The 143,315-nt window shown below is 32.3% G+C and overlaps 10 protein-coding genes and 4 pseudogenes across 14 annotated transcripts; 8 read left to right on the forward strand and 6 right to left on the reverse strand.

The window, feature by feature from the left end:
- The first annotated feature begins 16,710 nt into the window (after positions 1 to 16,710).
- LOC130943295 (U11/U12 small nuclear ribonucleoprotein 25 kDa protein-like) lies at positions 16,711 to 19,115 on the forward strand. Of its 3 annotated transcripts, none has more exons than XM_057871104.1 (6): positions 16,711 to 16,857; positions 17,091 to 17,190; positions 17,589 to 17,688; positions 17,925 to 18,010; positions 18,327 to 18,529; positions 18,819 to 19,115. In XM_057871104.1, the coding sequence occupies exons 1-6, from the start codon at positions 16,725 to 16,727 to the stop codon at positions 18,935 to 18,937; spliced, it is 741 nt and encodes a 246-aa protein (XP_057727087.1). In that variant the 5' UTR covers positions 16,711 to 16,724; the 3' UTR covers positions 18,938 to 19,115. The 3 variants fall into 3 exon arrangements, with proteins under 3 accessions (XP_057727087.1, XP_057727089.1, XP_057727088.1); XM_057871106.1 differs by having other exon boundaries at positions 18,702 to 19,016; XM_057871105.1 differs by lacking the exon at positions 18,819 to 19,115 and having other exon boundaries at positions 18,327 to 18,750.
- A 720-nt stretch (positions 19,116 to 19,835) lies between these two features.
- On the reverse strand, positions 19,836 to 20,859 carry LOC130943422 (ATP synthase subunit b', chloroplastic-like). The gene has a single exon (XM_057871294.1). The coding sequence runs from the start codon at positions 20,696 to 20,698 to the stop codon at positions 20,018 to 20,020; it is 681 nt and encodes a 226-aa protein (XP_057727277.1). The 5' UTR covers positions 20,699 to 20,859; the 3' UTR covers positions 19,836 to 20,017.
- Positions 20,860 to 23,578: 2,719 nt separating this feature from the next.
- On the forward strand, positions 23,579 to 28,401 carry LOC130944287 (G-type lectin S-receptor-like serine/threonine-protein kinase At4g27290; annotated as a pseudogene).
- A 19,997-nt stretch (positions 28,402 to 48,398) lies between these two features.
- Positions 48,399 to 52,218, forward strand: LOC130944285 (G-type lectin S-receptor-like serine/threonine-protein kinase At4g27290). Of its 2 annotated transcripts, XM_057872550.1 has the most exons (7): positions 48,399 to 49,808; positions 50,092 to 50,217; positions 50,445 to 50,590; positions 50,670 to 50,880; positions 51,004 to 51,241; positions 51,323 to 51,473; positions 51,549 to 52,216. In XM_057872550.1, the coding sequence occupies exons 1-7, from the start codon at positions 48,473 to 48,475 to the stop codon at positions 51,852 to 51,854; spliced, it is 2,514 nt and encodes an 837-aa protein (XP_057728533.1). In that variant the 5' UTR covers positions 48,399 to 48,472; the 3' UTR covers positions 51,855 to 52,216. The 2 variants fall into 2 exon arrangements, with proteins under 2 accessions (XP_057728533.1, XP_057728534.1); XM_057872551.1 differs by lacking the exon at positions 50,092 to 50,217 and having other exon boundaries at positions 51,549 to 52,218.
- Positions 52,219 to 52,498: 280 nt separating this feature from the next.
- On the forward strand, positions 52,499 to 56,375 carry LOC130944288 (G-type lectin S-receptor-like serine/threonine-protein kinase At4g27290; annotated as a pseudogene).
- Positions 56,376 to 56,726: 351 nt separating this feature from the next.
- On the reverse strand, positions 56,727 to 59,224 carry LOC130943742 (isoflavone-7-O-methyltransferase 6-like; annotated as a pseudogene).
- Positions 59,225 to 61,970: 2,746 nt separating this feature from the next.
- Positions 61,971 to 65,465, forward strand: LOC130946469 (isoleucine N-monooxygenase 1-like). The gene is made up of 3 exons (XM_057875226.1): positions 61,971 to 62,655; positions 63,344 to 63,698; positions 64,483 to 65,465. The coding sequence occupies exons 1-3, from the start codon at positions 62,054 to 62,056 to the stop codon at positions 65,137 to 65,139; spliced, it is 1,614 nt and encodes a 537-aa protein (XP_057731209.1). The 5' UTR covers positions 61,971 to 62,053; the 3' UTR covers positions 65,140 to 65,465.
- A 2,239-nt stretch (positions 65,466 to 67,704) lies between these two features.
- Positions 67,705 to 71,340, forward strand: LOC130944485 (G-type lectin S-receptor-like serine/threonine-protein kinase At4g27290). Its single transcript, XM_057872822.1, has 7 exons — positions 67,705 to 69,020; positions 69,138 to 69,248; positions 69,587 to 69,729; positions 69,823 to 70,033; positions 70,197 to 70,434; positions 70,540 to 70,690; positions 70,745 to 71,340. Exons 1-7 carry the CDS (start codon positions 67,745 to 67,747, stop codon positions 71,048 to 71,050), a joined length of 2,436 nt encoding a protein of 811 aa, XP_057728805.1. The 5' UTR covers positions 67,705 to 67,744; the 3' UTR covers positions 71,051 to 71,340.
- Positions 71,341 to 72,026: 686 nt separating this feature from the next.
- Positions 72,027 to 76,040, reverse strand: LOC130944486 (G-type lectin S-receptor-like serine/threonine-protein kinase SD1-1). Of its 2 annotated transcripts, XM_057872824.1 has the most exons (8): positions 75,526 to 76,040; positions 75,311 to 75,424; positions 74,976 to 75,121; positions 74,663 to 74,873; positions 74,309 to 74,546; positions 74,077 to 74,227; positions 73,658 to 74,001; positions 72,027 to 72,279 (listed from the first exon to the last, which is right to left on the reverse strand). In XM_057872824.1, the coding sequence occupies exons 1-7, from the start codon at positions 75,839 to 75,841 to the stop codon at positions 73,696 to 73,698; spliced, it is 1,482 nt and encodes a 493-aa protein (XP_057728807.1). In that variant the 5' UTR covers positions 75,842 to 76,040; the 3' UTR covers positions 72,027 to 72,279; positions 73,658 to 73,695. The 2 variants fall into 2 exon arrangements, with proteins under 2 accessions (XP_057728807.1, XP_057728806.1); XM_057872823.1 differs by lacking the exon at positions 72,027 to 72,279 and having other exon boundaries at positions 73,011 to 74,001.
- A 9,945-nt stretch (positions 76,041 to 85,985) lies between these two features.
- On the reverse strand, positions 85,986 to 92,156 carry LOC130946125 (uncharacterized). Its single transcript, XM_057874806.1, has 7 exons — positions 91,896 to 92,156; positions 91,264 to 91,368; positions 88,212 to 91,198; positions 88,015 to 88,096; positions 87,553 to 87,877; positions 87,314 to 87,460; positions 85,986 to 86,821 (listed from the first exon to the last, which is right to left on the reverse strand). Exons 3-7 carry the CDS (start codon positions 90,002 to 90,004, stop codon positions 85,986 to 85,988), a joined length of 3,183 nt encoding a protein of 1,060 aa, XP_057730789.1. The 5' UTR covers positions 90,005 to 91,198; positions 91,264 to 91,368; positions 91,896 to 92,156.
- Positions 92,157 to 92,359: 203 nt separating this feature from the next.
- Positions 92,360 to 95,902, forward strand: LOC130944484 (G-type lectin S-receptor-like serine/threonine-protein kinase At4g27290; annotated as a pseudogene).
- Positions 95,903 to 106,391: 10,489 nt separating this feature from the next.
- On the forward strand, positions 106,392 to 106,751 carry LOC130946127 (pathogenesis-related protein PRMS-like). The gene has a single exon (XM_057874807.1). The coding sequence runs from the start codon at positions 106,392 to 106,394 to the stop codon at positions 106,749 to 106,751; it is 360 nt and encodes a 119-aa protein (XP_057730790.1).
- A 25,329-nt stretch (positions 106,752 to 132,080) lies between these two features.
- Positions 132,081 to 133,298, reverse strand: LOC130946128 (protein FAR1-RELATED SEQUENCE 5-like). The gene has a single exon (XM_057874808.1). The coding sequence runs from the start codon at positions 133,296 to 133,298 to the stop codon at positions 132,081 to 132,083; it is 1,218 nt and encodes a 405-aa protein (XP_057730791.1).
- Positions 133,299 to 133,312: 14 nt separating this feature from the next.
- On the reverse strand, positions 133,313 to 133,939 carry LOC130946129 (protein FAR1-RELATED SEQUENCE 5-like). The gene has a single exon (XM_057874809.1). The coding sequence runs from the start codon at positions 133,937 to 133,939 to the stop codon at positions 133,313 to 133,315; it is 627 nt and encodes a 208-aa protein (XP_057730792.1).
- Positions 133,940 to 143,315: the final 9,376 nt, after the last annotated feature.

The raw sequence follows: 143,315 nt of genomic DNA on the forward strand, positions 1-143,315 counted from the left end.
TTCCATGTCCATATCAACGATAAACTTTCAAAACAGGAGCGGAATTAGACTAAATTTTAGAGAGAATTTTGTAATATAGAAAAAATTAAATTAAATATTTTAAAGGAGCTAAATTAAAAATTTTATGTAAATAAAAAAGATTTATTCCATCTTATGAGTAAATAAATACAAGAATAAGGAGGTCGAAATTAACTTATCTAAAAGAGCCATACAATAAAATAAAAAAATAAGGTCTCATAGTAGAAGAATAAAATTGATGAAGTCGAGAAAGGTGATTAGATTTGATGTAGAAAAAGAAGAAGATCTACTAAAAAAAGTAGGAAAACAAAATTAAAAGTCTACAAGAATACACTTAGTCAAACTATATGAGAGAGCGAATTGAGAAGATGAATTTGGATCAGAGGAAAACGTGCTTAAATCTAAAACTTGAGTATATAGAAAGTAAAAAATAGTGAAACGGATAACTATTTTTTCAAAACGTGGGTTGAAGAGAGGCATCCAAGAAAACGGAAATGTTTGGTAAAAAAAAAAAATCAGACAAAAATAACTATAATTTGTTTTATTTAGTATTTATTAATTGTTGTGATAATTAATTAATGTTAAATAAGATAAGTTTTGATTGTTTTTTTTGTCTTTCTAACATTATCGTAAAAAAAATTATTTTTCACAAAACCGTGGGTAGAAATAGGGGTGTTCAAATCCAAATCGATCCAAATTAAATCGCTCATTCAATTCAATCTAAACCGAAAACCGATTAAAACCGTACTAATTTGGATTTGATTGTGGTGCACGAAATTGCAATAACACTTTTGCAATCCCGCACAACTAACCAGCAAGTGCACTGGGTCGTCCAAGTAATACCTTGCAAGGGTCGATCCCACGGAGATTGTCGGCTTGAATCAAGCTATGGTTATCTTGTAAATCTTAGTCAGGATATCAGAAATTATCAGGATTGATTGTGAAAAGCAAAAGAACATGAAATGGTTACTTGTTTTGCAGTAATGGAGAATAGGTTGAGGTTTGGAGATGCTCATTCTTCTGAATCTCTGCTTTCCTACTGTCTTCTTCATCAAACACGCAAGTCTCCTTCCATGGCAAGCTGTGTGTAGGGTTTCACCGTTGTCAGTGGCTACCTCCCATCCTCTCATTGGAACGATTCCTAATGCCCTGTCACGGCACGGCATTCCATATGTCGGTTCTCAATCAGACCGGAGTAGAATCCAGTGATTCTTTTGGCGTCTGTCACTAACGCCCCGCCTTCAGGAGATTGAAGCACGTCACAGTCATTCAGTCATTGAATCCTACTCAGAATACCACAGACAAGGTTTAGACCTTCCGGATTCTCTTGAATGCCGCCATCAGTCTAGCTTATGCCACGAAGATTCCGATAAAAGAATCCAAGAGATAACTACTTAATCTAAGGTAGAACAGAGGTGGTTGTCAGGCACATGTTCATAGTTGAGAATGATGATGATTGTCACGGATCATCACATTCATCCGGATTAAGAACAAGTGTTATCTTAGAATAGAAGCAAGCATGATTGAATAAGAAACAGTAGTAATTGCATTAATCCATCAAGACACAGCAGAGCTCCTCACCCCCAACCATGGGGTTTAGAGACTCATGCTGTGGAAGAAAACGTGTAAAATGTCATAAGGTTGCCTTCCGTCCTGATTACAAAGTCAAAAGGTCCTATAAGTAGTAAACTAGTATCCTAAGGTTTACAGAAATGAGTAAATGACAGAAAATCCACTTCCGGCCCACTTGGTGTGTGCTTGGGCTGAGCATTGAAGCTTTTATGTGTAGAGACGTTTTCTGGAGTTAAACGCCAGTTCTCATGCTAGTTGGGCGTTTAACTCCAAGTTTTATGCCAGTTCCGGCGTTTAACGCTGGAATTTCTGAGGCCGGTTTTCTACGCAGGTTTGGGCCATCAAATCTTGGGCAAAGTATGGACTATTATATATTGCTGGAAAGCCCTGGATGTCTACTTTCCAACGCCGTTGAGAGCGCGCCAATTGGGCTTCTGTAGCTCCAGAAAATCCGCTTCGAGTGCAGGGAGTCAGAATCCAATAGCATCTGCAGTCCTTTTCAGTCTCTGGATCAGATTTTTGCTCAGAACCTTCAATTTCAGTCAGAAAGTACCTGAAATCACAGAAAAACACACAACTCATAGTAAAGTCCAGAAAAGTGAATTTTAATTAAAAACTAATAAAATATACTAAAAACTAACTAAAAGATACTAAAAACATACTAAAAACAATGCCAAAAAGTGTACAAATTATCCGCTCATCACAACACCAAACTTAAATTGTTGCTTGTCCCCAAGCAACTGAAAATCAAAATAGGAAAAAAGAGAATATACTATAGATTCCAAAATATCAAAGAAACATAGTTCCAATAGATGAGCGGGACTAGTAGCTTTTTGCCTCCGAACAGTTTTGGCATCTCACTCTATCCTTTGAAGTTCAGAATGATTGCATCTATAAGAACTCAGAACTCAGATAGTGTTATTGATTCTCCTAGTTAAGTATATTGATTCTTGAACATAGCCAGTGTATGAGTCTTGGCTGTGGCCCAAAGCACTCTGTCTTCCAGTATTACCACCGGATACATACATGCCACAGACACATAATTGGGTGAACCTCTTTAGATTGTGACTCAGCTTTGCTAAAGTCCCCAATTAGAGGTGTCCAGGGTTCTTAAGCACACTCTTTTGCCTTGGATCACACTTTATTCCTTTCTCTTTTTTTTTTTTTTTCTTTCTTTTCTTTTTTTTTTTCGAAATTTTTTTTTCCACTGCTTTCTTGCTTCAAGAATCATTTGATGATTTTTCAGATCCTCAATAACAGTTCTCTTTCTCCTCATTCTTTCAAGAGCCAACAATTTTAACATTCTCAAAGCAACAAATTCAAAAGACATATGCACTGTTCAAGCATTCATTCAGAAAACAAAAAGTATTATCACCACATCAAACTAATTCAACTAGTTTCAGAGATAAATTTCGAAACCCTGTACTTCTTGTTCTTTTGTGATTAAAACATTTTTCTCTTAAGAGAGGTGATGGATTCATAGGACATTCATAACTTTAAGGCATAACTTTAATTTTATTAATTATGAATTAAAAACAAGACTCAAAATAGATATAGAATGACTAGAAAAACGAAAATAAAACAAAATAAAGGAAAATAAAAAAACGAAAAACAGAGGCTCCTAATGATAGAGGTTTTCACAGAGTTAGGACTCAACAACCTTGATTTTGAGAAGTGGATGCTCCCTCAGCTTGAGAGGAGAGCTTTTGGCGTTTCAACTCTTGGAGTTCACGCCCCTGCTTCTCTTGTCCCTTCAGCAATTTGCAGAGCATGCAATTCTGATTCTGCTGTTCTTCCTTCAGTTGCTCCATAGTCTCTTGCAGCTTGTTAATAGATGCTTCTAGGCTGGACCAGTAGTCAATTCTTGGGAATTCAGGGAGGAATTCCTGCGCCCTCCTCTTGATGGAGTTGTCTTGCACTTGTCCTTCCATTGACTTCTTGGTGATTGGGTGTTCAATGGGTATGAACTCATCTACTCCCATCTTCACCCCAGCCTCTTTACAGAGCAAGGAAATCAAGCTTGGGTAAGCCAGTTTGGCCTCAGTGGAATTCTTATTTGCAATGGTGTAGATCTCACAAGCAATCACATGATGAACCTCCACTTCTTTTCCAAGCATAATGCAGTGAATCATCACTGCTCTCTGATGGTGACCTCAGAACGGTTGCTAGTGGGCAATATGGAACGCCCAATAAAGTCTAGCCAACCTCTTGCAATTGGCTTGAGGTCTCCCCTCTTGAGTTGGTTTGGGACACCCTTTGAATTGGTTATCCACTTAGTCCCAGGGAGGCAGATGTCCTCTAGAACTTGATCCAAACCTTTATCTACTCTCACCATCCTCCTATTGAAGGAATCAGGATCATCTTGTAGTTGAGGTAGTTTGAAGATTTCTCTTATTTTGTCCAGATGGAAGTACATAACTTTCCCTCTGACCATGGTTCTGTGGGTATGGTAAGCGGTTCCAGTCATTCTTTGCTTATCTGTTAGCCACAGATTTGAGTAGAATTCCTGAACCATGTTCCTTCCAACCTTTGTCTCAGGATTGGTCAGAACTTCCCAACCTCTGTTTCGAATTTGCTCTTGGATCTCCGGATATTCATCTTCTTTCAGATCAAATTTAACTTCCGGGATCACTGACCTCAGACCCATTATTTTGTGATAATGGTCTTCATGTTCTTTGGTTAAGAACTTCTCTTCATTCCAAAGATTCTTTGGATTAGTCTCTTTCTTTCCTCTTGAGTTGGTTTGTTTTCCCTTGGGAGCCATGATCTTGATAGATCTTAGCTTAGTGATCACGGAAAAGCACACCAAACTTAGAGGTTTTGCTTGTCCTCAAGCAAAAAGAAAAGAAAAAAGAAGAGAGAGAGAGAGAGAGGGAAATTCGAATGGTGTGAGGAGGAGGGTGAGGAACGTTCATTTATAGAGTGGGGGAGGAGAATTTCAAAAACAAAAGAGAGATTTGAAAGGAAATTTGAAAAGATTTGAAAAAAATTTGAGAAAGGGTGAGTTTTTGAAGAAGATTTGAGATTATTTGAAATAGATTTGAAGAATGGTTTTGATTTGTGAAGATTTGAAAGTGAATGATGAAAGGTTGAAGTGCATTTATGTAGAAGATTATGGGTAAAAGATGAAAGTTTGAAAAATTTGAGTTGAAAACAAAAATGTGGTCCCCCCACCTTTCTGGCGTTAAACGCCAGAATGGCACCCATTCTGGCGTTTAACGCCCACTTGCACCCTTTTGGCGTTTAACGCCCAGCACCTGGCTGCGTTCGCCAGAAAACCTTCTCTGCTTTTTTGAGCTGATGCCTGCAACTCGTAAACGCCCAGAATGCCTCTGTACGCCCAAATGGTACCTTACTGGGTTAAACGCCCAGTACCCATTCTGCTTTACGCCCCAAAATCACTTACTGAGCACTCCTGCTCAAAGTTTCCTTCAAGATAATGTTTGATTCTCTGTCCATTAACAATAAACTTCTTATCAGAATCAATATCCTGAAGCTCAACATATCCATATGGTGATACTCCTGTAATCACATACGGACCCCCCCAACGGGATTTGAGTTTTCCTGGAAACAGTTTGAGCCTAGAGTTGAAGAGCAGAACTTTTTGTCCTGGCTCAAAGACTCTGGTTGACAATTTCCTGTCATGCCATTTCTTTGCCTTTTCCTTATAAATTTTTGCATTTTCAAAGGCATTGAGTCTGAACTCCTGTAGCAGTCTTTTTTCACCAGCTAACTGTGCATCCATGTTTAGGAATCTGGTTGCCCAGTAGGCTTTATGTTCCAGTTCCACAGGCAAATGGCAGGCCTTCCCATACACCAATTGGTATGGAGAGGTGCCTATAGGAGTCTTGAATGCTATTCTGTATGCCCACAGAGCATCATCCAAGCTCTTTGCCCAATCCTTTCTTCGGGCCATTACAGTCCGTTCTAGGATTCTTTTTAGTTCTCTGTTAGAGACCTCTGCTTGCCCATTTGTCTGTGGATGATACGGAGTTGCCACTTTGTGGCTAATTCCATATCTGACCATAGCAGAGTATAGTTGTTTATTGCAGAAATGAGTGCCCCCATCACTGATTAGCACTCTGGGAACGCCAAATCTGCTGAAAATGTTCTTCTGGAGGAATTTCAGTACGGTCTTAGTATCATTAGTGGGTGTAGCAATTGCTTCTACCCACTTAGATACATAGTCCACTGCCACCAGAATGTAAGTGTTTGAGTATGATGGTGGGAATGGCCCCATGAAGTCAATTCCCCATACATCAAACAGCTCTATCTCTATATCCCTTGTTGAGGCATGGCATATCCATGAGGCAGTTACCAGCTCTTTGGCAACTGTCACAGTTACGCACAAACTCTCGGAATCTTTATAGAGAGTAGGCCAGTAGAAGCCACATTGGAGGACTTTAGTGGCTGTTCGCTCACTTCCAAATGTCCTCCATACTGTGATCCATGGCATGCCATAGGATCCTCTGTTCTTCTCTGGGTACACACCTGCGGATCACTCCGTCAGCACATCTCTTAAAGAGATATGGTTCATCCCAAAGGTAGTACTTGGCATCTGAAATTAATTTCTTTCTCTGCATGTAACTGTACTCTTTGGGTATGAACCTCACAGTTTTATAGTTTGCAATGTCTGCAAACCATGGAGCTTCCTGAATGGCAAATAATTGCTCATCTGGGAAAGTCTCAGAAATCTCAGTAGAAGGGAGGGACGCCCCAACTACTGGCTCTATTCTGGACAGATGATCAGCTACTGATTCTCTGTCCCTTTTCTGTCTCTTATTTCTATATCAAACTCTTGCAGAAGCAACACCCATCTGATAAGCCTGGGTTTTGAATCCTGCTTTGTGAGTAAGTATTTAAGAGCAGCATGGTCAGTGTACACAATCACTTTGGATCCTACTAGGTAGGATCTAAACTTGTCAATGGCATAAACCACTGCAAGTAATTCTTTTTCTGTGGTTGTGTAATTCTTCTGTGCATCATTTAGAACACGGCTGGCATAATAAATGACATGCAGAAGTTTATTATGCCTCTGTCCCAACACTGCACCAATGGCATGATCACTGGCATCACACATTAATTCAAATGGTAATGCCCAATCTGGTGCAGAGATAACTGGTGCTGTGACCAGCTTAGCTTTCAGGGTTTCAAATGCCTGCAGACACTCATTATCAAGATAAGGGTGCAATTTCAAAAAATCCTTGATAAACCTTCTGTAAAATCCTGCATGTCCCAGAAAGCTTCTGATTGCCTTAACATTGGCAGGTGGTGGTAATTTTTCAATTACCTCTACCTTTGCCTTATCCACCTCTATTCCCCTGCTTGAAATTTTGTGCCCAGGACAATTCCTTCAGTCACCATAAAGTGACATTTCTCCCAGTTTAAAACCAGGTTAGTCTCTTGGCATCTTTTCAGGACAAGTGATAGGTGGTTAAGACAGAGCTAAATGAGTCTCCATATACTGAGAAGTCATCCATGAAGACTTCCAGAAATTTCTCTACCATATCTGAAGAAGAGAGCATGCACCTTTGGAAGGTTGCAGGTGCATTGCACAGACCAAAAGGCATTCTCCTATAGGCAAACACGCCTGAAGGGCAGGTGAATGCTGTTTTCTCTTGGTCCTGAGGGTCTACTGCAATTTGGTTGTAGCCTGAATAGCCATCCAAAAAGCAGTAATATCATGGCCAGCTAGTCTTTCTAGCATTTGGTCTATGAATGGTAAGGAAAATGATCCTTTCTGGTGGCTGTATTGAGTCTTCTGTAGTCAATACACATGCGCCACCCTGTGACTGTCCTTGTGGGAACCAGTTCATTTTTTTCATTATGAACCACTGTCATGCCTCCCTTTTTGGGAACAACTTGGACAGGGCTCACCCAGGGGCTATCAGAAATAGGATAAATAAATCCCAGCCTCTAGTAATTTAGTGACCTCTTTCTGCACCACCTCCTTCATGGCTGGATTTAGCCTCCTCTGTGGTTGAACCACTGGTTTGGCATTATCCTCCAACAGGATCTTGTGCATGCATCTAGCTGGGCTAATGCCCTTAAGATCACTTATGGACCACCCAAGAGCTGTCTTGTGTGTCCTTAGCACTTGAATCAGTGCTTCCTCTTCCTGTGAATTTAAAGCAGAGCTTATAATCACTGGAAAAGTGTCACCCTCTCCCAGAAATGCATATTTCAAGGATGATGGTAATGGTTTGAGTTCAGGCTTGGGAGGCTTATCCTCCTCCTGAGGAATTTTCGAAATTCCTTTACTTCCTCTAGTTCTTCTTGATCAGGTTGAGCATCTTTGAAGATGTCCTCAAGCTCTGATTCTAGGCTTTCAGCCATATTGATCTCTTCTACCAGAATCAATAATGTCAACGTCCATGCAGTCTTCTGGTGTGTCTGGATGCTGCATAGCTTTCACAGCATTCAACTTGAACTCATCCTCATTGACTCTCAGGGTTACTTCCCCTTTATGTACATCAATGAGAGTTCGTCCAGTTGCTAGGAAAGGTCTTCCTAGAATGAGAGTTGCACTTTTGTGCTCCTCCATTTCCAGCACCACAAAGTCAGTTGGAAAGGCAATGGCCCACCTTGACAATCATGTCCTCTATTATGCCTGATGGGTGTTTAATGGAACCATCAGCAAGTTGGAGCATATCCTGGTTGGTTTGACTTCTCCAGTCAACCCAAGCTTTCTGATAGTGGATGCAGGTATTAGATTGATGCTTGCTCCAAGATCACATAGGGCTATCTTGGTGCAGGCGCCTTCTAATGTGCAGGTATCATAAAGCTTCCAGGATCTTGAAGCTTTTCTGGTAAGCTTTTCAAAATGACTGCACTGCATTCTTCAGTGAGAAACACTTTTTTAGTTTCTCTCCAATTCTTCTTATGGCTTAAGATCTCTTTCATGAACTTAGCATAAGAGGGTTTGCTCAAGTGCCTCTGCAAACGGAATCTTTATTTCAAGAGTCCTTAGATAGTCTGCAAAGCGGGCAAATTGCTTATCCTGTTCCGCTTTGCGGAGTTTCTGAGGATAAGGCATCTTGGCTTGATATTCTTCAACCTTAGATGCTGCAGGTTTATTCCTTACAGAAATGGTTGAAGAGGCCTTGTTAGGGGATAATCATCAGAACCCTCAGGTGCCTGATTCTCCTTGGGCGTTTGAACGCCAGGAGTGGATGAAGTTTGGGCGTTAAACGCCAACTTCTCCCCCTTTTCTGGCGTTTGAACGCCAGAACTGGGCAGGGAATGGACGTTTAACGCCAGCTTTCCTCCCTGTTCTGGCGTTTGAACGCCAGTATTGGGCAAGGAATGGCGTTTAACGCCAACTTTCCTTCCCTTTCTGGCGTTTGAACGCCAATAATATTCCTCTCTGGGCTCTTACTGTCCTCAGAGGGATTTTGAACAGTGGCTTGGTCATCCTCTGTCAACTGTTCCTTAATTGACTTCTTGCTCTTTTGAGCAGTGGCATTCAGTGTTTTCCCACTCCTCAGTTGAACTGCTTGACATTCTTCTGTTATTTGTTTAGATATTTGCTGTTTTGCTTGATTCAACTGCAGTTCTATGCTCTTGTTAGCAACCTTAGTATCATGGAGCATTTCTTTAAATTCTGCTAACTGTTCTGTCATCAGGAGCAATTGTTGATTAAGCTCATTCATCTGTTCTTGAGGATCAGGATCATTGACTACTGCCATGACCTCTTCTTGTGGAACGAATTCCTTGCTAGAATATAAGTATTGGTTTCTAGCAACAATGTCTATAAGCTCTTGAGCTTCTTCAATTGTCTTTCTCATGTGTATAGATCCACCAGCTGAGTGGTCTAAAGACATCTGAGCTTTTTCTGTAAGCCCATAGTAGAAGATGTCTAACTGTACCCACTCTGAAAACATTTCAGAGGGGCATTTTCTGAGCATACCTCTATACCTCTCCCAGGCATCATAAAGGGATTCATTATCCTCTTGTTTAAAGCCTTGGATGTCCAGCCTTAGCTGTGTCATCCTTTTTGGAGGGTAAAAATGATTCAGAAATTTTTCTGATAACTGTTTCCATGTCTTTATGCTTGCTGTAGGTTGGTTATTCACCACCTTTTTGCTTGATCTTTTACAGCAAATGAAACAGTAACAGTCTGTAGACATCCTGATCTACCTCTTTATCATGTATTGTGTCAGCAATTTGTAAGAACTGTGCCAGAAACTCAGTAGGTTCTTCCTCTGGAAGACCGGAATACTGGCAATTTTGCTGCACTATGATAATGAGTTGAGGTTTAGCTCAAAGCTGCTTGCTTTGATGGGGGTACACAGATGCTACTCCCATATGCATCTGTATTGGGGTTGGCATAGGACCCCAGAGTCCTTCTGGACTGGTTAATTCCACTTAAGTCCATAGGACAAGAGGGAAATGATAACAATTGCAAAGAGATAAATTTGTTTGTTTTTTTTTTTTTTTGAAATAACCGAAAAATAAAAATAAAACAAAAGGAAATTTAAAATAAAATTCGAAAGTCAAAAGGAAAATAAAATAAGATCTCGAAAATTAGAAGAAAATAAGATCAAAGCAAATTGAGAACTGAATCAATTAGTTAATTAAAAGATTTTGAAAACAGCAATTAAGAAGATATGATTGAAAGTTTTTATGAAAAAGATTTGATTTTTTTAAAAAGAGGAAAGAGAAAAACACAAAATGACACCAAACTTAAAATTTTAGAAAATCAAACACTATTTTTTTTTTCGAAAATTTTAAAGGAAAAACACAAAGAGGACACCAAACTTAGAACTTTTATGAATCAAAAAGGGACTAAGAGCATGCAAAATCGAAAATCAAAAAGAAAAACAAAAGCATGCAAATGACACCAAACTTAAATATGAAACTAGACTCAACTAAAAGACTCTAAACCAACAAAAATAAAACAGTCCTAATCTAAGCAACAAGACAAGCCGTCAGTTGTCCAAACTCGAACAATTCCCGGCAACGGCACCAAAAACTTGGTGCACGAAATTGCAATAACACTTTTGCAATCCCGCACAACTAACCAGCAAGTGCACTGGGTCGTCCAAGTAATACCTTGCGTGAGCAAGGGTCGATCCCACGGAGATTGTCGGCTTGAATCAAGCTATGGTTATCTTGTAAATCTTAGTCAGGATATCAGAAATTATCAGGATTGATTGTGAAAAGCAAAAGAACATGAAATGGTTACTTGTTTTGCAGTAATGGAGAATAGGTTGAGGTTTGGAGATGCTCATTCTTCTGAATCTCTGCTTTCCTACTGTCTTCTTCATCAAACACGCAAGTCTCCTTCCATGGCAAGCTGTGTGTAGGGTTTCACCGTTGTCAGTGGCTACCTCCCATCCTCTCATTGGAACGATTCCTAATGCCCTGTCACAGCACGGCATTCCATATGTCGGTTCTCAATCAGACTGGAGTAGAATCCAGTGATTCTTTTGGCGTCTGTCACTAACGCCCCGCCTTCAGGAGATTGAAGCACGTCATAGTCATTCAGTCATTGAATCCTACTCAGAATACCACAGACAAGGTTTAGACCTTCCGGATTCTCTTGAATGCCGCCATCAGTCTAGCTTATGCCACGAAGATTCCGATAAAAGAATCCAAGAGATAACTACTTAATCTAAGGTAGAACAGAGGTGGTTGTCAGGCACATGTTCATAGTTGAGAATGATGATGATTGTCACGGATCATCACATTCATCCGGATTAAGAACAAGTGTTATCTTAGAATAGAAGCAAGCATGATTGAATAAGAAACAGTAGTAATTGCATTAATCCATCAAGACACAGCAGAGCTCCTCACCCCCAACCATGGGGTTTAGAGACTCATGCTGTGGAAGAAAACGTGTAAAATGTCATAAGGTTGCCTTCCGTCCTGATTACAAAGTCAAAAGGTCCTATAAGTAGTAAACTAGTATCCTAAGGTTTACAGAAATGAGTAAATGACAGAAAAATCCACTTCCGGGCCCACTTGGTGTGTGCTTGGGCTGAGCATTGAAGCTTTTATGTGTAGAGACGTTTTCTGGAGTTAAACGCCAGTTCTCATGCTAGTTTGGGCGTTTAACTCCAAGTTTTATGCCAGTTCCGGCGTTTAACGCTGGAATTTCTGAGGCCGGTTTGCTACGCAGGTTTGGGCCATCAAATCTTGGGCAAAGTATGGACTATTATATATTGCTGGAAAGCCCTGGATGTCTACTTTCCAACGCCATTGAGAGCGCGCCAATTGGGCTTCTGTAGCTCCAGAAAATCCGCTTCGAGTGCAGGGAGGTCAGAATCCAACAGCATCTGCAGTCCTTTTCAGTCTCTGGATCAGATTTTTGCTCAGAACCTTCAATTTCAGTCAGAAAATACCTGAAATCACAGAAAAACACACAAACTCATAGTAAAGTCCAGAAAAGTGAATTTTAATTAAAAACTAATAAAAATATACTAAAAACTAACTAAAAGATACTAAAAACATACTAAAAACAATGCCAAAAAGTGTACAAATTATCCGCTCATCAGATTGAATTCTATTTTTTACAAACCGCGGGATCGGATTGAATTTCGGATCTACTTTGTATAACCGATCCAATCCAATCTAAACCGCACAATGTACTATAATATTATTATTTTATTATTATATTTACAATTATACTTATAATATGTTTAATTTGTTATGCATTTTTATATTATTCAGTATTATTATTATTTAATAAATATTTTATGTTCAAAATATTATTTATTTATTTATTTTAACTAACCTATAATTTTATTTCTATTTTTATGTTATCGTTGGCTTTTAAAGATATTGTTGAGACTTGACATGTTATTGTTGATTATTTAAAATTTATGTTAAGACTTGTTATATGTATTCAATTTTTTTAATTTACAAAATCGCAAATCTAATCCAATCCAAACTGCTTAAAATTGGATCGGATCGGATGGTTTTTTTTAAGTCATCCAATCCAAATCGCACTGTAAGCAAAATTAGTGTTTGGATCGGATGAGTTTTTAACTCAAAATCGGTCTAAACCGCACCACGAACACCTTAGGTAGAAATACTTAACCTCCAAATAAAAAAACGTTTTAAGCAAAGATGATCATTTATAAATAGAAGATTTGAAAATAAAAAAAGGGAATTCCATTCTGCAACTCACACATGCATATGAAGAATTCGTAAGTCACATTGACAAGATTGAGAATGATTTGAATGCAGATACATGAAAACATTGGCAAGCCATTTTTTTTCTTTTTTTTTTTTAATTTCTTTTAGATGATGTTCTTCGCTTTATTTCTTGCTTTTTTTTTGTTATTTTTTTCTAATTTTCAAGCATTCAAATTCTGTGTCATCTTGAATTGCTTTAGAATTTTTTTTTTTTTTTTGCAAAGTTGTTGTAGTAATGCATCCATTGTAAAATTTTCACATTAATAAAGAATTAATGAGATCATTTTTTTTACATCAATACAAAATTTCTAGCTTATTTTTTGAAAAAAATCATATCTAATCCTTAATTGAAATTATGATACAAGTTTGGTTGACAATTCATATAAAGTTAAAAACTAAAATCTAAGTAAAATAACAATAATAATAATAATACCTACTATTTTTAAGCTGAAATTATTATATTATTTTATAATGAGTTGTATTCTGACGCTAAAATTGTTGAGATGATGTATTCTAGTGTCACTATACATATTTTTCTTTTTAAGTTATTTTAGAAAAATATCTCTTATATACTTATATAAAAATCAGCATTTAATGAATATTATACTAATTATCAATCATTCTAATTAAATAATTATATTAACAAAGGGAAAAAGTTTTACATCCATGTAATGGTATCCATGTAACTTTCACTCCACGCCCTACATCCCCGCTTGTTTTACACGTGTCTCTTATAACCTAGATAACGAATCTTTATTTTGCGTTATCAACATTTTTCAACGTAAACTTGTTCATACAACGTAAACCTCTTTTGCGTTCTTCTTCTTCTCCTTCTTCTTCTTCAACCTAATTAAATTCGTTGTTCTCCTCTTTCACGTTTTTCTTCTCTGCATTATGGATCTGGATTGATTCAACGCAATTATCTTTGTCATTCATCTTCTTCTTCGATCTGCACTTTTGGATTGAAACAATGAATGAATCAACTTCAAATAAGTTGAATGAGTGCGATTTTGATGATTCTTCTCAAACGCATCAATTTGATGAGGTTTGGATTATTGAATTCTGAATCAAATTTAATGAAATAAAATTTCTAATTTTATTTGAAGTGAAGTGAATGGACTGAGGTGATCTACATCGGAATTGAATTCAATTAAATTGATAATATGTAATTGTGAGTAATTGTGAGTGTCAGTAATTGTGAGTAACTCAGAGTAAATGTGAGTAACTTTTCGGTTCGGTAAGTACTAAAGAGGTGGTTCATCACTTTTATGTTTTCAGTTCGGTCCGCAGAAAGGAGTCTAACAAAAATTAGACCAATATATTCTATTTTCTTCCGTAAGCACTATATAATTGTTTCATCGTAATTAAGATTTTGGTTTACCATAACTAAGATTTCGGTTCACCATGAGTATTGTGTTCGGTTCACCATGAGTACTGTGCTTGGTTCATTTTGACTATTCAAAACTCTTCTTCCTCACCTTCTACTGCTTCTTAACCAGAGAGAGAAGGAGAAAAAGACAAAAAAATATAGCAGCAACAACAACAAAAGAATGACGATAGGGTTTTAGGGTTTAGGGTTTATGGGTTCAGGGTTCAATGTACAGGAGTTCAGTGTGTTTCAAACTTTCGGTTTGTCCCGTGTATTAATTTCGGTTCACTGTGTTCATGGTTGTGGGTTTAGGGTTTAGGGGTCTAGGGTTTAGGATTCAGGGTTCAGGATTTTAGGGGTTTAGGATTTACGGTAGGGTTTAGGGTTTACGGTAGGGTTCAGGGTCTAGAGTTTAGTGTTCAGGGTTCGGGTTCAGGGTTTAGGGTTTTGTGTTCAAGGTTCAGAGTTCAGGGTTTAGGGTTTAGGTTTTAGGGTGTAGGATTTAGGGTTTATGTTTTAGGGTTTTAGGGATTTAGGGTTTATGGGTTCAGGGTTCAGTGTTCAGGATTCTGATTTTAGTGTTTAGGGTTTATGATTTAGAGTTCAGTGTTTAGGAGTTCATAATTTTTTGGTAAACAGGAGAGCGATTTTTATTACACTTTTGAAACAAATCAAACTGACAAAGTTTATTTGGATTATTCAATTTTGAATCGAATTGAATGGAATGCAATTGCTAATTTGAATTGAATTAAATGGATGGAGGTGTACTGAATTGAATTGATAATATGTAAATTGTAGGCAGAGTTATTTGAATTTGATTTTATATAATGAATTATGCTTCGTTTACTTAATACTATACAATTGTATTGTTTTCGGTTCACCATGAGTACTATGTTCGGTTCACCATGAGTACTGTGTTCGGTTCACCATGAGTACTGTGTTCGGTTCACCATGAGTACTGTGTTCGATTCATTCTGCAGAAAGTTGTTTGAATTTGATTTTATATAATAGATTATGTTTCGTTCACTCAGTACTATACAATTGTATTGTTTTTGGTTCACTATGAGTACTATGTTCGGTTCACCATGAGTACTGCGTTCGGTTCACCATGAGTACTGTGTTCGGTTCATTCTGCACTATTCAAAACTCTTCTTCTTCACCTTTTACTGCTTCTTCACCAGAGAGAAGGAGGAAAAGACAAAAAATACAGCAGCAACAACAACAAAAGAATGACGATAAGGAGAAAACACGTGAAGAAGAAGGAACGCGAAAAAAGCGGAGAAGGAGGAGAAGGAGGAACGCGAAGAAGAAGATAAAGAAGAAGAAGACGCTTCGTGCGTAAACGAGCGTGAAAAGAAGAAGAAGAAGAAGAAGAAGAAGAAGAAGAAGAAGCGTTGTGCGATTTCGTGTGTATTGGGCGCGTGTATTTCACGTTTCATTTAATGGTATTGGATTTTTTTTGTGTTAGGCCAACTTGGTTACATGGTTACATGGATGTGTAGCATCTCTGTTAACAAAAATGTTATTTGTACACCAAAATTAGCTACTAAAATCAGCCATCAATGTATTTGTATATAAATATATGTGTGATTTAATTTATTTTTGATGTGTATTTATATTCTAATCTGTATTTTATTCTGATAGTTAACTTTAGTGGCTGATTTTAGTATATACGTAACATAAACCTTATATTAATGGTCAATCATCAATCATTATAATATAATTGTGAATAATACATAATTAGCATTTATATGATATTTATATTAGCGCCAAACACACTTATGTGTGGCACATTCTTATGTTATACATATTTTTCTTTTCTCAAATTATTTTAAGAAAGTATATTCTTTATAATTATATAAAAATCAATATTTAATGAATAATTATATTAATTATTAATTACTTTAATTATTAATCCATATAATATAATTATTAATTATATATAATTAATATTTATATGATATTTAGGTATAAGAAGGTATTTTTTGTGACAATTTGCCCAAAATATTTGACCCATGTACAAAAACACTTAGAAAAAGGCAATGCCAAAAGGGCAAAGTAAAATAAATGATAGAATTAATTAAGTTAGATTAATTTAATAGTTAATTTATTAGTTTGTTTAAGTAAGTATAGAATTTTGAATTTCACATTATACATACAATAATTTATTAACTAATGACACAATTAACTGGTTTTTGTTCTGCTAGTTTGAGAGTACAGCAAAAAAATAAATAAATGACAGAACTTATACCAAAATAAATAAATAAAAGAATTAATGAAGGCCGTATAGACAGTTAGCGACGCGCGTAAACGGTTACTACAGTCTCAAGGAGAGAAAGTAGACACGTCAGCGTAACTGTCATCGCCGTCTTCATAACCTTCTCAGCTCTTTCTCCCCGGGTCATGAAAAAGTACTCTGCGAATGAAACTAACAACCTCTCTGCCCCACTCTCACTTGAATTGAACTGAACTCCATGACGTAACAAACTCTCTCCTCGCTCTCTCTCTCTCTCTCGCTCTCTCTCTCTCAACAATGGGAGATGATAGCAGGTTGATCATGGAGGAAGACAAAGATTTCCACTCTCTTAATAATCCTTCGTCATCACTAATACCGTCTCTGACGATGCACTTCTCTTCGCTGATGATCGACGTTGAAGACCGCAGCAGTATCGTTGCCACAAAAACCTTTTCCTATAACAAGCTTCCTTCTGAACCATTCACCCTCTCCATTCTCAAATTGGACGGATCTTGCTTCCGTAATTCCTTTCCCTTCAACTTCTTGCTTACATTTTTCTTAATTGTGTGTGTTTGTGTGTGTGTGTGTGAGAGAGAGAAAGAGAGAGAGAGAGAGAGAGGGAGAGAGGGAGAGGAGAGATGCATCTTTCTTATTTTCCTTTCTGTGATGAAGTATAAATAATGAAATGTTACTTTATCTTAGATAGTGTACTGGATCAAATGTTGAATTGACGTGAGATTTTGGTTGAATCAGATGTTGAAGTTGCGAAAACGGCAACTGTTGCGGAACTCAATCGTGCGGTGGAGGCGGTTTTTAGTCACACACCTCAGAAATGGCCAGAGGAAATACCGTGGTGAGTGTGTTATGTTGTTGTTGTCATTGATGTAGATGAATTTTAATAAAATAACTTACAATTTGCACGATGATATGTAATTTCACTAATTTGATTGGTTTTGAGGATATCTTTAGTCTCGTGTTACAATTTTTAAATCTGTTGATACTTGAGAGTTGATATATTATTCTGATGTGAAGTATTGCCTGATTTATGATGAATTCTGATATGACGATGATCATGATACTGGAATATTGTTGGAACAACTCACTCTCTGATCTTCAATTATTCAATTAAACTAGATGTCAAGTGTAATTTCCAATATAATATCTTCTTTGAGCAGAAGGTGTAGTTAATTTACCAGATTGTCAGAATCTGTTAGCTGATTTATTATATTTCCATTGATTTTTGAATTGTAGGGCTCATGTTTGGGGGCAATTTTGCTTATGTTATGAAGGACGTAAGCTTGTCATTGAAACAACTTATCTTAGAGATTATGGCATCAAGGATGGTGACCAGGTTAGTGAATGTTAAGGCTTACAATTTGAGTGAGGGGAGCTGGAATGCTGGATTGATAGAAACATGAACGGTTAATTTATAATCTATGTTATTGAAAAGAAGTTTGATTAATATCTCCATGATTTTATTTAATTCTGATACATTATAACCCTGCTATTAATCCATTCATCTCAATGTCTGTTGTACTTACTCCATTCCTCTTGACTCCTGATATCTATATATTTTGGTCTGTACAGCTTCGTTTCATACGTCATGTACCTAATACTTGTTTACAAAGAAAGAGGCTAAAGAAAAGAGTTGTCAATTTGAAAATAAAAAGGAGGTACGAAAGTTTTCAATCTATGCAAAGCATGATTCAGGTCCAACAGAACTCTGTTTGCCACATTACACTAGTTTATATAGTCTTGCTCTTCACATTTGCCTATGTAAAAGTCTTTGATGGACACAGGGCTAACAATTAATAGTGAGTCGCACTCACAAAGAAGTTGGTCTTGGTTGGACTCAAATAGATAAATCTATCTAAAATAAAGTTAATGAATCTGCTTTTGAGTAGGCGTAGAGATGAGAATTGTTTAACTTGTCATTGTCTATAGAATATTAATTTATCTACTATCTTAATAAACTTTATAAATTGGAAGGTATAGGTCATCCACCAAAGCGAATAGATATCAACAGAAACTAGGATGTGGAGGTGACGACGACATTGGTTTCGATGAAGAATATCTTGTTGGCAAGGAGAGATTAACGGGCTTTTTGGGAGGTTTGTTCTCATACAACCGGATGGCAGTTGCGGAAAGAGCAAGAACTGAAAGCAGGGTTTGCCCCTCATCCATTGCTGAAGGTATACTTGGCAGTTTTAGGAAGATTAGAAGGATGTTTAGCTTTTGTAGGAGGCAGCACTACTATCGTAGGCATACCTGATTAGTATAGTGTGTAGAGAGAATGATTTTTACTCGCTTGTCTATGAACTACTACTAGTGTAAACATTTTCTTTGATTTTGTTTATGTGACAGTCAGTGGTTGAGAGATGAGACTTCGACGGAGAAATTACCTTGGCTTATTCTTGGCTCTGAATATCATATATGCTCATGTCATTATGCAACGTCTTAGCATGATGAATTGTATTGCAGTGAATTTCAAGCTTCTGTGCATAGTGATGTATATGAATGGAGTTAGGGCTCTCAGCCTCTCAAAGAAAGAAACTGCATATATGGTACGCACATTTCTACTCTCCTTGGGTACGATATAGAGGAGTCTTACAATTAAGGAAGAAAATGGATTCATGATGAGATTTCTCGCATATTGCATGAGAAGAAGAAATTCATGCGATGTTTGGAGTTTGATTATTTTTTAGTAAATATTATTTTGCTTAATGATGGTTATTACAACATGTCCATGAGCGAGTAAATAAAGTTTCCAAAATCAACTACCAGTATAAAATACATGTTGAAATATAAATTTATATTGAAAACAAATTAAACCATATATGTAGTTATACACATATATTAATAGCTTATTTTAGTGACTGATTTTGGTGTAAAAATAACATTTCTGTATTAGTTGTTAATTATAGATAATAAGTCCTTACTAGTTAGTTGCTTCTGTTAGTCAGAGAACACGTTTGTTAACCGCTAACAACTTTTAGCGCCTTTTCTAATTGTATACTGTCTATAATATTTCATTGATTGATTGTTTATGTCATCTTTTTTCCCTGTATTACATTATTATACTGATACCAATGTTAAATGGATTGATCCATCATAAATCTTTTTCTTTCTTTGTAGCAGTAGTGCAACAGCAATCTATTTAATTTAACTATTTAAGCAGTCCACAGCCTACACACCTACATTCAAATTTTATTTTTCATCTCTTAAATGGGTTAACCCGAGCTAACGCTCAAATTAGTTCCACAAAGTCGTAAAATTGGTAATTAGTTGATTTTTATCGATGCGAAAGAACTCGATCATCATCTGTGGTGAAAGATATCTAAGACCCTAATACCCCAAAAAGGAAAGAGGAAAAAAAAAAGAGGAGCTAAAACTGGTTGGATTTAAACCTCCCCAAGTCCCACTAACTTTTCATGTGTGCTGTGTGCAATTAGAATTGTAAGCAATAATAATTTTCTATCCACAAAATCAAAAATGTAATTCAAGACCCTCAATCTATGATGAGATAATCCACAAGGGACTTCAGTTCTTACTCTCAAACTGAACAGATAAACCAATCTTTTTTTGACATATTATTACATATATAAATCTCTCTCAGAAAAAAGTTACAATATTTTCAACTCTTTTCTCGTGAGTACATTGAATCAAAAGAGAAGGCTTAATCAAACAGTGGGAAGAACCTTCTTAACAATTTCTTGGCTAAGAGCAGTTATCTGAGAATCAAGAGATTTGATGGTTTCTTCCTTCTGCTGCTCCAAACTGGCCAGAGCCTCTTGAAGCTCAACCTCCACCTTCTTCCTCCCTTCTGCAATCTTCTGCTCCACCTCGGCTTGCGTCTCCTTCTTCATCTGATTCAACGCCGCCGATATCTCCGCCCTCGCTGCCTTCATCACGGCCACGGCCTGCTCCTCCAGTTGTTTCACCTCCTCTGACGTGTCCTTCACGCCGCTCAGCTTCTCCCTAATGGCGGCATCCCTCTCGTCCATGAATTTCCCCAGAGGAGTGAAGTACACCTTGTCTAGCGCCACCATGAGGAGCAAGAACTCAACCATGATGATTGGAAGCGTCAGGTTGAAGTCAAAGAGCGCCGCCTTCTCGATCTCCGCCGCGAGCGACGGAGGCGCGAGCGCTAGAGATGTGGCTGCCAGTACGGAGAGGGATTTTAGGGTTTGATTAGTGTTTGGGATTGGGATTTGGAGGGAGAGGTTCTTGAGGAGGGGTAATTGGACTCTTGGGAGAGTAATGTGATTGCTAATGGGGAGCTTTTGTGATGGTGTCGGGGAAGGGGAAGTGGTGGAGGTTCTGATCAAGGATCTTGAGGAAGCCATAATCATGTTTGCCATGGCGGAATTGAATTGAGTTTACAGTTGAAATGAATTGAATTGAAATTTTAGGAGTGGGAAGTGGTTGTGTGTGAGTGTGGACTGAGTGATGGAGAGGAGAGAAAAGGAGGATAGGGCAGAAGAGTGTACGTGGAATATTTGCCACACAAATTGATGAGGTTTGTGTGATTGTGGCTCTCCAATGGCTGATGATGGAAATCTGGATATTGGACACTCAGTCAGTGACGTACTGGTTTGAATTTTGAAAGGTTTGTATGTTTTTGGTCTGTGCTTGGTAGATAGTAACTCGGCCTAGTCCAACTTCAGCATCCACTGTTCACTCTGTCTATCTAGGCCCAAATATTCTTAATCCCATTGTATGTTCAAAACAAACATGTACAAAACAACAAAAAATGACTACCAGAAACCGATAGTCTATTTTTTTTTTGTAATATACCTATAGTCTATTTAAGCAAGAACAACCTAAAAGGAAAAATAAAAATCCTTCTCAGGTGATTAGCCCATCAACCATTTATATGTGCCTTTTACGTTTTACACAATTGTGAACCGCGCTTTGCCACCTTTCAGGTATTTTCGTTCATTTGGTTTTGTTTTATCTCATACCATGAAATTTGGTAAAATATAAGTTTAGACCAAGTCAAGACCAAAAACAAAAAATTCAGACCAAGTCCAAAAAAAAAAAATTGAAATCCCCCCCCCCCCAACCAAAATACAAAAGAATAAAAGTACATTTTTTTTTAAATAACCTGATACAATTAAAATAAAAAAAAAGTGAATGGAGACTAATTAACATTTTACAATATCAATTTTTTAAAAAAATTATTAATAGAATAACTAGAAGATAAATATAATCAATTCATAATTTTTTAAAAATTAATTTTATTAAAAAAATCTTTTAAGAATAAAGTTAAAAAATATGTTATCTATGAGAGATTAATTTGATTAATTTGCTGCGGTGTTTTGAGTTGATATCTGGACTAAGCATCAATTTTGATAAGTCGAATTTGATATCGGTGAATTGCGATCAAGGATGGGTTGATCAGGAAATTGATCCTCTCCATTTTTTCTAATACTTGACAGAATAAAGTGTGATCTCTCACCTTTAATTCTATAAGTGGGACCAAAATTAAATAGGAGAGAGAGAACAATGAAGGGTGAGATCCTCCACTGAACACCATCCAGTTTTTTTTCCACTGGAGAGGATCCACTCCTGGTTGATCATGCGTGTGGGCTATTGGGATGCCAGCAAGCCGCTCTACCGGGTAGATACCTGGGAATCTCTCTAAGAGCGAATCCGCGCCTGGTGAAGACTTGAAAACCAATCATCGATAAAGTGGAACAGAAGCTTAGCTTATGAAAAGCGAAGGTGTTGAATAAAGCAGGTAAGCTTGTACTTATTAAATCGGTCCTGAATAGCCTCCCCATATATTATCTAAGTCTGTACAAGATGTCGAAAGCGGTGGCGGACAAAATGATTGCTCTACAAAGGAACTTTATGTGGTGCAAGGAAAACGGTAATTCTGGTATACCTTTGGTCAAATGGGAGTTAGTCCAGGCTCCAAAAAAGGCAAGGGGCTTGGGGGTAGGTGACGCAGTTCTGAGAAACACAGCGCTCCTGTTTAAGTGGTGGTAGCGGTTTTCAAAGGAGGATTGCCCACTGTGAAAGAAGATAGTCTGTTCATGCAACAAGTTGAACCCGAATGTAATGCTAGTAACTCAGCATCTACCAGTAAAAGGAGGACTTTGGAAAGACATTTGTCAGCTGAATATAAAAGAACCACGGATTCGAGATAAAGTGGTTAATGGCCTGGTAATGGATGCAGGCAATGGTATGCAAACCCGGTTTTGGGAAGATAACTGGGTTCAAAGTGGTGCACTCAAATTGAGTTTTCCAAGACTCTACTCTACTTCAAGTCAGCAAGGGGTTGTCATTGGGGACTGTAATTTTTGGGATGGATTAGAATGGATATGAAATTTTCAGTGGAAAGGGGAGTTGTTCCAATGGGAGCTGGAACTTGTCCGTCAGCTCCATGAGAGATTAAGGTCAGTGAAGCTGTCAGCTGGTCGAGAGGACAATATGGTGTGGAAGTTTAAAAATAAAGGTGTCTTTTCAACTAGATCTGTGATCCAGGCCATACAATCGGAGACACTGCCGGCTGAGATTACGAGCTATAGCTTCACGAGCTCCCTTTAGAAAGGGTTTGTACCTCCGAGAATTGAGTTTTTTGGGTGGTTTGTGCTAGTTGGCAGAGTGAACACCAAGGAAAGGTTGACTAAGTTAGGAGTTAACATTCTGAGTGATAGTATGTGTGTACTATGTACCAAGGTAATAGAATCTGCTGAGTATTTATTTCTTCGGGTGTGAGGTTACCTGGCAGGTGTGGTGCAAGTGGTTGAAAGCACTTCGTCGAGAGTGGGTAATTCCTGGAACCATTAAAGAACTCTTTGAGAGTTGGCGTAGCATGCACGATAGCCAACAAGGGCAGAGGGTGTGGATGACAGCATTCTTTGCAATGATTTGGAACATCTAGTTGGAACGCAATGCATGGATCTTCAAGAATGAAAAAGTGAGTATTGAGATAATTCACGCACGGACGGAGTTGAGCTATACAGCATGGCGTGGTTGTGATCCTGTGGGGGGCTGATGGCAGTGATGGAGAGGCCAGGGGTTGTTTCTTTATGATAATAGCTCTTTATGTTTTTATGTTTTTTTGTATGCTCCAATGTAATGTGTTGAGCTTCCTTCTTTTAAAAAAAAAAAAACTTATATTTTTTTCTAATTTTTATGAAGACTGATGGTTGCCTTGGTTGGCTCCTAGGTCAATAAGGGCTGCTGAATTGTGTAGTTCTTTTTCTTGATTATTGAATTGACAAAAAATATGGAAAAAGAAGCGTAAACGTGTTCTGAGTGACTTCTACTTATGCTGTCTAAGTGAGCAAGAAGCACAAAAGAGTTAGAGCTTGGAATTCAATGGATATTCTTAACTCCATGATTATCGTTGCTTACTTATTACTTGTTTCCTCTGTCACAGTTTCCTCTGCCAAAGTTTCCTCTGTCACAGTTTCCATGGCAGTCAATGATTCAATAGGTGTGTCCAAGTCTATCAGTGATGATGGCAATGACAAAACCATAGTATCCAAAGATGGAGTATTTGAGCTTGGCTTCTTCAGCCCCGGCAGTTCAATGAAGCGTTACCTGGGGATTCGGTATAAGAAAAGTTCCATGTATACTGTTGTTTGGGTTGCCAACAGGGACAAACCCATCGATTTTGTCTCAGCTGGAATATTAACATTGGACATCACTGGGAATCTTATCCTTACCCAAAATGATTCTGTTGTTTGGAGCACAAACTCTCAAAGACAAGCACAGAATCCAGTGGCACAGCTCATGGACAGCGGCAATCTTGTGGTATGGAATCATGGGGGTCCAAACTCAGAAGACATTTTGTGGCAAAGCTTTGACTATCCGTCGGATACGATATTGCCGGGAATGAAGGTGGGATGGGACCTCAAACGAGGTCTCGAGTGGCGAATAACATCTTGGAAGAGTCCAAATGATCCAGCTCCTGGAGATTTCTCATGGGGTTTAGTGCTCAATGAATATCCTGACTTTTATATGAAAGGACGAACAAGGCTCAACCAGTTTGGACCATGGAATGGCCTTTATTTCAGTGGCTTCCGAGATCAAAATCCAAGCTCTGTTTATGAATTCACATATGTCACTAGCTATGATGCCAAGTTTCCCTCCAATAAGGATGAGATTTACTACACGTATACTTTAAAGAATACTTCTATCTTGTCGAGAGTCCACCTAGACCAAACTGGTGGCTTTGGTTTCTATATTTGGGCAGGAGGAGATCGGCAATATTGGGAGATCTATGAGACATACTCATCCAGAGACCAGTGTGATAATTATGGCGTTTGCGGGTCAAACTCAAAATGCTTAATTGATGAATCACCAATGTGCCAATGTTTAGAAGGTTTCAGTCCCAAGTCACCACAAGAATGGGATATGAGGAATTGGACAAAAGGATGTGTCCGGACTAAACCCTTAACCTGCAATGACATTTCCATCAATGACATTTTTGTCAAATTTGTAGGCTTGAAAGTTCCAGATACTACACATACATGGTTGGATGAGAATATGGGTCTAGATGAATGCAGAGCAAGGTGCTTGAATAACTGCTCTTGTATGGCCTTTAGTAACTCTGATATAAGAGGATCAGGTAGTGGTTGTGTTTTATGGTTTGGTGATCTTATTGACATGAAACAGTTCGATACTAAACAAACTCGTGAGCAAGATCTATATATTCGTATGGCTAATGTTGAGACTCAAAGTGGGAGCAAGATGAACATAAGAACTATAGTTGCTATAACTATTCCAACATTATGTGGGGTGCTTTTACTCTCTGTTTATGTTGTCTACAGAATCCGACGGAACCTTGTTGGTAAATCATTCTCTCTCTTTCCCACCTACACCATGACATTAATTTCTATATTTTTCTAAAAAAGGCTACTTTTTTTTTCCCTTATAATATTGCTTTTACACTTTCAGAGAAGTCAATGGTCAGAGATAACATTGAAAAACATGTAGAGGATCTCCCGTTGTTTGCTCTGCCGACAATTAGTATGGCCACTAGCAACTTCTGGACAGAGAATAAGATTGGACAAGGGGGTTTTGGACCTGTATATAAGGTATGTCAACATTTTAGTGTTATAACCATAGTATAATCCAGTAATGAGTACTAATATTATGAGCATCATCTAATGTTTCTACTGAAATGAATGCGAGTGTTTAGGGAAAATTATCAGATGAGCGACAAATTGCTGTAAAGAGACTTTCAAGGAGCTCTGGACAAGGAGTGACCGAGTTCATAAATGAAGTAAAACTGATTGCTAAACTTCAGCATAGAAATCTTGTAAGGCTTCTTGGTTGTTGCATTCAAGGACAAGAGAAGCTACTAATTTATGAATACATGGCTAATGGTAGCTTAGACTCCTTTATTTTTGGTATGATATATCAAGACTATGGTTAGAATAACAATGCTTTATGAGTTCGACCATATAGTCAGTAGCTTACTAAACTTAATATTCAATTATCAATAGATCACACCAAAGGGAAATTGCTGAGTTGGCCTCATCGCTTCCACATTATACTTGGAATTGCTAGGGGACTTCTATATCTTCATCAAGATTCCCGATTAAGGATAATTCATAGAGATCTCAAAGCAAGTAATGTTTTACTTGATGATAAGCTGAATCCAAAAATATCTGATTTTGGAATGGCTAAAGCTTTTGGAGGAGATCAAACTGAAGGAAACACAAATAGAGTAGTTGGAACTTAGTAAGTGTCTCAATTCGTAACATTATTTATTTTCTAATATACTCTGTGCGGTGATTATTAATAATTTCTTATAGTGGATATATGGCACCAGAATATGCGGTTGATGGATTATTTTCTATAAAATCCGACGTCTTTAGCTTTGGCATTTTATTGTTAGAGATTATATGTGGAAGCAAGAACAGAGCTCTTTCTTTATGCAAACAACACATACAACCTCGTTGGTTATGTAAGGACTTAATATTATCTTGTTTATCTAAAATCAAGTTGAATGTTTGTTCACTTTCTGTTCTTCTTTCATGATTCAGGCATGGACACTTTGGAAGGAGGGCAAGGCGTTGCAATTAATTGACTCCAACATAAAGGATTCATGCATTGACTCAGAAGTATTGCGTTCCATCCAAGTTAGTCTAGTTTGTGTGCAACATTACCCAGAGGATAGGCCTACCATGACATCAGTGATTCGAATGTTGGACAGTGAGATGGAATTGGTTGATCCTAAAGAGCCTGGTTTCTTTCCAAGGAAGGTTTCCAATGAAGCCACAAATCAAAATGAAATAAGCTTAAACAATGAGATAAGTGTGACCTCTTTAGATGGACGTTGAAAACTATATACCATTCATTGAGTCAATGCATTTATCATTCACTGCTACAACAGGATTGTGTTCTGAGACTAAAAATTGATGAGTTTGGAAAACTCTAAATTAATATTTATGATGACTAAACATTATTAAAAATAATTAATTACAAAATTATTAATCTGATTCTCATTTAACATATTTTGATTAATAATTTTGTTGCAGGTTTTATGTTGGGCCGGGAAATAAGTTTCTGACTTAAGCCCAATAAGCAGCCTTGTTGCATGCTTTATACTATGAGGCTGAAATTTTATATTAATGGGCCAGAATAAATATTAATGTTGCAAGCCCAACCAAATGCTTTCTTGTTTGCTTCCTATGCTTGATCCGCTACACAATTTTATCAGGAAAGCAAATGCTTACCAAATGGGCCAGCTTTGATCATATTGTCACAAGCCCAAATTATACTAAAGAGAATATGTTCCATGCTTGGTCCGAAACAAAGGAAAAATGAAAGCATAGTGCCTCCAACGGAACCAAGTTCTAACAAAGTGATGGATTTCAAAATCTATTACATTGTTAATTAATGCATGGGGAACATGAGAGAGAAAAATTCAGCTAAATTGATTTGATGGCTATTATGTCAAACACGCCACTCTATGTTAGGGAAGTAAAAGCAAGCTATTCCAAATTAATGTGTTTAACCACTCTACATTGCTTTTCTTCAGATTCCTTATTTCTCTCTCATCTCTTTCTTCTTCTCTCTTTGGTCTTTGTCCAGTAAACCATGGACGCCGTGCTCTTCAACAAAGAAAAAGAAAGAGTTACATGCATCAAGACCATCAAGCTAATGATGGCAAGAAAACATACCAAAAGAAAGATGAGCTGGGGCTGAGATTACTACCAAATGTGGTTAGATTCGGTGAGGTAACCTTGAGCCTTTCATGCTCAAAAATGGAAGAAGAAGATTCAGCCAGCTAGAGGAGATTCTTGAAGCATGGCTTGTCTTCGATTCTGATCAACCACCACAGGGAGTAGCTAGAGTGGCGAAGTGATGGTTGAAGGCAGAGATTGAAGCAGATGAAGTCATCATCATCATGAGGCATCAAGGGCCAGAAATCCATCTTGGAGAGGAAGCCAAGGATGGAGAGCCCGGATTGATGAAGGGTGATGATCAAGAAAGGACTAGAGGTAATTGCATGTTGGTTAATGCATGGTTATCTCTTCTCTCTCTAAGTGGCCGAACCGGTTCTGTGATTGTTGAAGGAGGAAGAAGTTGGTTCGGTTTTGGCTTCAAGTGTGGAGGCTTTCCTCTTCTTTAAAAAGGGGGAACAACCACTGTTGGAAGCAAGGAGAAAATTTGAGAGTGCAAGGCACAGAGTTCTCAGAGCTACCTGAGCTAACAGATTTCTCTTCTCCTTCAATGTATTCTGTTTAGTATTTTTCTGTTTAATTTTGTCATGTCTTGAGTCTCATGGTAAAAGGCAAACAGTGAGGTTTGTAATGAAAAAGCCATAGAGCGGAAAAAGGCAGAGAGTGCAAAATTAAAAGAAAAGCCATTGATGTCTTAGAGTTCCTTTGTACATCTTTGTTGTGTATCATGATTCTGTGGGAATCCCCTTGTAGGTTGGGTTAGCACTTTACAAGTTGTAATTAGATTGATTATAGTGAAATTCCATCATGTTTGTGATGGAGACTGGATGTAGGCTGCACTGCACTTAGCAGCCGAACTAGGATACATCTTGGTGTAATCTTCTTCTCCTTCTACTCCAATTCTGTTTTCAATTACACAGGAGCAAAAGCCAGAATTATCTCGTGCCAAGTGACGAGACAAAACAAAAAGTCTCGTGGCAAGGGACGAGACAAAACTGAGTTGCTCGTGTCAAGTGACGAGCAAAAACAGAAAAGTCTCTTCTGAAAGTCAGCAAGTAGTAGCTTCGAAAAAGGGGGTTAAGATTCAACCCCCCCTTCTCTTAGCCACTGAAACCATCAATTGGTATCAGAGCTTGGTCTCAAAGAGATCAAGCTTTGCAGCTTGGAGTAAAGATCCTCATGGCAGAAAACAGTGGCACAAATGTGTTATCATACAATCTGGCTGAAGGTCAATCAAGCAACAGACCTCCCCTCTTCAATGGGAAAGATTATACCTATTGGAAGGAGAGGATGAAGATATTTGTTCAAGCCGTGGATTACAGATTTTGGAAGATCATCTTGGAAGGTCCTAAATTTCCAACTACCACAAATGCTCAAGGAGTTGTCTCTCTTAAACCAGAAGCAAGCTGGACCGAGGAAGATAGGAAGACGGTGGAGTTAAATGCCAAGGCAACCAATCTGCTCAACTGTGCTATCAGCTTTGAGGAGTACCGACGAGTATCACGATGCACAACGGCAAAGGAAATCTGGGACAAGTTGCAAATCACTCATGAAGGAACTACCATAGTAAAGAAGACTCGGACAGACATGTTGAACAGGGAATATGAAATGTTTACAATGAAGGAAGGAGAGTCCATCGATGAACTGTTCGAACGGTTCAATGCCATCACTGTTGGCTTAGATGCTCTTGGAATCACACATTCAGAATCTGTGCTAGTGAGAAGAGTGTTGAGATGTCTCACAAAAGAGTGGGAAACAAAAGCCTTAATCATTTCTGATAGTAGTAACTTAGATTCCATGACACTTGATGATTTGAGAGGAAACTTACTTGCCTTTGAAAACTCCTATTTGAAAAAGGATTCAAAAAAGAAAGGAATTGCATTTTCTTCTGTGACTAACCCTCTGGATGATGAATCCAGTGATAACTCTTCTGAAAATGAGTTTGTGTTGTTTGCAAAAAAATTCAGGAAAATGGCAAAACTCAAAAGCAAAGGTAGCAGCTCCAGGAGGACAAAGAAAGATCTTAGCAAGGTATCCTGTTTCAATTGCAAGGAAATGGGGCATTTCAAATCTGACTGTCCTAAGTTGAAGAAGGAAGAAAAGCCGAAAAAAGTGAAGAAGAAGGGACTGATGGCCACATGGGAAGATTTGGAAAATGACTCAGATGATGATGATGAAGAGTCTGAGACCAAATCACAGCACTGTCTCATGGCAAATGAGATAAATCAGGTATCATTTCAAAACTCTAACACTGAAGACCTTCATCTCATGATAGATCACCTTTCAGAAAAAATTATATGTTTTCTAGCTGAGAATCAAGATCTTGAACAGCAAAATTTCATTCTTAAAGCAGAAAATGATTTCCTCAAAGAAAAACTAAGAGAGGCCGAAACTGCTTGTGATCTCGTGGAAGAAAACAAGCAGTTAAAAGCCCAAGTCAGAAGCTGTGAAAGTGATCATTCTGTTCTTGCATATGTAAACTGTTTTAAGCAAAATGAAGAGTTGCTCAAAGAGGTTAAAAGACTTAAAGATGACTTAGCCAAGTTCACTCAAAGTTCTGAAAATTTGAACCAAATCTTGGCTAGTCAAAAACCTCTTTATGATAAAGCTGGGTTGGGATTTTATAAATCTGAAAAATCACATTTTGAAAATATTGCCTCATCTTCAAATGATGTAACATATCAAGACCCAACTCACTTTAACAAAACTACAACTCCAAGATTTTGTAGAATGTGCAACCGAAGTGGTCATTTTCCAGTTCAATGCTTCTTTGGTGAAAGAATGATTGGTGACAAAGTTTACAAAGTTGTTTTTTATTATAATGATCTGGGACACAAGAGGTGGTTTAACGTGAAAGGATCCAAGAAAATTTGGATACCTAAGGTCACTTGAGTTTATTTTGCAGGTCTGCCTAGCATCTAAGAAAAAGGAAAATATGGTACATGGATAGCGGATGCTCTAGGCATATGACCGGAAAGACAACCTTCTTCATAAAGCTTGATGAATATGATGGAGGACTTGTTACCTTTGGTGATGATGCAAAAGGAAAAGTGGCTGTTGGGAAAGTTGGTAAAAACTTTTCTTCTTGTATAAATGATGTGCTTCTTGTAAATGGTTTGAAACATAACTTACTTAGTGTTAGTCAACTGTGTGATTTAGGTTTTGATGTCATCTTTAAGAAGTTTGTTTGCTTGGTTTTTGTGAGAAAACTGGGGATGTTTTATTTGAAGCTAAAGATGCAATAATGTGTATGGATTAACTCTTGAGGATTTAAAGGAACAAAATGTAACATGCTTTACCTCTCTTGAATCTGAAAATGGCTTTGGCATAGAAAGTTGGGACATGCTAGCATGTACCAAATTTCTAAGCTAGTCAAAAGAATTTGGTTAGAGGAATTCCGAACATCAAGTTTGATAAGGATCTTACTTGTGATGCTTGCCAATTGGGCAAACAAGTAAAATCCTCTTTTAAATCAAAAGATGGAATCTCAACCAAAAGGCCATTGGAAATGTTACATATTGATCTTTTTGGTCCTACTAGAACTCAAAGTTTGGGAGGTAAACACTATGGTCTTGTGGTGGTTGATGATTACTCTAGATTTGGTTGGGTACTTTTCCTTGCTCATAAGAAGATGCATTTTATGCCTTCTCCACCCTTTGTAAGAAATTCAAAATGAAAAAGATTTGAAAATTGCCCATTTGAGAAGTGATCATGGAAGAGAATTTGAAAATCAAGATTTTGAAAAATTCTGTGATGACTTAGGGATTTCTCACAATTTTTCATGCCCTAGAACCCCCCAACAAAATGGGGGGTTGAAAGAAGGAATCGTAGCCTTCAAGAAATGACAAGGGCCATGCTATGTGATAATGAAATTCCCAATTTTTATGGGCTGAAGCTGTGAACACAGCATGTTATATTTGAATAGAACAATCATTAGAAAAGGGTTAAAGAAAACTCCTTATGAGCTATGGAAAGGAACCCCTCCCAATCTTAAGTATTTTCATGTTTTTGGATGTAAATGCTTTGTGCTTAATAATAAAGAAATCTTGGAAAGTTTGATCCAAAATCCTATGAAGGAATGTTGTTGGATATTCCACCACAAGCAAGGCCTATAGAATTTATCTCAAAGAACATAGGACAATAGAGGAATCCATACATGTTACCTTTTGTGATTCTAACTTAATTCCCAGTATTGTGAAGGAAAATGATTCAGATTGTGAAGAGGATGGAACGAGTAAAGAAAATTCCAAAACTGTTGAAAATGAAGAATCTGTCAGTCCAATTTTGTCTCGTCAGATTGAAGGAGAAACTTCCAATTTGTCTCCTGAGCAGAGACGAGAAACTGAAACAGTGAGACCACCAGAAGTTCATCAAAACTCTACACCTGTCCGAAAGCCTAGAGAATGGAAATCCATGAGGGGTTATCCTCATGATTTCATCATTGGTGATCCCTCTCTAGGAATAACAACAAGATCATCCACCAAAAGGCCAACCGAACCTAGCAATCTTGCTCTCTTGTCACAAATAGAGCCCAACAATGTCAAACAAGCTCTTGAGGATCCATCATGGGTCAAAGCAATGCAAGAGGAGCTTGCTCAATTTGATAAGAATAAGGTTTGGACATTGGTACCTCATCCGGATGGTAAGAAGGTAACAGGTACTAAGTGGGTGTTTAAAAATAAACTTGGTGAGGATGGACAAGTTGTTCGTAACAAGGCTAGATTAGTGGCCCAAGGTTACGATCAAGAAGAGGGTATTGATTTTGATGATCTTTTGCTCCGGTAGCTAGAATGGAAGCAATTAGGTTGCTTCTTGCCTATGCTGCCCATAAGGGTTTCAAAATGTTTCAAATGGATGTTAAGTGTGCTTTCCTTAATGGTTTTATTGATAGGGAAGTGTATGTGGCTCAACCCCCCGGTTTTGAACATAAAGAATTTCCAAATCATATTTTTAAATTAACCAAGGCTCTTTATGGTCTTAGACAAGCTCCAAGAGCTTGGTATGAGAGGCTTAGTGCCTTTTTGTTGGAAAATCATTTTCAAAGGGGAACCACCAACACTACCTTATTCATTAAACATCTAATGATATATCCTTCTTGTTCAAGTTTATGTTGATGACATTGTGTTTGGTTCGGCCAATGTTTCCTTGTGTGAAGAGTTTGGAAAACTCATGACTAGTGAGTTTGAGATGAGTTTAATGGGAGAGCTTACCTTCTTTCTTGGCCTCCAAATTAAGCAAACTCCTAGTGGTATTTTTATTCATCAAGGAAAATATGCAAAAGAACTTATCAAAAAGTTTGGCCTAGAAAATTCCAAATCAATGGGCACTCCTATGCATCCCAATACTAAACTTGAAAGGATGATGATGGCCAAGATGTGATGAAACAGGTATAGAGGAATGATAGGTTCACTCATGTACCTTACCTCTCTAGACCGGATATAGTCCAAAGTGTGGGTGTATGTTCAAGGTTTCAATCACATCCAAAAGAATCCCACCTTACGGCTGTTAAACGCATCATTAGATACATTAAGGAACTTGTAATTATGGATTATGGTATCCTAAATCTGATGACTTTTGTGCAGTAGGGTTTTGTGATGCAGATTATGCGGGAGATCGGGTGGATAGGAGGAGCACCTCCGGCATGTGTTGCTTCCTTGGAAGCTCACTCAACATGTGGTCAAGCAAGAAACAAGCCACAGTGGCTCTATCCACTGCTGAAGCCGAATATGTTTCCGCATCTGCTTGTTGCTCACAATTAATTTGGTTAAAAACACAATTGGAAGATTACAAATTAAAAATCAATAGTATACCCTTATTTTGTGATAATATGAGTGCTATAAACATTTCAAAAAATCCAGTTCTGCACTCAAGAACTAAGCACATTGAGATAAAATATCATTTCATTAGGGAACATGTGCAAAAGGGTACTATTGATATTCAATTTGTAAAATCTGAAGACCAAATTGCTGATATTTTTACAAAACCTCTCTGTGAAGACAGATTCTGTACCTTGAGAAAAAGTTTGGGAATGCTTGATTTAAGTTTTATTGAAAATTTGTGAATATGTGACTCTGTTCTGTTTTGCTCATAGGTTTGGACGAGATAAAAATAAATGGCACAATGGAAGAGCTGTAGTCAAGGGGGAGGCAACGCAGAATTCAAAATTTATGGGCCCCGCCAAAATTCCATGACCCCACAATAACAGTTTTGTTACTTATCTCTCCATACAAATAAAGAACTTCTTCTTTGTGTCACTATATCTTCTTGGAAGTGGTTATTGTCAAATCAAATCCTTCTCTCCATCTAATCCCTTGATTTAAGGCAACCACTTTTCAGTTTTAGATTTCAAAAGTTAAAAGGGAAATCATCTTTTTGGGTAATAACCACCGAATTCTTTTATCTCAAAAACCATCAACACCTCAAACCCACTAATCACATTATTCATCATCTCTTCTCTTTCACCACCGTCCAAACCCACCATGGAAAAATATTCCCCATTACCAGGAAAAAGAAGCCCGAGTGAAGAAAAGAGCAAAGTCTCACACTTCTCCCACTCCTTCACCTCCACCCTCATCACCCAAGAATCTACTCCGGAAAAGGCTCACAAAAGAATCAAGGGTTTGCACTCAATGACACCACTGAACCACCAAACTTGGAATCCATGAATTCCGAGACAAGTATGTCAAGTCTCATTCTCATTTTGATCCAAGCAGATTTAACTCATGCACCTCTTTCGAGTTTCACAAAGAGGTATGGAGAAACGCCATCAGTGTACTACCTACCTTGTTAGTCGACAATCTCAAGAGCACCAACATTCCCTCTCTGTTGATCTTCTCACTGGAAGCCTCTGCTCCTTATCAAAAAGCCGGTGTACCCGGCCTTGTTCGCGAATTCTATGCTAATATGCGACTCATTGATGGCACCCTTCATTCCTATGTCAAAGGGTTCAAATAGCCCTTGATGCTGAGACAATTGGAGCGGCCCTGGGCTTCAAGGATGAAGGACCGCGAGCATACATGGTGGAGAAATGGACACACAAGTCGGCATCTCTCACAAAACTGTTCTTCAGCACATTTGCACAAACCTTTCCGGATTGCATGGAACCACTCCAACTCACAAAGCTCTTGGACCGGTCAATTCCTTGCTTCACCGCATTATCACTCATATTCTGACTCCCCAAAGCGGCTCACACAACCGAGTAACATTTTCTGACTGTCTCTACTATTTGCTTTGGTAACTTCTACCCCTATTTCCTTTGGTTACATCATGATTAGGCACATGTGGGATTCTGTTAGAAGCACCCGAAAGGCTAACTTGCCTTATGGTATGTTTTTAACTAGAATATTTGAGTACTTTAAAGTTGATTTGTTAAATGAGAAGGTAGAAAACGAGGTGTCTACAATCCGAGGAGGGGGAGCGACCAAGGAAACCAAAGGGCGAAAATCGGACAGTGAGCATGAAGGAAGGCCAGAATCTTCCAAAACAATCCGATCTTTCCAACAGATTTTGGGAGAATTCTCAACATGGCAGACATGATTTTCGATCTCACAAAGAGGCCCGCAAGCAAGCTTATGAGAATGAGAAAGCCTGGAAAAACTGCAAGGAACGGGTCAATTTGATGCTGGAACACCTGAACAAGGATTTGGGAGATGATAGTGAAGGAGGCGCTGAGGAAGAAGACTTTCACTTATCCGATGATTAGCACTTGTGTTTATTCTGTTTGATATTGGCTCCACTAGGCTCAATCTTTTTTTGTATAAGCATGACTTGATACTCACTGCTTTAGGATAATCTCTAGGATGCTTTGATACACTTTTGCTATTTTATCTTGAATATTTTGTTATGTTAATCATGGCTTGTGCAGGTGCCCCTTTGATGACAAAAGGGGGAGGAAATTTAGGTTCCAAAATTGAAATTGGAACGAAACAGGGGCTGGAAAAACAGGGCAACAAGGGTTGAAATTTTCAGTTTTGAAAATTCATGATTACCCTTATTCAATGAATGCATGTTGTTGTTAATGCATCAGTTTTATTATGATCACTACTGTTTGAAGTGCATGTTGTAGTTTATCATGATTAGTTTATTTGGCATTTGGTTTATAATGATTGATTTATTTTGATGCCTGGCTGATTGATTCATCATTGATAAACATGTTGGTTTAAAAATTTTATTTTTGGCAGTTCCTTTAATTATGTAACATATCAAAACTGCCTTGTTTTTGTTTCTTCAAATATTTTTCATCATATTGTTTCGCTCTGATATTCTAAAACAGGAAAATGTTTGAAAAATATTTGGATAGCTTTGTGTTGTATGAATTAGGTTGAGCAGTAAATCAGTTTATGATATCAAATGAGTTTTGATTATCAATTAAAACTGCTCATAAATCAAGCAATTTAGCATTATAAAATTTACTAAATAACATTGTTACTTGAAGCTTGATTTAAATGTTACAGGTTTATGCTTCCCTTGGTAAAATAGCATATATTAAGGGGGAGCCATGTGACATTTTGAAAGGGGGAGAAATTCAAAATCAAAGGGAGTATTCCTTACTTAATCTTTAAATTTCTTTCCATTTCAATTTTAATAATGTTTGTCATCAAGGGGGAGATTGATGAGTTTGGAAAACTCTAAATTAATATTTATGATGACTAAACATTATTAAAAATAATTAATTACAAAATTATTAATCTGATTCTCATTTAACATATTTTGATTAATAATTTTGTTGCAGGTTTTATGTTGGGCCGGGAAATAAGTTTCTGACTTAAGCCCAATAAGCAGCCTTGTTGCATGCTTTATACTATGAGGCTGAAATTTTATATTAATGGGCCAGAATAAATATTAATGTTGCAAGCCCAACCAAATGCTTTCTTGTTTGCTTCCTATGCTTGATCCGCTACACAATTTTATCAGGAAAGCAAATGCTTACCAAATGGGCCAGCTTTGATCATATTGTCACAAGCCCAAATTATACTAAAGAGAATATGTTCCATGCTTGGTCCGAAACAAAGGAAAAATGAAAGCATAGTGCCTCCAACGGAACCAAGTTCTAACAAAGTGATGGATTTCAAAATCTATTACATTGTTAATTAATGCATGGGGAACATGAGAGAGAAAAATTCAGCTGAATTGATTTGATGGCTATTATGCAAACACGCCACTCTATGTTGGGAAGTAAAAGCAAGCTATTCCAAATTAATGTGTTTAACCACTCTACATTGCTTTTCTTCATATTCCTTATTTCTCTCTCATCTCTTTCTTCTTCTCTCTTTGGTCTTTGTCCAGTAAACCATGGACGCCGTGCTCTTCAACAAAGAAAAAGAAAGAGTTGCATGCATCAAGACCATCAAGCTAATGATGGCAAGAAAACATACCAAAAGAAAGATGAGCTGGGGCTGAGATTACTACCAAATGTGGTTAGATTCGGTGAGGTAACCTTGAGCCTTTCATGCTCAAAAATGGAAGAAGAAGATTCGGCCAGCTAGAGGAGATTCTTGAAGCATGGCTTGTCTTCGATTCTGATCAACCACCACAGGGAGTAGCTAGAGTGGCAAAGTGATGGTTGAAGGCAGAGATTGAAGCAGATGAAGTCATCATCATCATGAGGCATCAAGGGTCAGAAATCCATCTTGGAGAGGAAGCCAAGGATGGAGAGCCCGGATTGATGAAGGGTGATGATCAAGAAAGGACTAGAGGTAATTGCATGTTGGTTAATGCATGGTTATCTCTTCTCTCTCTAAGTGGCCGAACCGGTTCTGTGATTGTTGAAGGAGGAAGAAGTTGGTTCGGTTTTGGCTTCAAGTGTGGAGGCTTTCCTCTTCTTTAAAAAGGGGGAACAACCACTGTTGGAAGCAAGGAGAAAATTTGAGAGTGCAAGGCACAGAGTTCTCAGAGCTACCTGAGCTAACAGATTTCTCTTCTCCTTCAATGTATCTGTTTAGTCTGTTTAATTTTGTCATGTCTTGAGTCTCATGGTAAAAGACAAACAGTGAGGTTTGTAATGAAAAAGCCATAGAGCGGAAAAAGGCAGAGAGTGCAAAATTAAAAGAAAAGCCATTGATGTCTTAGAGTTCCTTTGTACATCTTTGTTGTGTATCAAGATTCTGTGGGAATCCCCTTGTAGGTTGGGTTAGCACTTTACAAGTTGTAATTAGATTGATTATAGTGAAATTCCATCATGTTTGTGATGGAGACTGGATGTAGGCTGCACTGCACTTAGCAGCCGAACCAGGATACATATTGGTGCAATCTTCTTCTCCTTCTACTCCAATTCTGTTTTCAATTATACAGGAGCAAAAGCCAGAATTATCTCGTGCCAAGTGACGAGACAAAACAAAAAGTCTCGTGGCAAGGGACGAGACAAAACTGAGTTGCTCGTGTCAAGTGACGAGCAAAAACAGAAAAGTCTCTTCTGAAAGTCAGCAAGTAGTAGCTTCGAAAAAGGGGGCTAAGATTCAACCCCCCTTCTCTTAGCCACTGAAACCATCAAAAATAACTGTTACATACTTTGGCAATATATATAAATATATATATTTAGGGGAATCCCAATCGGATGATCTCTGTAATTCAGTTTCTAATGATCTTTAAATGTTCTAATGTTCTATTATTATGCAGGGTGCAGGCTATCTTGGAATAGTATTTTTGTTTTATTTTACATGATAGTGATAACCAACTTACTCTCACGATATCACAAAATTAGCTAAGTGATAATATTTTTTTTTTATAGTTAAAAGTTTAAACCTCCCCATAAGCCAGCAACTTTGGGGAGAGGTGTAAGATACATGAAAAAACTAACAATAAGGTTCAAACATAACAACTACTACATGATAGACTATCATAACAATAAAACTATCAAATCATAAAAAAACCATGGATCAAAACAAACTACTACTGACGCTACTATCCTTTTCCACCTGTATATTAATCTCAAAAGGAATGTTACATAGTTAACAAATATTATTATTTTTAGTTGGCAATAATTTACATCTTTATTTATTAGGGTTTTTCACAAAAAAAAAATTTACACCTATATTTACTAGAGAAAATATAGGACAAATCACTTAATTAAGCCAAAGGAAGCAAAAAATTATAGCTCCCACAGATTACATAATAACAAAAAAGAACATGCAGGTAAGGAAGTTCCAATTGTTGCAATTACGTAAAATTTTCTCTCCTTTTATTTATTTGAGTACATTGCCCTATTTTATATATTGCTTTATTTGTGGTGATATGGAATTCTCTAACTCGACTCGATGATGAATGTGTTTATGGTAAATAGGCTTTTAGGGCCTGTTCGAAAAGTTTTAAAAATAATTTTTTTGAACTTTTGACTTATGAAAAGTAGTAGTATTAATGTCTGGTGCAATTTTCAAAATCAAAACACAACTTTCTAAATAGCTATTTAGGAAATTATAGAGAAGTTAAAAAAATGATTTCTCGCATAATACTACTACTTTTTATCATATTTTTATAAATTGTTTTTTCCTATAAAAAAACGTAAGAAATTTCACAATATTTGATAAAAGAAAAATTGAAGTAACAAAATATTTCTAACTAAAAACCTTTAAAAAATATAAAACCATTTACAAATTTTAGAACATAGAAATTTATTTTCAGGTTTAATAAAATTTTAGGAACTTCAAGACTAAATCGATTAGTATTTTGTATCTCTAAAAATCTCTCATGAGTAATTTGTCTATTTACTCATGATGATTTGTGTAAATTAAAATTATAATTTATACCTATAAATATTTAATAAATTACAAATTACAAATCAAATAAATTATAATTTATACCTATAAATATTTAAAATACCAATAAATTTATCTATAAAAAAATAAATTTAATGTGATACTCGTACAAAATAGACTCCAATAAATAATACTATTCTAATAATAATAAAATTATTCAAAAAATTTTAATTACTTTTCTTATCCTAACTTAATCTAACATAAAAATGTACAAGTCTTAATTAAATGTCAAAAAACCATAAAAAAAAGAGTTTAGAATAGACATTATAAGTTTTGTAAGTTATCATCCACAATAAACTAAATTGTGTAAAGGAAGTTATTACGAAAATAATAATAGGAGAAAGAACTGGAAGAATGAATTGTGTGAAGGGAGAAGAGGTAGACTCTACGAATAATGTAAAGAATAATGTAAAGGTGGAATAGGTCACCGAGCTAAACAGTGAGAAGGTTGAGTTTTAATTGGATCAATAGATAATGAATCAAAGCCATAAGGAAGAGAAATATTATGGAGGTTAAGGTTAGTGATTGGGCTTCATATGATATGTGAGTTAAAATTTATCGTGAAGGGGAAGGACATTTTATTAAAGGCAATTTTTGGAAATTGAAAATTCTTTCTGCAACAAAAAATTTATTTGATAAAAAAAATCAATAATATATTGATAGATATTATCGTTGATTTTGATAATAAATTAAAATAATATATATATATATATATATATATATATATATATATATATATATATAAAATAAGAGTAATAACCAATTTTAAAATTCAATACAAAAGGATGGATATATATTAAATATAATAAAATGAAAAAAAATGATAACATATGAAGAATACATAAAGAGTACATGGAGTACAAAAGAAAAATTAAAAACTCGTATTTTACAATACTTTTTTTGTTCTTATTTCACTATTCTTACTTTTTTTACTAATCAGTGTCTCACTGTGATTATGTGTCTCTTTCCACTATTTATAAGTGAAGTTATTTAAGTGTCAAACAAACAAAATCTGTTATTTCAATTTAAATTTATGTAATTAATTAGACAATTAACTGTTGTTATTGTATAACTATACAGGAGATTTTGGTAAGATGTCAAGTGATTCAAGTAATGATGTTTTGGAATTCCATAAGAATATTGTCTTCAGCGGCGATCACTTCTGAATGATTCTTTTATAAAAGAAAAAAGAGGGACAAAGAGTTCTATTGAAAATTTTCTCCCAACGAAGAGGATGAGGAGTAAATCGAGAAAAAAGATGAAGATCAAGAAAGATGAAAAAGAGTTAAATCAAGACAAAAAAATAGGAATAATTAATGTCTAATTTCTTCTTTCTAATTTTAGCTAAGACGTATTAATGATTTTTTTATTGATTCTGATTTTATATTGTTTTATTTTTAGGTTGGTAAGTATATTATTTTATTTTTGAAGAGTATCTCCATTTTTGCTGATTATAACATTCTAATTAGGAAAACTAAAAATTTATAAATGTTTCGTATATTGGTCTTAAGATAGTGATTCTCCAGCTTTCAAAAAATTCATTGTGTATTTTTGGATTAACGTTTGTAAATAGAGATTTGTATAAAATTAATTTTATAAAATTAATTTTATTCAAGAGTAAGTTGGCACCAATGTAATTTATGTTTAGTAATTTTTATTAAAAATAGATTATAATAAATTAAATATTGTTTGGAGTACATTATTCAAAATTATTTTTAGATTAAAAATTATAGAAAAATATATAAATTTAAATAATTATTTTATGTTATCTTATACTTTTATTTTAGATATTTAAATAAATTTTAATATTTTTTTAGTACTCCCAGTACTTTTTAGTATTTTAATAATATTAATATAAACATAATATAAAACAAAAAAATATTTCATACAAAAAAATAGCAATAACAATAAAAAAATTCATATAAAAAAATTTATAAAAAATAATAATATGCATAAAAGAGTATTAGAAAAAAACAATAAATATATAAATAATGAAGAACACCATCATATGAAAAAATAATTTTAATCTAACTTAAAAAAATAAATATAAAAATTAGAATTTATAATTTTTGATAAACATACATTTTAGAAAATAAAAAAATTACCAAACATAAAAATAAAACATTCCATATATATATATATTTTTACAATCCAAAATCAAGCACACCCTACCAGGTTTACACTGTGTTGCATCTATTGACTATTATGATTCCACTGCAGCTCATATAGCCAAGTTTGCGGCAGCAAAGATTGAGGTTAGGGGTGTTGATAATCCGATTCGGTTCCAATATTCGGTCTGTCTCCGAATTTTGTAGGGACTAATTTGGTGTGATTTTATTGGATATAAGAGTCTCAAAAATAAATCTATTATTATTTCAGGTCGGATTCGAGCCATAGTTTAGGTCACCTAAATTTGATTCAGTGACTCGGTCATCATACACAATTAATATTTTGTGTTATTAGTAATATATAATATCTATTTTTATGTGGAATTTAAGTATTGTAAACTTTAATATTTTGTATTATTAGTCATTATAAGACTATAAGTTAATGTTTTATATTTAAAATGCATAAAACTTTAGACTAATGCATAATATTATGTTATTTGTACTGATTTAAATATTTTGTATTATTAGATAATATTAATATTGATTGTGGTTATGCTTTAATTTTAGGAAAGGGTTGGTTCTTGTTATATTTTTTTAAGTGAATTTTATTATGTCAAATAATGATTGAAGTTTTGGAAATTTAGATATTTTCATATGCTAGCTTATAAAAAAGTAATATTAACGGCCCAGTTTTACCCGGTATAATTGTGACTCAAAAATATGTAGATTTTATCGGATTTAAGGTCGGGTTCAGATCTAACAAATAGATCCTATATATTTCGAATCGAGTCTAAATCACATCCAACCCAATTTCATTCGGCCCATAAACGTCCCTAATTGAGGCCGCAAATACTGATTGACTTGTTTTTTTGTTCTCTATCCCATTAAAGTTTAATACCAAAGCTAGTGATTGTGTATTTGCCTAAGTAGGATACATAATCTTCTTTTATATGTATTATTTAGTATTAGTTTGTATTAATTTTTTGAGTAAAACGGTTTTTTTTTTAATAAAATAATTTTAATCTCTATTTCGTTCGACACGCGTGTATGATATATCTAACTGTGTCTTAATAAAAAATAAATTTTTTTTCTAATATGTTTAAACATACATAAATATCATTACGTGTCAGCATGTTCAGTCTTATTTTTAACATATATTCTTGAAATAAATTTAGATATAATATATTATTATTTATTAAAACAAAAAATATTTTAAATACTTAATATAATTAAAATAAGACATTAAAAATAATAAAAAAATTAATTTATATTTTAATATCAATAAAATATCAAAATATTAATTTATCTTTTAATTTATATTTTATATTTTATATGTATGCATATTCCCGTATCTTGTAAGATTTTAATATTTGCATGTCCTGTATCCGTGTCAATATCCATGCATTATAGATATTAAAAATTCTTTTTAAAAAGTCTATCTAAATATATAATAATTTTGTCTAATAAAAAGAATTTTTGTTAAAAGATAAAAAATAAGCATTTTTTCAAAAGTCAATCCAAATTGGCACTTCGTACTAGTTTGAATTTCCTTTTTCGAATAACAAAATTTTTATTTTAAAGGGTAAAGTACTAAATTGGTTCTCTTTCTGTTTGGGCATAATTCTATTTTGATCTTTAAGGTTTAAAGTGTCCTATTTAAATCTAAAAAATTTTATTTAATTTCAATGTAATCTTACCATAAAGTCAAAGTTAAATAATTAATAAAATGTCTTATATAAAAACAATACAAAAATAAGGTCGATAATATAAAAAACAAATACCATTTCTAAAAACATAAAATTAATCAAGATACATTAATATATTTATTTATCATTCAACTTAGTTTTATATAAAAAAACGAAAAAAAAACTCATTCATAATAAATGCAGAACAAAAATAATTTTAACAGAAAGAGGGGACAGAAAAGTTTGCGTAGAAAATTCAGCAGGAACCGAAAGTCAAACAGTTGTGGCCAAATGTGTTCAATTTGGGAGTTGGAAGTTGGACTTTGTATCAAGTTTATTTGGGTGTTTCATCATGTTGATACAGAGTTAAATCTCAAAATAGTCTTTGAGATTGGTGTTTTATATTAAAATTGTTTCTGAAATTTCAATTGCACTAATTATGTTCTTGAGATTGAAAAAAATGTACCATATTAATTCCTGACCTATTTTTCATTAACGACGTGATGACGTGGATTGTAAGTGACACATGTCACTTCATAATTTGGCCACGTGTAATGATATGATGATGTGGTGACCAGTGACACGTGATATGCTGACGTAGATGGTTGTGCCACGTGTCACAATGTTATTTGGCCACGTGTCCGGTTGTGCCACGTATCACAACAGTATCCGTCCACATGTCATCCATTATGTCATCGTTGTATATGCACCAAATTAGTCCCTCACTTTGCATTAAGTGACTCATTTTAGTCCCTGAAATTGAATGTCGTGCACCAAACTAGTCCCTTCACCAGTTTTTTCTCATTTTTTTTCAATAAATTCAAAATTCTCAATATTTTTGAATGCATTAATTTCAATTCTATTTTTTCACATGTTCTTAAAATAAAAGTGTTTTTATAAAATATTTTTTCTCTTGCGAATACCCTAATCACCGACTTGGAGTTGACATGAAGGCTTTTGAAACACCTTCACTACCATCTTTGACCTCTTTCAGTACTTTTATAAAATATTTTTTTCTTGCGGATATCTCTAATAGCCGCCGTCTTAGAGTTGACGTGAAGGCATTTCAAGCTTCCCTTATTACCATCTCCGACCTCTTTCGTCTAGACTGGAGAGGCCAAAGGTGGTAGTGAGGGTGCTTGAAGTTCCTTCAATCTAGCTCATTTATACATAACAAAAAACGTGTATTTCATAAGGAAAAAAAGTTTATTTTAATTATTAATTTTTTGTTAAAAACACATGTTTTTTTATGAAAAAAAATGTGTCTAATCAATCATATAATTATTTTTTTATAATAACATACTTATATATTACAAAATTTACCAATATTAAATTATTTAAAAAATTATATAATTAAAACTAAAATCTTAAAAATTTTTATAAAAGCACTTGTATTTAAACGATATATAAAAAAATAGAATTGAAATTAGTATATTCAAGATATTAAAATTTTAAATTTAAAAAAAATGAGAAAAAATTGGTGAAGGGACTAGTTTGGTACACGACATTCAATTTCAGGGACTAAAATGAGTCACTTAATGTAAAGTGAGGGACTAATTTAGTGCATATACAATGATGGCATAATGGATGACACGTGAGCGAATACTGTTGCGACACGTGGCACAACCAGACACGTGGCCAAATAACATTGTGACATGTGGCACAACCATCCACGTCAACATGCCACGTGTCACTAGTCACCACATCATCATATCATTACACGTGGCCAAATCATGAAGTGATACGTGTCATTTACAGTTCACGTCATCATGCTATGTCATCATGTCGTTAATGAAAAATAGGTCAGAGATTAATATGATACATTTTTTTCAATCTCAGGGACGTAATTGATGCAATTGGAATCTCAAAGACAATTTTAGTGCAAAATGCCAATTTCAAAAACTATTTTGGAGTTTAACTCTGTTGATACATTTAGCTACATTGTATATTATCTTTACTCGAATATCAAACTACCACAAAAGCTGTTGTTCCACGGATATTTTTTCTTTTACAGTCGTTTTTGCTTACATACCTATCTTCTTCCTCTCTTGTAGCATGTGATCTTCTAACACTAACTTAATTGGTAAATAAAAAAAAATTTATGTGTTTGAATTTTTAGTTTGTAAAAATGATGAAGTATTTTAAAAATACCTATATATTCTTTTAAAAGATAATTAAGATTTTTTAAAATTAAAAAATTTAATATAATTTTTTATATTAATAAATATTTAAAATTTATTTATTCTATTATATTTACTATTTATTTATTAATAATATATTAAAATAAAATACAATGTAGTCTCTAGATGTATTGTTAATTTCTTTATTTTCTATCATAATGTTATGTAGGATTTAGTAGCTCTAAATTCGTTTTTAAGCTTTTATTTTCCTTTCTTCAACTACAATAAAAAAACAAAAAAAAATTATAAAAATCATCATGAAACCTTTCATTAAAATTATGAAACTGTTCCCATCAAAAAAAAAAATTATGAAACTGTTACAAAGAATAAAATTCAATGTAAATCAATGTAATAATTTCATCTTAATTTTCTATTAAATTTTTGAAATGTTACATCTTAAAACAATTCACTGTATAATTACTATATCCTACATTGATCTTAAGAAAACAAAATTTTTAACATGCCACTAAAATTATCAAATATTACAAGAAATTAAAATTAAATGTACAAATTCTTTTAAGATTTTACAAAAGCTAGAATAATCAATTTACTTTAAATATAATTAAAAATAACATAATTATATATTATATAATAAGATATTACAATGACAATTATAACTGTCACAAATAACAAAGAATAATATAAATATATGTACATTTAAATACATATTTTTATTTTTGTAGTCTTATTGTGTTTTATTCTTTTTTTTTTTCTAAAAAAAATATGAAAGGCAACTTTCAAATTCATTCTTAACTTCTTAAATTTCTAACATGATGTCATGTCAGCTTAAGTGGCTCTAAATTCATTCTTAACTTCTTAGATTTTTATCTTTTATCTTCTATCTTTGTATTATATCAAAGAATTTTTATTATAGAATTCTTTTTAACCTTAACTTTTCATATTCTCTTATACTTTATTTTTATGTAGGTTACATATTGCTTTTAATATTAATGTTAATTTTTTTTAATAGATATAAATTTGATTAAAATCTAATTTCTTCTCTTCTTCTTTCATATTCATCCATCATTCTTATATTTACTATATAAATCAATATTCACTTCACACATTTTCTTTATCTCCTCACATAAACTCACACCTCTTTCTCTTCTTTCTTCTTCCTCTCTATTTATACTAATTTTTTGCACAATTGGAATTTGGTTAATGAACATAGTTTTTATTTTTATTTTTTAAACTTACTAAACATATGTATTAGGTTATTGTGCGATTGTATTCATTAGTTTTTCTACTTCTTTGTGTAATGATATTTATAATAAGTTATATAGTGTATTTGTCGCTTATATATTACTTAATTTTTTTCAACAATTTATATTTTCTTTAAATATCTTAATTGTAATAATATTGTTAAAAATACATATTGTTATGATTCCTGAAAATTAAAATTAGAAAATTAAATGTCCTTTTTAATTATTAAAATATTAATAATATTTATATTTGTATTTTATCTAATGGTTTTATCATTGTATTATAGTATTTAATAATATTATTAATAAATTAATATTAATAATAGCATTTTAATAGTATTCAATTAATAGAAATGAAGGTGCAAGAAAGATGTCTTATAAAGAATGAAAGTTTTTAGATATATCACTCATGACTTGACTTCTAACTTTTATGAATACCAACTCAAAAATAAAGTAGCCAAATATAATCTATCTATTTATTAGTAATATATTAAAACAGAGTCTAAATTAGTCTCTACATATATATTAGTCTTTTAACCTTAATTTTATTATTATGCTACGTCAGTTTTAAGTGACTAATTAATACATATTATCTAATTAAATTACCTTTTAATTCTTCTATTTTCTATTTGAAATACTTTTAAATTTTTTTACAAAATAAAAAAAATCTGTTACTATTCTTATATTTATTATGCAATAAAAGAATCTGTTATTCTATATCATCCATTGCAATAACATAGAAAATTTATATTACCATAAAGAATAATATCTATATAATCAATCTAGTATTGATCTTATAATTTCACACACTAATTGAGCTAATTCTACAAAAAAAATATAATATAAAAAATATTTATATTAATAATCTAAATTCTAATATTGCATATTTTATTTAAAAAAAATATTTTATGAATTTTTTTATTTATCTAATCTATCTATCTATCTATCAATTTATTTATAATGTATAAAAAATATATATTAAATAATAACACAATAAACATTTGAGATATTAGATAACTTCTAATATTATCACATAAATATTTGAGTCCAAACATTTAAGTGGAGAAAAACAAAACAAGCATTACCAACAAGTAGTAACACAACAAAAAGGAAAACACCAAAAGAAAAAAAATTAACTAGAAAACTATAATACTGAGCAACTTTTTTAAAGTTACTACTTAATATATTTCAACCTTTAATAATTTTAAATATATTCATACATGATTAAATAAAAAATACACTATTATATTATCTATTACAATTATTCGATTAAATTCTTCATGTACATATATACTATTTTAAAAATATAATAAAAAAAACATTAAGTAAAAATTAGAATTCAAATTCTCCGCGGGAGTCAACATTTAGTATCTATTAAAGTCTTCTAAATTTTCAGAGTAATTTCACCACATACTACCATTTTACCCTATGCATATGAAATCTACTTCTATTTTGTAAAGTTTAGGAAACGAAACTGTTACAAATTTTGTAAACTCATTTTTTAAAAAAGGTTTAATTATTTTGTTGATTTCTATAGTCTCGCGAAATTTTCAATTATACATTTATACTTTTTTTTTAATTGGGTATCTGCACCAATTTTTTTTAATTAGATCCCTTTTGACAGTAATTGATTTAATTGTGTAGAGATCCAATTAAAAAAAAATTAGTGCAGAAATCCAAATAATAAAAAAAAAGTGTAGGGACCAATTAAAAAAGTTTAATGCAAGAACTTAATTTAAAAAAAAAAATATAAAGACCTAATTAAAAATTTCGCGAAACTATGAACTAGTAATAAACCTAAAAAATTGAAGAAAGAAAGATAAAGAACTTAAAAAATACAAACTTCATCAAACCCACGTTAGCAGGCAAAATTATGAAGGTTGATGGTTGGTTCCTAAGTCAACAAAGACTTTGAATTATGGAGTTCTTGTAGATTGGCAATTTGGCATTGGTCTACTAGATCATTAATTGTCAATTGAATGCCAGAATGTGGGACAGCTTAAACGTGTTTGATTTTGGGAACTTGGAAAACTATCTTAAGGGACATACATAGATTGATGTCCAAAATAAACAGAGCTTGGAATTCAATGGGTGTTCTTCATTCCATTGTTATGGCTGCTTATATACTTGTTTCCTCTGTCACAGCTTCTATGGCAGTTAATGATTCCATTGGTCTTTCCCAGTACATGAGTGATGGTGAGACCTTAGTGTCCAAAAATGGATTATTTGAGCTTGGATTCTTCAGACCCGGCAACTCGACCAAGTGTTACTTGGGGATCTGGTACAAGAAAATGGCCATGCATGCTGTTGTTTGGGTTGCTAACAGGGTTGACCCCATCAATGGTTTCTCAGGAAAATTAACAATGGACAACACCGGAAATCTTATCCTTAAAAACAATGGCTCAGTTGTTTGGAGCACGGCCTCTCAAAGAGAACCACAGAATCCAGTGGCACAGCTCATGGACAGTGGCAATCTTGTGATATGGAATGGTGGAGGTGCAGAGTCAGATGACATTTTGTGGCAAAGCTTTGACTATCCAACTGATACATATTTGCCAGGCATGAAGATAGGAAGGGATCTTCGAAATGGTTCGGATTGGCGATTAACATCTTGGAAGAGTGTAGATGATCCTTCTCCAGGTGACTTCTCTTGGGGGTTAGCCCTCAGTGATTATCCTGAGTTTGCCATCATGAATGGAACCAAAAAGTTCTCTCGGATCGGACCTTGGAATGGCATGTATTTTAGTGGATTGCCAAATGTAAGTGTTGACTCTGTTATTGAATTCAATTATGTGGCCAACCAGAACGAGATATACTACACCTCTAGCTCCAAGAATGATTCTATCATCTCCAGAGTTGTAATAAACCAAACAAGTAAAGCGTATAGTCGGTATGTCTGGGTGGAAAAGACTCATACTTGGAGTGTTTTTGAGTCACTGCCTAGTGATGTCTGTGATAATTATGGCCATTGCGGAGCCTATGGGATTTGCATAGCCACAGCAGCTCCAGTTTGCCTGTGTTTAAATTATTTCAGGCCTAAGTCACCAGAAGCTTGGAACTCATCAAACTGGGCTCAAGGATGTGTCCGCAATGAACCATTAAGCTGCACTAGCATTGGTGAAGGCACTGGCATCGCTGAAAGCACTGATGAATTTGTCAAACACTCAGGCTTGAAACTACCAGATACTCAACATACTAGGCTAGTTGAGAATGTTGATATACATAGCTGCAGTGCTTTGTGCTTGAATAATTGTTCTTGTATGGCTTATACTAATTCTGACATAAGTGGCGGAGGTAGTGGCTGCGTCATGTGGTTCGGCAATCTAATTGACATCAAACTGTTTGATTCTGGTGGACAAGATCTAAACATCCGAATGCCTGCTTCCAAGTTAGGTATGCAGCAAAAGTACATCTTTCTTTAAAGTTTCTTCAGTCATTCTAAAATATCTTTCAAGATTTGTGTTTCAAAAATGCTAATTGCAAACAAAAATCAGCCATTATGATGTATTTGAGTATAAATACATGTTTAGTTTAACTCATTTTTAATGTGTATTTTGTATTTTATTCTATATTTTATACGGTAGCTGATTTTGGTGTACACTTAGTTAGTTTAGTTGTTTTTGTTTGAACTGGGATTTAACTTAAACTTTTGTTTTTATGTTTGGCAAATATCAAGTTTCCAACCATGAAGAACTTCACTTGAGCAAGAATAAAGTGATAATTGCTAGCACCGTTGCTGCAATTTGTGGGACGTTCTTACTTTGTGTTTATGTTATATATAGATTTCGAAGGAACAGTAATGGTAACTACTTTCTTTTCATTCAAATCTCTGAAGGCATCACATTTCTATGTAAATCTTTTTTAAATTGTAAATACTTCTAATTCTCAAGACATACTTGCTATGATCTTTGCTATTATACTTTGGATTCAAGAAATATAGATCATATTTTAAGATTTTCTATTTTCCTCTGTATCATGCATGCCGCATTTAAATGTCTTTACGCCTTTTTCCTTTCTTGAATGTCCCAGAAAAATCAAAGATCCAAGAATATATGGAAGGCTATGTAAATGATGCGGATCTACCATTATTTGATCTACTGACTATTAATATTGCCACTGACAAGTTTTCGTTCAATAATAAGATCGGACAAGGTGGTTTTGGACCTGTGTATAAGGTAATTCAATATTTGAATGCATACTAGCATGAATATGTAGAGAACATTTAACATTGCAAAGAGAATCTTCTTTATGCAGGGAAAATTAGAACATGGACAAGAAATTGCTGTTAAGAGACTCTCACATAGCTCTAGGCAAGGAATGGCTGAATTCATAACTGAAGTAAAACTAATTGCAAAACTTCAGCATCGTAATCTAGTAAAACTTCTTGGTTGCTGCATTCAAGGAGAAGAAAAATTGCTAGTTTATGAGTACGTGGTTAATGGTAGCCTAGACACCTTCATTTTTGGTACAGATTATCAAGAAAACTTAACTTAATTCTATTATGCTTTCTTATTTTCCTTATAGCATAAGAAACTTGTGGAACTTGAATCTTCAATATAAATAACAGATTCGTTTTTCTTTAAAATAGATCAAGCAAAAAGTAACTTGTTGGATTGGCCTCGTCGCTTCCTCATAATATTTGGAGTTGCTAGGGGACTCTTGTATCTTCATCAAGATTCTAGACTGAGGATTATCCATCGGGATCTTAAAGCAAGTAACATTTTACTAGATGATAAATTAAATCCAAAAATATCAGATTTTGGAATGGCCAGAACTTTTGGAGGAGATCAAACGGAAGGAAACACAAATAGAGTTGTTGGAACATAGTAAGTGTCTATCTGATTTCATGGAATCAATATTCATTTATCTTTTCTCAACTTTATCATTGTTTTAATGCTTTTATGCAGTGGGTACATGGCTCCAGAGTATGCTATCGATGGACTATATTCTATAAAATCCGACGTCTTTAGCTTTGGCATACTTATAATGGAGATTATATGTGGAACCAAAAATAGAGCTCTTTGCCATGCAAATCAGACCCTTAATCTCATTGGTTATGTAAGCACTAAGATAATTGCTATGTTTCTCAAATTTGCAATAAATGTTCTGAAGGTTTTCATGTTTATGATGTAGGCTTGGAGGGTATGGAAAGAGGAGAAGGCTTTAGAGTTGATAGATTCAAGCATAAAGGAGTCATGTGTAATCTCAGAAGCATTGCGATGCATCCATGTGAGTCTGTTGTGTGTACAACAATACCCTGAAGATAGGCCTACAATGGCTTCTGTGATTCTCATGTTAGGAAGTGAGATGGATTTAGTTGAGCCTAAAGAGCCTGGCTTCTTTCCCAAGAGGGTTTCTATCGAAGCGAATTCGCAGCCACATCAATGTGAAGTATCTACAAATGATGAATTAACCGTTACCTCATTAGATGGCCGGTGAATTCATCAACCTTGCTGTGCAAGTTACATGAAGGCATTTTTGTAAATTTGCAATTGAAGAACACTAGTCTTTCAAAAACTGTTTTGGTGTTGTAGAGTTTATTAACTGAATATGCATAAAAAGTTAATCATAGAAATTTCTTAAAATGAAGAGAAAACGCATGATGCAGATGTCCATCTTATTCTGGCATATGTTGAATTGATGATTATTACAGCTACATACAAGTTGCAATATGAAGGTTCTGCTATGATGCCGTCTCTGTTGGAATAGTACTTCCTTTTTAAATTTATTGTGGGATACTGAAAATCAACTTTTTCTTCTCTTGTAATGCCAATTTCCACAAAACATTGAAGCATTTGTTATAATACGAATTTTAATATTTTTAGAAATAATACACGTACCACTCTTGTGTATTAAAAAGTAATTAATTGTAGGCTTAGACAATTTTTCCCTATTAGCTTTCTCTCTTAATATTACTTAGCACAAATATTACGAAGACTGTTGTTTGGTTCCTAAGTAAGAGTTTAGTAATACATAAATTGAACATTGAAATATGGGACAATGCAGTTTAAACTTGTTTTGACATTTGATTAATTCAAAGTTGGAAAACTTTGCCTTTCTGCCTCTGTCCAATTTCTATGCTGACTTATTTATTTTATTTTATTGTCATTAGAACAGACTATGCATGGAGTGGTCAAGCTAGATTTATACATAAATGATCTCATCGTACATGCAGGATAGAACGAAGTTGCATCATTTGATCATGCAGTTGACTTCAGGCTTTGTAGTTGTTGTAATCTTGTTGAAAAGACAATCATATTAGACATGTTTCTGATTAAGACTTTTTTTCCCCTTCCTAATCCTACCCGCTTACCCTGTTAAATTGGCAACAGAGACTTGTGGTTTATGTGTCTATGCTTTGAGACAAATTTAGCTTCCTTGCATATCATCAGTATCCAAACAATGAAGTAACTCAAAAGCTGATATTCAATGGGCATTCCTTCTTTCACAGTGATGCTTGCTTACATACTTTCTTCTTCTCTTGCCATAGAACTTGATTCTATTCATGTTTCCCAGTCCCTCAGTGATGGCATGACCTTAGTGTCACAAGGTGGAAAATTTGAACTTGGTTTCTTCAGCCCTGGTAATTCTTCACACAAGCGTTACTTGGGAATTTGGTACAAGAAAATTCCAATTCAGACAGTTGTTTGGGTTGCCAATAGGGTCAACCCCATCAATGGTTCCTTAGGAATTTTAACAATTAGCAGCACAGGCAATCTTTTACTCTCAGAAAATGGCACTGAGACTACTGTTTGGAGCACAAGCACAATCTCTCCAAAACAAGCAAAGAATCCGGTATTGAAGCTCTTGGACAGTGGCAATCTTGTGTTAAGAAATAAAGGGAATCAAATCCAAAGGCCTATTTGTGGCAAAGCTTTGATTATCCTTCAGATACATTCTTGCCAACCATGAAGTTGGGAAGGGACCTCCGAAATGGTTTGGATTGGCGCATAACTTGTTGGAAGAGTCCAAATGATCCATCCCCTGGAGACTATTCTCTTGGTTTAGTTGTAAGGGATTATCCAGTCTATTACATGATGAATGGCACACAAAAAGTATATCGGTCTGGACCTTGGAATGGCCTTTACTTCAGTGGATTCCCAGATCTGTCCTTTACATATGTTTTTGAAGATAGTTTTGTCACAAACAAGGATGAGATATCCTATAGTTATAACACCAAGCTTGATTCTATCATTGGAAGAGGTGTAATAAGCCAAACAAGTCCATCTCTTACAAGTTATTTATGGGATGACAATCTTCAGAATTGGAAAGTTTCTGCATCAACGCCAGGTGATGTGTGTGATAAATATGACCTTTGTGGAGCCTATGCTTATTGCAGTGTAGTTGAATCAAAGCATGTCTGCCAATGCTTTAAAGGGTTCAGTCCTAAGTCACCAGAAGAATGGAACTCAAACAACTCCTCACAAGGATGCATTCGCTACGATCCATTAAGCTGCAATAATGTCACAAATACTGATGTGTTTGTCAAATATACAGGCTTGAAAGTGCCTGATACTCAGCATACTAAGCTGCATGAGAATATTAATTTAGATGAATGCAGAAATCTGTGTTTGAAGAACTGCTCTTGTATGGCTTATGCCAATTCAGACATAAGAGGAGGAGGCAGTGGCTGCGCCATGTGGTTTGGTGATCTAATTGACATGAAACTGTTTCAAAATGGTGGACAAGATCTATACATCCGAATGCCTGCTTTTGAGTCAGGTAAGGGACAAAACTTCATTTTGCTTGATAGCTTCTTCTTCCATTCTTCTTATTATTATATCTTTCATTTTTGTTTACATATTTGATGAATATCAACCATGAAGGACTTCAACATCGGCACAAACTAAAAGTGATAATTGTTAGCACCATTGCTGCATCTTGTGCAACACTTCTACTTTGTGTTTATGTTATATACAGAGTCCGAAGGAACAATATTGGTAACTACTTTCTTTTAGAACTAGAGTATTCCTAAATTTCTTTTATTTAGAAATATAATAACAGTATCTAATGAATTTTACATTTCTTTGCATTCCTAGAAAAATCAAATATAGAAGAATATGTAAATGATACAGATCTACCATTATTTGATCTACTAACAATTACTACTGCCACGCACAAGTTCTCATCGAATAACAAGATTGGACAAGGTGGTTTTGGACCTGTTTATAAGGTAATTCAATCTTTGAATACTTGCTAGCTTGAGCCTTGAACAAGTAGAGAACATTTAACATTGTAAAGATCATGATCTACTTATAAAATTGTAATTGGGCAGGGAAAATTAGAAGATGGACTTGAAGTTGCTGTGAAGAGACTCTCAAATAGCTCTAGACAAGGAATGACTGAATTCATAACTGAAGTAAAGCTGATTGCAAAACTTCAACACCGTAATCTAGTAAAACTTCTTGGTTGTTGCATTCAAGGAGAAGAAATTTTGTTAGTTTATGAATATGTGGCTAATGGTAGCCTAGACACCTTCATCTTTGGTACGTAATGTCAAGAAAACACAGCTTATGAAACTTGAATATCTGATAATTTGATAACAGATTTGTTTTCTTTGAAAATAGATAAAACAAAAAGCAAGTTGTTGGATTGGTCTCAACGCTTGGGCATAATATTTGGAATTACTCGGGGACTCTTGTATCTTCATCAAGATTCAAGATTGAGAATTATTCACAGAGATCTTAAGGCAAGTAATGTTTTACTAGATGACAAATTAAACCCAAAAATATCAGATTTTGGAATGGCCAGGACTTTTGGAGGAGATCAAACCGAAGGAAACACAAATAGAGTCGTCGGGACTTAGTGAGTATCTCTTTCTAATTTCATAGCATTGTTTATTTATTTATTTATTTATTTATGCTTTCTCATATTAATCATTGGTTTAATGCTTTCATACAGTGGATACATGGCTCCAGAATATGCTATTGACGGTTTGTATTCTATAAAATCCGATGTCTTCAGCTTTGGCATACTTATGATGGAAATCATATGTGGGACTAAAAACAGAGCTCTTTGTCATGCAAATGAAACGCTTAACCTCATTGGCTATGTAAGCTCTTTGATCATTATTTTCTTTCTCAAAGTTGCAGCAAATGTTTTTTTATGAATTTTCATGCTTATGATGTAGGCTTGGAGGCTATGGAAAGAGGACAAAGCTTTAGAGTTGATAGATTCAACTATAAAGGAGTCATGTGTAATATCAGAAGTAATGCGTTGCATCCATGTGAGTCTGTTGTGTGTACAACAATACCCTGAAGATAGGCCTACAATGGCTTCTGTGATTCTCATGTTAGCAAGTGAGATGGATCTAGTTGAGCCTAAAGAGCCTGGCTTCTTTCCCAAGTGGGTGTCTATGGAAGCGAATTCGCAGGCAGATCAATGTGAACTATCTTATGATGAATTAACCGTTACTTCATTAGATGGCCGGTGAAATCAATGAGTCTGCTACACATATCATAGCCTGGAATCTGGATCATATGGCTAAGATTCAAGACCACTCCATGATAGAGTATATCACTATGCCGTATATTATGAATTGATCTAATGGCAAATGTGACAAAAACTATATTGCATTCTTGTCTAAGACTTGGCTCATTATTTTTTATAGAATTATTAGAGAATGTATAAACAGCGGTGAAAACTCAAGTGAAGTCGATTTCACGTGAAGTTGATACCTCATAGCCGTTAGATGAAAATTTAGTCAAATCAGTCAAATCATCTAACGGCTCTCAGATATTAACTTCACGTGAAGTCGATTGCACTTGAATTTTCGCCGTAAACAGTTAGTTAGAATAAAAATTTAGGGGTGAATATTTATCATACATCTACAATCACAAATAAATAAGAAATAAGTAAGAAAACCTATGAAACACGGACACTTCGTTGAGTTGTCGTGTCCGCGTGTCGGATACATTTTGTTACATTTTGGCTACGACATTCGTCTAACACGCGTATTGATTGTGTCTAGTCTTATTCTTAACATATATTTTTAAAATAAATTTAGATATAGTATATATTATTATTTTAAATATTTGATATAATTAAAATATTAAAATATCAATAAAATATTAAAATATAATTATTTTATATTTATGTTTGTCCCCGTATCCGTGCATCATAGAAGAAAATATAAGATAAAAAAACACCACATCCAACTCAAAATCTTAAAATTTTAAATTAATGAATCTATCTATCATTTTATAAACTCCTCATTCTTCTTTATTTTTTTCGATGTAAGACTAACTTTATATACTTCTCTCACGCTTGCAATATTAACAAAAAATAGCTATAAAGCTCAAAGCATCTCAATTCAAAATTAAATGATATTGTTGAATAACATATACCTTAACTTTATTCAGTATATAGCATCTAAAATCATTTTGACTTTTTACCTAATTCTTTTTTGTTACCAAATATTTTATATATTATATCTAAAACTTATTCATCAAGACATTACAACTTTATTTATTTCATGTAACCATGATTAAATGTATGATGTATCACAACATTCAGTGTTTAAATATATATCTCAATAAGAGACATATGTCCGGTTAAAGGTGAAATTTTGTAGTCTTGATGACAGTCTGCTTCCATGAAGAGTTTCTTCCATTCTTCTTTGGTTCTTTCTTTTCCATTATAATATGCTGTCACCACTAAATCCAATTGAAGCTTTGCTTGGGTAATTTCAGGCTCATCTTTTTTCTCATCATCTATCACAATATCTATGATAATTATTTTTCCTCTTTTATTATTACTTGAAGAAACAGCATCTTTGCATTTTTTCAATATCTTTATGCAATTATCATCATCCCAATCATGTAAAATCCACTGAAAACAAAAACAAAACAATTTAAAAAAATCATATATACCTTTTTTTTAAAAAAATAATAATAATCTTTATCACCATTTATTCTTAGATTTGATGAAACATAATTGTATACCTTAAGTAAAACTGCATCAGCTTTAGGGATAGATTGGAACATGTCCCCACCAACATAAGTCAAATTGTTGGTTCCTTTAAGATTTTTCACAACCTGTGGAAGATCAAAAACTATGGATTTCAAATGTGGAAAAGTTTCAGAGATATACTTGGCTACCATTCCAGTTCCTCCAGCAACATCTACAATTGATTCCAACCCTTCAAAGACAACACCATGATCTCTCAATGCCAAGTTTATGATTTGAGAGTCACTAGCAGTTGCATCATTGAAGTATTTCATATGTGTAGGGTTTTTGTTGAGGAAGTCCCAAATACCTGTTAGGAAAATATAGAAAACAAGAAAACAAGTATTTAAATATTCTGTAATGTTTAGTAATAAAAAAATTAGTCTAAAATAGCCATAATAGACTTAATTTTTAAAAAATATTAGAAACATGTTGGTTTTATACTAATTAACTTGACTGTATAAAATTATATTTATTTAAAAGTTTAATTTTTAATATATAAACTAAAATTTTTTGTGTCAATAATTGTTTTTTTTTATTGCCGTGTATATATATATATATATATATGAAAATTGTTTTACAATAATAGTATAGTAAAACTAAATATTTTATTTAAAGTCAAAGAAAATTTTATAAATAAGCTTTTTTTTAATAAAGTTAATAAATACTTCATAGATAAATGAAGCAGAAAACACAGGCTAAAAAAATTATAAACAAGAGATCACAAATAAAAAACAAACAATAGAAAAGACATAATTAACCCCAACATACACTTTAACAAAATAAAGTTGGTCTTATATACAATTAGTGAAAATTATCAAAATTTAATATCTATAATTATATGTATATTATGTTTAATATTAGTATCAAGGGTGTAACTTAGTTAATTTACCTAGAGTGGTTAATAAGAGTTAATTAAAATTAAAAATATGTTATAACTAACTAATTAAGTGGTTAGATATTAATTAATTCTCTTACTATATATATAATTGTACTTTAGCAGAGTGTATGTATGCTGGTAGAAATTAAACTAGTTAATATCTAACCACCTAACTAGTTAATTATAAAGATTTTTAACCTAGTTAGCTCCTATTAACCACTTTATTAGTTAGATTAACTAAGTTACATTATTGACAATTCAATTATATATCAGTAGTAATTAAGAATGTAAAATAAAATAAATAATAATTAAAAATATTAAATAATATAATTTTAAACTATTTTAAACTGATTTTTTATTATTTTTCACATATTTTTGTTTAGTAAAACTCAAATACTAAAAGAAAAAGAGTATACTACTACATTAAAAATAAATACTAATTGAAATCGGAACGTACAAAATATTGTAATACATACATACCTGTACCCAATGCCATGGCAAATGGTGTTTGATTCCCCTCATCATGAACCCTTCCCAAGTTGTTGGTATGAACTTGAGATAGTTGGGTCAAGAATAAGGTCAACCATTGGAGCTAAACAATGATCACTACCTCTAACAAGCAGCTTTGATACATAAGTAAGAGCATATGCTTCCTTTTCTTCTTGGGTAATTCTTACTATGTCAAAGAATCCAATTTGTGCAAGATAACGCATTAAACGGTGCACACCACTAACCTTAGTTAATGGAACTTGTAACTTGGAAACCAACTCATTAAGAGTCATAGGTTGACCATGGTTGTGGATTATGTTTGGTATGCTTAGATCCACACACCACTTAAGGCAAAGAGAGTCTAAGAATGCAAACATGTGTTTGTACAACTGAACTTGACCTTCAAAGATCTCATTTGATGCTTTGAGACCATTCTTAATTATGTGTGATGAAGCCATGATCTTTAATTTTTTATGATTGCAAGTGAAACTAATTTTGTGTTTGTGATGATTAATTATTAGCATTTGAATCACCTTATATAGAGTTTGGCTTCTTACTAATTAATCAAATGATTAAGAGAATCACGTAAAATGAAAAACTCATTTTTAACGGTTGAAATTAAAGCGCGTGGGAGGCTAATTAAGAATAAATTAATAATTAGTGTATAATCTAAGTTTATATGATACAACCTATGATGGTAGGTTTGATATGTAATATAATACTTCCATAACATCAACTTGTAGTAGAAACGAATGAATTATTTAGTTAGTAGTCATCTAGATTAATAATTAAAAGATAAAATTAATCACTTAAAATCCAAATATGATTAATTTGTGAAATGTTAATTTAAATTTAAAACGTTATAATATAACGTTTAATCGTATTAAAACGTTCCAAATATGGGATTAACTACAGTATAAAGGTGAACACGCTTAGCTAGCTAGTAAACCACTTTAAAATTTAAATCAATCACGTAACAATTATAATATAATAACAATAATTAACTTCGAAATATTTTATTCCAGGAATGGATTAGTCATCAAACCACTTATAATCAATAGTAAATCAATAATCGAGGTGGGGCAAATTAACCTTTTTCCCAATTTCTCACATGATGAGAATCAAATTTAAATGAAAATTGGAAAATGAAAAACTATTGAGAACATGATTGCTTTATTTATTATTTATTTTTTTCTTCACTCAACTGTTTACTATATTTACATGTGATAATAAAGAGGGGGTGAATAGTCTAAAAATTAAGAGCATAGTTATCAAACTTGGTTTCATTCGGTCGGTTAAATTGAAAATCCGATTAGTAAACAAATAATTAAAGATATATAAAGGCCACATCAAATTTAGATTAATTTTTGTGTTTAAAACAATTCTTTCAAATGATATATAAAGTAAATACTAAAATTAGTTTCCAATAAATTTTAGATTGAATATTTTTATTTCTAACAAACTTTGTTCTAAAAAATTTTGATAACTACTCTAATATGCTAAATTAAATTTTCTATCGTTTTTAATAAAATTTTCAATATTTATATTAAACAAATAAATTTTTAACAAATTTTATCATAACATAATTAAATTTTAAAAAATATTATTATAAAATAAAATTGTTCCTATCCAAAATAACAGAAAGACCAATTCTACTAACAAAAATAATTCTAAAAAATTTGAAGAATAATAAAAATTTATTAAAGATAAAAAATAGTAAATTTAAAATTCTTTAAATGGACACTTGTCACTATTCCTCATTCACAAAATTGAAACCTGTCACTAATAATTAGATCCATATTATGACATAAACATGGGGAACCAATCTCATGTGTTGTATGGTTTAATTTGTATGCTAATCTGTCTCCATTCCTCCTTCACATGCATTGCAGAAACATTAATGATATTTGTTATGATACCTAAAATTTGGTGTTTAATTATTAAAAAATTAAATAATTAATATTTAATTTAAAAATATAAAAATTAATAAAATTTAAATATTTAAAACTAATTATAAAAAATAAATTAGACACCGAATAAAAGATATCTTAATATTCTCCAAACACAAACGGAGACAAATAACAGTCTTAGAGCAAAACCACAAGGGTAAAGCACTATCCTAACACATGATCCAGATTATATCAACCCCCAACAAGGCAGAACATAATCCTATTCAAACATTATCAACAACTACTAATTAAGTCACATACATCTATCTAAGAGTCAGAACCTCTATTTTCTTTTTTTAGAAATTTTAAGAGATAAGAACTAATTAAATTTGTTTATTTATTTTATTAAAGACAATTACATCTAACATTTAAAAAATTAAAGATTAACTAGTCCAAAGTTGTTAGCCCATTTCGCGTGTGTGTTTACCGTTTAGTCAATTATTTTCACGTATATACTTGATACGTGTAAATCATAATAAGGAAAAAAAAAACGTTGATACGGGTGGAAATTAAATATATATATATATATTGAAAAGTAGAAAAAGTTTAAGATTATTATTTAGATAAAGATGTCAAAAATATTTTTTTAAAGATATTTTTTAATAATTAAAATTTAACATATATAACTTATTAAATTGTGTTATTTTTATTAAAATTAGTCGGGACAAATCAATTTAGTCAAAAAATTAATAAATTAATTTTAAATCGATCTAAATTAATATTTTTTATGAAAAATAGCTACGATATTTCTATTATAAAAAATAATTAAAATACACCTATTATATATATATAAACTCTAAATCCTAATCTTAGGACGGTAGAGAATAAAAGGGACTAAAATTTAAGATTTTTAAAATTAATATATATAATAGAAATATTTTAGTTATTTTCTATAATAGGGGTATTGAAGTTATTTTTTATAAAAAATAATATTAATTTAGACCAATTCAAAATCTAGTTTACCATTTTTTCGGTCAAATTAATTTGTCTAGTCTAATTTTAACAAAAATTAACATGATTTAATCAATTATACGTGTTAAATTTTAATTATTAAAAAATATTAGTGAAGAGTCATAATGTATTCTTGTAGATAATCTCACGTGTTATTAATCACTCACGTGTTAATTGCATGCAAACTTGTTCATAATATAATTTACTCCATCTCTTTCAAGTTTCAAGCATACATGAAACATTCTAGTTATTAACTAGGTTGAAATCCATCCACATGATATCATATCTTGCATCTATAAATGAAGAAAGACATGCACTACACCAATCAACACATCAAACTAAACCCTAATAGTCACATACACATACATATCTTAGCTTAAACCTAAAATTGTACTTCATCATCACTTGATCACTTCCAAGCCATGGAATCTTCTCTTATTAGCTCTCTACCATTTTGGTATCTCCTTCTCTTACTTGTTGGATTCATCACACCATTTCTCAAATTCCTCAAACACCAAATAACTTCAAAATGCAAACAAACTACATCACTCCCTCCGGGACCAAAACCATGGCCTATAATTGGTAACCTACCTGAAATGCTAGCAAACAAACCAACATCTACATGGATACATAGGATCATGAGTGACCTAAACACCGAAATCGCATGCATTCGACTAGGTAACATTCATGTCATTCCGATTACTAGCCCTGAAATTGCTCGCGAATTATTGACAAAACAAGATTCAATTTTTGCGTCGAGGCCTACGAATTGGTCTAGTGAACATGTCTCGTTTGGGTACTTGAGTACAATAGTAGTGCCCTATGGAGAACAATGGAAGAAAATGAAGAGAGTGATGGCCAATGAATTGGTCTCTCCAAGAAGACTTCAATGGCTACAAGACAAGAGGGTGGAGGAAGCCGACAACATCGTTCGCTATGTTTACAATCAATGCAATAAGAATGGCGGCGGCCTTGTTGATGCGAGGATTGTTGCACGACATTATTCAGGGAACATCATTAGAAGGTGAGAATTAAAATAATATTTACTAATTAAAGTTAGATATTCATGCTTGGTCTTAAGACAATTCTTTATTATTATTTGATTCCGCTTAAACCACATGTGTATAATGTACATGTCGATTATCTGATATGATTATATTTGACGAAGGACATACAGAAATAATATATTAGAAGATAAAAAAATTATTTAAAAAGTGAGACAAATATAGCAACAGAAAAAATTTTATCTGTTTTAGAAAAGAAGTTTGTTCATTTTTTGTTAACCAAAATATTATAAAAATGCATATACATATAGAAATATAACTTTTTTTTGTAATATTTTATCTTTAGTGTTTCTACATTTTATCCAAAAAAAATTAGAAAATTGAAATAAACATTAAATCTTAATAATAAGAATTTAATTTAATTTTGATGCACTGTAAATATAAAATAATTTTATACGTGTATTCAATTATATAATATTATATCAATAAAAATAATTATCTGTTTCATATTGATTGCATTTTCATATAAACGGCATGAATAATCATTCAAAATAATGGATGCAATTGTATGACGGTGTAAAATATTTTATCATGCATATCAGTGCATTAAAATTAAACTCTAATAATAATAAAGAATTTATAATATTTTGAGAATTTTTTTAACTTATTCTTCACACGCATTGAATTGTATTATTAATATTCCAACAGGTTGGTTTTCAATGCAAGGCACTTTGGTAAAGGAACAGAAGATGGAGGACCCGGATTTGAGGAGGTGGAACATATTGATGCAATTTTCACTGTTTTGAGATACCTCTTTGCATTCTCTGTCTCTGATTACGTTGCATGCTTGAGAGGGCTTGACTTGGATGGTCATAAGAAGAACTTGAAGAAGGCCACTAAGTTGATAATGAAGTATCATGATCCCTTAATTGAAGATAGGGTTCAGCAATGGAAGAATGGTAAAAGGACATGTGAAGAGGACTTGCTTGATGTTCTAATCTCATTGAAAGATGCAAATGATAGTCCACTTTTAACTCTTGATGAAATTAAGTCTCAAATTATGGTAACACTTTATACTCTATCTTTATATATTGTATTATACCTTTAACTTTTCAGTGTATAAGTTATACATTTTTTAATGAACATTATTAAAGGTTGATATTCAAGTTAAGAGAATAAGTTATATATCAATTAAGGGTTTTAAAATTACATATTGAATGCAAGGATGAGTATATGAAGGTCATTTTTAATTCATAGATAAAACAAGAGTTCTGCTTTTTACTAAAAAAAAAAAATAACTTTCATATACTTGTTAAAGAATTTTACATTAATAGTTAAATTAATTTTTTAAAAATTTATTTAAATATATAAATATATTTAAATTATAGTGAGAAAAAAATCATTAATTATTTTACTTTAAGATAGAAGATCATATTTTATCAAATAGTTTTAAAAAAAATTGAGAAAATTTATTTCTTGTTTAATCATATATCTTTTATAGAGTATTTAATAAACGGTTTTGTTAGGTAGACATTGATTTTTGTAAATAATGTGATGAATAAGTTTTAGAATTGATCCAATAAAATAAAAAAATACTTCACTCGAAATTACCTCCTAAATCTTAACATTAGGATAATTATCTACACACCTATAATATATTGAATATACACCCATTGTTAACTGTATATGAGTAAATTGAATCAAAAGAAATAATCATTCAATTAAAAATAATGAACATAATCATCTGTATACATATTGAATTAAACATAAAGTATATCTATTATTCACATTGTTTAGTATTCTCATTCTCTATCTATATTTTTCTTTTAATAAATGAAAATTTGCAGGATATGATGATTGCAACCGTGGACAATCCATCAAATGCATTTGAATGGGGACTCGCCGAGATGCTAAATCAGCCGGAGATGCTTGAAAAGGCGACGGAGGAATTAGATAGCGTGGTTGGCAAGAAAAGACAAGTACAAGAATCAGACATTCCAAAACTCAAGTACGTGAAAGCATGCGCAAGAGAAGTATTTCGCCTCCACCCTATTGATGACATCAACGCCACCCATGTTTCCATGGAAGACACATTTGTTGCCAACAACACCTACTTCATTCCAAAGGGTAGCCACATCGTTCTAAGACGGCAAGGAATCGGACAAAATCCAAGAATATGGAAAGACCCATTGAGGTTTCAACCCGAACGCCATTTAGAAAAAGATAACAATAATATTGATGGGTTTAAGAATTTGAGTTTAAATGAACCGAGTTTGAAGTTGATTACGTTTAGCACCGGAAGACGTGCATGTCCTGGGATCAATCTTGGTTCTACCATGACGGTTATGTTGTTTGCTAGGATGTTGCATGGTTTCAATTGGAGTGTGCCACCCAATGAGACAGCCATTGACCTCTCCGAAATAGAAGGAGGTACCATAAAAGCAAAGCCACTCGTGGCACTTGCAACGCCGCGGTTGCCAGCCGAGGCTTATGGAATTTCTTAAGCTATTATTTAATTTAAATATTTGATTGTTAATTGGTGAAAATTCATGTGCAGTTAATTTTATGTAAAATTGATAGATAAAAATCGTTAGTTAATAATTTAGTCAAATCTAGTAAATTATGGGAAAGTATGGGGAGCCAATAGAATATTTGTACAATGCATACAATGGAGATGGTATTAGAGTTTTAGATCCGAAAGATCAAAAATTCGATCCTTAGTGAACCCCAAAATCAGCTTAAGCTTTTGGATAAGTGGTTTTATGATATGAGATGTTTATTATCCGTACTCGGATGGTTATTCTAAATATTATAGGTGATGTTCATTTTGTAACTCATATAGTTTATTGTATACATTGTATAAATAAGTCATTGGCTCCTTAGCAAAACTCTTAAATTCTTTAACGATTCTCAACTATCAACTTCACATAAAATTAACTGTAGTTGAATTTTAATTAATTAAAGACAGTAATCATGTAAAACATATGTTAAACTAGCTTTGGGGAGTGAAATGATGTGTTGCCAAGACAGCAAACAAATTGCAGTTTCTAATTTTTAATTTCCAATAAAGGGATCCAATTTTTTATGTAATAGTAAATTCTTGAAATATTTTTATTTTTTGTTGTAAAATAAATAAATAAATAAGATATAATAAATATAAAATAAAAAATATAAATAAAAAATTTTAATATTAATATTCATCAATATAATTATTTTATTATAATAATAGAAATAATTTATATATTTATTAATATTATATATATTACAATTTAAGAATTTACATAAAGAAATAAAAAAGAAAGAGAATTTCATGTATTATTGTAGTATATATTGTTCTTCAAATTGCTTCACTATTTATAAGTGTGTGAAATTTACAATTTTAACTTAATTAACTTTGGTTTGCTTTGAGAACTTGAGTCATTCAGTATTGAAAACAAAATCAACCACCCACATTAATAGACATCCATTTTGATCTTATCACAAGACTCCCCTTTGGATGTCTATTTAGGATTATGTCTCGTTAAAATCTTACTAAAGAAAAATCCAATATCCAATGAAAAAAAATTTTAGTAAAGGAAAAAGAGTACAAAATCCTTTGTGATGGGGACTACCTCATTAAAAACCTTGTAAAAAAATCCAATGAAAAAAAAAACCTGATCAAGGAAAAAAAAGAACAGCCTCCCCCTCTTGTCACCATTATTTAATATCTCGAAATCGGCGCATCCCAATTTGATGTACCAATCTTTTAAAGAAGGATTTTGGAAATGACTTTGTAAATAAATCTGTCAGATTATCACTTGAATGGATCTATTGGACATCAATTGTTTCTTGATTTTGAAGATCATGAGTGAAAAAGAATTTGGGAGAAATATGTTTTGTTCTATCACCTTTGATGTATTCACCCTTAAGTTGAGCAATGCATGCTGTATTATCTTCAAACAGGACAGTTGGAGCTATCTTATGATCAATTAGTCCACATGATGACAAAATATATTGGATCAAACTCTTGAACTAAAAACACTCGCGACTAGCTTCATGTATTGCTAGTATTTCAGCATGATTAGAAGATGTTGTTGCTCTCGTCTGTTTTGTGGACTTCCATGATATAACTGTATCACCATATGTGAATAGGTATCCTGTTTGAGATCTTCCTTTGTGTGGATCAGACAAGTATCCCGCATCTATATAGCTAACTAATTGTGATTTAATTTTATATGAATAAAACAATCCTATATCAACTGTTCCATAAAAATATTGAAAGATTTGTTTAATTCCATTTCAATGTATTCTGGTTGGAGAGGAACTATACATTACTAGTAAATTTACCGCAAATGATATGTTAGGTCATGTATTATTAGCAAGATACATTAGTGCTCTAATAGCACAAAGATATGGTACTTCAAGACCAATAATATCTTCATTTTCTTCTTTAGGACATAATTGATCATTTTCCACATTAAAAGATTTTACGATAATTGAGGTATTTAATGGATGTAACTTATCCATATAAAATCTCTTCAAGATCTTTTTGTGTATGTTGTTTGATAAATAAATATCTCATTTTTTGTATACTCGATCTACATGCTAAGACAAAATTTAGTCTTTTCAAGATCTTTCATCTTAATCTCTTGGTTTAGAGATTTTATAATTGTTGGAATCTTTTCAGGGGTTCCAATGATATTTAAATCATCAACGTACACAATAATTATAATGAATTCAGATGCAATTTTTTTTATAAAAATATATGAACACATATTATCATTTTTAAATTCATTTTAACCAAATACTCAATAACACAATTATACTATATTTATTTAAATTATTTTAGACCATATAAAGATATTTAGAATTTGACCGAAAATAACCTTACAAATATTCATGGGATAGTTCCGAGTTATCTACCCTTTAATCATTGCATTAGAAAAGTCATGAGCAACAAAAGTCAAGCTAGCAATAGGGACGTGCCACATATGTGTTTACTTTTAAGTTGAAAGTTGGACTGAGAATTTAAAATAAATAAAATTTTTATTTAAGATTGAGACATTTAGCTTTGTTTCATATCATCAATATCCAAAGTCAAACAGTAAAGTACCCGGAAGCTGTTATGCAATGGCCATTCTTTCTTTCATAGTGATTCTTTCTTACATACTTTCTTCTTCCCTTGCCATAGAACTTGATTATATTCATGTTTCCAAGTCCCTCAGCGATGGCATGACCTTAGTGTCTCAAGGTGGAACCTTTGAACTCGGTTTCTTCAGCCCTGGTAAATCACAGAACCGTTACTTGGGGATTTGGTACAAGAAAATCCCAGTTCAGACAGTTGTTTGGGTTGCCAATCGGGCTAACCCCATTCATGGTTCCTCGGGAATATTAACATTAAACAGCACAGGCAATCTTGTGCTCCAAGAAAATGAAACTATTATTTGGAACACAGCCTCTCAAAAACAAGCAAAGAATCCAGTGTTAGAGCTCTTGGACGGTGGAAATCTTGTGCTAAGAAATGATGGAGATTCAAATCCTAAGGCCTATCTGTGGCAAAGCTTCGACTATCCATGCGATACACAATTGCCGGGGATGAAGACAGGAAGGGACCTGCAAAATGGTTTTGATTGGCGAGTAACTTGTTGGAAGAGTCCAGATGATCCATCCCCTGGAGACCTTTCTTATGGTTTAGTACTAAGTGATTATCCTGAGTTTTCCATTATGAATGGAACGAAAAAGTTCTCTCGGATTGGACCTTGGAATGGCCTATACTTTGGGGGAGTCCCAAATATGAAGTATGAGTATATTTATGAACTCAGTTATGTGACCAACAAGGGTGAGATATTCTACAGCTTTAGCACCAAGATTGATTCTCTCATCACAAGAGTTGTAATAAACCAAACAAGTGAACATGTTCTTACTCAATACGTCTGGGATGACAAAGTTCAGCATTGGAAACTTTTTGGATCACTTCCAGCTGATGTGTGTGATTATTATGGCTGCTGTGGAGCCTTTGGTTATTGCAGTGCAGCAGACACACATGTGTGCCAATGTTTGAAAGGGTTCAGTCCAAAGTCACCAAAAGCATGGAACTTATCCATCTGGACTCAAGGATGTGTCCGCAATGAACCACTAAGTTGCAATGTCACAAGCAGTGATGGTTTTCTCAAATATACCGGCTTCAAAGAACCTGATACTCAACACACCAGGTTGATTGAGAATATCACTTTAGAGGACTGTGAAGTTTTGTGCTTGAAGAATTGCTCTTGTATGGCTTATGCTAATTCTGACATAAGAGAAGGGGGCAGAGGATGTGTCATGTGGTTTGGTGATTTGATCGACCTAAAATTGCTTCAAGGCGGGGAACAAAGTCTATATATCAGAATGCCTGCTTCTGAGCTAGGTATGGAATGAAGTTGCATTTCTCATTTCAGGTTGCTTCACATTCTACAAAGCTCAAAATTACACTTTCATTTGGGATTTAACTGTGTTTTATGTGCCATGAATTTCAACCATGAAGAAATTTCAAGATCACATAAGAAAAAAGTGATCATTTCTGCTACCATTGCTGCAACTTGTGGGATGCTTCTACTTTGTTATGTCATATACAAAGTCCGACGGAACATTGCTGGTAACTACTTTCTTTTCTCTCACATTATCTCCAAAAGCCAACTCTTTCTATATATGTATTCTATTGCTGAATTGAAATTTTGTTTAAATATAGCTAGTTCTCAGAAAACAATCTTGGTGTAATGATGGCAATGAATTTGAGGTCAATCTAGAGCTTTAGCAGCTTGAGATTGAAGAAAGTGAAATCACTATATAGATTTTCCAACTCCCTCTCTTGCATGTAATCCTCCATGTCCTCCCTGCAAACCCAGAAAAAAAAAAAGTTGCTGATTATCTTAAAACTTATAATTTTTAAGTTAATAATATTGCTGTATATCTTCTCTTTCTCTTGCTTCCCAGAAAAGTCAAAAGCAGAATACTTTGAAGGATATGTAAATGACACGGATCTACCAATGTTTGATCTACTAATGATTAGTAATGCCACTGATAACTTCTCGCTGAATAACAAGATTGGACAAGGTGGTTTTGGAACTGTATATAAGGTAATTCGGTCTATGAATAGTTGGTTGCAAACAAACAAGTAGAGGAATTTGACATTATTAAGAACATCTACTTACATAAATGCGATAAATCAGGGGAAATTAGCAGATGGGCAAAAAATTGCTGTCAAGAGACTTTCACACAGTTCTGGCCAAGGAATGACAGAATTTCTAACTGAAGTAAAGCTTATTGCAAAGCTTCAGCATCGAAATTTAGTAAAACTTCTTGGTTGCTGCATTGGAGGACAAGAAAAGTTGTTAGTTTATGAATACATGGTTAATGGCAGCCTAGACAACTTCATTTTTGGTAAGTGATTCAAGAAAACTTAGATTAGGCCTAAATTTGGCATTTTCTCTCCCTCCCTCTCTCCCTCTCCCTTATTTTATTTCATTTTATTTTCTTACTATCTTTATAAGATAACTGCTTAACTATTCATTATTAAATAACAAATTTGTTTTCCTAAACATAGATAGAATGAAAAGCAAGTTGCTGGAGTGGCCTCAACGCTTCCTCATAATATTCGGAGTTGCTAGAGGACTTCTATATTTACACCATGATTCAAGATTGAGAATTATCCACAGAGATCTCAAATTAAGTAACGTTTTACTTGATGATAAGTTAAATCCTAAAATATCAGACTTTGGAATTGCTAGAGCTTTTGGAGTTGATCAGACTCATGGAAACACAAATAGAGTTATTGGGACTTAGTGAGTATCTATGTAACTTTATAGATCAAACCCCCCCCCCCCCCCCCCTTTTATTTTTGTTATAATATGCGATATGAATACACTTGTTTTCATGGTTTCATGCAGCGGATACATGGCACCAGAGTATGCTATCAATGGGCTGTTTTCAGTAAAATCTGATGTCTTCAGCTTTGGCATAATATTGATGGAGATTATAAGTGGGAACAGAAATAGAGCGCTTTGTCATGCAAATGAGACTCTTAATCTTGTTGGCTATGTAAGCAAAGAGTTGCAAATATTCTGAAGTGTTTTTTCATGTTATATGATCTAGGCTTGGATGCTTTGGAAAGAGGACAGGCCTTTGGAGATGATCGATCCAAACATAAAGGAGTCATGTGTGATCCCAGAAGTATTGCGGTGCATCCATGTTAGTCTGTTATGTGTGCAACAACACCCCGAAGATCGGCCTACAATGGCCTCAGTACTTGTCATGTTAGGAAGTAAGATGGATTTAGTTGAGCCTAAAGAGCCTGGCTTCTTTTCTTGCAAGCTCCCCACTGAAGTGAGTTCACACTCAGATCAACATAACATGACTTTAAATGATGAATTGACTGTTACCTCATTAGATGGTCGGTGAAATCACTTTGTTAGCTACACTGATTGCATGAGTGTATTGTTTTCTTACAATTTGGCTTTCATAGATTACTTTATTTTTCTAGGTTCTGCTTTGGTGTTGTGTACTTTAATTGCAAATAACTTTTCAACTGAAGAGCACATTGCGCAGATGTCAATCTTGCTCTGCAATAGGATGACCATTTGGGCTACTTAGATATCAGGATTTCTATAATTCATCATGTTAGAATTTATGACACTAATTCAAGAATAAATATCAAAGAGTAAATGGTTAAAATCGTCTTTAAAAAGATCATTTGTTCTCCAAAGTAGTCCCAAATTTTTTTTTAATAGAATTCATCTTTCAAAGATTAAGTTAGTCACATCTTAATTTACTGATATGACATGTTAGGTGATATCACACTGACTATATCAGATATTTCATACTTCTTAGTCCTAATTAGCTACTAACATGATAAATTTATGTAATTAGATCTCTTAATTTAGGGTTGATTTGATCTAATTTCATAAAGTTATTATGTTAATAGACAATTAGAACGGTCAGGTATGTATGCTGTGATACTTAACCTGTCATATCAACAAATTTTGACACCATGAGCAATGAAAGAGACAAAAGAACTAACGTGACTAACTTCAAATTTTTTGTGGACGAATTTAATTAAAAATTTGAGAACCAATTTGAAGATCTTTCATGAAAATACAAAATGTATAATGAGGGGTGCTTATTTATCGACAAAAAAAAGAATTTAATCATATAATATCAAACTAAAATAAATATAAAATCAATACGAGATATACCTAGATATTATATTAATCAATTATGCTAGATGTACATTAAAATTAGTCATTAGTATAAAATACATATTAGAATATAAAATAAACATTAAAAATGAGTTAAACAACATATGTATTTATATACAAATATATAATGACTGAATTTGGATACACATAATATTTTAAATATATTTTAACATCTTCCTTCAAAATCATGTGACAACTTAAATTTGTAACTTATTAAAAAAAAACGGAATAAGAAAACCAAAATAGTGTAAAAGAAAATTATAAAAAAATTTGAATTATTGCGAGCTCATGATGCAGACAGAACTACAGGAATTTAGAGTGCGGATAAAACTACAAGGACTTGGGTGTAGAGAAAACTGCAGAAACTGGGAATGCATTTGGAGCAGCAAAACCTTAAGAAACGTGATGCAGAAGGAACTGCCAAAACTCGGACTGCAAACAAAACCGTAGGAGCTTAGAATGCATACATAAGGTTTATTGTTGTAATTGAAAACTAAGAAAGAAAAGTAAAAATATTTTTATAATAGAATTTGGAGCGGAAAAAAAAATTCAAAGAAGATACTATAATTCTAATACTATATTAGAATTTACGAAAATAACTAAAGAATAAATATCAAATGCTATTTACATGAAATGTACAATGATTTATTATAGGCCAAGAAAATTTTGTAGTTTACTTTTGATACTTCATAAAAAATTCTTAGCTCATTAACACATTTGAACATTTGTTAGTTGGTATATTATTGAAACTATTAAATTATACAAAAATATTATGTATATATTTCTAAATAATATGTGCTTAAATCAAATATTAACTATTTAACTAATATATGTATTTTGGGAACAAATTACATTTTTATATTGTATTACATAATTTGTTTATAGTGTAAAGTAAACAAAAAAAAGTATACCATATCCCATTTACACTAAAAATGAGATAAATAATAATTTTTTCACAAATGAAATATGTGAAAAACCATGTTATCATGATATCTCAAAAAGTATTTTGATGATTTACAATTATGTTATATATCACTCAACAAATTAACCATGCATATAGAATACATATTAAAATATAAAATAATATTAAAATTAAACTAAATATTACATGTATTTATATATAAACACATAATAGCTAATTTGATAATTTTTTAATAGATCACGCTAGGGAGACAATGAGGTATCTATACAATATGTACAATGGATTATTGAGTTACAAAATGAACATCTCCTATCCCTCATACTATCTAAAATAACCATCCAGCTAGAAAAAAGTAACACTAATGATTATATCTCTAATATTCTCTAAATCTCCATTAATATTCCATTGACTCTTCATACTTTTCCATTATTTATTTTTCTTTCCATACTGACGACTACTGAGTCCAACATCCAATTTCAAAGTAAACACATTTGGCGCATGTTTTACTGTTGCTATCTTGACTCTTTGTTCCTGATTACTTTTCTATGCTTTCTGTTACATCATATATAACTAGGAAAAAAAGAAATACCAAGTGCAAAACGAAAAAGAAATGCAAATATTGGTGGTGTTGTACGTTAACTAAGGGAGTTAATATCAATTATATACAAATATTATGAAAGGGAATCATTATTTCTCATTCTAAAATTCATGATAAAATTATTAGATGTTTTGTGAAACTACATCTAGAGAAGGGAAAATACTCTAAACAACTAGGGAATAAAAAACACAAGTTTGTAGCTGTGACGATTATCATATTGTGCAACAGGATAAACAGTTGCTTCAAATATTCAGTTACTAAAACTAGTCCAGCAATGGAAAATGTCTAACCATGAGTTCATGTGATATGTGCAGCAGACTCATTGATTTCACCGGCCATCTAATGAGGTAATGGTTAATTCATCATTTGTAGATACTTCACATTCATGTGGCTGCGAATTCGCTTCGATAGAGACCCTCTTTGGAAAGAAGCCAGGCTCTTTAGGCTCAACTAAATCCATCTCACTTCCTAACATGAGAATCACAGAAGCCATTGTAGGCCTATCTTCAGGGTATTGTTGTACACACAACAGACTCACATGGATGCATCGCAATGCTTCTGAGATTACACATGACTCCTTTATGCTTGAATCTATCAACTCTAAAGCCTTCTCCTCTTTCCATACCCTCCAAGCCTACATCATAAACATGAAAACCTTCAGAACATTTATTGCAAATTTGTGAAACATAGCAATTATCTTAGTGCTTACATAACCAATGAGATTGAGAGTCTGATTTGCATGGCAAAGAGCTCTATTTTTGGTCCCACATATAATCTCCATCATAAGTATGCCAAAGCTAAAGACATCCGATTTTATAGAATACAATCCATCTATAGCATACTCTGGTGCCATGTATCCACTGTTCGAAAGCATTAAAACAATGATTAAGTTGAGAAAAGATAAATAAATAAATGCTATGAAATTAGAAAGAGATACTCACTAAGTCCCAACAACTCTATTTGTGTTTCCTTCAGTTTGATCTCCTCCAAAAGTCCTGGCCATTCCAAAATCTGATATTTTTGGGTTTAATTTGTCATCAAGTAAAACGTTACTTGCTTTGAGATCTCTATGAATAATCCTCAATCTTGAATCCTGATGAAGATATAAGAGCCCCCTAGTAATTCCAAATATTATGCCCAAGCATTGAGGCCAATCCAACAACTTACCTTTTGTTTGACCTATTTTTCAAGAAAACAAATCAGATATTCAAGTTTCATAAGCTGCTAACATATATACTGTAATGAAAATATGAAAACACAATATATCTAACTTAGTTTTTCCTGATATTACATACCAAAGATGAAGGTGTCCAGGCTACCATTAACCACATATTCATAAACTAACAAAATTTCTTCTCCTTGAATGCAGCAACCAAGAAGTTTTACTAGATTACGGTGTTGAAGTTTTGCAATCAGCTTTACTTCAGTTATGAATTCAGTCATTCCTTGTCTAGAGCTATTTGAGGGTCTCTTCACAGCAATTTCAAGTCCATCTGTTAATCTTCCCTGCCCAATTACATTTTTATAAGTAGATCATGATCTTTACAATGTTAAATGTTCTCTACTTGTTCAAGGCTCAAGCTAGTAAGTATTCAAAGATTGAATTACCTTATAAACAGGTCCAAAACCACCTTGTCCAATCTTGTTATTCAACGAGAACTTTTGGGTGGCAGTAATAATTGTTAGTAGATCAAACAGTGGTAGATCCGCATCATTTACGTACCCTTCCATATATCCTTCTATCTTTGATTTTTCTAGGAATGCAAAGAAATGTAAAATTCATTCGGATATTGTTATTATATTTCTAAACAAAAGCAATTTCGGAATACTGTAGTTCTTGATAATTAGCAGTATTTCAACAAATTTCCAATTTAAAAACTTATATAGAAATTTGCTGCCATTTAGAGATAATAGGAATATAGGATTGAAAAGAAAGTAGTTACCAATATTGTTCCTTCGGACTCTGTATATAACATAAACACAAAGTAGAAGTGTTGCACAAAATGCAGCAATGGTGCTAGCAATTATCACTTTTTGCTTGTGCGGATGTTGAAGTCCTTCATGGTTGAAATTCATCAAATATGTAAACAAAAATGAAAGATATAATAATAAGAATGGAAGAAGAAGCTATCAAGCAAAATGAAGTTTTGGCCCTTACCTGACTCAAAAGCAGGCATTCGGATGTATAGATCTTGTCCACCATTTTGAAACAGTTTGATGTCAATTAGATCGCTGAACCACATGGCGCAGCCACTGCCTCCTCCTCTTATGTCTGAATTGGTATAAGCCATGCAAGAGCAGTTCTTCAAACACAGATTTCTGCATTCATCTAAATTAATATTCTCATGCAGCTTAGTATGCTGGGTATCTGGCACTTTCAACCTTATATATTTGACAAACACATCACTAGTTGTGACATTGCAGCTTAATGGTTTGTCGCGAATGCATCTTGTGCAGAGGTGTTTGAGTTCCATGCTTCTGGTGACTTAGGACTGAACCCTTTAAAGCATTGGCAGACATGCTTTGATTCTGCTACACTGCAATAAGCATAGGCTCCACAAAGGTCATATTTATCACACACATCACCAGGGGATGATCCAAAAGATTTCCAATTCTGAAGATTGTCATCCCAGAAATACAGCGTAAGAGATTGACTTGTTTGGCTTATTACACCTATTCCAATGATAGAATCAAGCTTGGTGTTATAACTATAGGATATCTCATCCTTGTTTGTGACAAAACTGAATTCAAAAACATATGTAAAGGACAGATCTGGGAATCCACTGAAGTAAAGGCCATTCCAAGGTCCAGCCCGATATACTTTTTGCGTGCCAAAACCATTTCGGAGGTCCCTTCCTAACTTCATGGTTGGCAAGAATGTATCTGAAGGATAATCAAAGCTTTGCCACAAATAGGCCTTTGGATTTGATTCCCCTTCATTTCTTAACACAAGATTGCCACTGTCCAAGAGCTTCAATACCGGATTCTTTGCTTGTTTTGGAGATTGTGCTTGTGCTCAACAGTAGCTCAGTGCCATTTTTCTGAGAGTAAAAGATTGCCTGCTGCTAATTGTTAAAATTCCTAAGGAACCATTGATGGGGTTGACCCTATTGGCAACCCAAACAACTGTCTGAATTGGAATTTTCTTGTACCAAATTCCCAAGTAACGCTTGTGTGAAGAATTACCAGGGCTGAAGAACCAAGTTCAAATTTCCACCTTGTGACACTAAGGTCAGCCATCACTGAGGGACTGTAACATGAATAGAATCAAGTTCTATGGCAAGAGAAGAAAGTATGTAAGCAAGCATCACTGTGAAAGAAGGAATGCCCATTGAATATCAGCTTTTGAGTTACTTCATTGTTTGGATACTGATGATATGCAAGGAAGCTAATTTTGTCTCAAAGCATAAACACATAGTAAGTCAAGATGATTTGAGACATGGAAATGGACACATTGGCCACATAGGAAGGAGAAAAAGTGTTAATTAGGAACATATCTATTATAACTGTCATTTCAACAAGATTAAAAAACAACAACAAAGCCTAATGTGAGGTTGGCTACGTGGATCAAACGAAACAATTGCCTCCTGTTATATATCATGTTTATCACAATTATTTGCACATAAATCTCACTTGACCACTTTATGTAGATCTTTTCAGGTCTTACTTTGTCCTTATTTACTAGTCTACCCTCTTTCCTAATCAGTTTTCTCTTTATGTGTCCAATCTGTCTAAACCGTCTAGCCGCCATGTATGACAGAAATATATAGTGAATTTACATGAAACATCAATGACCAGAGAGTTGCCACTCAATTTTGATATTGTTACTCCCTTCTCATATTTTCTCTTTAAATAATGCACAATTATTCATATTCAACTATTCTTTTACATTAGCAATGAGAATAATAAAAAAATCTTATGGCTCACAAATTCAGCTTAAAAATAGATAAATTCAGTTACAATTTTAGTCTTTATTATTTTATCTTTTCTTATCTTTATCTTATCTTTATTTATTCTTATCTTATCTTTATTTACTTTTATCTTTTATAGGTCAATGCTCTATATATATTTAATTTTACATTCATAATTTATAATTCAATTCAATCAATCAACATACAATAAAAGTTTATTTTTTTTATTCTTTCACAATTTTATCAATTCATCAATGAGATAAATATAAATATTAAAGCACATTTAAGTGAATAAACTCTACTTATAGTGTGTTATTTTAATAAAACAATTAAAAGGATTGTGGATTTTTTTAATAAAAAAATTAGATCTTGTGCAGTTGATGTCTATAGTCTATACTCTTTACAAAAAGATAATATCGAAATTAGAAGCAACAATACAGCATGAGAAACTAGATGCAGATCCATACTGTTAGAAAAATAAAATAAAATAAATCAGCATGAAATTCGACAGAAGCAGAAAAGCAGAATTTTCCAACTTGAAAAGTCAAAACACGTCCTTTTTTTTGGTGTCTTAGGTAGCGTTTGTTTTCGGAGACAGGACACGGAGACATGGACAGCACATTCTTAAAAAGCGTTTGGAAGCAAAGACATGGACACTGAACATATTGTCTCCGGGACAGTTTTTTATACTTTTGTGTCCACTCTTTTACGAAGGACAATGATGGACACGGGATTTGGAAGAGGGACACGGACTGTTTTTATGAATTTTTTTCCTTTTTGTCCATGGTGCTATTTTTTATTATTCCACTGTTACCCCTTCTTATTTTTCCTATTTTGCGTTGTTTTCAGAAAGTACTTTTTTACTCCATACTCTTTTTCTAATTTCTATCTCTACGTTCTTTTTCTTTCTCATTTTTTCTCAGGTACTCTCTCCTTTTTATAAAAATTTTTATTGGACTGGATAATTTCTTTTTTTTTATCATTCTTACTTCAACGTCATTTTAACCTTATATTATATTATTGATTTGTAATAAAAATATAACAAAAATAATTAGTCTGGAGACTTTTAAAAGATAATATTATAAAGGTAAAATTGTATTTTAAAATGCTAAAAATAATTTATAAATTGTACTTGATTTTATAATTTAAAGAAAAATTAATTTTTTGAAAAGAAAAATAAAATTTTAGATAAAAAAAATTAATTTTCTAAATAAAAATAGATTTTTATGTGCAAAAATTAATTTTTTTTCCATTTAAAAATGGATTCTTTTTTTAAAACTGATTTTGTATTTAAAATTAATTTGGCTTATTAACCTAAATGAAATTTTTTATTAATCAAACTTAGATTTTTTTTTGTTAATATTAACCATATGTATTCCTACATATTAATAATAATAAATTTAAAAAAAATAATTATATTTATAAATTTTATTTTAATATAAATATTATTATATAATTTTTTATTAAAATTTTTTACTGCTTCAAATATTTTTTTCAAGTTCTCACTGTCTGTACTCCTACGTACTCTCATTATTTATTTGGAATCACATGGCTATTTTAGTCATTTTATATAATATTTTAGTCTTGTCCATGTGTATTCAAACATAATACTGGACATTACATTAGTGTCCTATCCATCGTATCCAAACACGATACACAAAACATAATTTTTAATGTCTCTGTCCTATTGTCTTTGTCTCAGTGTCCTGTTCTGTCGTGTCTCTACAAACAAACGCTACCTTAAGGTCAAAACACATTTAAACCAATTTGTTCCATATTTAAGTCTTCAATTTATGTATTAGGGTAAGTTTAACTTTTAAAAAAAAATATTTTTTTTTTAAATTCTCTTTTTAATACTTAAGTGACAACTTGAGTTAAATTAGGATACTATATTCTCTTTTTAATACTTATGATTGAGCACCTACAATGGTGAGTTTCTCTTTCACTTTTTTCTGACACATAGGAACTCTAACCATTGGAGGAGAGAAGGAATGAGTTCCTGTACGGGTCTCAAGATGAGGGAGTTCCTCTAAATAGGGACTCAAATTAACCAATAATAACTTGCCATTTAGCAAATTATTTTAAAAAAATAATAATATAAAATCTAAAATAATTAAATAATTATATTAAATAATGAAATAATAATTAAATTAGTAATAATTATAATAAAAATTATATTAAATAATTATATTTTTATTTAATTAATAATTTATATTAATTATTTAAATAATAATTAATTATATTAAATAATTAAATTTTTATTTAATTAATAATTTATATTAATTATTTATATCATAATTAATATTGAATATTATTTATATTATTATATTAAATTATAATTAATTAAATTTACTTATATTAAAAAATAAATTTAATTTTTACACCTTACAAAATAATTCTTAGTTGAGTTAGTTATTTTTATTTTTAAAATTTAAAATGTTAACGATATTATTAAAATTAGCAGTTGTAAACACAAAACTATAAATTAGTGTAATCCACAATTATATATTGTGTATTATTGTTATATATGAATTTATTTAATATTAATATCTTTTTAATAGTTAATTATTTTTAAATTTATAAATTTAAATAATATTATTAAAAAAATCAATTACATTAATTTTAAGTATTTTAATTAATTAATTAAGTAGGACCACAATAGGGACTAAAGTTAGTTTCTCCTAATGGAGAAGAGAGATACTTTGAGTTCCTATTTACCGTTTATAACGCAAAAGCTGATGTGGAGTTACTTTTTATGACAGGTGGGCCATAAATAGGGACTGAGATGAGTTCCCTACTGGAGATGGTCTAAGACCTGTAATGGATAAGGAGTTAAATTAATTATATTATATAATATAGATTTAGAATATTATATTGTTTAGGAATAGATTAGATAATATGTAAGTCAATGTTAAACTTAAAATTTAATTTGTAGAAAATATTTAAATAATTGTAATAAAAATTAATTGATCCTAATATATTCAAACATTAGCAAGTCATTCTAACATGCATCGATGATATTGTGCAGAACTACTCCATCTGATGCTGTCAAGGAAAGCATTACTTTTTTACTTGTGATTCTGTCTGCAATATGCTTGGTATTATTGTTGTAATGGTGTGAGTTCATATATAATATATGTATATATAATTATTATTCTAGTGGAGTAAAACCAAGCTAACAATGAGTGGTGGTTCTTTCTGAATGACACTTGTTTTCTTTCTTGGTACGTACTCTAATTTGTTACACTCTGCTACTTAATTATGTGAGTGGTAACTTCCAATATTGTAGGGTGTTCATGATGAACATAATGTTCTGCTTGAGATGAAGGGATGGAATAGCATGCAATTATCCTTTCGTGTTATAATTATAAATGTGAGCATCTCATATTGTTAGTGTATTTAAATAGAATGAGTTATTTGAGCCTTGAAATAATAGTAAGATTATTGTCCTGTGACGAGTACATTATTTGAGCCTTGATATTGAATTTTTCTTTGCTCTTAAAGGTTTGTTTGAGATCATACAAGTGTTATTAATTTCGTCCCTAACGCATGTCTTGCTTAAATTCTGAATTTTGTCACTTATATTAGCAACTTATAAGAATAACACCAATTTTGCTTGTTCTTCTTTTTTTCTTTTGCACTTCCTTTTTTTATTTCTTTCCTAGTTATCTATAATGAAATGACAGAGCATCAAAGTAATCAGGAACAAAGAGTCAAGCTAGCAACAGGAACGTGCGGCCAAATGTGTTTACTTTTAAATTGGATGTTGGATTGAGTATGGAAATAAAAAAAAGGAAGTTGGATTGAGAATTAAAACAACTCAATAAATAAACAATATGTGTTTAAATTCATGGCAAATTAAACAAAAAAACATCATATTTTGGAATGGTCAGAATTCTTGGAGGAAATCAAACCAAAGAAATACAAACAGAGTCATTGATACTCGTTGATAATAAATAATTGATTTTTATTCCAACAAAAATTGCATAAAAAAATTTTGTTTGCTTCTTTCAATTTCTAAAGGGACAAAAATACAAATGTGTTTGTTATAGATGCAATTCAACACTTAGGTATTTCACACACTTACAAAAAGTTGATAAAGTACTTGTTAGTTATTATTAAATTGTTAAAAAAAATATTTTTTTAATAATTTTTTAGTATATACAAAAAATTTAAAAACTAAAGTTCATATATTCTTTTAAAATATCTTTTCACTTAAAAAAAAGACGTTTTTAACATAATAAATAAAAAAAATATTTTTATACTATTATACTCAAATGTAATTGTTAAGCAAAAAAATATTTTTATATAAAATATCCAAATATAAAATTATTTTTATTTATCTAAAAAATCTTATAAAAAAACTATTTTAAAAAAAATCCTTTCCAAAAAATTCAAACAAATCCAAAACCAAGAATTGCACTCCATAAAACTTAGGAAAATAATATTTATATTATTGTTTTATTCATCTCACATGTACATTTTTTCTTTAATGATATAAAAGATTTTTTTTTGGGCAAATCACAATAATAAGTCAGGGGAGCAAAATTTTACACGAATCAGTCAAATAGAAAACTGCTTCATGAATCAACCGAACTACGTTTCTATGTAATTCGAAACAGGTTAATTCGAACTATATTTCTACATAATTCGAATAAATTGAATTCGAATTATACACAAACACATGCACACACTAATTCGAATCTACATGATTCGAATTACTCTTTGCATAATTCGAATTACTCGTTTGCACGAATCTCCAAATAGTTCGAATCTGGTTGATTCGAATTACTCACATTTTGCCTCTAGTAGTAATTCGAATGGGGTTGATTCGAATTACATTGGATTCGGCTATATAAAGAGTTCGAACCCACCTCATTCGAATCACTTTTCCATTCTCATACCCCACACAAAATCCCAGAGAAAACAACACAGATTCGCTGCGACAAAGGCTCGAGCAGGATATCTAGCTGATGGGGGACGATCCGGAAAGACTATATCGTTTGGATGGAATTGCTCATATAGCTGGGGTCATCAACGACGAGGTTAGTAGTTTGATTTTTTAGTTTTTCTGGTTTATTTTAGTGGTTTTGGCATGTGGTTTATCTGAGTGGTTTTGCAAGTGGTTTATTTTAGTGATTTTGGTTGTGGTTTTGTTTGCGATTTTGGTGGTGGTTTATGTTAGTGGTTTATGTTATCGGTATTGGAAGTGGTTTAGTTAGTGGTTTTGCCTGTGATTTATGTTAGTGGTTTAGGGTTGCGGTTTTGTAAGTGGTTTATGCTAGTGGTTTTGCATGCGGTTTTTATTAGTGGTTTTGCATGTGGTTTATGTTAGTGGTTTTGCATGTGGTCTTTGTTAGTGGTTTTGCATGTAGTTTATGTTAGCGGTTTATGTTAGTGGTTTATGTTAGCGGTTTATGTTAGCGATTTATGCATGCGATTTTGCAAGTGGTTTATGCTAGTGGTTTTGCATGTGGTTTTTGTTAGTGGTTTATGTAACTTTTTTCTGTTACTGCTCTCTACTAGTGGTTTATGTTGTTAGTGGTTTGCGTTAGTAGTTTTGTAATTAGTTGTAATTATGCGGTCCATCTTATGCGCAGCACCAGTGATGCATATCGAGCATGCGGCGGCAGCAGGGCATGGTACTCAATGATAGGTACGTTTCGTACTTGCAGATGGCAGGATTATACCATCTTGCGAGACTGAACGATAGATGGTTCAGATTGGATGAGCCCCTCGTCAGTGCGTTCGTCGAGTGGTGACGACCAGAGATGCACACGTTCCACATGCCGTTCGGCGAGTGCACGATCACACTACAGGACGTGGCGTACCAGTTGGGGTTGTCCATCGACGGACGCTACGTCAGTGGTTGCCTGACGGATTTCCACCTATACATCCAGGGTGGCCGTCCAGCCTGGGAGTGGTTCCAGGAGTTGCTTGGTGTGTTACCTCCTGCGAACCAAATTCAGAAGTTCGCAGTGAACTGCACCTGGTTTCAGGAGACTTTTAGAGAGTGCCCCGCGGGAGCCAACGAGGAGACAATGAGGCGCTATGCTCGTGCCTATATCATGATGTTGTTGGGCATTCAACTGTTTGCCGACAAGTCCGGCAACCGTATTCACATCAAATGGCTACCTTATGTGGCTAGGCTTGAGGAGATGGGTGACTACAACTGGGGTCGGCAGCACTAGCGTGGTTGTACCGGTGTATGTGCCGAGTGGCCAACAGACATATGGTGAAGTTAGCAGGCCCGTTACAGTTACTTCAGTCTTGGATCTTTTGGCGCTTTCCTGGGTTTAGACCTGCTGGGTACGATACGTTCAGCTGGTCCTTGTCCTCGAGGTACTGTTGTCGGACTTTTCTATTTTGAGTTAAATTATTTAATTCCATGTCCGCTTAGAATGTTAAACTATTTTGTCATACTTTCCTTTCGTGATAACACCGATGTGAGTTGCAGGTGGTCAGGTCACAATCCTTCCGCTAGCGAGAAGGGACTTCGAGTGCAGATGTGGAGGCTGAGGATAGACCTGGCCAAGGATGTGAGTATACTAACCGCTTAGATTTAGTTAGTTAACCTTTTATACTTCGAATCACGGGTTGCCTAAACAGTGTTGATATGTTTTTGCAGTTTATCTGGATGCCGTATAGCTCTCCCGACATACTTTAGGTTGTGCATCCGGAGGTGTTGGAGCCTCGTCATACGGCGTTATGGCGGTGTGTGACGGCATTGATATATTTTGACGTCATAGAGTGGCATCAGATTGATAGGGTGTTTCCTCAGTTTGGCGGAGTACAGCCCCACCCCCAGCCCGCCCTGAACATCGACTTCCTGATATCGAAGGACGGTAAAGGCGGTGATCGTTGGTTCCCCTACAATTTTTGTCACCAGATGTACCTGGGTGATCCGAGAGATGTGCCTATTCCTGTTGAGGCGACGCAGAGGGGTGCCGGACGAGTTCCTGAGATGGACCGCGTTGATGATGTTCCGGATAGGTGTCGGGTTGAGAGGAGAGCCCGTGTCGGGACACGACGGAGCCAGCGTGAGTGGAGGTGGCTCGACCAGGTCATGGAGGAGGGTGACGCGGCGGGTAGGGGTGGAGGTAGACGACGAGGACATGGAAACATGACCTGCAAGTCCTCATCACTCCCGATCATGAAACAATCATACTTCACGATTTCTTGCAGGACCGAGATTGGAATGCGATAGAAAAACTTCTTAACCCGTTTCACGCCTACCAAACCAAATTTCTGTAGAACAGAATTAATAAGGTCATCATAGCTCGTCGTAAGCCTCATGAAAATACTGAGAGGATCCTTATCAGTGAACTTCACACCAGATCGTGTTTTCCTCTTAATCGATCCTCTGTAGTGAACCAATACTACAAAACTCTCTTCACTAACCTTTGAACCAATACTACAAAACTCTCTTCACTAACCTTTGGTCCTTTATAATTCGAACCAGCCTAATTCGAACCATACATTGTATAATTCGAATCAACCTGTTTCGAATTACTTGGCAATGGCATGGCGAGTTGGGGAGTAATTCGAATCACCCTGATTCGAAATGTGTCTGTGTAATTCGAATCAGGTAGATTCGAATTAGTGTGTGCGTCTGTTTGTGTATAATTCGAATCCAGTTGCTTCGAATTATGTACAAGTTGAGTTCGAATTTAGCTTATTCGAACTACATATAAACTTGCATTTGTTGATTCATGAACTACATTTCAGTTTGGCTGATTCCTGTAAAATTTTGTTCACTTGGCTTATTTTTGTGATTTGTCCATTTTTTTTACTTTTTACGAATGATTTTTATATTAAACATTTAAATTAATTTTCAAAAATTTTAGATCTAATTATTTTATAAAATATTCATATTAAAAATTTTATTAAATCTATAATCTATGTCTAATAAAAATAATTCTTATGACAGAGAAAGGTCATCAAACTGCCTCATACATAGAGAGGTGTAACTGTGTAAGGTGGCTGAAAAATATATGAAATGGAGTGTTGGATTTGGAAAATCAATTCATGAGAACCTGAAAATTTTACATAAAATAAAAAATTTGATTTGGAGAGCACTTTGTCACGGCCTTGGACACACTCCAACGCTACCGTGCCGGCACTCGGACTTACTCAACCTCTTGAGCTAAGACCAAGTCAGCCTAACTCTCAATACTTAGCAAGAAAGCTAAGAACACAAGAGAACACAAGAGAAAGAAAGCTTTGGTGGAAAGAACACTTTATTACTCAAGTGTTGGTTACAAATGATTCACACACACCCACACTAACTCTTACCTCCTATTTATAGCCATCCACCTCCTCAATGGATGGTTAGGATTAAATCTAAGTAATGGTCTAGATTAATCATCTAGAACCTTCTTTATAAATATCTATCCTACCACTACTTTCTAAATACTTCTAGATTGTTCCATACAACTCTTCATACTTTTATATCAATCCACACTCTTCTAGAATATTCTATGATCTTCTAAAGTCTTCTAGAACCTTCTAGGGTATTCCGGGACCTTCTAGAACATTCTAGAATGTTCCGGAACCATCTAGAGTATTCTCAAATACTCCAGAAAACTATACAAACACTGTTAAATCTAACCTTCTAAAAATTTACCGTGACATTCTCCCCCACCTAATGCGCAGACGTCCTCGTCGCGTTCTGTTCATGATAGCGCTCTAGGTGTTCTTGGAATTGTCACAGATCTTCACGAGCTTCCCAACTAGCTTCAGTTATCGGGAGCCCTTTCCACTTGATCAAATATTGAATACTTGGTGGTACCCCTCTTCGTCTCACAATACGATTAGCTAAGATCTCTTCGATTTCTTTATCGAAGGATCTAATCACCACAGGCGGAGCACGACTCGAATCACCTCTACTCAGTTCATCTTGGTCTTCGTGATATGATTTAAGCATACTCACATGGAAGACCGGGTGGATCTTCATAGAGGGAGGAAGTTGTACTTTGTAAGCAACTTCCCCAACACGTCCAATGATCTCAAATGGCCCTTCGTATTTACGAATTAAGCCTTTATGAACCTTGCGAAAGGCTTTGAATTGTTGTGGAAGAAGTTTGATCATTACCTTGTCTTCCACTTGATAGCTTGCATGCCTCCTCTTCTTATCTGCCCATTTCTTCATCCTCTTTGCAGCTTTGTCGAGGTAAGAACGAGTGACATCTGCTTGTTCTTTCCAAGACTTAATCATATGATAAGCTCCAGGGCTCTTCCCTGAGTAGGAAGAAGAAAGAGAGTGAGGTGTAAGCGGCTGTTGTCCAGTCACAATCTCGAACGGGCTCTTCCCTGTGGACTCGCTCCTTTGCAAATTGTATGAGAACTGAGCAATGTCGAGGAGTTTTGTCCAGTCCTTCTGATTAGCGCTTACAAAATGCCTCAAGTAACACTCGAGTAAGGCATTCACTCTCTCAGTCTGCCCATCGGTTTGAGGATGGAAGCTTGTTGAGAAATGAAGCTGACCCAAGGAGTTTGAACAGCTCTGTCCATAGTCGTCCTGTGAAGCGTGGATCTCGATCACTAATGATGCTCTTAGGCAATCCCCAATATTTCACCACGTTCTTGAAGAATAGTCGTGCTGCTCCTCTGCAGTGCAGTCAGTAGGGGCGGGTATAAAGGTAGCATACTTCAAAAATCGATCCACTACCACGAAATAGATCCAAACCCCTCAGACTTCGGTAAGGCAGAGATGAAATCTAGAGAGCACTTTCCCACGGTCGCTCTGATGGAGGCAAAGGTTCCAACAACCCGCTTGGTGTCTTGTTTTTCAATCTTATCTTGTTGGCAAACAAGACAAGTCTTCACATAGCTCTCTACTTCATCTCTCATTTGAGCCAATAATAAGAAGATTCAATGAGTGCCAAGGTCCTTCGCTGACCTTGGTGACCAGCCCACTTGGTGTCGTGGCATTCTCTTACCAACTTCCTTCTCAGATTTTCCCACTTAGGAACGTATAATCTTCTCCCTTTTGTGTAGAGAAGGTCATTTTCTAACCAAAATCTTTGGTCTTACCTTCTCTAGCCAACTCCACCAACTTCTTGGCTAGTGGATCGTGATTGCAACCCTTCCTTGATGGTATGCACAATATCTCCTTCAGCCATAGAAATGGCCCCAACTCAGCCTTGCGACTCAGCGCATCAGCTACCACATTAGTCTTGCCTGACTTGTATTCAAATTCAAAATCAAACTCAGCCAAGAAGTCTTGCCACCTAGCTTGTTTGGGGCTTAACTTCTTTTGAGTTTGGAAGTACTTGTAGCCACATTGTCTGTCTTGACGATGAAGTGTGAACCAAGCAAGTAGTGACGCCAAGTTCTCAGACAATGCACCACTGCGGTCATCTCCTTCTCTTGGACAGTGTATCGCCTCTCTGTATCATTCAACTTGCGACTCTCAAAGGCAATAGGATGTCCTTCTTGCATCAGAACTCCTCCCAATAGCGTAGTCAGAAGCATCAGTGTGGACTTCAAATACCTTTGGTAGTTGGGTAGTGCTAGTACTGGTCCTTCTGTGATAGCAGCCTTCAACTCATCAAAGGCCTTTTGACACTCCTTTGACCATTCCCAAGAGTGATTCTTCTTGAGAAGATCAGTTTAATGGTGCAGCCTTAGCGGAGTATCCCTTGATAAACCTCCGATAGTAATTAGCCAACCCAAGGAATGACCTCAATTCAGATACCTTGTTTGGCGCGCTCCCCCTCTTTGATAGCCTTCACCTTTCCTTGATCCATGCAGAGAGTTCCACCTTTAATGATGTCCCAAGAAGTGGACTTCGTCCCTTGCAAAGGAACACTTTTCCTTCTTCACATATAGGTTATTCTCTCGCAAGATCTTGAACACGGTTCGTAAGTGTTACATGTTCCTCCAAAGTATTGCTATAGACAAAATGTCATCCAAGTAGACCACTACAAACCGATCAAGGTAAGGTCGAAAGATCTCGTTCATCAAGGTACAGAAGGTCGCAGGAGCATTGGTCAAGCCAAAAGGCATTACCAACCACTCATACGATCCATACCTCGTGACACACGTGGTCTTAGGCTCATCACCATCAGCAATTCTCACTCGGTGATATCCTGACCTCAAATCTAGCTTTGAGAACCACTTGGCTCTACCAAGTTGATCAAACAAATCGGCTATCAAAGGAATAGGGTATTTGTTCTTGATGGTTACCTTGTTAAGTGCTCGATAGTCGATGCATAGTCTCAATGAACCATCATGCTTCTTTTGGAACAAGACTGGTGCGCCATAAGGTGCCTTTGATGGACGGATGAATCCAGCATCTAGCAAATCCTTGAGTTGCTTCTTCAACTCCTCAAGTTCTGGCGGTGCCATCCTATAAGGTGTTGAGGCGGGCGGCTTTGCTCCTGACTCCAATTCGATCTTGTGGTCCACCTTCCTCCTAGGTGGTAGTTGTTTTGGCAACTCGGGAGGCATCACATCCTTATTTTCTTCAAGGACTTCCTTGATTTTGGGAGGAACGTCTTCTCTTTCAGATGTTGACTCCTCTTGTAATAGAGCTAAATATGTAATCTCTCTCTTCTTGAACCCTTTCTTGAGTTGCATAGCAGAGAGTATCGGTGGTCCTCCAACTTTAGATACTGTAGGGACCATGCATGGAGACCCTTTCTCCATGACACATACTACGTCGTAGTATGGCGTAGGTATTATATTTGCCTTCCTTTGCAAATCGAGCCCGATGACTATTTTAAAATCGTCCATGTGTGCTACTGAGAAATCTACAAGGCCCTTCCAAGAACCAAGAGTCATCTCAACCCCTTTTGCTACTCCCTTAAGGGGTTCACCCTTGGTGTTCACGGGTTTGAACCAGCCATTCTTTTCAGTGATCTTCAACCTAAGCCTCTTTGCTTCATCAGGCGTGATGAAGTTGTGTGTAGCACCAGTGTCGATCATAGCCATAACGGGTTTTTCATTGATAAAGGCTTTGACATACATCAAGCCTTTCTTTTCTGCGATGCTTGCCTCTTTGCCCTTCACAGCATTTATGTGTTGGATGGATCCAACACACTTAGTTACTTGAGTTTGAGCTTCTCGTTCCTCGGCGATAGATGCCAGAGTCCCTAGCTTGGGACAGTCCTTCATTTGGTGTGGCCCCTTGCACACGAAGCATCCTCCTTTGGGCACGAAAGCCTTCTTCTTTTCCTCGTACTCTTTCTTTGAAGAGTATTTTCCTTCCTTCTTGATTGAGAAACTCTTCCCCTTGTCTCCCCCACCTTTAGCAGAACTAGGCTTGGAGGAAGACTTGGGTTTAGAGTCTCCCCTATGATACTCAGTGAGTGATTCGGCCACCACGATGGCCTCATCGACATCCTTAACATTCCTTCTTTGTAGTTCTTGCTTTGCCCAAGGTTGGAGTCCATCAATGAAGAAGAACAATGCATCATCTGATGCTAAGTTGGGGATTTGAAGCGTGAGAGTAGTGAACTCCTTTATGTAGTCACTAATTGTACTCTTGTGCTTCAACTCCCTCAACTTCTTCCTTGCTTCATAAACCACATTTTCAGGGAAGAATTGTCTTTTCAACTCCCTTTTGAAATCTTCCCATGTGGTTATGTTGCAAGTACCCTTCTCCATATCTACGCACTTTCTCCTCCACCACAAAGTAGCATTATCAGAAAGGTAGAGAGCTGCAGTGCGTACCTTTATTGCTTTTTCGACCACCCCTTGGCCTTCGAAGTACCTCTCCATTTGCCATAGGAAGTTCTCCACCTCGCGAGCGTCCCTTACGCCCTTGAACTCCTTTGGCTTGGGGAGATCAATCTTTGTCGTCTCCCTTATAATGGTTGGTCGAGATTTCGCCTCCTCGAACCAAACTCAAACTTCCTCAAATAGCTTCAAGGAATTCTCAAGCTTCTCTTCGATTTGGAGCATGCTTTCTTTGAAAGCATCTAGTTCTCCTAACACGTGAGCCTCAAGGGTCTCCTTGTCATGTTCTATCCTTTGGAACCGCTCATCCATAGAGGATATAACATTTTCCAACATAGAAACTCTTTCTTCTAAGAAGTTAGAGTCCTTACCTCTAGGCTCACTTGAAGAACGTACCTTCTTGCCTCCCCATTGAGAAGGAATAGTATCCCTTCCCCTTTGTGACTCAACATGCTCCATGGTGATATTTGAAGCCATACCCACAAACCACTTGTGCTCCCTCTCGAACCTGGCTCTGATACCAAATTGTCACGGCCTTGGACACACTTCAACGCTACCGTGCCGGCACTCGGACTTACTCAACCTCTTGAGCTAAGACCAAGTCAGCCTAACCCTCAATACTTAGCAAGAAAGCTAAGAACACAAGAGAACACAAGAGAAAGAAAGCTTTGGTGGAAAGAACACTTTATTACTTAAGTGTTGGTTACAAATGATTCACACACACCCACACTAACTCTTACCTCCTATTTATAGCCATCCACCTCCTCAATGGATGGTTAGGATTAAATCTAAGCAATGGTCTAGATTAATCATCTAGAACCTTCTTTATAAATATCTATCCTACCACTACTTTCTAAATACTTCTAGATTGTTCCATACAACTCTTCATACTTTTATATCAATCTACACTCTTCTAGAATATTCTATGATCTTCTAAAGTCTTCTAGAACCTTCTAGGGTATTTCGGGACCTTCTAGAACATTCTAAAATGTTCCGGAACCATCTAGAGTATTCTCAAATACTCCAGAAAACTATACAAACACTGTTAAATCTAACCTTCTAAAAATTTACCGTGACAACTTGGTGAGAAATTGTCAGCACTGAATCTCTTTCACAAAAGATTTCCAGCCACCTCACCTCTCTGTTCTAGTTGCAAATTGTCTCCAACGATGTCAACGAGCCAGAGAAGTTTGGAGACTCCTTCGTTTGGAACTCTTTGCAATCATAAGCTGAAACCTGTGGAAAGCTAGGAATGAAGAAATATTTGAAGGGATAAAGAGGAGTGTGCAAGAGATTCTTACCAACAACTCCAAGGAGAGCGTCACCGAAGCAGCGTATAAAGCCCTAATTCCTCTCTTGAGGTTTCACTTGTTCCCGCGACGAAGACGAACGGTAACAAGGGTTCTCTGTTTAACACAATCACGGTTAGGATTCGGTTTCCGAGGTTTGAGTGCACCCACCGCCCCTTCTAAAGAGGCAAGTCAGTAGTAACTTTCCCTTATGTAAAGTTTTCTATTGCATCACTTAGGGGAAATTAGTTATAATTCAAGGGACCATGTATAAAATGTGTGTATCTTGAATAGTGAATGAATTATTGAAGCACTAAGTTTTATTTATATTTTGCTTTCTTCTTTCCTGAAATTTTATGTGTTGGTTAACATTCTCGGTATTATTATTATTATTATTATTATTTGTAAGGATTAAATTTTTCTAAGAGTATGTTGGGTTGGAGGTAGAATAGGGGGTGATATTTTTTATGGTTAAGTTTGATATGTAAATTTGGGCATCTGAGTTCATGCAATATTGATTTTCAGCAAACATACCCTAAGAATGAAAGGAGAGTATTTGTTGTTGTTGCACAACTACCATCCAACAATCCTTATCAATTTAACATCAAATAACCATCCAACCAAATATATCTCCATCACATTACCCTTATCTTCTGAAGGTATTGCCTTTCTGTTTCTGATGGAGCTCAACCTTCGGAAGCAGTAGAGCGTCTTCTACCGCGACCAGCGTTGCTTCCTCTGCCACCAATATTGAAATTCCTGTTAATTCTTTTTTTAATGGAACTTTTTCTTATGGAAGTTGCTTGGACAATAGCACTAGCAGCTCATTTGGTTTCATATACATTTTTGGTGTTGCTGTCTACCATAGTTGATTTGTATGTTTGTGAATCTTGATTGGTGGCTTATCTTCTTGGGCCCTAAATGCATTAAAATTTAGAAATGTGGTGTATTTGTTGTCTCTTACTTTCAGCGACACATATGTTCCACAATTAGGTGGTGTATGGAATTTATCACTTGTGATCTGACATTGCATCTAATGGTGGAAGATGTATATCAGGTTGGTTCCCTAGTTATCTACCCTTTAATCAGTGCATTAGAAAAGTCATGAGCAACAAAAGTCAAGCTAGCAAGTAGCAATAGGGACGTGTGGCCATATGTGTTTACTTTTAAGTTGAAAGTTGGACTGAGAATTTAAAATAAATAAATAAATAAAATTTTTATTTAAGATTGACACATTTAGCTTTGTTACATATCATCAATATCCAAAGTCAAACAATTAAGTACCTCAGAAGCTGTTATGCAATGGCCATTCTTTCTTTCATAGTGATTCTTGCTTACATACTTTCTCCTTCTTCTCTTGCCACAGAACTTGATTATATTCATGTTTCCCAGTCCCTCAGTGATGGCATGACCTTAGTGTCACAAGGTGGAAAATTTGAACTTGGTTTCTTCAGCCCTGGTAATTCACACAAGCGTTACTTGGGAATTTGGTACAAGAAAATTCCAGTTCACACAGTTGTTTGGGTTGCCAATAGGGCCAACCCCATCAATGATTTCTCAGGAACTTTAACAGTGAAGAGCACGGGCAATCTTTCACTCACAGAAAATGGTACTGAAACTACTTTTTGGAGCACAATCTCTCGAAAACAAGCAAAGAATCCGGTATTGGAGCTCTTGGACAGTGGCAATCTTGTGTTAAGAAATGAAGGGGAATCAAATCCAAAGGCCTATTTGTGGCAAAGCTTTGATTATCCTTCAGATACATACTTGCCATCGATGAAGTTAGGAAGGGACCTCCAAAACGGTTTTGATTGGTGCGTAACTTCTTGGAAGAGTCGAAACGATCCATCCCCTGTAGGCTTTTCTCTTGGTTTAGTTCTCAATGATTATCCTGAGTTTTCCATTACGAATGGCACAAAAAACTTATATCGGGCTGGACCTTGGAATGGCCTTTACTTAAGTGGCTACCCGGATCTATCCTATACATATATCTTTGAAACCACTTATGTCCAAAACAAGGATGAGATATCCTACAGCTCTAACACCAAGATTGATTCTATCCTTGCAAGAGCTGTAATAAACCAAACAGTCAATCTATTACACAGTATATATGGGATGACAATCTTCAGAATTGGAAAAGTTTTGGATCAAAGCCAGTTGATGTGTGTGATAAATATGACCTTTGTGGAGCCTTTAGTTATTGCAGTTTAACAGAACCACAGCATGTCTGCCAATGCTTCAAAGGGTTCAGTCCAAAGTCACCAGAAGCATGGAACTCAAACAACTCCTCACAAGGATGCATTCGCGACAAACCATTAAGCTGCAATAATGTCACAAGCACTGATGGTTTTGTCAAATACACAGGCTTGAAAGTGCCGGATACTCAGCATACTAAGCTGCATGAGAATATTAATTTAGATGAATGCAGAAATCTGTGTTTGAAGAACTGCTCTTGTATGGCTTATGCCAATTCAGACATAAGAGGAGGAGGCAGTGGCTGCGTCATGTGGTTTGGTGATCTAATTGACATCAAAATGTTTCAATCTGGTGGACAGGATCTGTACATCCGAATGCCTGCTTTGGAATCAGGTAAGGGACAAAAGTGTATCTTGCTTTATAGATTCTTCCATTCTTCTTATTATTGCATCCTTCATTTTTGTTTACATGTTTGATGAATTTCAACCATGAAGGACTTCAACATCGGAACAAGAAAAAAGTGATAATTACTAGCATCATTGGTGCAATTTGTGCAACAGTTCTACTTTGTGTTTACGTTATATACAGAGTCCAAAGGAACAATATTGGTAACTACTTTCTTTTCGCCCACATTATCTCTAAAAGGCAACTCTTTCTATATATGTATTCTATTACTTAATTGAAATTTTGTTTAAATATAACTAGTTCTTTGGAAACAATCTTGGTGTAATGATAGCATTGAATTTGAGGTCAATCTAGAGATTTAGTAGCTTGAGATCCATCTAGATTTTCTTGTGCATTTATCTTCTTAAGAGCTCCAATGCTCCATGTCCTCCCTTCAATCCCAGAAACCCAAAAAGGCAGAGAAAAGAAAAAGCAAATGTTGCTGATTATCATTATCTTTAAAGTTTAAACTTATAATTTTTAAGTTAATAATACTGCTGAATATCTTTCCTATTTCTTGCTTCTCAGAATGGTCAAAAGCAGAATTGTTTGAAGGATATGTAAATGACACGGATCTACCCATGTTTGATCTACTAATGGTTACTACTGCCACTGACAACTTCTCCTTGAATAACAAGATTGGACAAGGTGGTTTTGGAACTGTATATAAGGTAATTCGGTCTATGAATAGTTGGTTGCAAACAAACAAGTAGAGGAATTTGACATTATTAACAACATCTACTTACATAAATGTGATAAATCAGGGGAAATTAGCAGATGGGCAAGAAATTGCTGTCAAGAGACTTTCACACAGTTCTGGCCAAGGAATGAAGGAATTTCTAACTGAAGTAAAACTTATTGCAAAGCTTCAGCATCGAAATTTAGTAAAACTTCTTGGTTGCTGCATTGGAGGACAAGAAAAGTTGTTAGTTTATGAATACATGGTTAATGGCAGCCTAGACAACTTCATTTTTGGTGTGTGATTCAAGAAAGCTTAGATCAGACCTAAATTTGGCTAAGATTACCACTTGAATTTTCATTATTAATTAACAAATTTGTTTTTCTAAACATAGATCGAATGAAAAGCAAGTTGCTGGAGTGGCCTCAACGCTTCCTCATAATATTCGGAGTTGCTAAAGGACTTCTATATTTACACCATGATTCAAGATTGAGAATTATCCACAGAGATCTCAAATTAAGTAACGTTTTACTTGATGATAAGTTAAATCCTAAAATATCAGATTTTGGAATTGCTAGAGCTTTTGGAGTTGATCAGACTCATGGAAACACAAATAGAGTTATTGGGACTTAGTGAGTATCTATGTAACTTTATAGTATCAAACCCCCTCCCCCCCTTATTTTTGGTATGATATGCCATATGAATACACTTGTTTTCATGGTATCATGCAGTGGATACATGGCACCAGAGTATGCTATCAATGGGTTGTTTTCAGTAAAATCCGACGTCTTCAGCTTTGGCGTAATATTGATGGAGATTATAAGTGGGAACAGAAATAGAGCGCTTTGTCATGCAAATGAGACTCTTAATCTTGTTGGTTATGTAAGCAAGCACTCAAATAGTTGTTTTATTTAACAAAGATGTTGCAAATATTCTGAAGTGTTTTTTCATCTTATATGATCTAGGCTTGGATGCTTTGGAAAGAGGACAGACCTTTGGAGCTGATCGATCCAAACATAAAGGAGTCATGTGTGATCCCAGAAGTATTGCGGTGCATCCATGTTAGTCTGTTATGTGTGCAACAACACCCCGAAGATCGGCCTACAATGGCCTCAGTACTTGTCATGTTAGGAAGTAAGATGGATTTAGTTGAGCCTAAAGAGCCTGGCTTCTTTTCCTGCAAGCTCCCCACTGAAGTGGGTTCACACTCAGATCAACATAACATCATCACTTTAAATGATGAATTAACTATTACCTCATTAGATGGTCGCTGAAATCACTTTGTTAATTGTTAGCTACACTGATTGCATGATTAGCTTATTTTTCAATTCATGTTGTGGTGTTGTGCACTTTACTAACTAAATATGCATATAACTTTTCAACTGAAGAGCACATTTTGCAGATGTCAATCTTGCTCTTCAATATGATGACTATTTGGGCTACTTAGATATCAGGGTTTCTATAACTTATCGTGTTATAAGAATTCAAGAATGAATATCAAGTGCTGATATCATAAAATATACATTGAAGGGTGCTTATTTATAGGAAAAAAACATAACCAAATTATAATTACAAATCAATATAATATCAAACTAAATAAATATAACATCAATATTAATATATTTATTTAGATATTATATTAATATATAATATTTTAAATATATTCTAATATCTCTTCTCAAATTTATGGGACAACTTCAATTTGTAACTTACTTAAAAATACGGAATAAAAAAATTAAAATAATACCTAAATAAAATTATTAAAAATTTAGAACTATTACGAGTTGTGTAAACTTAGGATCAGAGTACTGACGAAATTACAAGAATTTCGGTGCAGACAAAACTGCAGGAACTCAGGTGCATTCGGAGCTGTAGAAACTTGAGGTGCAGATGAAACTATGAAAACTTGGATGCATTTATAACTGCGAAAACTCAGAATGCAAAAAAAATTGCAAAAACTTGGAGTGGAGACAAAATGTGTATGGTTAGAATTAAAAACTAAGAAAGAAAAGTAAAAATATTCTCATAAAAGAGTTTGGAGGAGCCAAATAACTTGGAGAGTTCAAGTAGGATATTGTAGCTCTAATACTATGTTAGAAATCGTGATCATAACTCAAGAATAAATATCAAAGGTTGTGTACATGGAATGTACAACGACTGTGTTTATTTATTGGCGAGAAAAATTTCTTAGCTTCCTTTTAATACTTAAAAGAAGATTTCTTAGTTCATTAACACATTTAAGCAAATGTTAGTTGGTACATTATTGAAATTATTAAATTATATAAAAATATTATGTACATACTAAAAATCAACCACGAAATTAATTACTATATATTTATACATAACTACATATATTGTTTAGCTCATTTTCAATATATATTTTGTAATTTATATTTTGTATTTTAACATATATTTTATATAGACGATTTATTTGGTGGTGCTTTTTTTATGTATAAGTAGTATAATTATAAATTATTAACAAAAAATTTTTCTGATATATCATGATAACATGATTTTTGGCGTTTGCAAATGAGATATGCATATACCTTTTTTATTTACATAGTAAATAAAAGGTATAATATAGCATAAAATGTAATTGCTTTTCAAAATACATATTTTAGTAAATATGTGATGATTTATTTTATGGTAGAAATTCGTATGTAGTTTTTATGTGAAATTAATAATTAAGAACTATTAGACAATAATTTAGATAAATATATTAAATTATCTAATAGTTTTTAAGTATCAACTACACAGAAAGATAGTTACACGTGAATTTTCACTTTATCTTATTTATTTAAAAGAATCACTTTTAAAAATGATGTCTTTTGTTTAATTTGCCATAAATTTAAACACATTATTTATTTATTTTTTAATTATCAATCGAATTTTTTTTTTGTTCAGACTCATATGCAATTGATTTTTATAGGAAGTTAATGGTTGAAAAATCTTAAATTATTTAATAAGTTTGACTAAATTATTTTTTAACTATCAAACTTCAAACATTTGACTAATTTTTTATATTTTTCTTTCCATAATCAGTCCAACATCCAATTTAAAAGTAGACGCATTTGACCGCACGTTCCTGTTGCTAGCTTGACTCTTTGTTCCTAATTACTTTTCTATGCTCTGTGATTCCATCATAGATAACTAGGGGGAAAAAATAGGGAATCATTATTTTTTATTCTAAAATTCATGATAAAATTATTAGATGTTTTGTAAAATTACAAGTAGAGAAGGGGGATTACTCAAACCAACAACAGGGTCTTATCTAAACAGAGCTGCATAAAAAACAGGATATGTTTGTAGCTGTAACGATTATCATATTGTGGAACAAAATAAACATTTGCTTTACATATTCAGTTATCAAAAACTAGTCCGGTAATGGAAAATGGCCAATCCAACAACTTACTTTTTGTTTGATCTATTTTTCATGAAAACAAATCTGTCATTAAAATATCAGATATTCAAGTTTCATAAGCTACTTACTATAGTGTAACGAAGAAAACACAATATATCTACTCTATATTTTCTTGATATTACATACCAAAGAGACCAAAACCACCTTGCCCAATTTTGTTATTCAACCAGAACTTTTCGGTCGCAGTAGTAATTGTTAGTAGATCAAACAGTGGTAGATCCGTATCATTTACATACCCTTCCATATATTCTTCTATCTTTGATTTTTCTAGGAATGCAAAGAAATGTAAAATTCATTCAGATATTATTATTATATTTCTAAACAAAAGGAATTTCGGAATACTCTATTTCTTGCTAATTAGCAGTATTTCAACAAATTTCCAATTTAAAAACTCATACAGAAATATTCTGCCATTTAGAGATAATGGGAATATAAAATTGAAGAAAAGCAGTTACCAATACTGTTCCTTCGGACTCTGTATGTAACATAAACACAAAGTAGAAGTGTTGCACAAATGGCAGCAATGGTGCCAGCAATTATCACGTTTTTCTTTTGCCTGTGCTATTCAAAGGAATGTCCATTGAATATCAGCTTTTGAGATACTTGGTTGTTTCGACTTTGGTTCTGATGATATGCAGGGAAGCTAAATGTGTCATAAAGCATAGCCATATAAAATTCAGCATAGAAATTCGACAGAAAAAGAAAGAGGAATGCTAGGATAGCAATTTTGGTGTTTTGTAACCATTAATTGGTCATCAATAGTATTTTTAATAGCGTGAGATTACATTTAATAGTGAAAAATCACTCACTTTTGTTTTGATAGTTAAGTACTGACTAGAAAACACAAAAATTGTTGCTCTCTAGACTTTTCCAAAAAGAAAAGCAGAATTTTCCAAACTTTGAAAAGTGAAAACACGTTTTTTTTTTCTTTATTATTCTTATATTAAGTCTATTACTTTTTCTTTTTTATTATTCTTCATCATAAAATCGATTATTACTCTTAATTTTTTATAGGAAAAGTCTAGAGGGCCAGCAATTTTTGTGTTTTATAGCCAGCACTTAACCATCAAAACAAAAGTAAGTGATCTTCCACTGTTAGATATAATCTCACACCATTAAAAATACTATTGATAGTCAATTGATGATTACAAAACACCAAAATTGTTGCCCCATAGCATTCCTCTTTTTTATATTCTCTAACATTTTATCCTTATGTAGATATTATACTATTGTTTTTAATATTAATTTAATATTATTTTTTTAATAAGTATAAATTTATCTAAAATCTAATTCCTTCTTTTTTTTATACTCATCAATCAGCATTTCTTCTTATATTTACTATATAAATTAACATTCACTTTACATATTTTTTTTTATCTTCGAGATTAGTCTCATACCTTTTTTTCTTTTTCTCTCTCCACTACTCTTGTTATTTTTTTTACAACTAGAGAATTTGATTAATGACTATATTTTTTTATTTTTATTAATTTGTTAAACGAATATACTAGATATTTTGTGATTGTATTCATTAGTTTTTCTATTTTTTTAATTATATTCATTAGTTATATAATTTTTTTGTCGTTTATATATCACTTGTTTTTACAATTTACATTTAATTTGTTTAATATCATTTGATTGTAATAATATTATTAAAAATACATGGTGTCATGATTCTTAAAAAATAAAATTAGAAAATTGAATATTATTTTTTAATTATCAAAATATTCATAATATTCATACATGTATTTTATCTAATAAATTTATCATTATATTACAAAAGATGACCAAGACGGTACTGCGACAAAGAACACGACAATGGTGTTAATAACTCAGAAGATGGTGCTGTGCTTCCGGCGGATAACTCAGTAATTGTTTGAAAAGACAAGAATGGTATGGGTGAATTGAGCTAGAGTTAGTGAGGGTAACTCAGTAACTATCTTATTTTATTTAAATTAGTGACTAATTAGTTTATAATAATATTTTTTAGTTGGTCGCTAAAATCCGTCACTATCTTAATAATTAGCAACCACTTTAGAGACCATAGTCTTAGCGGCCGACTAAACAATTTTTCAGCCTATTTCTCTATCAGTTGTAAAATCGGTCGCTAAATTAAAAATTGTGCCCGATTTTGTGACCAATGGTCCTAAAGACGTTACTTCTTTGTTTTGGTTGCTAATTCGGTCGCTAAATTAAAAAATAGCGACCGATTTTAGCAACCAACCTTATTTTGGTTGTATAAAAATTTATCGGTCGCTAATTCGATTGTTATTAGTGGCCAATTTTGTTAGTCGCTAAAATTGGTTGCTCTCTTAACCATTGACAACTGATTTAGCAACCATTGCCTTAGCGAGCAAATAATTTTTCACCCTATTTTTCTATTGGTTGCAAAATTGGTCGCTAAATTAAAAAATAACGACCAATTTTGTGACTAAAAATTCTCGTTTTATTTGCTAATTCAGTCGCTAGCAACCAAATTAATGACTGATAAATTTATTATACAATCAGAATAAATTTAGTCGCTAAATTGATCGCTAAATTACAAAATAGCAATTTATATAATATTATATAAAAAATATTATATAATACATTTATTTAGCAATTTATATATGATTCAATATTATTATTCGACAAAAAGATATACCAAGAAAAAGATTACAGTTTTAATATAGATAATAATTGTATTTATCCATTACTTTATAATTCAACAGTGTAATGATATGTATTAAATTTAATTAATTAAATAGTTTAAAATTTTATTTAGTGATATATTAAAATTGATTTAATTTTTATAACGATTGATGATAAATGACAATTTAAAATTATAAAAATTAATTCAAAATTTAATAATTATAAAATCAATAAGTTATACATAAATTAGACTATAAATAATAAAAATATTCAATTAAAATTTATTCACTTGACTTCATATAATTATTTTTTATTTTTTAAATAGTTATTTTTGTTTATTATTTTTTTATTCTTTTAAGTTACACTTAAATATTATTGTACAATGATAAAACTATTACTTAAAATATAAGTATGACTATTGTTAATGTTTTAATAATTAAAAATGACATTCAATTTTTTAATTTTATCTTTCAAGAATGATGGCAACATATATTTTCAATAATATTATTATAATTTAAATAATATTAAAAAAATAAATTATTAAAAAAAGTGATATATAGACAACAAAATCTCTATATAACTATTAAATACAACTACACAAAAAATAAAAAAATTAATGAATATAATGATGCAATTACTTATTAGTACACATGTTTAACAAATTAAAAAAATAAAAATAAAAAATATGGTCATCAATCAAATTTTAATTATGTATAAAATTAGCAACATTGAAGATTAGAAGGAGAACGAAAAAGAGGTATAAGGTTATGTAAGAGAAGATAAAAAAGTGTATAAAGGAAATGTTGATTTATATGATAAATATAAGAATGAGTGATGATTATAAAAGGAGAGAAGGGATTAGATTTTAATTAAATTTATACCTATTAAAAAAAATTAACATTAACATTAAAAATAATAGTATAACTTACATAAAAATAAAGAGTAAGAGAATATGAAAAATTGAGGTTAAACACGGATTTATAATGAAGAATGAGAAGCAATAAATTTGATATGAGAGAATGAAATAAAATTTGTAATTCAATTATAACTATTAAAGAAAAATAATATTAAAAAATTTGTTATGATATTATATAAAAATAGATTATTATGAAAAGATAAAATACAATAAAAATAATTTTATGATATAATGTAAAGATAGAAGATTATGTCATTTAGAGAAAAAAAAGCCTTATATACATGATAACATAGAGTAAAATCAAATATTTAAGGATGATTATGAAACTATCTTGAGTTTTCTTTATAATAGATTATAAATAAATAGTTATTAAATAAAGAATTTTTTATCTAAATAAAAAATCTCCTAACTAATGTAGTAGTCTTTTGAGAGAGAGAGAGAGAGAGAGAGAGAGAGAGAGAGAGAGAGAGAGAGAGAGAGAGAGAGAGAGAGAGAGAGAGAGAGAGAGAGAGAGAGAGAGAGAGAGAGAGAGAGAGAGAGAGAGAGAGAGGGGTAAGTTCAGCATAAGGTGCATTTAATTAGTGTTCTTTCGATTTCAAGGGGAAAAAGTTCAGCATTTACAAATTTTAATTGATTTTTCGCAATTTCTTCTTATAAAATAATATTGCAAACAAAGAACCTTTAAATGGTATTGCAAAAACATCGATCAATATTTTGTTTAATTTTGGCCGTTCACAAAACTTTTTGTCCCCATGTTTTAGAAGAACCAAAGGACGTTTTTATAGAGAAAAATTCTCGAATAAAATGAATTAAAATACTATTAGATAAAAGTTTGGTTTAATAAAATTTGTTGAAGAGATGATTGTGCTCTTCACGAAACACAAACAGCTCTTTTCATGTTTAGTAAATAAAAATAATTTATTCAGAACTCTTAAAAATTAAAAAACATTTTTAAAATTAGTTAATACTACTATAATAGTATCTTAATTTGACACAATAAAATAAAAATTCATAATATCATTAAATTTTAATCACAACACTAACATTGAAATAGATAAAATAAATTAATAAATTTTTAGTAAAATTTATATTTTTATTAATAATATGGTAAATAATTAAAAATATAATTAATTCAAAAAATAGAGAATACAAAATTTAAATTAAATTAGATATTTGTAAAATTATTTAATTCAAAGTTTTACTATATAATTAGTCTTTGTCATATATGATATTAGAAAACACAGCGACAATTAATGAATATTAAATCTAACTGTTTTCTGTCTCCTTAACATTACCGAAAAATAAATAAATAAGTACCACTAGTTCACTATATATATAAACAAATAGGAAAAGTTTAGGAGCAAGCAACTTTATTAAATTCTGGCAAGCATGTAACCAGCAAAAAAAAGTGAGCCATTGGATAAAATTTCACATCATTAAAATCATCATTGATAGCTATTTGATAGCTACAAATCACAAAAATTGCTGTCCCCTAACACTCCTCAAAGAAATAATATTGAAAATCTTACCTCATATTTGTAACTATTTTTAATTTTTAAATAAAAAGGTTAAGTTTTTATTTTTGATATTTTGAAAATAATATATTTAAAAAAATTATTTATTTTAAATATTAAAAAATAATTAAAAAATGAATAAAAAATCTCCACCATGGTTCTACTTCTACACTTCTACTATATATATATATATATATATATATATATATATATATCCACGACCACTAGCCCTCTTAAAACAATAATCCAACACTTAACCCTCACCTTGACTAGCATACCTTTTGGAATCATCATAAAACAAAACAAATAAAGATGAAAAGAATATTAAAAATTTTGGTGATGCTAATAAACTTTTTGAGTATAACTCCATTGGGTTTATATTGGCACAAAATCTTCCAGAAGACTATCTTGAAATTCATAACGATGCACGTGCAAGTGTTGGAGTTGGTGAGTTAAAGTGGGAGATAAAGCTAGAAGTAGATGCTCGCAATTTCGTGTATAAACACAGAGGAGATTGCTTGAAGGCAGGACCCGGGGCGCATTTTAGCATCGGTCAGAACAATGCACGCAAATTGGGATCCCTAAACTTCACTGGAGCTGACGCTGTGAGAACGTGGGTGGCACAGAAGAAACATTACGCCTACAGATCCAACTGTTGTGTTAGTGGTGAATGTCGTGCTTATAAACAGATTGTTTGGAAGACCACTACTCATGTAGGTTGTGCTAGAATCATTTGTCACAATGATGTAGGCGTTCTTATTACTTGTCTTTATGAGCCTCCGGGGAACATTCCAGCCATTCGTCCCTATTAATTTCTTTATTTATTAATTATTAATTATCAGATTAAACTCTACTATGATATTTATTGTTACTAAATAAAAATGAGTTACAAGTCTTCTACTAGCTTCAACTATGGCTTTTTGGTTCTTGCCTTAAAGTTACGTACAAGTTGAAAATTGTTTCGCAACTAATATTATAAAGAATTTCGCCAGGAATTGTTTTTTAAATGGTAGGTATCATGGTGTAATATTAGGTTATATATGGGGGTTATAGATGTTGTGCGGCTTTACCGTGGGGTAAACTTTGTCCTGCATGTGGTGCTAACACAATTTGTATACGCAATGAAAAAGTACAAGTAAACAATGAAATACTAAATAATATGAATATTTGATGTATTGAATGTTCAATTCACTAGGTATGTAGGTAGTTATTCTAATATTAAGATTTAGGTGAATAATTTAAAATTTAAGAGTGTAGTGTGCTTTTATTTTATTGGATTAATTTTATAGTCCATTATTCACATTGTTTACAAAAAGTCATTACCTACTTAATAAAATCTCATAGCAAAATGCCTGCAGGTCGCCGCTTGTTCCATCACCAATAAAGAAAAAAAATCAGGAATGAGAGTGATGACTTTTAGAAAGAGTCATTTAAATATGACAAAAGTATTTTTTGTTCAGATTCATAAGTCTTGCATTTTGCATAAAACGTTTGTGGCTCGAATTTATAAACAACGTAATCGATTCTTTCAAAAATAGTGTAATTTTGGATTGCCGTAATGACTAATTTTCTATAATTATATTCCATTCCGATTTTGAACTCTTCGCCATCAGGATCAGCAACACCTATAAAAAAATAAATTGTCGCTCTTCAATCCATCAAAACAAAACTAAAGAAATATACTATCCACTCTTCATGGATCTATATTCGCATATTCGGGAAACTCCGGTGTATGCATGGCGTCAAAATTCAAGTTACGCATAAAAGGTGAAACGTCTATCAGTTGACTGACTGCGGGTGGAACCACTAAAATTTCTGTAACTACCTCACCTCCCCATCGTCGTCTTCGTCCTCGTCACCGGCTTCGTACGTAGCTTCAAACTCGTTGTCGCTATCATTGTTCATTTCTTCATACGCTTTAGCTTTGTCATCTTGTACATCTGGGTTATGTTGAATCTCATCCGTAGTTATATGTTCAAACTCAATATACAACTCAATACTTGGGTGTTACACCTGAGTTTGTTGGTGAATATAACACATCCGCCAATCGAATACTTGTTTCGTCAACAATTGGCATAGTCTCAAACTGTATCTGCCAAATATGACAACGGAACTCCTGTAGAATGTTGCTCGCCTTCTTTTAAATATTACTCTCTATGCTCTGACAGAGCCCGTACTGTAGTTCAGCGAAACGTTATAGTGCACAAAATCACAAACAAAAATGTATTCTCACACGCAAAGCTCACCCCCTCATGTATTTCGTATAATCTCACCATTGTGATAAACTACTATATTTGTAGTACTCTCTATCACACCAACAATACAATAAAAAACACCCTTCTTGCAATGAAGTAAAGTGGTAACAAGTTTTGGATTTTATAGATAAAGAACTCATCTCGTAAATTATGTGTTGCAATGTCATCCAACCAACATTTGACACATGTACAATAAATAGGGTGTGTATTGCTTGGATGACCGCCATGTAGATAACACACATGGTGCGTATTGCTTCTGATTTAGACACGTGTTCATCACGTTGCATGCATGCTAAGTCAGCATGTAATTTACATATTACACCTACTATATCTGTAATATTCATCCACTTGTATATACACAAAAAATTCTATTTCTAGCCAAAATTCACATGTTTTGTCAATATTAAAATCTTTTAGCCCTTTATATATTAATAAATAATTAAATTTATTCTTATCTTTATACATGATATTTTTAAATTTTAAGATTATTGCGTATCATTCTGGACTTCCTCATTAGACCATCCATGCCCCCTTTTATGAATATATAAAAGAAAAAGGGACATTGATTTTCACTTAATCATTTGACTGTTGCAATAATTAACAGAATTGTTATTGCATTCCTCGTATATTCAAGTGCATCAAACGACAACTTTCATATAAATAATAGAAAAAATAAGTGCCACTAGTTCATTATATAAAGAAACAATATTGAACATCTTACCCATATTTGTAATTATTTTTAATTTTTAAATAAAAAGTTTAAGTGTTTATTTTTATATTTTGAAAATAATATATTTATAAAAATTATTTATTTAAACATTAAAAAATAATTTAAAAAATAATAAAAAATATCCACCATTGTTCTACTATATATATCCACGAGCACTAGCCCTCATAAAACAATAATCCAACACTTAACCCTTCAACAATATAAAACAAAAGAAAGATGAAAAGAATAACAAAAATTTTGGTGATGCTAATAAGCTTTTTTAGTATAACTCCGTTGGGTTTACTGGCACAAAATCATCCAAACGACTATCTTGAAATTCATAATAAAGCACGTGCAAGTGTTGGAGTTGATGTGAAGATGGAGTGGGACAAGGTCCTAGAAATAGAAGCTCAAGATTTCTTGTTTGAACACAAAGGAGATTGCTTGAAGGCAGGACCCGGGGCGCATTTTAGCGTGGGTCAGAACAATGCACGCAAATTGGGATCCCTAAACTTCAGTGGAGTGGACGCTGTGAGAACGTGGGTGGCACAGAAGAAACATTACAACTACAAAACCAACTCTTGTGTTGGTGGTGACTGTCGTGCCTATAAACAGGTTGTTTGGAAGACCACTACTCATGTAGGTTGTGGTAGAGTCATATGTCACAATGATGCAGGCATTCTTATTACTTGTGTTTATGATCCTCCCGGGAACATTCCAGCCATTCATCCCTATTAATTTCTTTATTTATTAATTATTAATTATCAGATTAAACTCTACTATGATATTTATTGTTACTAAATAAAAATGAGTCGTTACAACTCTTCTACTAGCTAATTCAATTTGCCTGTAATTAATGAGTTCGCGCTTCAACTATGGTTTTTTGGTTCTTGCCTTAAAGTTACGTACAAATTCAAAATAATTGTTTTGCAAGTAATATGGCGGGAGCAACACCGCACATGGCGGAGGGTGTGACGGATGAAGGAGATGGTTGGGGCGGAGCGGCGGCGAGACAGACCGCGTCTGAAGTGAAGTCTCACGAGATGAACACCGTAGCGGTAGCAAGTCGTGCTCGGTGTGTTTCTCTAATCGTGGCCAATCCACAACCACTCAGGGCCGCCGTATTTCCTTGGGAACGCGTGAGTGGACTCGGATCTGTAACGGGTGTTTCCGAAATGCCGCCGCGATACACAGGGGAAGGGGCGGATAGTCTTGGACGACAACATCAATCCTGCTCAGCCCGTATTCAGATCCTGCAGAGTAGGTTAAATATTGGGCCAACTTCCAAAATATTTTATTGTAATCAGTTAATGATTTTAGTATTTTTTTTTAAACATTGGGATGCTAGTAGTTAAATTTTATTTTAAGCAATAGCATAGAAAATATAATTGGTTTTTTTTATTAATTGTAACTCGCGTTTACAATTTTAATTAGGTTTTAAACTTTTTCATAACTTTGAAGATAAGATTGTTTTAAAAGGAAGAGTAATAATAAAATTAGTATTGAATCTTTTATAGTCTAATTAAAAAATTATATTATAAATAAGAATAAAACCTACTAATGTAGGTATGCATAATATAATTGAAAGAAATTCTATTTTTTTTGGAAGATGTTCCCATAAAATGCTTAAAACGTCTTTTTATAAAGACACTTATGTGTCGTATTATTATTAAACGTATGGAAAAGTATAGGGTACCAACATATTATCTGTCAACTTATTGTTAACAATAATTAATTATTATATTTTAAACACATATATAAAGAGACACATCTAGAAAATATATTTATAAATACACTTTTGTTAAACACAGTCATAAAAAAATATTTTTATTAAACACATCCACAAAGACACTTCCATTAAACACAATTATAAATAAGAGTTGGCAGAAGTTGGCAGAAATACTATTGGTAACGTAGCGGGATTGTAAACGTATTAATAAATCGGTTATTTTTTAATTTCTTATCAAATCAGAATAAAACTTATTTTTTTATAACAATAACAATAAACTCAATTATTATCAGATTCGGTGAACCAACTAATTTACAAAACTCACTGAACCATGTTTTTTTTTGAAACAAAAATAAAAAACATATTTGTCTTTTATCAAAAAATTTAAACATGATTCGGTTCAAATTGTGTAAATTAATCAGATCAAATCAGATCTAATAATTATAATACAAATAATTGAGTTTATTATTATTGTTATAATAAACTGATTTTGTTCTAATTTATTAAAAAATAAATTATTAATCAATTTAATAAATATATCCAATAATATCATGACATATGTAAACATCGTTTAAAAAATATATATTTTTAGTATCTTTATCAAAATAACCTCTTTTTCTTTTTTTGGCCCTACTCCTAAAAATTTCTATCCTATCATGTAGTATACGACAGTCATAAACAATAGAGTTGAAATATGATGAATTGCTTAGCTCTGTGGAGTTTATTTCCTCTATCAGCTCTTGACAATTTGATTCTGCCACTAAATGTAAAGAGTTGAAGGACAGCATTTATTAATTTAATTGATTTTGCGCAATCCCGTCTAATAAAATAATATTGCAAAGAAACCCTTAAAAATTATTGCAAAAACATCACTATTATATTTTGTGATGGTCGTTCTTCGTCACACATCTTTTTGACCCCAAGTTTTGGAAAAACCAAAGGACATCTTTTATGGCACAATTTTATCATTTACTTAATTTCTTTTTGTTTAAAAGACAATGATTGAACCAAAAATAATTTAACCAATTAAACCAACAATTCTTTTATAAAAAACAAAATAAAATAATTAATAACAAAAATATCCTTAATCAGTATTAATTATTTGATTTGATTTAATTTTTAAAATACTAATGGCTTTACTAGTTGGTCTAATTATTTTCATTTTAATAATTTCAGTTAAACAAAAATAAAAATCAACCTTCACTAATATAATAAAAAAAATGGTACCACATATCATGTTCTGAACTTCATCATAAGAGCATCCACCACCATTTTGAATATAAAAAATAATAATATTTAAGAGATAATTAAAAATTAATTTAAAATAATTTGTCTTATTTTATATTTTTTATTGTTGTTTACAATATTTTAAATTTATTAATTACAGTTGGAATATTTAAATAATATTAAATATTATCAGTAAATAATTATAAATGTCACTTGTACATACATAAAATTATAAATATTAAATTAAATAAGATATTTTTTTATTATTGTCATGCTACTAACATTACAAATAAATAAAAAGGAGCATTGTTCTTACGTAATTATTCGGCCGCTCCAATAATTAATAGACTTATTATACTGCATTCTTGTTCAAGTGCATCAAAGACAACTTTCATGTAAATAAAAATAAATAAATAAATACCACTAGTTACTATATAGAAAAATATTGAGAATCTTAATTAACTCATATTTTTAATTCTTAAAAGGTTTTAATTTTTAATTTTTTGATATTTTCAGAAAAAATATATTTAAAATTATACTTATTTAAATATTAAAAAAATTAGGAAAATTAATTAAAATTCTCTGTTACTATTCTATTTTATATATTCTTTGGACATCATGTGTCCCAGAAAAGCAAAATCCATGTGTCATGTAGTATTTTACTTGGGATGAAAATTCTAAAATATGTTTGCTAAAATTTATCTATTAATGTTTGTCTAATTTTGATTCTATTTAATGTTATATAGGAAGATCAGACTTGTAAATTAAAGAGCATCTAGACTATGTTCAAAATATGAGCTTTGGTATTCGATCGTGCTTTTCAAGTGATTAGATTCTTATATTGTATAAGAGAATTTATGTAATCTGTTACTACTAATGGACCATTAAGAACCAAATATCTTATATTTGTTTAGCACTTAGATATATGAATTATGATATAGACGCAATATTTGTATTGTACTGTGTATGGTAGTATTTACTTTTTATAGATACATGAATTACAAATCAAATAAACAATGAATTAGATCTATAATTGTATAGATATTTTGATGTAGAAAGTTTTATTTAGAAGGAAATTTTTGATGTTATAGTGTTTATATACATAAAAATTGTTATTTATAATAGAAATAATTTTTATAATTTGATGTTGGAGAAATTATGACGACTTAAAACAATCACTAAATATAAGAAAAGGTAGTCACAAAAATTAATAATTTGGTGACAGTTTCGAACCATTGTTAAATATATTATGACAGTTTAAAACAGTCACTAAATATAAAAAAAATAGTCACAGAAACTAGTAATTTAGTGATAGTTTTATATTGTCGCTAAAAATATTGTAACAGTTTAAAATAATAAAAAATACTAGAAAAGAGCGTCACAGGATTTAATAATTTAACGACGATTTCAAACCGTCGCGAAATATAGCACAAAAAAACACTAGACAAGTGTTACAAATTAGTGATAATTTTATAATTTAAAAACCGTCACAAACAATTTAGCAATACTCTTTATTAACGGTGATTCAAAATCGTCATTATGTTAGTTGGCGATATTCAAATTCGTGATGCTTCTTTTGACCGTCGCTAAGAATATTTAGTGATAGTAAAAACTGTCGCCAACATTAAAAAACCATTGCAAAAATATTATTTTGTTGTAGTGTGTATTGCTCGTTTTTATTATGATAACATTATATAATCTATTTATTGTCATGATGATATTATATTATTTGTAAGCATATCAATTAAATAATATAAACACTAATTGAAAATAAAAAGTGTACACAATAGATTAATAACACAGATTATGTAAATTGTTAAAAAGAACATTTTTACATAATTTAAATAAAAAATACTAATTAAGGTTTAAAGTTGGTAGAAAGAGAAGACAGTCCTTCTTTAATTCTGATTTAGAGTATGCTCTTATCCACTGATTAAATAACTAATTATCGAGAACGAAATAATTTGTTAATCTTTTTTTTTAACTATCTCCTTTTACTTTGTACAAAAAAAACGAATAAAAATAAAAAAATAATTCCATCATCTTCTCTCTCTTCCTTTGAAGAGAAAATTTTTCTAATAAATTAAAAAAAAAGTATGCAAATATTTTTGGTAACCTAAAAAGGATGGATGACGGGTTATATATATATATATATTGCTGAAGAAGCAGATTATGAATCTCCCTTTATATTTTTTACCGGGCTGAAGTCCACAACAAAAGAAAATAAATATATAAATATTAAAAATAACATGTCTGTACAATTAAAAAAAATTACTGAACTTTAGAATTAAAATAAATAATGCATGAAAAATAAATTGAAAATCTATGTACTAAATTCAGAAGAAAAAAAATATATTAGAATCTTAAAAAAATAATATTAAATATATTATGTATATAATATTAAAATTTAAATAAATTTTATTTTGTGTAAAATAAAAATATAATATTAAATATAAATACAATAATAAAAAATTTTGTGTTATATAAATTTAAGTAATACATATATATATATATTAATTTTATTTTATATGAAACAAAATTATAACATTAAATATAAAGTGAATGATAAAAGATTTTGTATTATATAGATTTAATTTAAAAAACACATATATAATGTAAGAAGCAAACAAATATATAATAATTTTATTTTATGCGAAACAAAAATTCATATAAAAAGTATTTATATAATTTTTTATTGAAATATATTACTTTACTATATTTAAAATATATTATTTGAAATAATTATATTATTTTATTTAATATATATTATTTAAAAGAATATTTAAAATTTATTATTTTGTATTAAAAATATTATTAAAAATATATTATTAGTTTTTCTTAAAATAACATTTTCTTTTTTTGGTTCAAATATTATGACAAAAAAATTTTACGTAACTGCGACTATTCAATAAATATTTAAAGTTTAATTATTTTTTGAATAAATTAATAAAAAGTAATACAAATAATTGTTTAAATATAGTTGTACACGTCGAGGATAATTTGAAATAAAAGATGATGAACTTGGAGGAAGTATATGGAGCCAATAGAGTATCTGTACAATGTGTACAATGGGAGTTTAGAAATGTTTGATTCAGTAGGATATCAGATGTTTATTATCCCTGGTACCACCGGATGGTTATTCTAGATAATATGGGTGTATTGTATTTGAGAAATTAGTAGTATTTTATCCTCTGTATTTATTTTTTAACTCATATTGGGCCAAATAAATAGCATATTGTACACATTGTACAAATACTCCATTGGCTCCCTAGCAGGATTCAATGAACTTGTTGTAACTGTTATGTATTTTGTGTTTTGACTGCGTCGTCATCTGAGAATTATGGAGACTGGGGTTCTTCTATGGAATCGATTTTGTGTTTGGAGTTAGCCAACCAGCAGCGACGACAAACAGGCTTCTTTCATTCATGACAGAGGTGGAAGGGAGTGGATTTTGTGGCTAGCCAGAACGATAATGGAAGCACCGCCAGCAAATAAAACAGTGAAGATGTTTGAAGACATCGCATCGACAATAACAGAGTAATGAAAGAATTCGATCAAGTTTTCCTGAGTATTTTTGTGGTGTAAAGGTCATCCTGTGTTAAACGAGGAAATTAGTTTTTTTTGTCAGTGTCAATTTGTTTATTCAGTCATAACAAAAAAAATAATAACAATAATAAATAAATTTAATTTACTTGATAACCTTTAATAGTAGGTTAACTTTTAAAGAATGCTGCGCTCTCTACTTTACTTGGAGTGCACTAGTTTTCGCCATTTTTAATCTATCTGTCATTGTTTTAAGAATTATTTATTAAATTGTCATTGTTTTAAAATAGTTACCATTCTTTTATTTTTTTATATTAAATTATCATTTTTATTTGTAAAAATTTAAAATGTTAATAAATATAATTTTATGTTTATTTTGTGACTACATTATGTTATATGTAGACTTCTTGTGGTTTATTGTTGTTTTTAATGTATTCGATGTTTATCAATATTATTAGTAAAGTAGTAGGTGTTGTTTAGGGGAATGTTTAGTGAGCTTTGAAAGTATTATAAAAAAAATGGATATAAAAGAAGATGCTTATTATGGTGTTTATATATAATTATATAATTTATTAAAAAAAGATAAAAATTAATATCTAATTTAAAAATATAAAAAATAAATAATTTTTGAATATTTAATGTTTATTTAAAAGATAAATTCAACAAATTCAATACCAAACTCAAAAACATCAAAGAATTTGTCATAAAAAAAAAAGGTAAGTTTTTACTTTTTTTAGTGTTTGTTGTTAGGAAATTATTTGATTTCCTAACTTATTTGTGGGCAATACATATATCAATTATAATCACAAATGATGCTATTTCAAATTAAATGACTTATATAATGGTGATCTCATTTATTGTTATAAATACTAATTGAATAAGTCATTATTACTTTTGATTTGGAATTAAATGAGAATAAAACCGGATATTATCTTTTGTTCCTTAGATAATTATCTTTTGGATTTTAGATATATTATATTTTGGACTTTAGATACTATTTTATTTGGGCTTAAGGGTTTAATGGGTGCCATGCTCAAATATAAATAGACCTTCAGGGTTTCGGTCCCCAATATACCAAAAGCCGTCTTTGTCACTCTTTCCCCATCAAAAGAGTTGCAGTTCAGCCACCTAGGAATACATAAGGCTTTGGTTGAGGAAGATCGAAAGAACCACAAGATCAGGAATACAGAAGGCTTTGGTTGAGGAAGATCGAAAGAACCACAAGATCCAAACTCTTCCAATCATAATTTATGTTTATGAATTCAGGTACGCTTCCGCATTATGTTATATTTTTGGTGATTCAATATGGATGATCTGGGATATTAAAATTAATTTATTCCAACAAGTGGTATCAGAGCCATCCTTATTTGAATCATTGAGAATATTTATTTTTTGTGTTTATTTTACTGGTTCGATATATGTATATACATTGATTATATGTATTTGGTTGCAAATCTCGAATTGCATAAAGCTTGTTTGAATTATATTATTATTACCCACTATTTTTGTATACATATATATGAACCTGCAAAAGTTTTTTTTTTTGTGATAAAATAAGGATTATCATTATCACGTGATGAAATTGGAAATTGTTCAAAATCCTTTTGACTATGTAAATGTGCATACTGTATTTTGACGGTATTTTTTTTTGTATGCGTAGCCCTTTTAATTCATTGCAAAAATTAGTAATTCTTTCATGTAGTATTATTATTATTATTTTTGTTAAAATCACTGATGCGCTGTTGTAATTTTGAAATAAATAAATAATAATAATACCGGTATTCAAATCTAATTTTGTTGCGTGGAGAATCATGATTAATATATTAAATATATAAATTTTTGGATTGTCTAAGGATTTAAATTTTATGTGCCATTAATTTGGTATAAAGTTAATTGATTAATTCCTTTTGAAATTTAAGTATTTTTAATTGTTACATGAGGAAACTAGTAACAATTTGAATTATTATACCCATTTTTTATAAAGATTTGGTTTTAGAATAAATTGATTGAACATTATGCTGCCAAAGTAGCCTCTTTTGTGAAAATTGATTTATTCAAAACATAAGGAATATGATGTTATGTAATTCATGCAAATATTGGTCGGCCCAAAGGAAGGTCTATATTTGACCGAATTACATACACATATTGATAGTAAATACATGTTTGGGTAACTAATTAAGAATAAAGTAATGTTTATTATTTATGCAAACAATAATCGGCCCAAAGGAAGTTTATTGTTTGGCCAAATAATAAGCATTGCATACTTCTGTTTATTTTCTATTAATTATGCAGTCAATAATCGGCCCAAAGGAAGGTTATTGTTTGGCCAATTAATAGAAAATATATGCGGTAATAAATAGGTTGCGAAGTTTAAGTTTCCATGTGCGCATTAAGTCGGTCCAAAGAAAGGCTTAATGTGTGACAGGAATTTTGACAATATTTGATTACTGCAATGAGAGTATCACTTACGGTTAATTTTTCTATCTAAAGATTGAAAATTAATGTTGTGCTAGATATCTCAATATGGATTTTTTACCCATTAATATCTAATATTTACTGCATGTTCTTTTTGTTCTAATCCAGAAACTGTGGCTTTAGCTACCAATGTTTCTGCGCAAATTAGCAGTATTCCTATGCTGAATGGTTCAAACTTTAAAGTTTGGAAGGATACCGTGGAGATTGTCCTCGGTTGTATGGATCTAGACACAGCTCTTCGAGAGGAGAAACCCACTTCCACTCCGGAAAACCTCAATGAGGTTAAAATAGAGAAGTGGGAGAAATCCAATCGAATGAGCATTATAATCATGAAACGCTCAATTCCTGAGGCGTTTCGGGGCTCAATTACTGAGGATAAAGATGCCAAACAGTTCCTAAAGGATGTTGAGAAATTCTTTACTAAGAAATTCAGTGCTCACATGGCTTTATCTTCTCAGTATAAAAGAAAGCGTGATACTACTGCGGATGCGCCTTCTCAGCAGAAAAAGGCTAAGAAACAGGATCAAGTTTCAACCTGTTTCTTCTGTAAGAAGGTGGGACACATGAAGAAGGATTGTACCAAATATGCCACTTGGCGTGTGAAGAAGGGTATAATTCTCACTTTCGTTTGTTCTGAGGCTAGTTTAAGTTATGCACCTGTTGATACTTGGTGGGTAGATTCTGCTGCTACTACTCATGTAAGTGTCACTATGCAGGGTTGCCTGTGGAGCCGACCGCCAAGTGATGCTGAAAGATACATCTACGTGGCAGACGGCAATATAGTTGCAGTCGAAGCTATAGGAACCTTTAGATTATGTTCCACGAGTGGATTTTATTTGGATTTATTAGAGACATTTTATGTACCGTCATTTAGACGAAATTTGGTTTCTGTTTCTCGTTTGGACAAATCAGGTTATTTTTTGTTCATTCGGAGACAATAAAGTCAGTCTCTTTTATAATTCGAATAATATTTGCTCTGGTCATTTGGTGGATAATCTATATGTAGGCTTGACCTAAATTTCAATAATCATGAAATACTGTAAACGGGTACAAACAAAACTAAATGAGAATTCGGCATCGTTATGGCACAAACGCTTAGGCCACATCTCTAAACAGAGAATTCAGGGGCTCGTGTCGGATGGAATTCTTGGACCCCTAAATTTGGCAGACTTTGAAGTCTGCATTGAGTGCATAAAGGGGGAAAAGGACAAACGAAAGGAAATTAGGTGCCGAGAGAGCTAAAGATGTCTTAGAACTGATACACACCGATATATGTGGCCCATTCCCTACTGTATCTTGGAATGGACAACGGTACTTTATTATGTTCATAGATGATTACTCTCGTTATGGGTATATATATTTAATTCATGAAAAGTCCCAAGCATTGGATGTTTTCAAGTCTTTCAAAGCTGAAGTTGAACTTCAACTTGGAAAGAAAATTAAAGCTGTCAAATCTGATCGTGGTGGTGAATACTACGGAAGATATGACGGTTCAGGTGAGCAACGTCCCGGGCCTTTTGCTCTTTTCCTAGAGGAGTGTGGTATTGTTCCGTAATACACCATGCCAGGCAAACCTAGCATGAATGGTGTTGCAGAGCGAAGGAACCGAACTCTTAAGGACATGGTGAGAAGTATGATTAGTCATTCTTCCTTACCTGAATCACTCTGGAGAGAAGCATTAAAGACCGCAGTGTACATCCTTAATAGGGTGCCAAGCAAAGCAATTAACAAAATCCCATATAAAATTTGGACTGAAAAAAGGCCCAGTATAAAGCATCTGCATATTTGGGGATGTCCAGCTGAGGCGCGACCTTATAGGCCGCATGAAAGAAAATTGGACTCAAGGACAATTAGTTGCTACTTTGTTGCTTACACTGAGCGCTCACGGGGGTACAAGTTTTACAATCCTGCATTAAGGTCTATTTTTGAAACGGGAAATGCGAGATTTCTTGAGGATGTTGAGTTTGGGGGGAAGGGAATATTAGAAATGTTGCTTTTGACGAGGATTCTATAACTGACAATGATTAGGTCTTTGTACCTACTATTGTTCAAGACACAGTTATAGTACAAAAGTATAATGAGAATCCTACTGTAGATCCAGTTACAGTACATGAGAACAATGAGAATATCGTTGTTGCTCAAGATACTGCTACAGCACAGAAAAATAATGAGAATCCTCCTCAATCCCAATCCATACAGCAAGCTCAACAACCTCAAGAAGTGTCATTAAGGAGATCCAATAGAGAAAAGAGAAAATCCATCTATGATCTCAAACAAGCTTCCTGTTAAATGGTATCACAAGTTTAATCAAGTCATTACCTCATAAGATTTTGAGGTAAATATTATAGATGAATGTGTATACCGCAAGTTCAGTGGGAGTAAATATATCCTTTTGGTCTTATATGTTGATGACATTCTACTTGCTAGTAACGATATAGGCTTGTTGCATGAAACTAAGAAATTTCTATCGGACAAATTCGAAATGAAAGATTTTGGTGATGCCTCTTTTGTATTAAGAATTGAGATACTAAGAGATTGCTCTCAAGGTATTCTTGGATTATCACAAAAGAACTATATCGAAAAGATTTTAAGTAGATATGGCATGGAAAGTTGTAGACCAATGGACACACCCGTAACTAAAGGAGACAAGTTCAGTCTCAAACAATGCCCTAAAAATGATCTTGAGAGGACAGCAATGCATGATAAACCTTATGCATTAGCACTAGGGAATTTAATGTATGCTCAAGTCTACATACATCCTGATATATCATTTATAGTGGGAGTATTAGGTAGATACTTGAGCAATCCGAATATGGATCATTGGATAGCTGTTAAACGCATAATGCGTTATCTAAAGAGAACAAAGGATTACATGCTTATTTATCGGAGATCAGAAAATTTGGAGATCATTAGGTACTCTGATTCCGATTTCATGGCATATGGTTGCGAAACTTTGTCACTAAGCTTCATATAGTAGTTGACATTGAAAGGGCCATTAAAGATATTTTGTGACAACAAGTCAGTAAGTACTATACTCCAATAACAATAAGAGCTTGACAAAATCGAAGCATACAGACATCAAGTTTCTTAGTTGTCAAGGAGAAAGTTTAAGAAAAACAGATTTTCATAGGACATATGGAAACAGAGTATATGCTAGCAGACCCATTACCAAGGGATTGAACCCTAAAGTTTTTCATGAGCACACTGCTCGGATGGGTGTCAATATTTATGATGCCTTGGTTTAGTGGGAGTTTATTTTATGCTATATGTCCTATGACAGATATTGAGTTATTTTTCTGCAGAATTAAGTTGATGGTTTATTTCATGTTATATGAAATGTTCATTTTGCAATATTTGTATTGTGTTTGATCTCAATAAAGTTGGACCAGCTGGAAATAGACATGCATGAGATCACTTGGCATGTAATTTCCATATTACTCATCCAAATTTGATCTATGTCGTTAAGTATATTAGGATGGTGATTGGCGTGGTTTAGTCACGGCATTTAATGTGATAAAAGCTGCGGTAGTTCCATATCTAATGTATGAGACGGACCAGATTGTTAAAGTAATGAAAAAAATAGCATTCAGATGCGCGCATAAAGTTTATAAAGATGTGATTATGTCAAGAAATAATATATGTATAACCCAAGTGGGAGATTGTTAGGAAATTATTTGATTTCCTAACTTATTTGTGGGCAATACATATATCAATTATAATCACAAATGATGCTATTTCAAATTAAATGACTTATATAATGGTGATCTCATTTATTGTTATAAATACTAATTGAATAAGTCATTATTACTTTTGATTTGGAATTAAATGAGAATAAAACCGGATATTATCTTTTGTTCCTTAGATAATTATCTTTTGGATTTTAGATATATTATATTTTGGGCTTTAGATACTATTTTATTTGGGCTTAAGGGTTTAATGGGTGCCATGCTCAAATATAAATAGACCTTCAGGGTTTCGGTCCCCAATATACCAAAAGCCGCCTTTGTCACTCTTTCCCCATCAAAAGAGTTGCAGTTCAGCCACCTAGGAATACAGAAGGCTTTGGTTGAGGAAGATCGAAAGAACCACAAGATCCAAACTCTTCCAATCATAATTTATGTTTATGAATTCAGGTACGCTTCCGCATTATGTTATATTTTTGGTGATTCAATATGGATGATCTGGAATATTAAAATTAATTTATTCCAACATTTGTGGCTTTGATGACACGGTATCATAATAAGATGTGTTAAGTTTTTTTTAATTTTAATTGTTAAAGAAGAAAAAAAAAAGACATCATATATTAATATTAATTGATTTTGCGCAATTCCTTCTGATAAAATAATATTGCAAAAAGAACTTTTGAAAAGTATTGCAAAAACATTAATATTTTGTTTTGGCCGCCGTTCACAAACCTTTTTTACTCCAAGTTTTGGAAGAACCAAAAGGACATTTTTGATGGAGGAAAAATTCTCAAATAAAATGGAGGCCAAATGCTGTTAGATAAAGTATTATGGTCAAACAATGAGAATATAGCATATGCAACAATTTTATCGATTTTTATGTTAAAAAGAAAATGATTGAACCAAAATAATTAAACCAACAAATTTTTTAAAAGAAAACAAAATAAAATAATTAATCACAAAAATATCCTTAATCAGTATTAACTGTTTGATTAGATTTTATTTTATTTTTCAAAAGATCATTTGATTAATTGGTCCAGTTATTTCTATTCTAACTATTTTCGGCACAACAAAAAAATTTAAAAAAATAATAATATCACTCCCAAATTGATAACACACTTTTTTTAATTATACCCTTATTTTTATCTTCTTCCAAAACTATCTCAAATCCTTATTTGTCATATATATATATAAACAAACATTTTCATATTTTTTGTTATATCCATGAGAATTGTAGATAATTTTGGAAGATAAAAAAAAAGTATAATTAAGAGAGAGCATCATTATCAATTTGGGAGTAGTGTATTATTATTTTTCTAAAAATTAACCATTATTAATAAAAAATTATTATGTACATACAAAAAAAAACAGTATATCTCAATCATTATGTATTTATATATGAATTCATATAATATTTAAATTATTTTTATTGTGTATTTTAAATTTTAATAAATATTTTATATAAATAATTAATTTAATAATTAATTTTGTGTATAGTGAACATGATTGAAAAATAATTAGACCGCATATCATGTTATGGACTTCATGTTCATCTTCAGAGCATCCACCTTTTATGAATATAAAAAAAAAAAGGAACATTGATTTTACTTAATCATTCGGCTGCTCCAATAATTAACAGACTTTGTTACTTCATTCTTGATGTATTCAAGTGCATCAAATGACAAATACCATATATATATACTATCACTCCATACAGAAAGATAATGAGAATCTTAACTCATATTTTTTATTATTTTTAATTCTTAAATATTTTTTAATTTAATTTTTTTATATTTTTAAAACAATATGTATTTAAAATTTTATTTATTTAAATATTGAGAAAATAATAAATCGATCTCTAATTTTTTAGTTCGCGAACATTTTAGTCTATGAAGATTTAAAAATATATTTAAGTCCACGATCTCTTCAAAATTTGAACACATCGATCCTTAAATCTAATTTGTCCAGTTTTAAAAATTCTCTCACGTGTGCATCTGTATTAACTAAGTTAATACAACGGGAGTCAAACTCAATGAATATGAAGAATTGATATGTCCAAATTTTTTAAAAAGGACAAGAACTTAAATGTATTTTTAAATTTTCGAGAATTTAAATGTTTACGGATCAAAAAATCAAACACCTATAATTTATCTTTTTCTCTTAAATATTAAAAAGATAATTAAAACTCACCATCATTATTCTCTATATATATATCCAAAACTACGCGCCTTGTTAAAACAATAATCCAACACAACACTTACCTCTACCTTTTGCAAATAAACAACAAAAAACAAAACAAAGATGAAAAGACTACTAAAAATTTTCGTGGTGTTATTAAAGTTTTTAAGTGTAGCTCCGTTGAGTTCATTAGCACAAAATCTTCCACGAGACTATCTTGAAATTCACAACCATGCACGTGCAAGTGTTGGGGTTGGGCCATTGAAGTGGGAGCCAATGCTAGAAATGGAAGCTTACGAGTTCTTGCATCAACACATAGTAGTTCTTTGCTCGAAGACAGTGCCTGTGGCGCGTTATGTTAGCATGGGTCACAACATTGCACGCGAATTGGGATCCAAAAACTTCAGTGGAATCGATGCTGTGAGGACGTGGGTGGCACAGAAGAAAAATTATAACCACACATCCAACTCTTGTGTTGGTGGTGATTGTCGTGGCTATACTCAGGTTGTTTGGAAGACCACTACTCATGTTGGCTGTGCTAGAGTCATGTGCGACAACAAAAATGCAGGAATAGTTGTTAGTTGTGTGTATTTTCCTCCGGGCAACATTCCAGCTTTACGACCCTATTAATTAGTTTACGGTGAAAATTTAGGTGCAGTTGTCATAAAGTTATTAATTAAAGAGGAGTGTTAGATAAATAATAACTATTTTGAACAATATGAATAATCATTAATCAAATATAAATACACTACACCATAATTTAATGCTATTCATTAAATTTAAGATTAATTTACTCTTTTTAACCCTATTAATTCATATTGTTCAAAAATATTGTTGGTTATCTATTTTTTTTAATTAAAAATTATTAAATAATTTGATACGTTTGAATAAATTGTTATTTAATGGTCTAAACTAACAACTTCACATAAAAACAACTTTACGTGAGTTTACACCTTAGTTTATTTATTAAAAAAAGTAAACTATCAATGGCGCTGATAATCAACTGTTAAACCTACTTTGCAGCAAGAAAAAGGATAGATAGACAATATAATGAAAATACTAAATAATATGAACAATAGATATATCGGATGTTCATTTTACTAGCTACGTGTGTGAATAGTTATTCTAATATTAAGATTTAGATAGATAATTTAGAGATATAGTATGTTTGAGTTGATTAATAATTGTTCATGTTGTTCAAAAAAATTATTGGTTATCTAACATTACTCAACAACAATAACAATCAAGTATTCCAATTATGATCAAATTTCAATTAGTATCAATTTATCTAGCTATTCTGAAGTTACATTAAAATAACAACAATCAAGTATAAAAAAATTAATATAGAATAACTAAGGAGCATTGACTGCATTTAATTGTTATTCTTATTTTTTAGGAGTAGTATTATTCACGTTAGACTTAAATAAATATATATTATAATCTTATTTAATTGAATAAATCTAAAAAGTAAATTGTATATTAAAAAATCATAAGATAGTATCAAAATCAAAATTATATAAATAAACATATTTATATTATATTATACTCTTATTTAATTAATTGAATAAATATAGGTTTATATTTATTAGATTAAATTTTTATCAAAAATAAATAAATAAAGTTTAATTTTTTTTCATTTCTCTAATATTACTATTTTAAATTATTATCTTTCAAATATTACTAGAATATTATCCTTTCATCTCTCTTATGTAATTTTATTTTAATTTTCTATTTACAATTTATAGAGTTTCTCCTCTCGATAACTTTTGGTTTAGATGGTCAGATTATTCTCAAATTTGTTTCTATTATTTATTCTCTTTATCTTTTTATGTGATAGCTAGTATCCGTTCCTCAATTCAAGAACCATTATTTTTGTTTTTAACGAATGAATGAAAAGTTGATAACGCACCAAAAGGAATAAGCAATATGTGAAGAGGAATGCCAGGGGCAATAGAATTTATGATATGTAATTATCAATTAATTATTATTAATATTTTTATGGTATAAGATAATATTTAATGATGTAAAATTATTTAATGTTAGAGAGATAAAAAAAAAGTTAGAAATTGTCTTATTTAACATTCATTAATTGTCGCAACAATTAATAAATGTTAAATAAAATAAGTTATGGCTGCTTTTTGATTGATTTTATTTGGTTACTAAATATTTTTGTATTTTTTTTTAAATAATTAAGTACTGGCCAAATTTTAAATAAAAATGTTCATCCGTAAACTTTCTCACATGTGAATTATCATCTCTTCCTTCAAGACCTGCTCAAAGTCATAGACCTTTCTTTCATTCATTGTGTTTGTAAAGTTTTTTTTTCCCCTTTTATTTAGATCTATCTTATAGTATTGAAGGCTAAAGCAAAAAGTATTCTTTAACTTTGAATGTTTAACCAATTTTTAAATTTAGGCAAGTTAATGCCGGCGAGTAGTGATATTGTGGAGTTGGCAGGAAAAAAAACTAAAAAAAATGAAATTTCAAAAAAGAAAAAAATAATTAATCTTAGGTACTAATATATTGAGTCCTTAATTAAAATCAACTAGTAAATAAAATTTATGTAAAATATATATTAAAATTAGCTATCAATATCAAATATATTAAAACACATATAAAATATAAATTAAAAATAAATTAAATAATATATATATATTATATAAATATATAATGATTGATTTTAATAGTATATACATAATATTTTTGGCATGGTATATACATATATAAAATTATGTAACCATTTACAAGGCTTTTTGACCCCTCAAGTTCTAAAGGAGCCAAGGCACATTGAGCTGCTTCAACAATTAACACCCTTTTAATGACCTTCTAGATCCTCTAACAAACTAATAAATATGTACATATTGAAGTCCATCAAATGATAACTGTCAAATAAATTGCCAATTGTCATATATATCCCAATTAATCCTCATTAAAACAATAATCCAACACAAAAGAGACTCACCTTTATTTTCGAAATCATCCTAGAACAAAATAAAGAAAAAAGAAATGAAAAGATTACTAAATATTTTAGCGTTGTTTGTAAGTTTTGCGAGTATAATTCCATTGTGTTGTTCATTAGAAAGACTAAGCTCTCCAGAGTACTATCTTAAATATCACGACGCTATACGTCAACATGTTGGGTCTCCAGCGCTGAAGTGGGACCCAGAACTAGAAAAACATGCTCGCAATTTCGTAAACGCACACAGCGGGGACTGCTTAGCAAAAAAACCTTCAATTAGCAGCGGTATAGGTTGGAACATTGCACGTAACTGGGGCAATGACACCTTTGTTGGAGGACATGCTGTGGTGAAATGGGCCCTTCAGCATGAAAATTACGATCATGTAACTAACTCGTGTGTTGGTGGTGAATGCCATGCCTATACTCAACTTGTTTGGAAGCGATCTACTCGTTTAGGCTGTGCTCGAGTCACGTGCCACAATCATTCAGGCATTCTCATTAGATGTAACTATGAACCTCCTGGTAATATTCCAGGTCAACGCCCCTATTAATCAATTACTAAATTAGTTATTTTTTCGTCATGATCATAATTTTTACACGAAGATAATTTTGACTAATTCGTTGCGAATCTGAGCCTCATTTAAGAATTTATTATTAGTCAATAGATTACTGCATGCATAAGATGGGATTTAAACTCCTAACACTTAATTAAATGAGTGAACTGACTAATCAACTAATCTAAATTGATTATTACAAAAATAATTAAATAACATAAAATAAAAAGATAAAATTATCAATTAATATGAGTATGCATTTTTGACTAAAAATATTTAAAATTTAGTTCGACCTGAAATCTCATATAGATTATAAACTTAAAAGCATATTTTGTTGGATTCGAATTTGTTATTTTTATTTGATATAATTTTTATATTGAATTCGAATCATACTTTAAGTGAATCTGGCTTAATTCAAAGTCATGTTATATAACTAATATGTATACATATTATCATAAAATAAGTAATAAAATATTATATTTTTATATTATATGATGGCATCATTTTTATTTTATTATAATTCATTCTAATAAAAATATTATTTAATCTTTAAAGATAGATTTTATTAATTTATTATATAATTTTTTATAAAATTATATATTAATTACATAATAAATAAATCTAGTTTAATTTAAATTATTTTGAATTAATTAAAAATTAAATTTAAATTTTTAAAATAAATAGGGTAAACTATTAAAAGTCAAGTTTAAATTTAATTAAATTCGATCACGTCTGTGCGTATAAGTCCTACTTTCGAGTTTGAGAGTTTTTTATTTAAATAAAAAAATATTTACCCAAATAAAACAGATTATAAAAATTTAGAAATTTAGTGGTATTTTCTATAGTTGTCAGAACCGAATCGGTGATCGAACCGGTCAGGTCACTGGGTTATTAGGTCGTTGGTTCAACCGGTGAGTTACTAGTTGAACCGTTTGACCCGGTCCTATGTAAATAAAAAATAAAAAATAGTCAAAAGTTCAAAATTAAAATTTAAAATACATATTTTTACTAACATTTTAAAAATATAAAGTTATTTTAAAACAATATGGAACATGAATAATAAATATTTTGTTATTTTTACTCTATCACAAATATTTTAATTTTGTTTTTATATTAAAATAACTATTATTTTTAAATTTTAATCATTTATTAATTAGTTTATATCTATTATACTATTATATACTACAAATATTTATTAAAAAATAATATTAATAGATATTATATAGTTATAAAAAATAAATGAGTTTATAATTATTGTTAAATAAAAATATAATTAATTTAAAAATTTGTGAGTTTATAATTAAAATTAAAATAAATTAAATAAAAGTAAATTATTTGATAAAAGATATCTATATGTAATATAATTTGCATTTATTTTAATGGAAAGCATGCTAGCCTGGTGGTTGTGGAGTCTTTTAGTTCCTTTGAGGGTAGGGGTTCAAACCCCACCTCAAACATTTTAAATTCGGTCGGACCGATTTTGACCGGTTCTTTCCGGATTTGACGGTAGATTTTCGGAATCCGTGACTGCGAGAATGAGGCAGAAATAAGGGTATAAATATATAAAATTTATGTCTGCGAGAATCAGGCAGAAATAAGGGTATAAATATATAAAATTTATGTCTCGCTCGGTAATTTAGCATGTAGTCATTCAAATAAAAATATCTAAAATATTTTTTAAAAAAGTATTTTTAATAATTAAAATTTAATACATATAATTAATTAAATTATATTATTTTTATGAAAATTAGATTAGATAAATTAATTTGACCGAAAAATAATGAATCAAATTTTAAATTAATCTAAATTAATATTATTTTTTTATAAAAAATAACTACAATATTTCTATTATAAAAAATGACTAAAATATTTTTATTATAGATATTAATTTGAGAATTCTAAATTGATAAATTCTAACTATTTTCTTCTCTGTTATCGTAGGATTAAAATTTATAATTTTTAATATATATATAGGAATATTTTAGTTATTTTTTATAATAAGAAAATTGTAGTTATTTTTTATAAAAAATATTAATTAAGATCACTTTAAAATTTAATTTATTGGTTTTTCGATTAAACTGATTTATTCAGTCTAATTTTCATAAAAATAACACAGTTTAATCGATTATATGTATTGAATTTTAATTATTAAAAAATATTTAAAAAAAATATTTTTAACATCTTTATTTAAATGACTTCTAAAATGATAATGTGTATTATTGCAATATATTAGTAACTAATAACAATTAGCAAGTAACGTTTTTTTTTTCAAAAAATAAATAAAAGAGTATAAATATATGAATAATTAAATATGTAATAAACTTGTAATTAATATGAATTGGACTAAAAAAAATAATAAGCTAATTCATTTATAGATTAAAATAGTCCAAACAAAATAATAAGCTAGTCTATTTATAGATTAAAATAGTCCAAACAAATTTTCTTTTTATACACAATGAAAAAAACTCTTAAAAATAAATTAAGGGAGAACTAGACAAAGAAAAATAAGTTTAAAATATAAAAAAATTACAGTTTATATGATTATATATATTAAAAAATAGATTATTTTAAAATTTACTTCATAGATATAATAATTGATGATTTTAGTTTTATAAAATATTATATCAAACAAATTAAAAAATATTAAAATTTTAAAGTATATAATTAAATATTAAATTTTATATAATATAATTATTAATTTAACATATATATTATAAAATATAACATAACATAATAAAAAAATTAACAAAATATAATTTTAATTTATTTTATGTTTACTTTAGTCTTCCTATTATAAAATTTTTTATTCTGCACTACCGAAGGCTGATATAGTATTGATTTTCTAACATTTCTTATCATCTAATTAAAATGTTTGCATTTAGTAAGAATCATTAATTATAACATTGATTATAGCAACGTATATCGTATAACACTTTAAATCGAACATATTACGTGTGAGGTGAGTTTTTATTCTTATCCAATAAATATGATATACATAAAAAACTTTGAAAAATAAATATATTTTATATTATTTAAATTATAAAAAAATAAGAGATAAAAAAACATTTTCTTGTATTTTTATTATTTCTTTGTTTTTTTTTTTAAAAATCTTAAATATTAAAGCTCCTTTAAAAAAAAGCAGAAAAATACAAATACAAATCAAATCCAAGTTTTGTGGCTAGAGTAATAGAGAGTTGGTCCATTGTAAAGTGTGAGACTGTAGCACTTGTGAATTAAGTTGCAGAGATGCAAATTCTACAATAAAAGTGATGCTAAGGCAAACAAAATAGAACAGAATATTGTGATGATTGATGTATTTCATTGATTTGTGAAGTATGTAGTTAGGCCTATTTATACCTAACAGCTAGCTACATGACTTAAACATCAAGAAAGCTCGGCTCAGGATTTGGTGGTCCAGGAACCTTTGGACCACTTAGTGGTCCAAGTAGAAAACATGTTTTTTAAGATTTTTTAACAACTGCTACATAGTCCTTTAACTAATTTTAATTATAAATTGACCCATATATTTTATATAATTATAAAAATAATTTTTTATTTTATAAATAATTAATTTATCATAAATCTATCATGTTCATTAACAATCAAATACAAAAACAATTTTTTGGCCATTACAATCGATTAAAATATTAAATTTGATTCGTGTCGTTCGCGAGGAATCATAAAATTGTGTTTTCTGCGAAAACCAATCGATTAGAATAATGAATCAATCGATTGGATTACAGTTTACCACTAAACAATCGATTGAAAATTGCCAAAAGCATGGTTTTCGCATAACTCAATCGATTGGTCATACGATCCAATCGATTGAACGATGAATAAAAATTGGATTTTTGTAATTCAATCGATTGTTTAGAATTTCCAATCGATTGAATGCTTCAAAACAACCTGAGTCTCACCAAATTCAATCGATTGCTTTTGTGACTCATGAATTTACCCAAACAATATGAATTTGCCCCAATTTCAATCGATTGTAGTATGTGTGAGTTCAAATTCAATCGATTGAAATGATAATTCAATCGATTGGAACGCGATGTATTACGTCAGTCTTACATCTTCTTATTCATCTATCTCATCTTTAAAATTCCATCTTCCTTTTTTAAGGTTTTATTTTGATTTAGATACTCTAATCTTATCTTTTCCTTAATATTAATATTATAAATTAGTGAATAATCCATCACCAATTATTCAATCCCACCATTAAAATCGTGTATCATTCTCTTTATAAAAAATTTCATTGTTTTTCTTTCGAACATCCATCCATCTACTGAATATCTAATTTTTTTTTATTTTTTATCCGTCTATTTAATATCCATTTTTTGTTCATCGTTAATTGACAATCACCCGTTGCAGCAATCAGCAAAAGTCCAATCAATTTTTTTCATTGTAGTGTTCATAAAATAATCCATCGTTTTGATTACAAAATCGAGGTAAGTGATAGAATCTCTAATTTATAGTGAATAAGTTGCAGCTTACCATTTTTTTAACAAAAAAAATTTTAGTGAATAAGTTGCAGCTTACTATTTTTTTAACAAAAGAAATTTACAAAAAAAATTATTCACTTACCATTTTTTTGTACTAATTTATAGTGAATAAATTGCAGCTTGAGGATCACGATATTCGCATTACTCTGAAATCGGATCAACCAAAAGAAGGCACAAATTATAGCGTCGGCCGATGATTTTTGGAAATTGCACACTAACCATAAGATGTAAAGATTATAGTAGTAATCTAGATAAACTTAATACTTTGGTTATTGTCAATTTATTTGTTATGTTTGGTGGATGTACTTCTTTAGTTATTTTTCAATGACTTCTTAAATAGATATTTATCGTTTTGTGGCTTCTACAATTTTTCTCTATTTCTATGCAATTTATAGATACTTTAGTTTAAAAAACTCATATTATTTTGATGTAGTAATGTTATTTTCGTTTATTATTTCAACAACAATTGCATACAAATATTATGTCTTGTGAATTATATTTTATATTATTTAATTAATTTATAAATAAAAAAATTCCATGTCTTTTTATTTGTTTGCATTCTATTTTGAATTTTTGCATCTTATAAAATTTGACCTCTCTATTTTAATTAATTTTATATATATTGCTAATAGATAAAAAAAATCTTGATAAGAGTAACCATAAGAACAATCAATCATGATTATTATATATTGCATTTGGAAAGAGAGACTTTTTTAAAACAACATAACGAAAAATCAAGAAGCAATAAATTAGAATAGCAAACCAGAAATTCAAATTACATAAAGAACAGCTTCTTCTTCTTCCCTTCCCCCTTCTTTTTCTTCCCTTCCCCTTTCAGACAAACAAAGACACTCTTTCTCTTTTTTTTTTTCATTTTATAATTTTTTATTATGGGTAATTTGATCCAAAATTTTAACATCTAAGTAAAAAAGACAATTTCGTATACAAAAAAAAGATTAGAAACGAAAAAAATTTTAGCCTATACCTTAAGAACCAAAATCGTTCTTAACCCTTCATATTTCATAGGGACTTACTAAATACCTTTTAATTTTAATACTGTATGATATGAGATATAGAAATTCTTGGTTCGGCTAGAAAAACCAAGGTGAGACCACATAATGAAAAAATTCCGAGGGGAATGAAAAATTCATTACACATATTTTAATTGTAGAGAACACGTGGTAAATTGGATTTCCATTCTAGAGTTTCTTAGGTAACATAGAAAAATCAACCGTGCATATATTCACTTGGACTACAAACTATGCAATTACATCATTAGGGACAACTGGACAAGGAGCAATCAGATTTGAAAACAAACAAAGGTATGTGTCCTTGTATGTAACACCAAAAAATGTTAAACTATCAAAAAAGCCTAAGTGAGACTCCTAACTAGATTGGTATCTCAACATATAAGATATAAATTTTCTCCACTATTTAGTTGGCCATAAGAAGTGGAGGCAAATGAAAAATATTTGAAATGAAGAATGCAAAGAATCAGTATAAAATTCTGAGACAGCTTCCATCTTCAGAGATATGGTCTCTTGCATGCATAGAACTGTTGTTAAACCACTCTAGCCGCTACCAGCCCACAAGCCAGAGCTGCTCCAAACAAAGCATGTAACCTCACACAGAAGTACTTTGCCATGAAGACATTGCTTTTGTCCTGTAAGTAAATAACATAACCAAGGCTTAATACCAAACTCCAGGAATCATAAAAGGGTAACACAAAGTCTTGGACGTGCCTTATGATTTTCTTGCACAAATCTCACTACCAAGTTTCCAATTGGTAAGGTCAAGGCACAAAGGAACTAGAACCACCATAGTCATAGCAAGAGAGAAGACAAAAAAATCATAAGCTCATAATGAGATGAGAAGATATCAGAAATTAAGTGTTTAGAGTTGCATACAATACTGGCTAGGGGAAGCGCCTTGCACAGACCGAAAGCAATCAAAAGAGCATAGAGTGCCATGACTGCCACTTTCACTACCTCTGCGCCTCTTGCAGTGCCTAGTCTAACCTGAAAGAGACAATGGAATCAAAATTATCCTAATCCGAATCCTAACCAGCAACAATACCTAACAAAATAAATCAATAACTAGCAACAATGAATCAAATTAACAATGAATTAACAAGTCAGCAAGTCAGCAATAAAGTAAACAATATCAATGAATCAACGATTTAACCAAATCACATACCTGACTCGGTGGCTCGGGCTCCATATCTGACTTGAATCGGTGACTGGTGGGTGCTGTGTTGTGGGTGGCGACTGGCGAGGGTTGTGGCTCTGTTACTGCTGGGTGCGAGGTTGCGAGGTTCGGGCTCTGCTACTGCTGGGTGCGAGGAAGGAGGCTCGTGCTCTGCTATTGCTGGCGCTGGGTGCGAGCCTGCGAGGGACGAGGGTCGTGCGCTGTGTGCGAGCGTCGTTCAGGCTGTGGTGCGAGTGTCGTGCGCCACTGCAGAGAGGAGAGCGCGACGGTGAGAGGCTGAGACTGAGAGCTTTGGATTGGGGGTGGGAGGCGTGGGGTTAGGGCTCACTTCTGCTCAGTAATCGCGCTCAAGGGAATTGGGTTTGGCCGTTTGGGGGTGGGGTGGGGGTGGGGGTGGGGGGGGGGGAGTGGGTTGGTTTTTAAGGGTTTTTTTACTAAACCGGTTCGGTTTGGTTCGGTTAAGATTTTTCTGTTCAGAACCGAAAATCGAACCGAACCGCAAAAAACTGCAAAACACATTTTTTCGGTTTTTTTGTTTTCGGTTTTCGATTTTTTCATATCGGTTGGTCGGTTTAGTTCGGTCCGGATCGGTTTTGAACACCCCTAGTTTTTCTGATTCTGATTCTGAATGAGGAACGAAGGGGGGAAGGTTTTAGGGGAAGGGGGGTTGACGCGTTACGCGTTTGGTGTTGTTTTTAATCAGACCGGCGTCCTATTGTTGAACCGGTCAGAGAGCACAATCCGATCAAACCGGCCGGTTCAACAATTTTCAATGGTTTTCAATCTGACGATTTTAAATACTGAACCAGACCGTTTACATTGCCGGTTTGAGCGATTTTTTTACCCTTTTTCGCAAACCGATATTCAGTTGGCAATTATTTCATCTAAAGAGCATACGCACGACTATTGTAAGAATTATATATAATTTCATTAATATAGTGCAATAAAATAAATAAACACAACTATGGAACTGATTCATTCCGCAAAAATATTAAGTATATGGAGGTGGCTAATTATCACTATCTAACTCAGCCGTCGGTACTGAATATACGTCGCCATCATCTGAACCATTAGCTTCATCTTCAATAACATTGTTGTCAATGTCCTTTTGCCAAGGACATGTTGTCTTCTTATGTCCTTCCATTTGACAAACACTACAACGTTGCCGCTTCTTCCTAGATGGTTGTCCTGAGCCTACACCAATTTGATGAGCATACGGATTGCTACTTTTAGCTACACCTGAATGAGGTTGATTAGTGCCTTCGTTTGCAGCCTTGTAAGATGAGTACAATCCCATAATTAGGTCACGTGTCTCTTCATATCTCCCTGGTACTTTAGCAGCAACAGCAGCCAATTTTTTAGAAAATTCTATCAAGGCACTTTGGCGACTAATAATAACAGCATCCCTCGTGAACCCACTTGGATCAATGAGTGCTGACTTAACCTTTTTTGTCCATCTATCCAATACCAATGACCGGGAAATCTCACAAATGTCTTTGTCAACCATAACTTTCACAATATGTTCATAGGGAATTCCAAATGACTCCATTCTTAAACAGGTACACATGAAGATCATTTCTTCTTGACGAAAATCAACAGTCCACATAAAATCGGGCCTCCCATGCTTACACATAATGTACTTTATGCAATCATCGTTATTCTCTATGTTTAGCACCCGCATTGATCCAGCTCTAGAAAAAAATGGCCGAAAGAAACGAAATATCTCATGAGTGTATAACTCAGCAGCATATCTCTCTAGCAGCTCTATACAAGTCTGTATAACGGGCACCCCACGTGTAGATTCATAATCAGCATTAAATTCTTTAAAGCACAAGTGTGCAACACACCTTTGAAAATGCTCTACGAAACTTGTCAAATCATGCCGCGACCCCACATACCTTGCAACAACTGAGTGTAAACCTTCACATCTTGAGGTAGTTCTAAAGCCAGCAAAGAATTTTCCTCTTATATATGCAGTAGCCCACATATGCTTCTCTTCGTACATGTTGATCACCCACGGCTTATCCTCAAGGCCAAATTCTTCAATAAGCTGAACCCACTTACGCTTAAACACGGAAATCTCGTAGTCTCCCAACATAATTTTTTGGAATATAGATGTAAACGATGGACTTCCAACATTGCTAGTTGCATTTCGAATAAGGTGCCAAGCGCATAATCTATGTCTGACTTCGGGAAATACAACTCTGACTGCATTCCTAATCGCCATGGCCCTATCAGTTATTATTGAGGTCGGGTCTTGTCCTTCATTGCAAACATGAGCTGACGCAGGAGCCAAATATATGTATCAGTAGTTTCGTCCACAACTAACGCAGCAGCAAAAATAATTGTTTGGTTGTGGTGGTTAACCCCGCTGAATATGACTAATGGACAACTATACTTGTTCTTCTTGTACGTAGCATCAAAAGCAATAACATCCCCGAAGAGTCGGTAGTCTAGTTGGCTAATCCCATCAGACCAGAACAAGTTACGTAACAAACCTCTTGAATCATGACATGCCTTGAAATATAATTGTGGATCCTTCAACCGCATAGCCTCCAACTTCTTCAACACTCGTGCTGCATCACCAGGAATTTGACGCCTTTGCTGAGCAATCTCATTGTACATATCTCTGGGACCATAGCCAACAAATTCATACCCGCCTGCTTGACTAGCTAGAAGACCAAATATCTGTGAAGTGCTAATCCCTGACTTTAGCATGTTCATCATTTGCATAATATCTGCCTCTGACATTTTTCTGTGGGCAGGCAACATAGCACTGAATTGTGTATCCAATAGATCATTGTTGTGTTTGTCAGAGAAATAAAAGATATGCCACCTTCCAGTTTCTGGTACAAATTTAACATCCATTCGGGCTTCACATCCAGTTCTTGTTTCCAATCTAGGCTCCTTCTTCCTTTTTTTCCATCGTGTAATATTTCTCCATCCTGAATCCTTGCCTATGACATACAAACTTTTGTTTGTATATCTCGTCAGTACTATTCTTGAAGGTCTTGCTTTTCCTTGCACTAAAGCTCTTCGACTTTGAGTACTTCATATAAAAATCAAATGCAAGCTGCAAAGTAGAAAAGTGGTATTTGCCAATTTTCTCCGCAAAATTCTCACTAAATTTCAAAGTTGTAATGTCTTGCACGGAGTCAACCGCATAAGCGGCTTCAAGGATATCTTCTGACATATCAGATTCAGAAAAAAACGCTCCCTCAATAAATTCATCTCTGAAATCTTGTTCGAATTCATTCTGTTCATCCATCATATATTGGTCACTTACTAGCTCTTCTTGTTGGTTAAAGTCATTGTCCTCCTGGTATTGCTCATTCATCTCAGTGTCCGTAAATATACCTGACATCTTAAAATGTCCAATGAAAAAAAAAATCAGTACACTCCATCTTATAACATTACATAAAATAGATAGATTCGTATATTGCTAGCAGGGACGGATCCAGAGATTTTAATGTTGAGGTGCCAATTTTTATATAATTTTTTTTAATCTATAAAAATAATTAACATATAGTTATTGGAGTTAGTTTTTTAATAGATTTATTAAGATACATATAATTATAATTTTTCCAATAATTTTATTTTTAATATGATAATTACATAAATAAAATATAACTTTAACAATTGTACATTACAAATTTATAAAATACCATATAATTTATAACGGGATTTGCTAAAAATGATCCCATATCTTATTAATTAAAATTCATTCTTTCAAAAGTTTTAAAAAAACTTGAAAATAAATTATAAATTATTAATTAATTGAAAGACACGGTACCATTGTAGAATACAAGATATACGATATCTTTATAAAATTTTTCTTTTACCAATGTGAATTTAGAAGAAGAATTAATATTTTTTACAAGAAAATAATATCTACAGTATATAATGTGATTACCAAAGCATAACTACTTAAGTTATTATTAATATAAAAATATGAATGTTAAATATATTAATATAAAAAAACAAATGATTTTTAAAAAAATAAATATAAAAATTATATAAAAACTAATTTGAAAGGTACAAAGACTTGAGGGTATGATATTAAATTAGTTAGGTAAAAATATTAATGAATTAACAATTAAGACATAAATCTATTACATAGTGAAAAATAATACATATAAAACTATTAAATTACCTAATATTTGTTTTTTTTTTAAACACAAATCGTATATAAGTATAATTTCTTAAAATTTTGGGGGGTCCAGGCCACTACTCGCCCCCTCTAGGTCCGTCCCTGATTGCTAGCTAATTAGTAATAAAAAATAATAACATCTATTTTCTTTTTAGTAATTCTCAATGTCTTGTCAGGTAATAAAAGATAAAAAAAAAACATTTTTTCATTACACAATCAATTTTAAGAATAAAATATCGAAACGAATAATTGGAAAATTAGAGATTCTATCCACTTACCTCGATTTTGTAATCAAAACGATGGATTATTTTCTGAACAATGAAAAAACTTGATTGGACCTTTACTGATTGCTGCAACGGTGATTGTCAATTAACGATGAACAAAAAGTGGATATTAAATAGACGGATAAAAAATAAAAAAAATTAGATATTCAGTAGATGGATGGATGTTCGAAAGAAAAACAATGAAATTTTTTATAAAGAGAATGATACACGATTTTAATGGTGGGATTGAATAATTGGTGATGGATTATTCACCAATTTATAATATTAATATTAAGGAAAAGATAAGATTAGAGTATCTAAATCAAAATAAAATCTTAAAAAAGGAAGATAGAATTTTAAAGATGAGATAGATGAATAAGAAGATAATTTTTAAAAACGAAAACAAGACTGACGTAATACATCGTGTTCCAATGGATTGAATTATCATTTCAATCGATTGAATTTGAACTCACACACACTACAATCGATTGAAATTGGCAAATTTATATTGTTTGGGTAAATTCAATCGATTGAGTCACAAAAGCAATCGATTGAATTTGGTGAGACTCAGGTTGTTTTGAAGCATTCAATCGATTGGAAATTCTAAACAATCGATTGAATTACAAAAATCCAATTTTTATGCATCGTTCAATCGATTAGATCGTATGACCAATCGATTGAGTTATGCGAAAACCATGCTTTTGGCAATTTTCAATCGATTGTTTAGTGGTAAACTGTAATCCAATCGATTGAGATATAATTCAATCGATTGATTCATTATTCCAATCGATTGGTTTTCGCAGAAAACACAATTTTATGATTCCTCGCGAACGACACGAATCAAATTTAATATTTTAATCGATTGTAATGGCCAAAAAATTGTTTTTGTATTTGATTGTTAATGAACATGATAGATTTATGATAAATTAATTATTTATAAAATAAAAAATTATTTTTATAATTATATAAAATATATGGGTCAATTTATAATTAAAATTAGTTAAAGAACTATGTAGCAGTTGTTAAAAAATCTTAAAAAACATGTTTTCTACTTGGACCACTAAGTGGTCCAAAGGTTCCTGGACCACCGAATCCTGAGCCCACTAACAATATAACATAATTGTGTAACTAATCTTGAAGTTTAAAAATCTTGACTCTCTTTGGTAACTAACTTAATCACATTTTGATCTATTTAAGATGCTCAACAGCACTTAACTACTCAATATCTCACCGTATACTTGGCGCCACTAAGATCTTCAAAGCACTATTTTAAATATCACAACATTATAGGTGAACATATTTCGTCTCCACCACTGAAGTGGGATTGACAACTACGAAAAAATGCTAGAACTTTCTTGGACAAACACAAAATGGGCTGTGCAGAAAGTCCGGAACGGAGTAAGAGTTTTAAATTGGACGGGCCAATATGAAAATTATATGTTAAGAAAGAAAAAAGAAATAAAATTATAGGGAGAAGTTAAGTTGTAAAATAATGAATTTTCTATATAAAAATTATGGTAAATTTTATCCAATTCTTCCAAAAATAACATGTAATTTATTATCTATAATGTGTTAATTTTTAATTGAATGTTATTTTAATCGAATAACTAACTATACTTGTAATTTAAATTACTTTAATTTAATTATCTTAACCATAGTAGAACTATTTTATAATAAAGTTATTATTTAAAATAAATAATTATATAATTTTTTAAAATATTAATAACTAAAGCCTATTTTTTCCAAATCATTCTTCTTCAAATACGGAAGAACAAATTGAAAAACTTAAATCCCCAAATTAGGTACTCTAATTCTCTTCGTAATAACTTTCACTCTTTCTCAGTCCTTCATCATCGTCGCGTCTCCCAAGCATCACCGTTTCATCAGGTGTCCCGTGCTCTTTGCCTGTCGTGCCGTCACCGTCTTTCAAAGCATGATCGCTATCGTCGACACAAGCAGCGCCACTGTCCTCACAATCTCCTTCTCTCACACTTTATTTCTATCACTTCTTAATCGCATGCACCAAATATCAACACTGTATACATAATGCAACAGTTGGAAACAACAAATTTTGATACAATTAAATTTTAAAATTTTTTCACTGGACGTGCCAATTTATTTTGTCAATTTTTAATAAATCGTTGGTGGTTCGATTCTAATGGTCTGAGAGTGAAACCTACTCCTCTTTTGCGGGTACCAGTTTTATTTGCATCAAAATTTATGCCTTTGATACTGACGAAGAAGAAAGAACCAAACTTTGCATAAATTCAAAATTGAACAATAAAACTTAAATGGCTTGAATAAAAGGAAAATCAAAGTACAGAAAGAAAAAGTATTTGAAAAAATAAATGACAAATTAAAAGGTAAAAACTGGAAAGGATAAAAGTTGTTGAATTTAAAGGAAAGGAAAGGACATTACAAGAAAGATAAATTGCATGAAAGAAAAGTTGCAGAGAATTTAAATGAAAAGTAAAGACATGGAAGGAATCCTTCAAAGAAAAAGACTCTTGACTGACTCAGAAAGTCGTTGGGGATGTGAGTGAGTGTGAGTGTTTTCTCTGAAAAGATTCCAATCCCTGTTCTTTCGATCTTTCACGTATTTATAGAAGTCTTCGACCAATCAAATTCAGATATAATTTCCACAATTTCCACGTGCGTCAATCCTTGAATAACTGCTTCCGCTCTCCTTGAGTGCCGTCAGTAACTACTAACCATCTTCACTTATTAACTTTTTCACTTCTTCAATTGCTTCAATCTTTCTTGATGAGTCCTAGTCGATCAAAATCCTCTCCTTCATCCATTGACCATCCTCGATGAATCCTATGTAGTTAATCTTTACTTTTTTTTAACTAACAAATTGCTTTAGAAATTGAAACTTTTGTCTTCGATTTGATTTTCTGTCTACCATTTTTGATACCAATAACTTTTTCTTTGATACAGCTGACTTCCGTCGAGTCTGCCTCTTTGATTTTCACATTTGTATCAATCGATTAATAAAGAGAACCTAATAGAATACCTAATTAATTCCAATCCAAAATTAATTTTAACATATATTTAGAAATTAATCGAAATATATTTTGGCACTTGGCAATAATTGAAATCTATTATTGTGGAACATTGGCTTGTATCATAACATGGCAAGTATCATAACATTGTGCGTATATGAAGATCTAAATACTATACCGAAATAGATGACGTGTGCAAATGGGTGGCAAAAAACAAAACTACGACTATAAATCCAACTGCGAAGAATGTGCTATAATATCAATTGTTGGGAAAATTTTATAAAGATTTAGTTGACGTTCATTTGGTTGATTTAAGAATTTTTTAGGTTTAACTCGATATAAATGATGAATCAGATGTATTTTTAGTTTTGGATGTTCTGATATTTTGGATAATTTTTATTAAGATTTTAAATGTTGATTTCCTAAGTAGACTCTAATAGTAAAATATTTTGAAAAGGAAAAATTCTACACCAGTTCTCCCTTCTTAAAAGCATAATATTTTGATTTGGTAATATTCAAGCCTTTTTAACCCCCTAGATATGAAAGAGTCAAGGGACATTGTCTTTATTTAATCATTCAGTTGTTTGAATAATTAACATACTTGTTAGTTGTTATTGCCTTTTAGTTCCTCTAATAAATCAATACACACATATACAATTATATATATATATATATTCAAGTCCATCAAATAACACCTAGAATATAAAAAACGAGTCCTGCTAGAGAGCTAATGAAATATTTGTACAATATATATATGAGTTATAAAATGAAAATCGAATTCTTGACCTTTCGAATCTAGTACTCTAATACCATGTCATGATACCACTCATTCAAAAAACTTGCACTAATGAAAAAAGATAACACTAATGATTATATCTCTAATACTTCATAAACCTCTATTGTACACATTGTACAAATATTCTATTGACTCTCTATACTTTCTCTTTAAATACTCCCAATTATCGTATATATATATATGGGAAAGTATGAGGAGACAATAAAATATTTATACAATGTGTACAATGGAGGTTTATGGAGTATTAGAGATATAATTATTAGTGTTACATTTTCCTATCAGTTGAAGCTTTTGGGATGAGTGGTATCATGACATGGTATTAAAGCGTTAGATCCGAAAGGTTAAGAGTTCGATCCTTGGTGAACCCAAAAATTAAATTAATTTTTCGAGAAGATGTTTATTATCCCTTGTATTTATTCTAAATAGTGTAGGGGATGTTCATTTTATAACTCAATAGCTATTGTACACATTGTACAAATAGTCCATTGTCTATATATTCCGATCCCCATCAAAACAATAATCCAAGTCACCTTTATTTTTGAAATCATTGTAGAACAAAAAAAAAAACAAAAAAATGAAACAGTTATTAAATATTTTAGCGGTGTTAGTAATAAGTTTTGTGAGTATAGTTCCATTATTGTGTTCATTAGAACAAGTACCACTAAGCACTCCACGCGACTATATATCTTAAATATCACAACGAAATACGTGAAGAAGTTTGGTCTCTTCCGCTGAAGTGGGACACGCAACTAGAAACACATGCACATAATTTCTTGAACACTCACATTAAGGACTGCTTGGGAAGTAAACCTTCAACTACAAGCGGTATTGGTTGGAACATTGCACGTAAATTGGGAAATACAACCTTTTTTGGAACACATGCTGTGGGGATGTCAGATGTGGGTCAATCAGAAATTCAAATACGACCGTGGAACCAACAAATGTGTTGGTGGTGACTGTCGTAGCTACACTCAAATTATTTGGAAGCATTCTAAGCGTTTGGGTTGTGCTAGAATCAAGTGTGACAATAATATAGGCACCCTTGTTAGATGTATCTATGATCCTCCCGGTAATATTCCGGGTAAACGCCCAGTTTGAACTTAATACGTACTTTACATATATGTTCGTGAAAAATTTAATTATTATTTAGAAGTTATTATTTTATATTTTAAAAATATTTAATTTAATTTTATATATTTTAATTTTATTTATTTATTTATTAAATTGAATTTTATGTTTATAAACTTAGAATTTTTTTATTTTAACTTAATAAGAAGTTATAAATATCTCATTAATTCTTGTATAGTAGTTGTAATACAGAGAGATTAAAAGAGTGTCTAAATACTTTTTAGTTTTGATGTGATGAAATTATGGTATAGACAAGTAAAGTTGAGTGAGTTTTTCTCTTGTTATATTAAAAAATTGGGTAGAAAATTGAGTGAGTCACTTCAATCTAATTTTTGAACTATGGTGTAGACAAGTTAAGTTGAAAAATCCTTTTTTTTTTTGCATTAAGAAATCGGATAAAAAATTGAGTAATTTTTGTATATCTAATTTCAGTTTATTCCTTTCAATTTCAATGTATGCAGTTTTCGCTACACATTCAAGCAGTCTTTTTGACAACTAAGTCCAACCAAGTAGGTTTAAACCTAACAAAAACTAATTTCATTAGTGAGAGCGTATAGATACGCTCCAACTCCCAACGATATTGTGCGCTTCTTCTTCTTCGCATTCTTCCTTCTTCTTCGTGCTCCTTTTTCTTCTCTGCATGCAGTTACTGCATTTTTCTTTTCTTTTCCTCTTCATCTTTCTGGTAATTTTTTGCAACATTATGTATATATTTTTTGTTTGATTTTTTTTTCTCGTTTTCTTGTTTTTATTTTTATTAATATGATAAAACAAGAAGAATTACGAGAATGTGAGACAAAAAAAGAAGATGATAATAACAAAGAAGAGGATGAGGAGTTTTAAATTATGCAAAATTTATTAGAAAATAATACCAAAATTTTTTAACAATAATACTAAAATTTCTTAATTTTGACACCAAAATTTAACTACAAAACACATCTTCTTTAATGCTGTATTTTTTTTGCTTCTTATGATGATAATGATGATCAAGAGGAGTTTTGAATTGTTATTCTTATTTTTTTAAGAGTATTACTTCTCATATTAGACTTGAATAAACATGCATTACAATCTTATTTAATTGAATAAATCTAAAAAGTAAATTACATACTAAAAGATCACAAGATAGCACCGAAATTACATAAATGAATATGTTTGTACTATATTGCACTCTTATTTAGTTGAATGAATGTAGGTCATATTTATTGGATTGAATTCTTGCCATAAATAAAGTATATCAAAAAATTTTTAATTTTGACACCGAAATATTACTACAAATTAAAACACAAAAATTTCTTAATTTTGACACCAAAATTTTACTGCGAATACAGAAATATCATCTTAATGTCTTCTTATACTTCTTATGCTTCAATGAGAACTTCTTTTTTTCTTCTACTTACTAACTAAAGATAATGAGAAAGAATATTTTAATTTGGTGTTATAATCTTGCTAAGTAATCATGATATTCAAGATAATGAAGAATAAAAAGAAGAGGAGGAGGAGAGGAGTTTTGAATTGTTATTCTTACTTTTTTTTAGGAGTATTGCTTCTTATATTAGACTTGAATGAACATGTATTATAATTTTATTTAATTGAATGAATGTAAAAAATAAATTACATACTAAAAGATCACAGGATAACACTGAAATTACTTGAATAAACATGTTTGTACTATATTAGAATATTATTTAGGTTCACACTTATTGGATTGGATTTTTGTCAGAAACAAAAAATACTGAAATTTTTTAATTTTGACAAAGAAATTTTTTAATTTTAACACTAAAATATTGCTACAAAAACACAGAAATCTCTTCTTTAATGTTGTATTTTTTGCTTCTTATTCTTTTTTTTTATTGCTCTTACTTCTTTTATGAGCATTACTTCTCAATTAGACTTGAATGCACACTTATTGAATTGAAATCTTATATGTTTAAAAATTTGAAAGAGAATAAAAAAGGAAAAGAAACACTATAATTTATGTATAAGAAGAAAACGACAATGACAACGATAACAATAATGATGATGTAGGAAGAGAAAAAGAAAAGAAAAGAATAAATTCAAATAAAAAAAGAAGGAAGAGAAGGAAGAGGAGGAGATGGTGATAGTGGTGGTGACAATGATAATGAAAAGAAAAGATGAAAAAAAAATTGAGAATAAAAAAAGACAGTAACAGCATTGATGTGTAAGAAAAATAAGAAGAAAGAGCGCGAAAAAAAAAGTATACGTGAGTATGTAAATGATTTAGTTGAATTTAATTGCTAATATAACTTAGATGCAGAGCATTACTTTTTTTTTATTTAATTTGAATTTTTATTTTTTTAACCTCTGTATTCACTTTATTATTAGAATAATAATATGATAAATATATTTTAGGGTCATAGTTCGAGAACTATATAAATAGTATGGCTAAAATAAATGTACATATTAAATATAATAAGTATGTAGTTATAAATGTCACCCACATAAAATTATAGATATTAAGTTAAATAAGATAATTTTAGATTTAAAAATATTTCATAACCAAAAGAAATTAGTTAAAAACAGTTAAAATTTATTTTATTTATTATTTATTAATAATAATTAATAAATATTAAATAAGATAAAAAAATTTTGTCTTTTTAATATTATTGTTCATATCTTGATCCAGCAATAAGACCCAGATCCAAATAGTACATAAAGGCCCAATCTATAAGATTGTCCTTTCCCCGTAACCGACCTCCTCGTAAGAGGTCGGGTTCGACATAGGCTCCGCCACGAGGAAGTTGGAAGAGAAGATTAGCAGACAGATAACACTCATCCAAATAAATAATTGCCCTTAAAATCTCTCAACCCACTCTTAGAAGTCAAATCTCAACCTTCCTAAGATAAAAGGACGGTTATTCTCTTGAAAAAGTGGAACCACTCT

The sequence above is a fragment of the Arachis stenosperma genome, chromosome 8 (assembly GCF_014773155.1).
Source record: "Arachis stenosperma cultivar V10309 chromosome 8, arast.V10309.gnm1.PFL2, whole genome shotgun sequence".
Lineage (NCBI taxonomy): Eukaryota > Viridiplantae > Streptophyta > Magnoliopsida > Fabales > Fabaceae > Arachis > Arachis stenosperma.

Excerpts from the sequence above, each read along its gene's own strand:
- LOC130946128 (XM_057874808.1), bottom strand. The coding sequence starts at position 133,298 with ATGGCGATTAGGAATGCAGTCAGAGTTGTATTTCCCGAAGTCAGACAT.
- LOC130943422 (XM_057871294.1), bottom strand. The coding sequence starts at position 20,698 with ATGGCAAACATGATTATGGCTTCCTCAAGATCCTTGATCAGAACCTCC.
- LOC130946127 (XM_057874807.1), top strand. The coding sequence starts at position 106,392 with ATGGAGTGGGACAAGGTCCTAGAAATAGAAGCTCAAGATTTCTTGTTT.
- LOC130944486 (XM_057872824.1), bottom strand. The coding sequence starts at position 75,841 with ATGGAACTCAAACACCTCTGCACAAGATGCATTCGCGACAAACCATTA. Across the intron at positions 75,122-75,310 it reads AGTCCGAAGGAACAATATTG|AAAAATCAAAGATAGAAGGA; the intron begins GTAACTACTTTC and ends TTGCATTCCTAG. Across the intron at positions 74,874-74,975 it reads GTTTTGGACCTGTTTATAAG|GGAAGATTAACAGATGGACT; the intron begins GTAATTCAATCT and ends GTAATTGGGCAG.
- LOC130944285 (XM_057872550.1), top strand. The coding sequence starts at position 48,473 with ATGTCCAAAATAAACAGAGCTTGGAATTCAATGGGTGTTCTTCATTCC. Across the intron at positions 50,218-50,444 it reads ATTTCGAAGGAACAGTAATG|AAAAATCAAAGATCCAAGAA; the intron begins GTAACTACTTTC and ends TGAATGTCCCAG. Across the intron at positions 50,591-50,669 it reads GTTTTGGACCTGTGTATAAG|GGAAAATTAGAACATGGACA; the intron begins GTAATTCAATAT and ends TTCTTTATGCAG.
- LOC130944485 (XM_057872822.1), top strand. The coding sequence starts at position 67,745 with ATGGCCATTCTTTCTTTCATAGTGATTCTTTCTTACATACTTTCTTCT. Across the intron at positions 70,435-70,539 it reads AATAGAGTTATTGGGACTTA|CGGATACATGGCACCAGAGT; the intron begins GTGAGTATCTAT and ends GGTTTCATGCAG. Across the intron at positions 70,691-70,744 it reads CTCTTAATCTTGTTGGCTAT|GCTTGGATGCTTTGGAAAGA; the intron begins GTAAGCAAAGAG and ends TATATGATCTAG.
- LOC130946125 (XM_057874806.1), bottom strand. The coding sequence starts at position 90,004 with ATGGAGAGGTACTTCGAAGGCCAAGGGGTGGTCGAAAAAGCAATAAAG. Across the intron at positions 88,097-88,211 it reads TTTCGACCTTACCTTGATCG|GAAAAGTGTTCCTTTGCAAG; the intron begins GTTTGTAGTGGT and ends TATGTGAAGAAG. Across the intron at positions 86,822-87,313 it reads GGTGGAGTTGGCTAGAGAAG|TGATCGAGATCCACGCTTCA; the intron begins GTAAGACCAAAG and ends GAGCATCATTAG.
- LOC130946129 (XM_057874809.1), bottom strand. The coding sequence starts at position 133,939 with ATGGATGTTAAATTTGTACCAGAAACTGGAAGGTGGCATATCTTTTAT.
- LOC130946469 (XM_057875226.1), top strand. The coding sequence starts at position 62,054 with ATGGAATCTTCTCTTATTAGCTCTCTACCATTTTGGTATCTCCTTCTC. Across the intron at positions 62,656-63,343 it reads TCAGGGAACATCATTAGAAG|GTTGGTTTTCAATGCAAGGC; the intron begins GTGAGAATTAAA and ends ATATTCCAACAG. Across the intron at positions 63,699-64,482 it reads AAATTAAGTCTCAAATTATG|GATATGATGATTGCAACCGT; the intron begins GTAACACTTTAT and ends GAAAATTTGCAG.
- LOC130943295 (XM_057871104.1), top strand. The coding sequence starts at position 16,725 with ATGCACTTCTCTTCGCTGATGATCGACGTTGAAGACCGCAGCAGTATC. Across the intron at positions 17,191-17,588 it reads TGGCCAGAGGAAATACCGTG|GGCTCATGTTTGGGGGCAAT; the intron begins GTGAGTGTGTTA and ends TTTGAATTGTAG. Across the intron at positions 18,530-18,818 it reads CCCCTCATCCATTGCTGAAG|TGAATTTCAAGCTTCTGTGC; the intron begins GTATACTTGGCA and ends ATTGTATTGCAG.